We start from the raw sequence: 144,179 nt of genomic DNA on the forward strand, positions 1-144,179 counted from the left end.
TTCCTGCAGTTTAATCCCAGAGTCCACCTACTTTTTAGGCGCCACCATTTTGTACGTGCTATATTCCATGCGTCCAAGCCTCGCTTGCAGGCACTGTGGCTGTTTTTGTTTGGTGCAAACCAGGTGCGTCCTTCAGTAGAATCCCAATGCTCTGTTTTGCCTTCGTTTAGAGGCTGTGAGGTTCAGACCACTTTTATTGGGTCTGAAGTTAAGACTTTTGCTTCCCTCTTCAACATCCCTTATTAAGGACCACAAAATCATTACTGGGTGAGTCTAAGTCTCTCCTGAGACACGCAAACACTGTCGCGACTTTTCATTGCCTTTATGGTTGTATGATACTCAGAGTTGGTTCCTTTTCGTAGTGTCCATCAGTTTCTGAACATTTAAGATAATGTTGGCTATACGAGTGAGTTGGCACTTCCTCCTCCTCACTAGAGTAACTCAGCACTGCCTACATTAGATAAATTATTATTCCATCTCTGTTTTGGACTCAAGATTTCTGATTCAATTTCTTTTGCTCCTTTTGGGTCTTTCTTAATTTTATTTCCCTGATGATGACCTCACAAAGCTATTAATGAGGTCAAATCATTGTTGGCATTGCTGCTGCCAGGCTGGGTCTTCTTGTATTGATTCTTGGACTCTGCTGATTCTCATAAATTCCTAATTCAGCCATTCCTGATTGGACCATTGTCGTTTGCTGGTATTTTTTGGCACCAATTAAGGACTCTGCCATTGTGTCGTCTTTCTCTGTGATCACAGGGACACCCAGCCCATTTGTATTTTTTTCAGCCACCTTTGAGATAACCAGTATTCACTTTATCTTTTATTAAATACAATACTTAACACACTAAGGCTAGCCACTACTTTTGACCTTTTATCTTATTAGATGGTGCAGCAATTAATCTGCTGATGGAAATACTGGTGTTCGCTGCATTGAATGCATAAAGTAATTATGTTGCTGCTTATTTAGTAATATCACATTCAACGAGTCTTTGGCGGACCATTTCATCACACAACTATATTTACCTCGGTTTCTTGGCACATGGGTTGCTCTTCTTTCCTTGCTCTCTAGTTTAAACATCTTTTTCAGGGTTAACTTTATGGTAGAATTATTACGCTCCCCTAGACCGTCCATTTGGGGGTGGTAAGCAGAAGTATGCAACCCCCAACTGATCACAAACTTGTGTCATATGTTTCAACCTAATGGAGCTCCCTTGGGCAGTGAATACTTGAAGACTTCAGTAATGGCTGTTGGGATCTGTGTCTGGTGATTTGTTTTAAGGGAATTGCCTCAGGATAACGAGGCGCGTAGTTGACGAACCCAAAGATATATAGGTGTCCCCGGCTAGAAGCTTGTACGGGTCCAATTATATCCAAGCCAAAACTGTGAAAAGGGACATCGATTATGGGATAGTTTGTAATGGTGCATTGGACAGAGCATATGTACTAAACCGACTGGACTAGTCTTAATATATTTTTTAATGTTGGCAAATATACCTGACCAATAAACCTGTTCCTTTTTCCCTCTTCCAAAATGCCCCTCAGAATGATTATATGCTAAAACATGTTGGCCCATTTCACAAAGGTAAACATACACTTTTGTGTAAGTGTACTACTATTCGGTATTCATAAAGATAAACTTAAACCAAAAGTCTAAGTTTACCTTTTGGAATATCGAAAGGTAGTAAACTTACACAAAGGTGTAACTTTACCTTTGTGAATCGGGCCCATCCTCTCTAAAGGCCTGGAGCACAACACATTTTAGAGGCTCTTGTTTACCCCCAGCTCATATAGTAACCTATTTTATTTTAAGAAAAAGGGTCCTATTTTTGAGCTTCGTCCTTGTCTTTGGCTGGCGACCAAGCTTCTTGCATGAGAGGATCCTCCCTTTGGGCTGAACAAAAATCTGTGTCCCCTTCCCAAATAGATTAGTCCATTACAATCCAGAAGATCAGCCGTCCTATTTTTTTTATTTTTTATAAATTCTTTTTTATTAATGAGCGATCATAAACAGTACATAATATTTCTTTAGGCATACAAAGCAAAACATATTTTCTTAAAGAAATATGAGGGTTATTACTTTTACCACTTTCAGTGAAGCCGCTCCGTTTTTTATTTTTGCCTAGGCAGCCCATGCGTTCTCTTTGCGAGACATGTTTACACACAGTGGGCTCACTGCCGCTCATAGCTTACCATTTGTTAGCTTCAACCTCTCTCTCATTTCCATTGTCCCCGTTTGTCAGGGCATGCGAGCTTTGTGTCTTCTTCTTGCATTTGGCCCTCCCCTGGACAAAGACCAATTACTTGTGTGCAGACACCGCTCCTGTTTTTGGAGCTACTTTTTTCTTTGTGTTCAAGCACACCTTATGAGTGCTTGAATATTTTTTTATTTATTTAGTGGTTTATGGAGCGCGAACGTAACCCGTTAGGGTATCAGAGCACTTTACAGGGATAACACGTTCTATACAGGTATGAAATAGACAAAGGAAAAAAAAAACATAAGTAGGGGTAGAAGGAAGTGAAAGATTTTGGGAATAACAGGGTGTATACAATGTTCAGATCATAATGCAGAGAAATCCAGCTATTACATTTGTGGGAGTACAAGGTCAGTACTAGATGGATAGCAGCTAGTCAGTCCAAACTCTAGCGGCAACAAAAATAAGCAAAGCCACGGAGCGGTGTGTGCAATGCAGGATTTATCGGAGAAACGTGCCCATTAGGAAGGTCATCTCCCAAATCCCTGTCCACGTAGCTTCTTTTCCCTCCCACCCACCCTCCTAACCTGTACTCTACTCCAGTGCACTCAACTCTGCACCACTCTACGCCACTGCACTCTACTCTGCACCACTGCACTATATTCTGCACCACTCTATACCACTTCACTCTATGCTACTCCGCTCTTCTCCTCACCACTTCTTGCCACTGCACTCTCTTTCTACCAGTCTACGCCGCTGCACTCCATTTTACTCCACTGCACTCCACTCCACGGAACTCTACTCTACGCCACTGCGCTACACTCTACTCTGCACTACTCTACTCTATGCCACTGTACTCTGCACCACTCTACCCTACTGCACTCCATTTGCCACTCTACTCTGCACCACTCCATTCCATCACTCTTCTCTATGCCAATCCACTCTACGCCAATCCAGTCTACTCTACGCCACACCAGACTATGCCACTCTAGTGTGTGCCATGACACTCTAATCCACTTCATCCCACTCCTGTACTTTACTTCATTCCACGCAGCTGTACAACATGGCAAAAAGAGATTGGCAAAGCCAACAACTCTTGCGTAGGTGAAACCTATTGGCTTTGCCAATGCTGGTCTTTTCTAGTCTTTTCTTCCTTCTACATTTCAGATTTTTAGTTGGGAGTACATGAGTTTCCACTTTAGCATATGGGGCTTCCATTAAGCATCTCTTGTCTGTATACAAGCTGCTCCTCAACAAATCATTGAAATAAACATGGTTGGTGGCCAGTGTGAAGGATCCTGGTGAGTTGGGATAAACCCTATCTATTTACCTCTTTTCCTCTTTCTGTTTTTACTTCACCAAGGGGTATTCTTTTTTTTTGTTGGTCCCCATCAACAGATGTAATATTAATTGTATGGGCAGTAGGATTTGCTGTGGGTTTATAAACTGACTCTGTGTTCCAGATGCTCCACAGACAGTGTCCAGTAGGGCAGCTATAGTCTGTCTGTTGACCTCCATTGACTGTGATGAGTAATGCGGCTTCCCTGTGCAGTGGATGGTTACAAGAATGGGGGCCTTGTCTTTAGAGTTATAAATAAGGCTCCTGATAACAAAAGCAGGTGGGCCTCGACTTGTCATGGACACAGTGGGGGCCATTGGGTACTGTGTTCTGATGTCCGCTATGATGGACACATAACTGTGTATATTGTGTATGCTGTGTCCTGATTTGCTGTGTGTTCCTAACTTCATGTGGCCTCTGACTTTATGGTTTTTTGGGAATGTGGCAACCCTATGGCCATACGTGCTTTTGTGGGGCAAATCTTCCTGGACCATTGTGGTGTTGCTGCGCTTATCTGAGGTATTGACCTGAGTTTCCTGTTCACATGTTTCTCTGCTGGCTACGTGCCACCCCACCGGTGACCTGTCAATCCGTAACCTCAGGCCTAGGTCTTTGCACCTACCTGACCACGTATTTCTGAGTCTGGGTTGATGGAGAGTCCATGACAGGTGTATTTGATAATAGAGATGCAATTTTGTTCTTACATTTGAATGTATCATTATAAACACTGGCATCGCTTTCATTAATATTAACATGAGCACAGATTTACGTCTTTCAGAGGACAGGGCACAGTTGTTGCTGTTAAGCAGACAGATCGCTCTCTGGATCCACCCCGCTAAATGAAGTGAGAGCCTTATTAAGTGAACGTTGGACCGAATGATTGATCACTTCTAGTAGCCCATCATCATATATGTAGTCTTCCTCCTCGTTCGGCCCGCAGGCCTCATGGCCTTGCTCAAATGGCTCATAATAAGACATAACGAAGCAGGACGTCAATGGGAGCAGGAAGCTAGTAACAGGCCACAATGATGTAGCCTTTTAATAGTCCCAACAATTATTTTTTCCAGGTAGAATAAACCATAAATTCAGTAAATCTACATATTTAATGGAAAAAAGTCAAAAATCTCATAAACGTCTGCAGTACTTCACCCCTGTTGCAGCCCGGGGGAGGCGGCACCAGGGCGATGTTCCTTTACAAATTGCTGAGAGCAAGAGAGAAACCCATCGGCAAACTTCCCAGAGGAACGCGCAATTGGTGGACTATTGAGGCGTGGTTCAAAGCCTCTTGGGAAATGTAGTTTGTATGTGGTTTTTACTGTGTTTTGATTGGCTCCTATTTGGAGTAGTAAAGATGGAGAAAGCATAATCCTCCCCTCTGTGTTCTTAATAGAATTTAAAATTCTTGTTGCATATGGTAGAAAATATTCTATTTTAAAAAAAATATTTTTATTAGGATTTTTATGAGTAGTACAGGAGTCATATGCAGCTCTTGAACAGGTTTGGTTTACTCTTAGGAAAGAGATAGCAGAGGGGACAGGAAATTGCAGTAAGAGGGAAAGAAGAAAAGAGGAGGACTAATCGGAGCCTGCGGTCCTGCCATACAATCCTCTGTTCCATCCATCTTCAGATCCTGGACCTGTGAAGAAAAGCTGTGACTTGATCTGGGAACAGGTAAGTTTTAAATTTCTGCTGCATAAAAACATACCAAGGCTAGGAAAAAAAGCCAGGAGGCTCTTCCTAAAGCCAGCTGTTAAAACCACAGTGTCCCTCTTTTGGGCTTTAAAACTTTGAAAGGTAAGTGTACCTGCCATGTTGCAGAAATCGAAGTGACGAAGACTATGTAATCTCAGATTTTCCATGAATTATTTTCTTGGTTGTCTGTTTTTATTGCTTTACACAATTAGTCGATTTCCCAGATGGCTGAATCAAGCTCATAGTTAATCTATTATTTGGGCCTTTAAAATTCCCCTCATTCATGCAGAATATTTTCTCTCACTGCACAGCACTGGACTCAAGGGCAGGTGGTCACCCCTGCAACGGTGTGTGGTTGTAAGCGGTGCTCACCTCTTTCTTGTGGCTGAAGGAGGCAGTCTTGTTGTTTTACAATAACTTGTGACTCCTGCAACCATAGCTGACTCTCAGGGGACCGACCTGTCTGGTGCTCTGGGACAGTGTATTTGTCTCACAGGTGCAGGGCTTGCATTGAGCTTTGCTTGTTTATGGAAGTGCCAAAGGAAGCTTCATTACTGTGCGTTTGGGATGAATCTGTGAAATGCATTTATTAAAAAGCTGTGATCACCGACAATCATTGGGTAGCTGGTCCCCCAGCAGTCACCATGGAGCTGCGCTCCCGGGGGGGTCCGTAGGACATGGATAGCGGTCATTGCAGCTTCTAGGTGGAATTGTGGGGGTGAGCCTTTTCAGGGGCCCACTGGTGCAGGGGTTCACCCTTCTTTATCATTAAGTCCTTAGACTGACAAAATGGAGATTGGCACAGAAGCTGTAATATCAAGCAAATATTTTATTATCACTCATGAGTGGGGACTACATCAATAAAGAACCCTCAGGCAATGTATGAGGCAGTCCATGGAGTACACAAACCAGGTGCTTATATGTGCATTAGTTGCATTGTCCGCATGAGACCAAGGGGCGGTACTGGCACATACAAGAATAGTTATTGACAAACATGGACATACAAATGTGTCTTGGTCAGCAAAGTGGGAGGGGAGACATTTCTCCTTACATCAGTAAAACAGCCTGACATTTACAAACTAAGACAGATGAATTCTGGCAGCTACAGGCCTTTCTGAGCATGTGCAAGGCTCTGGCTCAGTACTGAAGAAGTTAATTCTAGTTGATGACTCAAGCAAAATACAAGGGCAGGCAACAGTGAAGACAGAAGAAGCACATGACTAACACATGGCTAACAAAGTGGCTGCTACAACCAAAATGGCTTTAGCTCATGCTAACAGCGATTTCTGTTGATCCCCACAGATGACCCTTTTAGCATTAGCTGAAGACATCCCTATGATCTAGAAGGAATATAGAACACATCTTGCACATTTATTCTCATAAATTCATTAATATCCTGATCCGTTGCTAGGTGGGCATTTATATTCCAAACATTTAGTTAAGCTGGTACATATAAGGTATAGGTAGGAGCACAAAGGGAACAGAGCATTAGGCCATAATGAACACACAAATAGCCGGAGAAAATAATGTCTATTATTACAAACACAACTGTCAATATTTTCCAACCCCAGCAGAAAGTAAATCCCAAAACTACCAAGTCCAATTCCAAGTTTCAGGGCTCCGATGTATTTTAGTGACCATCTTATTTAGTTTCAAAATAGCCAACAACACATGCCTGATAAATAAACCTACCAGTGTTCTTCTTTATGAGGGCTAGGGTACCATTGATTTGTTCAGGAGGAGGGCAGAGTAGTATTTATGAAAGTGTGTACAAAACGTTTCTCTTGCTGAAAAAAGCACTCCAAATACTAGTATTAAAGAGAATGCACAGCTTATCACAAAAAATGTTTTCGCTGCTTCAGGGGACCAGGAGGACCAAACAGGTAGGGGTGGGCGGCAAATTCCGCTCCGCTCGTGGAATTTGCAAAATTTCAGCATTTTCGAAAATGTCAAAACTTCCGCGGTTGAACGGAATTGTATTGCAACGGTGGCGTCTTCTTGGATAAATATGCAGGGCCGGATTCATTCTGGCACGATGCTCCTGTCACAAAAATTAAACCTCAACAGGAAGCACTTACAGGTGACCGAGCTGAAGCGTAAAATCAGTAACTCATTAATCAGCCCAAAAAAAAAACTAGCTTTGTCGAGGCTGGGCATTTGTTCTATCTCCCCATATCTACCGTCGAAAATTAGCTGTGATGCTTGATGGAGGCCTTTGCATCCTTGACTTTCACGAGCGCAATCCCCATGCAGTTCCTGTGACCAGGAGCTTCTTTCTCCTCATCTGCTGCTCTGATCGGTCTCTGACCTTTTATAAACACAAGAGGCATGTGAACTCGCACAGAAGCCCGCCCGTTTGCCCCCGCCCCACACACTAGCAGTATGCACAGACTTCCCGCCCTTTACCCACTAGGATGGACCGCTCACTCAAGGGACCCTGGCGCCCTTCGGCGCGATGGCAAAGTTACACACACATCGTCACTGGAGACAACTCTTCTGGCCCTTTACGCAGCTGTAGTGTAGGAAAAGCACTATACATTTACCCAACGAGGTAGCACTTACTGATTAGCCAGTAGGAAGTACTCCAGTTGAGTAGAGGTATCGCACAAAACAGTGGCGTCTTTTTGGATAAATATGCAGGGCAGGATTCATTCTGGCACGATGCTCCTGTCACAAAAATTAAACCTCAACAGGAAGCACTTGCAGATTATGAACGCAGGTGCCCGAGCTGAAGCTCATTTTCAGTAACTCATTAATCAGCCCCAAAAAATCGTGAGCTTTGTCGAGGCTGGGCAGGTGTGCTTTCTCCCCATATCTACTGTCGAAAATTAGCTGTGATGCTTGATGGAGGCCTTTGCATCCTTGACTTTCACAAGTGCAATCCCTGTGCAGTTCCTGTGACCAGGAGCTTATTTCTCCTCATCTGCTGCTTTGATCGGTCTCTGACCTTTTATAAACACAAGGGGCATGTGAACTTGCATAGAAGCCCGCCCGTTTGGTCCCGCCCCACACACTAGCGGTGTGCACCGTCTTCCCGCACTTTACCCACTATAATGGACAGTTCACTCAAGAGACCCTGGCGCCTTTCGGCGCGATGGCAAAGTTACACACACATGGTCACTGGTGTGACAACTCTTCTGGCCCTTTATGCAGCTGTAGTGTAGGAAAAGCATTATGAACTCGCAAAGAAGCCCCACCCCCAAATCTCTGTGAACACGCGAAACTCCGTGTGTTCGCGGAGATTTTTTGCCGTTTCGCGGAAGTTTGCAAAAGGCAATTTCGCAAATTCCTCTCACCCCTACAAACGGGGCCATGGGAATTTGGACGAGGAGCAGCTAAGGGCTGCTCCTCTTCAAAAATGGGACGACCAAATGGGTAAATTGCTAACAAACAAAAAAAGGTATTTGGGGAATTGAAGCCGCTGTACAACCAGCCAGAGGGGCGTCTTCTCCCTGTGTCTATCTGAGCCTCACAGGTAGGCTCTTATCGTTCATCAAGTGTTCACTTCTCCCATGGTGGAGCTGCACAACTTGCAACTCAAGAAAACAATCACAGCCCAGTTTTAAGGGAAAGGTTTCTTCTTTCAGGATAGGGCAATCGCCTTCCAGGGCAAACACCCTTAACAATCCTGTCCAGTGTCTCAGGCAGTGCACCAGTTTTCTTCACTTTAATCTTACAGGCACCAGAGACACAGCACCTGTACCCTAAACCCAAGTCCTTCCCTAACTCCTGTGTTTCTCCGCTGGCGCACTGCTCTTTCGTCGGGGCCACAGATTGTACCTAGTATGCCCAGGCACCTCTTGATCTAGTATGCCCAGGCACCTCTTGATCTAGTATACCCAGGCACCTCTTGATCAACAAACAGAGGTGCAGACATGCATTCACTTGGGGACCAGGACTCAGAGGCCTGCTGCTTGAGTATCTGAAGCAACCCTTGTTTCAGAGGGGCAGTATTCACAGAAGGCATTTAGGAGTCCTAAAGTTAGGACTCCTAACTTCTGTGAATACCAAAATGAGTAAGTGCCTTCTGTGAATTCCAAAATGGTAGTAAGTTTAGGATTTTGTCTTAAGTTAGATCTGTGAATCGGGCCCCTAGTCCCCACAGCTTGATCTGTAGCTTGTTCTCGGGCATTGCCATGTGTTATTTACTCCGCTGTGTTTTGCGACCAGCAGGCATTTGATTCTATGCTTTTTCATGAGAAAAAGGCCTTACTGTATTCTAATGTCCTCACAGAAACCCCAAAAAGTTGATAAACCATTAATTACCTCCGTGCGTTCTGACAGATAGCTAGCCTTCAGACAGACAACTTTGAACAGCTGCTAATAGCTCTCTTTCTGGCGCCGGGAATGACCACAGCTCATTCTTTTTAAAACCCAGGCATTCAAAGCCAGTCAAAATCCATCGTTTTGCAATGTGGCACAAGAAGGATGCTTTTATTTTAGCAGCAACCAATTACTCAGATAATGTGAATGCCTTTTAATATTTAATATAATGTATCTGAGGCTGATGCTGTAACATTTTGTATTGAGTCCTAGTTGTGTAAAACACACACATTCGTTTTTTTTTTTCGGTGAGGCCTACTTTTCCCTATTGAGTTTTAATTCTAATTTTGTTTACCATTGTGGCAATATAATAATTGAAGATTCCGACATCTACACTTTGTTACTGCTTTACTTTTAATGGTAGCTTGCAGCTACTTAGCATATGTTATATAATTCATCCTTTGAATTTTAAAATGTCATTCTTCCAATTGCATCTGCAGAACACAATGAAGACAACAAACCAAATTGAGCTCATTCCAGACGTTTTCAAGAAGGGGGCCACAGACTCATAACACTGAACACAGTTTGCAAAGACAAGCCATCCTTACACAAAAAAAGTACAGTTGCTACTCACTCAAACCAGTACTTCGCAAGCATTACCAGCGGTGTCAGTCAACAATCCTCATAGACACTCAAACACAAAATCAAACCACAAATCAACATTTAGAACAAAAACAAGAGGCAGCCCACAGACTGTACTCAAACCAAACCAATTGTAAATACCAATTGTAAATCCTATTTATAACCGAAAGAGCTCTCAAAAATAGTACAGCGACTGCACCAAGACAAGTAAACAGCCCAAAGACTGTGCCATGTTAAAAAAGACAGGCTCTAGCCCCAAACCTTTTCCAAAATACACCGAATTACCAGTTGAACTGGTGGAACACTCAAAAGCACTCTGTATCACTACTTACGAATTTTACTAGGTGCGTAAATCAGGATCCTTTTTTTAAATATTTGTTCCACAGTGTACTATACATTATAGAAGAAATACTGTAGTTGACATACATGTCTGTTGGATGTCCCCTCTGGGGGAGTCAGCTGAGTACTCTCTAAAACCATATTGGTCCACCAAGACAGCGACACATCCTACGAAGTGCGCTACTAGCAGGCATGCTAAAAATATCATAAATAAATATAAGTTTATCAGTTAAATAGTACTATCCCCAAATATAGTACTGATCCAAACATACCAAAAATAGAGGAAAGTCTCCTCATTACCTGCCCCTTTTTATTGCAATAAAAAGAACCAAACCAAAACCTTGGCCTAGCAAATCCGAAATCAAAAATGTCACATCGCGACCTTACCAAACAAAAGTCTCTAGCTTCCAGCTGCCAAGCTCTGAATCAACCTAATGGCCACTGTAAGACGAATGCCAAAAGGATCAGAGTCGGGACCGGTCGCCACCTGGAGGGCCGCATCGGGAAAATCAGAAAAGCACTTCGGTCTGCAAAGACAAAGGTCTCCTCATGCAGCCTAGGTCCTCAGCGAGATTCCAAACCTCTGTCAAGACTACTCCGTCGGGCAGCCGTGTCTCCGATGAGCCCCACGTAACGGGCACCAATTTGTGGGAGTATGCCTTTTCAGGGGTCCACCGGGGCTGGGGTTCTCGCTTCTTTGTCCTCAAATCATTGGACTAACAAAATAGAGATTGGCACGGAAGCTGTAATATCAAACAAATGTTTTATTATCACTCATGAATGGGGACTACATCGATACAGAACCAATGTATGGGGTAGTATAAGGAGTACAGAAACCATGGTGCGTGTATGTGCATTAGTTGTATTCTCAGTATGAGACCAAGGGGAGGTACTAGCACATACAAGAATAGTTATTGACTAACATGGGCATACAAATATGTCTTGGTCAGCAAAGTGGGAGGAGTGACAAAAACCCTTACATCAGTTGGTATAGCCTGACAGTTATATTCTAAAACAGGTGTATTCTAGCAACTACAGTCCTTTCTGACCATACACTGCTCTGGCTCAGTGCTGAAGGAGTTAACTGTAACTGATGACTCAAGCAGAATAGAAAAGTGGGCAACAGTAAAGAGACAAGAAGCATATGGCTAGCACATGGCTAACTAAAATGGCTGTACAAAAGGGGGTGGTGATGGACGGAGCATCTTAACCAATCAAACACTCACACCCAGTCAAAAGATCTGGGTTTGATCCATCACCGTTCTTTAGCCCACTCTGCCACCCCAGTTCAGACATGGCTATATGCAAATCAATCTGACCCTGTGCCTCATGGGAACAGTCCAGCCCGAACTGCCAAGCCATGCCTTCCCTGGACTGGAAACAAGCTTCCGAGGACCGGTTTCTGGCATTTCAGCCGTCTTCAGCCCGGCTTGCTTGAATCCAGATGCTCCGTCCATCACCACCCCATTTTTTAACTAAAATGGCTGCCACAACCAAAATGCTTCAGCTCATGCTAACCGCGATTTCTGTCCATTCCCACAGAATCACAGGGTCAAGTCGTAGTTACTGTAGGCATCAGGTTCAAGAATCAGATCATGGAAGAAACGGAGAGTGAGTGAGTAGCCATTAAGTATATGTAAGCATGACATTCTTGTTTTCCTACATAAACAACTATATTTTGAAATTCCTGATTTAGGTGCCAAGTAGATGCACAAGGTGAGGTTAATGCAATAACATAGAATAACCCCCACAGCCCCTGACTGAGCACCGTGTCCTGGAGCTCAGACCAATCACAAAGTTACATTGCCGCGTTTTTGGCTTAGGGGAGGGAGCCTGGCTGCCTGCTTCCTGTTCCTGACGTCAAGAGCAGGAGCAGAGACGCGGGACCCGGCGGAAAGGTAAAGTTATTTTTAGTTTTGCTTCCTCCCGCAATCGTGGCCCCCCCACCCCCCACCACCCCCCTACCTCATACTCCATCACCTGCGAGCCATGCCGGTCACCACTGGTTGGGCAATGGCCAATAGAGGCACTGGGAAGGATGTGCAGGTGTCAGCCATTGGTCGACACCCGAGCGTCAGTGGGTTAAAAAGATGGCTACAGTAAGATGCAAGGTAAAACATTAGCACAACTTTGTTTTACAGAAGCTGCCTTTTTTCGCCACCTGCTCATCCCTTTCTCTCTCTCACCTCAGGGATGGCCTTGCTGAGGACACAACGCTTCTGCTGCCCGCAGAGGGACCCTGCCACCCAGCTGGTGTTGTCCTTCCACCCGGAGATCTTCCATGGCCTCTGTCTGTGCAGTTCTGGCCTGGGCCTGGCTGGGATGTTGTTCCAAGCTCTGCCTAGGCATCGCCACGGTTACTCCCAAGTCCAGTGTGGCAATGTGGAGAAACTCAAGCCAGCCGCGAGGATTGGAAGCATGGTCAACATCTGCTGCTGCCTAGGTAACGCAGGTGAGGAATGCGAGGGGGATTGGAAGCATGGTCAACATCTGCTGCTGCCTAGGTAACGCAGGTGAGGAACGCGAGGGGGATTGGAAGCATGGTCAACATCTGCTGCTGCCTAGGTAACGCAGGTGAGGAACGCGAGGGGGATTGGAAGCATGGCCAACATCTGCTGCTGCCTAGGTAAAGCAGGTGAGGAACGCAAGGGGGATTGGCAGCATGGTCAACATCTGCTGCTGCCTAGGTATCGCAGGTGAGGAACGCGAGGGGGATTGGAAGCATGGTCAACCTCTGCTGCTGCCTAGGTAACGCATGTGAGGAACGCGAGGGGGATTGAAGCCTGGTCAACATCTGCTGCTGCCTAGGTAAAGCAGGTGAGGAACGCGAGGGGGATTGGAAGCATGGTCAACATCTGCTGCTGCCTAGGTAACGCAGGTGAGGGACGCGAGGGGGATTGGAAGCATGGTCAACATCTGCTGCTGCCTAGGTAACGCAGGTGAGGAACGCGAGGGGGATTGGAGCATGGTCAACATCTGCTGCTGCCTAGGTAACGCAGGTGAGGAACGCGAGGGGGATTGAAGCATGGTCAACATCTGCTGCTGCCTAGGTAACGCAGGTGAGGAACGCAAGGGGGATTGAAGCATGGTCAACATCTGCTGCTGCCTAGGTAACGCAGGTGAGGAACGCGAGGGGGATTGAAGCATGGTCAACATCTGCTGCTGCCTAGGTAACGCAGGTGAGGAACGCAAGGGGGATTGAAGCATGGTCAACATCTGCTGCTGCCTAGGTAACGCATTTGAGACATGTGAGGGGAATTGGAAGCATGGGTAACATCTTCTGTTGGTATGGAATATGATGTTTGGGCGCATTGTTGGTACCCACCCACTGAGTCCTTGGCTACCGTGGCATCTGAAGCTGTTCCTCCCTCAGCTGATGGCAGCCAGTGCGCAATGAAGTAAGTGCTCTGGTGAAGGAGCAAAGAGGGCCATTTCCCTGGACAACCTGATCTTCCAGGGCTAGATAGATTATAGGAGCTTCCTGGGGATTTAGAAACTACAAGAACTGTTAGAAACTATGAGCGATTTAGAGCTTTTGGAAAGTACCTTGGAAACTATGGCAGAGGTAACAAGAAGTGTAGCTGGTATGGAAGGGGGGGCTCAGAAGAACAGTAAATAATAAGCTATAAACAGTCAGACATTAGGAGATCTCTCCAGTATCTAAGCAGCTATGCATGGTGTGTGTGTAATCCTGCCGCTGCCCTGTCCCTGTCGCGATGTAATAATGTCATTCATCAGGAGAGACACCTAATGATGAAGGGGGTGGGTGGCCCCGCCTCATGTGGGCAACCCAGGAGGTGGCAGCAGGAATATGCGTCTTGTGGAGAGGACATTTTTGTGTCCAAACATAACCAGTAGTTGAGAGGGTGCGCTCCGGGGCAATTATGCAGGGCCGGGATATGGAAATAACAAGCAGACATGGAGCAATGAGTGTCTTACCAGCTACTGCGACGCGACCACCGTGGTGCCCGTCGAGCTAGTCCTGAGCAATGAGAAAGATACAACTACCATTCACAGGGGTTGTTTGTCAGTTTTAGCTACTACTGTGAGTAGGAAAGTTTTCCAGCATTCGCCTCCTGTTCGGGAGTCGCTTCTCCTGTGAAGCAGCCGAAGTGTGTCTGTGTTTCGCCGCCCCCGGTACAGCCCTGGCAAGCCACCATGGAGTATCCCGAGTGGGAGGGGGAGCGATTTCCATGCCAATACTATGTTTAAATAATGAAACAGCCAGCTCTATGAGAACTTGTATGTGTTAATCTCCCTTCGTTCTGGGACGGAGTCCCTGGGGCATGATTCGGGTGCGGGTGTAAGGGTGTGAATGAAAGAATATGAATGAATGAATGAATATGCATTTATAAAGCGCATGGCTACCAGAAGGCCTCCCAGCGCTTGGAGCAGAGTCATCTTAGTACTACAGTTAGGCATCAAGGAAACAGAAAGGTTTTAAGAAGTTTGCGAAAGGATGCATAGTTGTCCTCAAGACGGATATGGTTAGGTAGCTGGTTCCAACATTTCGCCGCTTGTATGAAAACAGGCGCCCGCCACTCCGCACCCTGTTTATCCTGGGAACAACTTCCAAATGTGTATTCCCAGAACGCAGGGGCCTATTACGGAGATAGGAGGAAATAGTACATCGGACGAATGAATCTTATGGGCAATACACAGAGCTTTAAAGACGCACTCTTTCTGCGACCGGAAGCCTGTGTAGAGTGTCAATGGAGGATCTTGCAGATTACTGATTGGGGACCTGCATAAGAAGGCGTGCTGCACAGTTTTGTACCGCCTGAAGTTTTTTTTATAGTTGAGCATGGAGACCCTGGATATAGCACGTTGGCATAATCAAGTCCGGAAAGAATCAAAGTTTGAACCAACAGTCTCCGAGCATTGAAGGGTAGCAGGGGAAGAATTTTCCTGATTATCTTCAGGATCCCATATCGGGTAGCTGCCACCTTCCGTGCTTGCCTCCGTTAAAATTAACTTATGATCCAGCCAAACCCCAAGGCTTTTGATCTGCTATTTGGGAGGAGACATGATACCCAGACCCCTAGGTCACAGTGAGCTGGTGTTCAGGGTAGGGGTTTTGCCCAAGAACATCAGCTTTGTTTTAGCCCCTTTAAGTTTTAAAAAAGAGCCTTCCATCTATGCGGGGACCCTTTCCAAACAGTTTCCGCATTATCAGATTGGTTGAGGGAGACAATCACCTGAGTGTCGTCAGCATTGGTGACAATCTTAATGCCAAAGGGCTTGACAACCTCGGCCAAGGGGCTCATATAAACATTAAAAAGCGTGGGGCTCAGGGAGGAACCCTGAGGCACCCCACATCTCAGACACTTCAAATGTGCATTGACATTTCGGCCACCATTGCAGTTATCTTTGTCCAGCAAGGATGCATTGATGGCCATGCCCAGACCATGTGAAAGGTCTGCACTGGGGCATTCTGGAGAGAGCTGGAAACATATGTTGGATGCGGTGTGGAGAGAGATGAGTGTGCTGTACAAGACTGAATTGTGTGTAGCAAAACCTAGGATTACAGGACACACTCTTCATCATCTGGCAGGCACGGGACCAAGCCTTATCAGTCAGTAATTGATTGAGTACTGCATCCCAATGCGTGATCTGCTGGAGGAGTGTGAAGTGCCGTGTACAAGGTCATGATGGCGTGACGGATCTTTGTGGGCGAGATTAGAGCATGTAACGATGGAATGCGGACGACTCCTAAGCCCCCATTTCCCCATGTCTCCTGGATAACATTCCGAGGTACTCGTGTGTAAGTAACTGTCCAGTATCTAATAGGGGTGGGCATAGTTCGTGAAGTAGCGCTACGCGAAGTGCACTTCGAACTACGTAGTAGCATGTTGGCACTGTGCAAGATGCATTTTCAATGATTGCACAGTGCGGACAAACATCCGACACTGTGCAATTATTGAAAACTGCCTCTTGCACAGTGCGCGCTGTAGTTTTCTGCCGCTCGAGTAGATTTTTACTCGAGCGGCAGCTTTCTCAACGCGGACTGGTAGTTTCTCATCGCGACCGGTTGCGAGCATGCGCGACCACTCGCAATGAGAAACCTGACCTCCCCGCGTTGAGAATCTCGCCGGGAGGTTTATTTTCCACGCTTGCGATCGGCAACTTGATGTTGCTGATCGCGAACGAGGAAAAAGTCTCGCCGGGATGTCATTTTGCTTGGTCGCCAACATGACGTTGAGGACCGCTAGCAAGCAAAAAATGACCGCTACGCTACGCGTGCTCACACTGTGCTACGTGCAGCTCGCGTAGTGCGAAGTTGCGCAAACTTCGCAAACTATGCGAGCGTAGCGTAGTGCTTCGCCCAGGGTTAGTATTTAAGCCATTGTGACTCCACTATGTCCTGAAAGGGCACGAGCGCTCCCTCGTCGCAGTGCTAACCCAGCAGTGTGACCTCTGCATCTCACCAGAGAGCTGGCTCAGGGCGTTGTGCTGTCCTGCACAGTGTAGGCAAGTCCCGAATAACTATTGCCAGGGAATATGGAAGCGTGGGGCCTTTGGGATGTTTGTATCTGTGCCAACAAGTGCGCGCCGGCACCATCTGTCCGAACGTATGTTGTGCATGGGGTATAAAATTGGTCAGCCAGGTGTAGGTACTCACGTCCTTCAATAGTGCACATACCAAGATGGTTTCGGGGTGGATTGAGTTGCATACCCATGCCATCGGCCATTGCATTTATGCGGCGGCATAATGTAACAGGTCTGAACATTAAGTTACGCTTGGCTGGTTTAATCAAGTTCAAGTTTGGATGTTGTGTATAGTTGAAAGTGCACCTGATTTGGGTGGAGTCGATGTTAAATGACAGGGAGAGGAGGGAGAAACATGTGGTACTCTACCTGGTGTACTTCGCCGTCGCCTGTACTTGATGGCCGTAAAAGCCCAGACTAGCTCTAAAGCCAAGCCAGGCACCCCAATCTGTTAGTAGACTCTTTAAAGTAGAGCCTGCAGTCCACAGTGTCATAGGGTGCTGCTCAGGGCGGCTTCTATGCCTTATGACAGGATGATAAGGTTCCCCTTGGTGTTCACAGACATTCAAGAGGGTGATAGGGTCCCCTTTGGGTTCACAAAGCAAACTCTAGGAGATGATGGACGGAGTGCGAAAACTTTTCAGACACTCTTCCCCAGGCACAGATCTGGGTTGAATCAATCATCATTCTTTAGCTCACTCTGCCACCCCAGTTCAGACCCAGCTATATGCAAATCAGTCTGACCCTGTGCCTCATGGGAACAGTCCAGCCTGAACCGCCAAGCCAGGTCTTCCCTGGACCGAAACAAGCATCCTGGGACCGGTTTCTGGGTAGCACCCTTCATCAGCCAGGCTAGCTTGAATCCAGGCACTAGACAATGTGATAAGATCTTCTTTGTATATTGATGACTTGTTGAGTCGTAATCGCACTCTAGATTGAATACCGTTGTTGTATGTTTTGGGTGTGGGTGGTGCTATCGAAGTACAGCCCACTGTGCTCTGGGCATGTGATGATTAGAAAAGCGGCAATTCCCTCAGGAGTGACGTCCCTTCGATGCACACTTAAGTTAAATGTTCATCATATTCATTCAATAAAGTTTCTTCAAAAGTGTATTAAATGCTTGATTCTGTTTTATTTCATATTCATTTGGTGCGCGTTATTCCTTCATAAAGCTTTCAAAACATTCATTGCGATTGTGGTGTTGATCGGGACTAGAAAACGAAAACGCTTGCATTGAACGCACTGAACAATTGAGAACTGACCGAGAATAGCAGAAATACGCGTTATACGAAGCGAATGCCACAGGACCAATAAGTCCCCTGATGAAGGGCACCTGCCCGAAATGCATTGGGCACAATCGCAATGAATGCTTTGACAGCTTTATGAAGGTGTGCATCGAAGGGACATCACTCATGAGGGAATTGCCGCTTTTCTAATAAGATCTTCTTTGTCATCAACAGGCACTAGAAAAGGTGGTAAGGGCTTCCTTGGTGTTCACAGGTATTAGACAGGGAGATAAGGCTTCCCTTTGGCTTCACAGGCACTATACAGGGTGATAATGTCTCTCCGGGTGCTCACAGGCACTAGACAGGGTGATAAGGTCTCCTTTGGGGTTCATGGGTACTAGACAAGGTGACAAGGGCTTCCTTGGTGTTCGTGCACATTAATCTGGGTGATAAGGTCTCCCCGGGTGCTCACAGGCACTAGACATAGTGATAAGTTCTCCCTTTGTGTCCACGGGCACTAGACCGGGTGATGAGCTCCTCTTTGGAGTTCACAGGTATTAAACAGGGTGACAAGGTCTTCCTTGGTGTCCACTGTGTTCTCACTCCCTGTGGTATTTATACGTCTTGTCTCTCCTGTCCCTTTTTTACAGGATCCTTGCACCCTGGGGGATGGATATCTATATCTATCTATCTATCTACCTACTTATCTACCAATCCCCAGATGCATATATATATATATATATATATATATTTGTTCTTTCTGGGTGGCTCTGTGCCGTTTGCCTTTATAAGATGGTCTCTTTCTTGGTGGGTCTGTACTGTTAGGTTTGTGCTGTTATCCTTCAGATGATGGACTCATCCTAGTTGGGTTCATCTCACTAGCCTTCGTATGATGGGCACTTTCCGATGGGTCTGTGCCGTCAGCCTTCAGAAGATGGTCTTTCTTGGTGGGTCTTTGCTTCTAACCTTCAGATGATGGAGTCATCCTGGGTGAATCTATGCCGTTGGCCTTCTGTTGATGGACCCCTGCTCTTCATGTATTAATGTTGATGGATACATCTGGTCCGTTGGTAAGACCTCTTCCGAGGAGGCAGTGGTGTAGGAGAGGGGTCCAGTGGATGCAGGCCGTCCCGGGTGTCATCACTGAGGGGGTGACAAAATAGCAAAAATATGTGTTTTAAACAGATATTTTTGCCATTTTATTTTTTGCCATTTTGTCAAGCCGGGGGTGACTAGAAATTTTCCGCACCGGGTACCACCTGACCTTGCTACGTCACTGCGAGGAAGCAGAGCACCTGGGCTTGAATCGTGGTCTGCATCCCGAAGCGAAGCATGTGTTGACCTTGTTTCATTATTGCTCCTCACTTCTAATGTTTGCAAATATTTGAAACTCTGAAGTTTTGAACACTTTGTGAAAACAGTTCAGTCCCATCAGTGGGGTGATAAATAGTTTTTTGACAAACATATGCTCTCTTTTTGCTCTTAGGAATACTGCTGCGCTCTGTGCTGTGGTACTCGCTGTCTTATGCACCTCTGGACAAGACCTTCCAGAACGCAACCCTCCCGTTCCCCAGGCCGCTGTGCATTGCGGTGTCGGTATGTACAAGCTATGGTCCACCGGGCTTCAGGTACCTGCAGGGTGGGGCGAATGTATGGGCTCTTTCAGTACGTGCCTTGGGCCACTCAGCACTGAGCCTCCGGCCACATCCACAGTCCCCTCAAGCAGTGGCTGATGTCAAGTGCAACACTTGCACTCAGTGCAGTACACTTTCTATCTGGCATCACTGGGTGCCTGTTGAACACCCCCTCTAATGCCCCTCCACATGCTGTCTCTCATAATCCCCCAGGAGGGGGCACTTTGGTGCCCCAGGAGGCTCTAGAGTGACCCATTCTCCATTTATCTTCACTAATAATAATAAAAGAATATGCCTCTTTTTTCCGCAGCCCGTCACCCCGCATGTTGTTTCAATACAGTCGTTTCCACGACCGCGTTGTGACAACGCATGCCATTACCCCGCAAGTTGTAACAACGACTTGCGGAGGGAGCGCTGGATGTTGGAATAGTATAATTTATTATTCCTACTCCAGTCTGTGCGGACAGTAGGGAAGGTGTTGGATTTTAAATCCAACACCTTCTCCCGCCTCCGCAAATCGTTGTTACGACTTGCTGGGAAATAGTATGCATTGTTACAAAGCGGTCGTTGTAACGACCGTGTTGTAACAACATGCTGGGTGACGTTTTGTGGTCCGGGTGGTTTTCCATAATAAAATTATGCGGTTTATATAGTGCTTTGGTCCACAGTGCTTTTCAAAGCCCTGTTCTGCATACAACGGTGAACTAGTTTAAACTGTTGTTGAGCTTTGCAATGTATGAAGCTGTGCTCGGCAAATTGCAGATACACATCTCAGCAGTGAGTGTTCACCGAACTTTAATCAGCCGGTTATGTAGGACTTCAGCGTTGGGTTGGTTAATTTAAATCAGTATGTTTTAACTGACATTTTCACCTAACTATAACATCCCTTTAACCTTTGTTTATTTTCAGTGAATTTCTAATGTAAGATGTCCATCACCAAGCGTGGCTTGAGGTTGGGCAGGACCTGGCCTGCAGCTAGGCCTTGCACCCAGCCCCTTCGCCTTGGCCACAAAGTGCAACCATGAAAGCAACCACTAGAGGTCTCTGCATTCCAATGGAAGAGCTTACAGCTCCAGCTCAGAGGGCTTTAAAAACATACATATGGTAATCTCTCCTGGGATCATGGATTCTATGACCTAGGAGACTTACTGTGTTTTTTTATGTTGCTGGGGGGCTGCTGTGCTACCTTGTTTATTATGTCTCTGTCTCTGGGATGAGGTCCCCAAGCCTCTAAGAGGCACGGGGAGGGAGGCAAAGCACCCACCTCCACATTTAAATGTTTGTGGCCCTGGGGGAAGCGGTCCTTGGGGCCTCACAAAGGCTCAAAGACCGGGTCTGCGTGCCACCTCCCCATAAAATGATAATGCACTGCCCCGGGACCCTCCAGGGGGTATATTAATAAAAGGCGGGGACTGTTTACTTTGTACATTTATTTTCAGGACATCAAACTCAGTCCCTGAATCCTAAGATGTATGGCGTCACATCTTTGTTAGTGTGGTGGCAGCCAATCAGACCTCATCTTGAGATCTGTAGGCTCTGCGCCGTTAAATATCTATATTTCTTAAACCATAATGTCTCTGAAACTACTGAATGCAATTGCACCAAGTCACAGAAAGCACGCTTTTATGGACCAAGATCTTGCTTTTTGCCAAATTTGGTGTAATTCTGTTCAGCTGTTCTGGCTGTAGCTTTGTCTAATGTTCCAATGGAAAAATGATTAGGAAAAATTAAAATCTATTTGTTTTGCTTAGATGTCTCCATCTTTTAACCCGGTCAAGCCCGCTAACCCATTATTGTAATGCTAATTTCTTGAACACCAATTAATAGATTTACTCCAGCACAAGCACCAGCACTTCTCTGAGTAGCGTTTTTCTTTAATTCCAAGATTGCGTTAAGTCCCTTAAGAGTTTCTTTCTGTAGCAGAGAAAAAATATTCCTTGGAGTGTTAAAATGGTCCCTTCAAGTGTACCCCCCAGATAGGTTTGTGTGCAACTCAAAATATGACAAGTAAGCTAAACATGGTAACCGTCTCTCAGGCGTGTGTAAATCTGTAAAAGTGTGGCAAAGTTATTAGCAAATCAAATTTTTTTTTCCCCTCGCCATTTAACCCTCTTCCCCTTCATGAAACCAGAGATTCCTGACTAGGGCTTAATGTACTGCAAGTCTGCCAAAGTTCCAAGCGTCTTCATTGCAGAGACCAAGTTATTACTACATTAAATTGCCTTTGACCTCCCCTTTCAATTTTTCCCTCCTTATATAAATCTACACAAAACCTGCCATACCCACATATTATCAAACCCAGTGCTTTATTTGAGCCGGTGGTTTCCGGTGCTCTCACCGCACTTAATTGTAAACACCCGCACTTATGACCGTCTGCCACATGGTGGCACTGTTTGTCTAATTTAGAGATGAGCACAACAGTTGTTTATTAATTCAGTGTACATTAAACCTTGCCAATGCCGACCATCCGAGCCATTCTTCTAGATTTGGGGGCCAGGAATAGTCCGAATATCCACCCTTGTAAGAGTGTGCTGGTTGGTAATTGTCTTGGTGGTGTTATTGGCAGCACTGGCAGGGGCAAGGGGAGGTAATCTGGCATGAGGGGGTGGTTATTGATAAGTGCATGAAATGTGGGGTAATCTGGGCTGAGGTTGTATGTTGAGTTGCCAGGGTAGGGGGTGTATAACATTCTGACTTGGCACTGTTACTGCTGGTAAAGTCAGGGGGTGTAGTGTTACGATCTGGTTGAGATTGTATGTTTGTATTGGTGAACCATGCATGTCTCTACCATGCAGCCCCAACACCGAATGCATCTAAACAACAAATTCCTTTACCACGCATTCCTTTACCACGCATTCCTTAACTGTGCAAATTCATGGTAAAGGGATGTGTGGTAAAGTTCACACCCCAGCCCTTCCGCCCTGAGTCCTAAATTCATGGCCCCTGCACTATAATCTGACCCTCCCCAGCCCTAAAAAAAACAACTCCACCCCTAAAACTATCCCGACTCCCCCTGCTCCAAGCCCTAAAAACTTCCCACTGTCCTGAAAACTTCCCCTTCCACTCCTGAGCCCTAAATTTTGCCCCCTACCTTAAAACCTACACTCCCCTCCCTCCCCCCTGAGCCCTAAAACTGGCCCCACTCCCTTATAACCGTCGCCCCATAGCCCCCACCCTGAGCCCTCAAAACTTCCCATGTCCTGAAAACTGCCCCTTCCACACCTGCCCTGAGCCTAAAACTCTACCCCCTACCTTAAAACCTATCCGACCCTCACACCCTGAGCCCTAAAACTGGTCCCCCTTCCTTCTAACATGCCCCCCACCCTAAGCCCTAAAACCATCTCCCTCCTTTAAAACCTACCCTCCCAGTCCAACTTACCTTACTGCCCCATCCTTCGTTCAGGTCCTCCCTTACGGTTCCTCTCCCCACCCACTTAGTAAGGTAAAACACCAACTGGCTTAACTACGCATATGTGTGGGTAAGGCAAGCGCTGTTTCACTTGCGGTGAACGGAATGCGTGCCTGAAGCCGCGTTGTAAAGGCGATTCGATCTGATGGAGATAGGGGTGAGTGTGGTGAGGTGCTGCAGTGATACATGTTTGTAAATTGAGACCGGGCTCCCCTCTGGGGTCCCACCTGACCTGTCTCCGTGTACCAGAGTGCGCAGTAGGTCATTGCTGTCGAGGCGGCTACAGACAGGACCGCACTGCGAACGCAAACCAGCCTTGATAATTTAGTTGGACCGGCCACGCGGCGGATGACGCTGGGAAGCACGGCTGCTGCTGCTTTTGGTACACAGGGCTGATATTGTAGCACTGCTGCAAAACCGGCCCCCAGTAACACAAACAGCCCCCACCTGTCCAAAACTAGCTCCTGCCCTTCCTGCCCAGCGGGGAAACGCCCGGTGCCAGCTACGGCCAGTCCAGCCCTGGGTGCAAATGTCCCTACAACTTCCCCTCACCCTGGCCACAGACTGTGGATATAAGCCTTTGACCACCAACAAAGTTATGATGACGCCTCTGAGACACCAAGACTCCAGGGGCGACAGGAGTGACATCATCTACTCGTTGCCCCCCCGCACCCATGATATCAGTTGTTTTCCCGCAAGGTGTCCCTCATACGCCTCCTACTGGTTACTAAGAGAATAAGACGAAGTCCAGGAGTGGGTCACTAGAAGCGGTAACCATGGCTTGTGGTCACTCCCTTCATGATTTGTAGAACCAGGGTTATGAGGCAACCGCCAGGGGTCCTAAGGCACTGTTTGAGGGGGAGGGGATAAGACTGGTGCTTCTAATGGACGACCACGCCTTTGATTGGAGGGGCGAGGGCAGTGTGTTACAGAGAAGTGCTTGAGGAGAGTGAAGGGCCTAGGGGAGCCCTAGTGAACCCTTCTCCACCCTCTTCTCTCCCCACAGGCCTGGGTCCAGTTCTTCTTCACCGCCCTCTTCTGCACCATCTTCTTCTACGCTGTGGAAGCTTTCCTGCGTCTGAGGCCCTCTGGAGGAGTCCGGTAAGGAGATGAAAGACTCCCTCCTTGTGGGTGTCTCTGGGCTTCCCTCTTGTGGGTGGCTGTGGCATTCTCTCTTGTGGGTGGCTCTGTCCTTCTCTCTTGTGGGTGGCTCTGTCCTTCTCTCTTGTTGGTAGTTCTGTCCTTCTCTCTTGTGGGTAGCTCTGTCCTTCTCTCTTGTGGGTGGCTCTGGTCTTCTCTCTTGTTGGTGGCTCTGTCCTTCTCTCTTGTGGGTGGCTCTGTCCTTCTCTCTTGTGGGTAGCTCTGTCCTTCTCTCTTGTTGGTAGTTCTGTCCTTCTCTCTTGTGGGTAGCTCTGTCCTTCTCTCTTGTGGGTGGCTCTGGTCTTCTCTCTTGTTGGTGGCTCTGTCCTTCTCTCTTGTGGGTGGCTCTGTCCTTCTCTCTTGTGGGTGGCTCTGTCCTTCTCTCTTGTGGGTGGCTCTGTCCTTCTCTCTTGTGGGTGGCTCTGTCCTTCTCTCTTGTTGGTGGCTCTGTCCTTCTCTCTTGTGGGTGGCTCTGGTCTTCTCTCTTGTTGGTGGCTCTGTCCTTCTCTCTTGTGGGTGGCTCTGGTCTTCTCTCTTGTTGGTGGCTCTGTCCTTCTCTCTTGTGGGTAGCTCTGTCCTTCTCTCTTGTGGGTAGCTCTGTCCTTCTCTCTTGTTGGTAGTTCTGTCCTTCTCACTTGTGGGGAGCTCTGTCCTTCTCTCTTGTTGGTAGTTCTGTCCTTCTATCTTGTGGGGGGCTCTGTCCTTCTCTCTTGTTGGTAGTTCTGTCCTTCTCTCTTGTGGGTGGCTGTGGCTTTCTCTCTTGTGGGTGGCTCTGTCCTTCTCTTTTGTGGGTGGCTCTGGTCTTCTCTCTTGTTGGTGTCTCTGGTCTTCTCTCTTGTTGGTGGCTCTGGTCTTCTTTCATGTGGGTGGCTCTGGCCTTCTCTCTTGTGGGTGGCCCTGTCCTCTCTTGTGGGTGGCTCTGTCCTTCTCTCTTGTGGGTAGCTCTGTCCTTCTCTCTTGTGGGTAGCTCTGTCCTTCTCTCTTGTTGGTAGTTCTGTCCTTCTCTCTTGTGGGTAGCTCTGTCCTTCTCTCTTGTGGGTAGTTCTGTCCTTCTCTCTTGTGAGTGGCTCTGGCCTTCTCTCTTGTGGATGGCTCTAGCCTTCTCTCTTGTGGGTGGCTCCGGCCTTCTCTCTTGTGGGTGGCTCCGGCCTTCTCTCTTGTGGGTAACTCCTTCCTTCTCTCTTGTGGGTAGCTCTGTCCTTCTCTCTTGTGGGTAGCTCTGTCCTTCTCTCTTGTGGGTAGTTCTGTCCTTCTCTCTTGTGGGTGGCTTTGGCCTTCTCTCTTGTGTGGCTCTGGCCTTCTCTTTCGTGAGTAGTTCCGACCTTCTCTCTAGTGGGTGGCTACAGCCTTCTCTCTTGTGGGTGCCTCTGGCCTTCTCTCTAGTGGGTGGCTACAGCCTTTTCTCTTGTGGGTAGCTCTGTCCTTCTCTCTTGTGGGTGGCTCTGGCCTTCACTCTTGTGGGTGGCTCTGTCCTTCTATCTCGTAAGTAGCTCTGTCCTTCTTTCTTGTGGGTGGCTCTGGCCTTCTCTTTCGTGAGTAGTTCCGACCTTCTCTCTAGTGGGTGGCTACAGCCTTTTCTCTTGTGGGTAGCTCTGTCCTTCTCTCTTGTGGGTGGCTCTGTCCTTCTCTCTTGTGAGTGGCTCTGGCCTTCTCTCTTGTGGGTGGCTCTGGCCTTCTCTCGTGTGGGTGTCTCTGTCCTTCTCTCTTGTGTGGCTCTGGCCTTCTCTTTCGTGAGTAGTTCCGACCTTCTCTCTAGTGGTTGGTCTACAGCCTTCTCTCTTGTGGGTGAGTTTGGCCTTTTCTCTAGTGGGTGGCTACAGCCTTTTCTCTTGTGGGTAGCTCTGTCCTTCTCTCTTGTGGGTGCCTCTGGCCTTCTCTCGTGTGGGTGTCTCTGTCCTTCTCTCTTGTGTGGCTCTGGCCTTCTCTCTTGTGTGGCTCTGGCCTTCTCTTTCGTGAGTAGTTCCGACCTTCTCTCTAGTGGGTGGCTACAGCCTTCTCTCTTGTGGGTGCCTCTGGCCTTCTCCCGTGTGGGTGTCTCTGTCCTTCTCTCTTGTGTGGCTCTGGCCTTCTCTTTCGTGAGTAGTTCCGACCTTCTCTCTAGTGGTTGGTCTACAGCCTTCTCTCTTGTGGGTGGGTTTGGCCTTCTCTCTAGTGGGTGGCTACAGCCTTTTCTCTTGTGGGTAGCTCTGTCCTTCTCTCTTGTGGGTGCCTCTGGCCTTCTCTCGTGTGGGTGTCTCTGTCCTTCTCTCTTGTGTGGCTCTGGCCTTCTCTCTTGTGTGGCTCTGGCCTTCTCTTTCGTGAGTAGTTCCGACCTTCTCTCTAGTGGTTGGTCTACAGCCTTCTCTCTTGTGGGTGGGTTTGGCCTTCTCTCTAGTGGGTGGCTACAGCCTTTTCTCTTGTGGGTAGCTCTGTCCTTCTCTCTTGTGGGTGCCTCTGGCCTTCTCTCGTGTGGGTGTCTCTGTCCTTCTCTCTTGTGTGGCTCTGGCTTTCTCTCTTGTGTGGCTCTGGCCTTCTCTTTCGTGAGTAGTTCCGACCTTCTCTCTAGTGGGTGGCTACAGCCTTCTCTCTTGTGGGTGCCTCTGGCCTTCTCTCGTGTGGGTGTCTCTGTCCTTCTCTCTTGTGTGGCTCTGGCCTTCTCTTTCGTGAGTAGTTCCGACCTTCTCTCTAGTGGTTGGTCTACAGCCTTCTCTCTTGTGGGTGGGTTTGGCCTTCTCTCTAGTGGGTGGCTACAGCCTTTTCTCTTGTGGGTACCTCTGTCCTTCTCTCTTGTGGGTGCCTCTGGCCTTCTCTCGTGTGGGTGTCTCTGTCCTTCTCTCTTGTGTGGCTCTGGCCTTCTCTCTTGTGTGGCTCTGGCCTTCTCTTTCGTGAGTAGTTCCGACCTTCTCTCTAGTGGTTGGTCTACAGCCTTCTCTCTTGTGGGTGGGTTTGGCCTTCTCTCTAGTGGGTGGCTACAGCCTTTTCTCTTGTGGGTAGCTCTGTCCTTCTCTCTTGTGGGTGCCTCTGGCCTTCTCTCGTGTGGGTGTCTCTGTCCTTCTCTCTTGTGTGGCTCTGGCCTTCTCTCTTGTGTGGCTCTGGCCTTCTCTTTCGTGAGTAGTTCCGACCTTCTCTCTAGTGGGTGGCTACAGCCTTCTCTCTTGTGGGTGGCTGTGGCCTTCTCTCTTGTGGGTGGCTCTGGCATTCTCTCTTGTGGGTGGCTCTGGTCCTCTCTCTGGTGGGTGGCTTTGGCCTTCTCTGTAGTGGGTGCCTCCTGCCTTTTCTCTTGTGGGTGGCTCCCGACTTCTGTCTTGAGGATGGGTCCACCCTTCAGTTGGCCTGGCCTTCTATTTTGTGAGTGGGTCTGACCTTCGGTTTTGTGGGTCTGACCTTCTGATGGGTTGATATTCTGTCTTGTGAGTGGGTCTGGCCTTCTACCTTGTAGGTATATCTGATGGTTCAATCTGTCTTATGGGCCAGTCTGTCCCTCTGTCTTGTGGGTGGATCTGATACTGGACTGCTTTAAAAGAAATCTTTATTTAAATGTAATCACAGGCATGGCGGTGTACTGACCATTGCAGGCCACCATCCATGTGATTGAATCCATGTGAATGCATTGCAATGTGCAACTTTACCAACAAATATTAATTTGTGTTTAGATTTAACAAACAACCAGGTTATTTCTAGCCTTGTAAAAGTATGTTTGAGATGAAACGTGTTGTGTTGTGACCTGCAACATCCAACCAAGGTCACCCACAGTCCCTGAAGTGGTGAAAATAAAGGAGACAGAAAATGAATGGCCTGTGGTTTTGTAAAACTATTATATGGAACACAGGTTCAGTGTGCGCCAGCGGCGTAGGTCATTAACATGTGTTGATTGTAGTTTCACCTTCGAGGAGTACACCTGAAGTGGTTGCAGGCAGTATGGACACTGTTTGGAACACCTGGCATATATACAATGACGTGGGATGTTGGAGAGGCATAAACCAAAGCCCAATAGAAAGGGCACTGCTGACAGTAGAACACAGGTAGCACGCAAGTGAAGTAGGCAAAGCGAAAAGTTAATCCATAACTCATGCTAAGCGTTGCTAAGGGCAAGCATCCAAAACATTGTTGCATTCAATCACGGTACAGTTGCAATTGGTCTGTGCATTACCACAAGATGAGCAGCCATGGCATAGCATGGGCAGAAGGATCAGAATTCCACCAGCAAGCTCCAGTAACAAAGGGAACCCTCCTAAGACGTTAGAAAAGATGGAATGAATAAAAGCTGGTATTACTCCAAATATCGTCTGAATAGAAGTCACAAGGCCGGATCCCACAAGTTTAAAAAAAATGAGCAAGGCCTTTGGTGTCAGACTCATTAAATATTTGATGTAGGTGCTCCCCAAAGTGAAGTGGGAGGTTAGTGTTCAGAAGTGACTGAATCTCGCTAGATGTTCTAGCCACCTGCAATGCGAAGGTCTCTCTAACTAAAGTGAGAGCTACTTCTTGTTAGAACAATAGTGCTTTGAGCCTGCTCAACTTGTTGAAATCTGTTTTCAAAGTAGGAATAGAAGGCCATATGGAGCTATCGACTTTTCTATGCAGGGGCGGAAAAAGCACACTGCTGTGACAAGTAACACGTTGTGAAACTGTTACTAAATATGGGATTCCTGCCCGTAAACAACACCAGTCGTGGTTGTTCAAAAAAAGATAACTATCGTTAGTCAGCAAGGTAAATGCGGGAATTATTGATGGGACGGGAGTTACTTTGAAAAAACTAGCAAGAATAGGCGCGGATACATTACAAGCGTCATGCAACTTAACGTGTTTACAAATCAGGGAATGTCCTACTGTGGAATCGTAGACCTCCCCTGTTGGAAAAACTTCCTTATCCTCCCGTTGACATCTGTAAGTGAACGGAAGTGACCATAATTCATGGAGAAATGCACTACCCAGGGGTCCAAAGTGACCTATCGGAAAATGTTCCATACAGGATTTAAATTGAAACAGTGAAAATGGTAGAGAGCTAACCCGATGATTTAGCCAAACAGCTGAATATGCCTCTGCGAGAATGGCAAGTGTTCCAATCGTTTAATGTGTAACAGCGTGTATGTAGCATCTTTAATGGACCTGAATCTCTGTTTATCTGTCAGATTGAAAGGTAAAAACAAAGCGGAAACATTTAAATAATCCCAAGGGACTTTTCCTATTTTGAGAGTCTGTAATGTCCATGCAAAGTGCATAACTGATCGTAATTGATTTTGACCATGATATAACACAGATACATCATTCTGAACAATATCAATAAAAGATGAAACAATAATATCCAGTATAAGAGTATTGATGCTATTGTCAACCATAGCAAGAACTTTTTCCAAATTTGCTGGATCAATGTGACTCAGACGAAAAGCTGCCTCCATCTGTGAAAGTTTCCAAATTTCATTGTAAGCCGCATAGATAAACCTTTTATTTCTAGGAGTTCAAGGACCTAATATAAAATCAGCCAAATTAATGTCGCTGGACAAGTGACAAGTGCTGTTTTACTGATGACAAAGTGGAATGTTTCAACCATTGTTGGCACAATTTACTCACCGAGTATGTAGTGACCGAATGTGAATGTGGATAACGAGGATCCGGTTGATTCTGGGTGAAACCGGATGTTATATTATAAAAATGCAGTTGACATGCATTTGAACATGTTTGCCACACCAACCATCCGGGTGGGTCAACCTCAGAAACGTTGAAAGTATCATTTCGAAACAAAGCTTGTAATACATTGATCATATAATTAGTTTGTGCATGTCAATTGTCATATTCTGCTAAGGGTGGAATGAATGGGATATTCAAATGTTTTTGCAGTTGCCAAGCCAAAGCAAGTGGTTTGGTGCACTGTATCATTTAAAAATAAAATTTGAGTCGGAATCAGGCAGGCACGATGCAAAGCTTCAGTACACTGAATCTGCCTAGCCTTTGTGCCCCAAATTGATTTTAAATCAATGGTATCTTTCCATGGATCATAACCCTGTATGGCCAATACAGCTCTAAACGAATTGGAATAGATTAATTTAGTGTGGGAAGAATACATTTTGACAGAGAGGACAATTGCAATTTAAAGAAATAGGATTCCGGATTGGACGTGTTATAATCTGTGAAATAGGTGAACTTATCCCTAAGAGTTTTAAAACTCCCCTGTATGGGAGTTGGACAATGTTCCCATTGCGTGAAATTAAAAACTGGTCGTAACGTGTTTGTTTTGTGTAAGAAATGATGATAACAGAATAAATCCGCATATTTGGCAGAATTTATATATAAATCTTCAGCTTCAAAAGCAGCATAATACTTTAAATCTGAAAACAATGAATGTACAGCTTGCACGTCCCAATCATCAGAATGTATGTCCTGTGTTACCACATCTATGAAGGAGACGCGAAACACGTATGGTATCTTCAGGACTTCAGTCAGGCAGTGAATTTTAAAAGCTACTTTATCCCAAACTAAGCCTTCTGCAATCAGGAAAACTGAAATGTTCACAAGAGTTTGATCACTTTTCATGATATGGGACGATGTATGCGGGGCCAGAATCCCATCGACTAAGTTCACAGCAGAGCGCTCTGGCAAATAATGGCCATTGATTAGTAAGACAAATACTGTCACAAATCCAATCAACATGAAGAGGAAAATCAGGATAAGCACCAACCAGGTGTAGGTCCACGGGGAACCAGGTAAGTCTTTTTGAACCAAGAGATGAAGACAATGAGGATGAGTCATTGGAGTCATTGGAGAAGCTGGCATGGTCCCCAAAATAACCGCTTGCACCCATGTTTATTAGAGGTGGTAGGGCAGCATCAGTGTGATGTAGTTGAGGACTGTTCGGCACTTCATTGTGGGACTCGTCTGTAGGGTAAGTATACTCGACGTCTGCGGTGGAAGAGGATGGAGGCAGAACAGGCGGATGGTCAACAGTAGTTTCCATCTCTCCCTTAACTAAACGGGCATTAGTGGAAGAGGATGAAGTCATCAGATTCAACAAAACATGAAACTGCAGGTGCGACACTATTCAGAATTGACTAGACCGTGTAACTTGACATTGTCCACTGAGATGTATCTATTGTCTTTGCGACCAGGTAAAGCTGGTAAAATGACTGCACGAGTACCCTTCAAACCAAGTACTGGAACCGGTGCATGATAAGAGGGACCAAATTATTTTTGTTCTCCAGCTTTTCTCGTACCAGATCTCCAGTCTTAGGAAGCCAACCAGCAACCAGAATCAGCAGGGCTGCATCATTGGAAGAGGGCAAATGTTCAGTTGCGTAGCTGTCATGGGACTTTGACTTTTGTAGGTCCTGTAACATAGTTGAATGATTATCTACGTCAAAGGTTGCGACAGCCACCACAATGTCTTGACCATCAAGGCCTGTCACAAGCATTTTATTGCCAAAGAGCATTTCATATGGAGTCTGCCCACCCAGACATATTCTAGGGAGATTATTTAGTGCATGTTGAATCCCATACAAATGGGCCAGCCAGTTCCTGCCAGTACTTAAGACCCTAGCTGTCAAAGATTGCTTTAAGTCATGGTTCATTTTCTCCACTATGGAATTGCCCTCCGGCCTATATGGAAATGAAAACTGCACCAGCACCCCCATTGACATCATCGTGTCCTTGTACGCCTTCGAGGCAAACTCTGGACCATAGTCAGAGTAGAAGGTGCCACAGGCAAACATCCTGACAAAGACACGCAAATCTCTAATGACATTTCGATCGTCAGCACTGCGTTGTGGCCAAAACCAAGGGAATCTAGTGCACGAACCAACTGCAACAAAGATATATTTGTATGGAGTATCAGAAGAGAACAGACCACAGGGATCAAGATACACACAGCCAAATGGCTGATTGGATATACATAGCTGTGTTTGTGGTGGGCGTGAGACCATAGACAGATTGATTTGCTGATAAATGTCGCACGAAAGCACATAATTACGGGTCCTTTTATATAAACCATGCCACAAATAACATTGCTGTAAAATAGAGACTGTCGCAGACACTCCGGTATGTGCAGAAGCCATGCCTTCGTATGCAGCAGCGATCAAATCAGGTCTGCGGTCCTTGTTGGGAATCAGACAATCCCCACATGATGTATTTTAACACAAGGAACTTGTTCGGGAGATAAATGATAAGAATACTTTGAAGGGAAGTACTGCGGATAAGCAGTTCCATCCTTCGTAGCAGCAATTGCTGCCAAAATGTCATTATCTAACTTAGTCATGGACCTTGTAACTGCTGCTACGGAACACGTGGCTACTGCAGATTTGGCCACTTCATCAGCCAAAGAATTACCAACAGCATGTGCACCCACACGCTGATGGTGAAGAGTATGGATAACGTGTGAGTGGGAGACGTTTTTTAAGTTCCGGCCACTTGAACCAAAAGCATTTTTTGCTTTATTGCGCTGCTTTTATTTGAATTTTATATAGCGCATAGTTACCCTCGGGCATCCCAGCACTTGTCCAGAATGGAAGCCTTTAGAGTCTCTAAAGTCATTTTGTGACCAAAAGAACAAGTAGTCATTAAAAGACTGAGCACAGTAGTAAGAAATGCATACAATAAGAGTATTCACATTAGGCTCAGCAAACTAGAGAGCAAGAGCACGCAGCTCCGCCAATTGCACTGCACATTCCCCAAGAGCCTGTGTATGTACTATGGAAGTTCTTCATTGACAATTGAACTGCCGCAATAGCGCAAGCCGCTGAATAAGCGTGTTTGGTACCGACAGCTGGTTGGGCCAAGCCTTCGGTATAGAGGATACATTTGTACTCATCCAAAGGAAGCAACGACAGTGGTGCAGGATGAACATGTTCATGCTGTAAAAACTCCTGTCTCTGAAGAGCAGGATCAAAGATAAATGTGACATCGCCAATGTCAAAGAAGTAGCCCATTGTATCCAACGGGGTTGTAATGCCTTAGAGTTTGGTACACTTGCCTTAGTCACTGCTTCTAAAGCATGGAGAGGCTTGACCATAAGAATGCGTTTTCCATGCGCCAGCGAGCGTTCTTTCAGAATCACTATTTTGACCGCTGTCAATTTTTTCAACATTTGAAAATCGCATTTCAGCCACTGTGAATAAATGTGATTTGTATGCAATAGGTACTGTGTCTCCCTCATTGAACGTCAAGTAAGTGAAATCCACGGACCCTGGCACTATATGTACCACCAGGTTCGTGGTATTTTCACGCGTCCGCAAGTAGTTAGTTGCAAGCAAATCTGATTGCAAAGATTGCAGAATAGAGGTATGTTCCGGAAACCAGCTGGCATAAGAAAATGTTGGTTGCATCAACACATATAGTGGTTTGATACGCTGGGCATAATCAGGAATGTATGTCCTCCTGAAATTTAAAAATCCCAGCAAACTTAAGCCTTTTCAGTGTAGAAGGAGTTTGCAATTGTGCATGTTTCTCCAGAAAATGGGGGGCTAACAGCCTACCTTCATTATTGAGCTCATAGCCCAAAAAGAGCACCGCAAAATGTACGATGTGTGATTTTGCAAAATTGAATTTGTATCCATAGTCGGCAAATGACAAAATAATGCAGTCGACATGGACAAGATGTGGTATCAGTTCATCGTCCATTATATAAATATCATCAATGTATGAGAACGCATCAGGGTGTATAATGTCTAACAAAGACACTACACATGCAGCGAAAGCCCCTGGGATATTCTTCTACCTAATATGCAAATGCATACATTTTTTCTGATTCTCAACTGTGGTAAATGCAGTCAAGTCACTGCTCTCAGGAGCCGAGTTGTGACTATAGAAACCATTCGATATATCCAGTGTAGTTTTGTATTCCTTGTGAATAAGAGTGTTCACTAGCACAAAGCTATGTGTGTTCTGTACCGCAAATGTACGACAATGACTATTAAAATTTCGATAATCTAATACAATGCAATATGAACCGTCCGGTTTTGATACCGGAAAAAGAGGATTATTCATCGGTGGTATGCAGGATTCAATCACTCCTTGATATTCTAGCTGAGTTAGAATGTCACAAACGGGAGCCTTAGATTCTCATTTGAATGGATATTGTGGCTGTGGCATAGAACGTAACAGGATCTCATGTGCTGGGGAATCTCTATTTCAGCCCACCTGGTTATAGTACACCGCTGGGGCAAGGGCCAAAGCCCACTCAGATGCGTAAGCTTTTTCATGTTCCTCAGGGACGTAACATGAACAACTCAGAAGTATCACGTCATTCCACCTGGGAGCGGCCAGCACAAACAGTGGTGGCCAATCTGCCTCTGCTAACAGAATGTCGTATGAAGAGGTGAGATTTTCCCCAGAAAACCGCTGTGATTGTACACTGTATATCACCTTCAATTTGGAAGACAATTTCATAGTCTGTCTGGGGGGGGGGGGGGCAACTAGTGTATCTGATGTTTCTACTGTAATGAATGTATCAGTTGCTCTCGTCTCCAGACACGGATGCAGTGCCTCCTGCACTATGGTAACCTCCGCCGCATTGTCGAGCAAAGTCACCGCCCATGTCCTATCTAGAAAACACGTTCTCACCGTCTGAGGCATACTGTGCTGTTAAAGCGGCAACTTTCTTTTTCTGATACGGGGGTCTAAAATGAGGCAGATCCTTTTGTTCGGCTTTAACGTCAAACTGTCGAGGTTGATCCCGTCCCTGTTGTGTGGTCGAACCTTTGCCACAATCCTGTTGTTCCCCACCACCGACTTGAGAGTCCGATGTGTCCTGTAAAGAACGAGGAGAACGCTGAAAGCAAGTCATAAGTACGCTCAGACGACTCCGGTGTTGGTGAACCAGCACGCGAACCCTGCTCCTGTTGTTGCTGCCCCTGTTTTTTTATTTCTCCAGTTCTTTTTAGGAAAGAACGGACGCCCATCTTAATCAGTCTGGGCTTTTTGTTGAGTCTGTGCCTGCATGTGCGGTTGACTAAAAGGTTTGATTCCCAGACTATTGTGCCCTAAGGTTTTATAAGCTTTAGCAATAATGTTTGGCAATTTGCGATGTTTGTCTGCGTCTGCCACAGCCTCCAAGCATTGCGCCACTTGTAAGCTCACCGCATCACCCTTAACCTTAGCAAGGATCATATCGCAAACAATGTCAAACACACCCACCAGTCTAATTCCCAACTCCAGGGGTGCTTCGGCCCCATGTTCATCCTGAACACGTTTGATCACGAAAGGGAGAACGGTCATTGAGGGGGGTGCTGAAACACATTGAATATACAGCTGGAAATACTCTACCCCAAGTGTTACAATTAGCTAATTCGGGAACCATGCCTTTAGGCAGACTCATGGTAAAAATCCTGTGTTTCTCCACAGGTGTGGTATTTGGAAAAACAGCTTTGAATTGTCCAAACTTCTCGGCAAGCCAATAAGGGGGTTCATTCTTATTTTGTGGGCACTTGCCCATCACAGAATTAACCATTAAGGGACTGATGGTCACATCACCAGGTGCAGGTGGTTGCGCAGCAACGCCATGTGGTCCCACCTGGAAGTTGCACGACATGAACTGAATAACCTTTCTATGTACACATATTAACGATGTATGTAATATGCGGAGCTCTGCGACTGTAGCAGTGAGATAATTTAGGCCATGTGGCCACACGATAAGGGGCCTAAACGGACCGGTGGTGTTGTGTGTTGAAGGGTGCCATTAAACGATATTTTATTTTGCCAAGCTGTTAGCAGAACCTCGAGATCTATAAGGTCTATAATCCCGCAGTGGCAGTATACTCATGAAACATATTATCTGTTCCATCGACCACCGGAAAGGTGACCCAAGAATAAAATACCTCTAAGCGGAATGCAGGATCCGCTTCTACAACAAAGATAGGCGCAACACCTGCATCAGGCACTCCATATTGAGTCAAATAAGCCCTGAGCGGTGTGAGGTTAGGAGGCACACTAACAATCGCCATTTTCAATAATAGAGAAAAACAACCTATGCGTGGCAGTGCAATAATGGGGTAATATAAATGAGAAAGACCTTTTAATATTCAAGCTTGAAAAAACTATAAAATATCACAGTATAGGAGGCTACGCCGTCACAGCTGTCTCCGGAAACAGAAGTGAGGGGTTTGTGGACAGGCACAAGCACTACTCAGGAGTCACGCTGATAAGAACCAGACCAAACGTTGGTGGCGCCATGTTGCTGGGATCTGCACATACACCGAACTATGAGCAGGAAGACTGGACCTCGGTGCATAGGGGTTGTACCTTCCTACCACCTTAGTACCCAAAATCCCCAAATCGACTAGCTATAGTGTCTCATTCAAAAGGACTATAAGGCCTAACCACCCTCCCCTGGGTAAGTTGAAGTTTATTATATAAAGGAAGATCTCTGGGCTTTGTCAGCTGACCCCATACCTTAGAACCTAGATGGAAGGTTTACATAATAGGAACAGCATAGCTCTTCTCCAAGGAAAGGTCTCCCTCGAAGTGTGGGTGAACAACATGCATCCCCATAATATCAAAGCATGAGTTTTTCAGCCGTGCAGCTGTGTTTAGCATGTTTTGTCTAGGTGCTAGGGACTGACCAGAACAGAATAACAAGAGGCATGTTTATCGACCTTGCACATCGTGTTCAGACTAAACTCCAGGAACAGGCCGAGAACGCAGAAAGCAAATAGTTCTCATGTGACACAGAGTCTTACCAAAATAAAGTTATGTAGTAACGTGCGCAAAAGCAGCATCATGGCAGCAGAGCTCATGCTAACTTAGCGATGTCGACAATGACCCTAACGGCCATATAAAAGGATGTTGGACATGGAGTTTGAGTTGGATTAACTAGACCCTTACTTTGGATTATACTAGCTGTACAATTCTTTCAAAGCCACAGCTACCATTATATAGAATATTAACCAGTTAGGTTGTTTTGTGACCCTCTCAGATTTGAAATTTCACAAACCAGCCTCCCTCCGCTCTTTCCTGGTACTTGCCTGGAAGAGGTGTGATCTCTGTAAAGGAGAACGCTGTCTCATAGACAGTCTACCTCCGCTTTTCCCTGGTACTTGCCTTGGGAGAGGCAGGATCTCAACTTTCTGACATATTTTTTCTTTTTTCTCCCAAGTCTTTTCATTAGATTTGCTGGATTTTATACAAAATAACAAAAATAAAGAGTAAAAACATCTTAAACTGAAATGGCTAGCCTTACATTCCCGACGGTTATATCTGACAGATTATAGAACAGAATGGCACAAAATCTGGCACGGAGGTTGTTCCTTCAACCACACTGCCATACTACCAATGGCAAAGGACAACACCAACACTTTGAATGGGCAAAGGTTGTACCTTTACAGTAAAAAGGGATCGTGCGGTAAGTTTTGTAGGGAAATGGTACCCCACAGGGAAGTTCACAATATAATATGTTAACTATTCGCGTCAGAAAGCGGTACTACAGAGGCAGAGAGAACTACCATCATCTGTGCTATGTGGTCAGAACCAACAAAATGGCTTTAGCAAGGTCCCCTCAACCGCAAATGCAATCAATACATAGGATATGTAATGTTAATGTGGATAATCTTTGTTTTCTTAATTTTCTTCTATTTTTTAAGTTCAGTTGTTAGGTTTCTTAGCCAACACGTGTTTCATCGCGATATGGGCACAATATCCAGTGACTTCCTCGGGGCTATATCCTCTTGGTGCAATACCTCTCTGTTGGTTGTAATTCTGCCCCGAAGGTAGGGATAATCCAGATCCAGTTCAAGTTTATTGTATTCTTATGATATTACTGAGAATTGAGTAACCCATATAATAGTGTAAGGAAGACGGAACCCCAAATATGGGGAATAAACTATATGTGTACCGGAACAGATGTCCCATTAGACTAAGAGTACGTCATAAACAAAATCAGGGTGTCCTTATATATAGAGGAGATTCCCTTTAGAGATCCAGAGTACGGGAAACAATTGTGATGCATTGGTCATCACAGTTCCACTGCCACTAAGCATCCCGTCAGAATTCCTGTGTTAAAAATAAAATCCTCCTGGTGTATTTGCTGCTTTTTGGGTGTTACGGTAAGAGGTATACTGCTGCCTGCCCAAGGATAGGAGAACCCTTACAAAATGGAGTTTATTAATTGTGCAGTAACCTTTGTCCACCTATTTACAGATCCGCCAACCTCTATTTCCTGCTCTCATGGGGGATCTCCAGCCTAGTGTGCTTCCAGGGAATTTTGCTGATGTCTTTCCCTTCTGACTCCAGGTGAGATAGCTTGTGTGTAATATGATGTAGGAGGAGTGAAATTAGCTTTTGATACAAGTCAGGTGTGAAACATAATAACTACCCTTGATGGCAAAAAAGGCATGCTTGTCTTTCAAATATTTGTTCTTTCTGCGGGTCATGTACATTGAGTATGATTACTACCACAACGGAGCAGTGGGAAGAACTCTATGTTCTGGAGGTTCTAACACCTTCTAGAATTCTAATGATAATTCTGTTGACTGCATCTTGTTAGTGAGTGAGGTGTGGTCACCGTGCTAAAGAAGCACCAGTGGTGGTACAGAGGTCCTTAGCACCATGTAGTGATGGCATCCTCCTCCTTGTTCATAGCCTCTCACAGCCAGGATAATCTAGTGCTATGCAATATTGTATAACTTCTGTGCAAGCATGTGATTCAGGTCTGTGGTACATATTATTCAACGGTGATGAAACCTGATGTGTAATCTGAATGAGTGAGATAATGAGTTGTGATAATGTGTAACTTGTATTAACGAGCTTTCGATGTGCCCTACAGTTTACTTCAGTTTAAGACCTGCGGTAGCAGGAGGGTACCAACTCCTGGTGGGGGGGGGGGGGTGTCTGTATGTTGTGACTGGGAAGAAGAGTAAAACTCCTACTTTATGCAAACGCATGAAGGTCACTCGTTACAAACAATGACTATCACATAGGACATTGATCTGTGCCCTTAACCTGCATTTATTTCTAGGAACCTTCCTTTCCTGACCCGGCTGTCATTCTATGAATATTCATAGGCAAATCTGGCAGTGCTGGGGCCAAATGGGGCAAAAAGGGTGAGGCGGTTGTGGGGTGGATGCAGTTTATTGCACCCAACTGGCCCCTGTGCTTGATGGGGTGAAGTAGTCCCCAAGTGTTTCCTAATCGGAGAAAATCACTGGTTCGGGCTCAAACATGTTCTATAAGTGAAGCAAAGGCTTTTAGAAACAGAGTTATGCTGATGCCACATAGAATCGTATGTATTGACACAGACATAGAGCAGACCTCTCTGGGAAACAGTGCACGATACATAGTTAAATATGAGCATGAGTCACGATTCTCTTGTTTACGTAGGGTCAATATTCTGTTTAACTGGAGCTAGATTAAAGATTCTCTAGTTCCACAGGAGCAGGATTCTGTAGTTTAATGGGTGCTAGACTCTCTAGTTTAACAGGAGCATGTTTGAAGAATCTGACGTTTAATGGAAGCTAGACTCTCTAGTTTAACAGGAGCATGATTCAAGAATCTGAAGTTTAATGGAAGCTAGACTCTCTAGTTTAACAGGAGCATGATTCAAGAATCTGAAGTTTAATGGAAGCTAGACTCTCTAGTTTAACAGGAGCATGATTCAAGAATCTGAAGTTTAACGGAAGCCAGATTATCTAGTTTAACAGGAGCATGTTTGAAGAATCTGAAGTTTAATGGAAGCTAGATTCTCTAGTTTAACAGGAGCATGATTCAAGAATCTGAAGATTAATTGAAGCTAGACTCTCTAGTTTAACAGGAGCATGATTCAAGAATCTGAAGTTTAATGGGTGCTAGATTCTCTAGTTTAACCGGAGCATGATTCAAGAATCTGAAGTTTAATGGAAGCTAGATTCTCTAGTTTAACAGGAGCATGATTCAAGAATCTGAGGTTTAATGGAAGCTAGACTCTCTAGTTTAACAGGAGCATGATTCAAGAATCTGAAGTTTAATGGAAGCTAGATTCTCTAGTTTAACAGGAACATGTTTGAAGAATCTGAAGTTTAATGGAAGCTAGACTCTCTAGTTTAACAGGAGCATGATTCAAGAATCTGAAGTTTAATGGAAGCTAGATTCTCTAGTTTAACAGGAGCATGATTCAAGAATCTGAAGTTTAATGGAAGCTAGATTCTCTAGTTTAACAGGAGCATGATTCAAGAATCTGAAGTTTAATGGAAGCTAGATTCTCTAGTTTAACAGGAGCATGTTTGAAGAATCTGAAGTTTAATGGAAGCTAGACTCTCTAGTTTAACAGGAGCATGATTCAAGAATCTGAAGTTTAATGGAAGCTAGACTCTCTAGTTTAACAGGAGCATGACTCAAAATGTGTACTTTAATGGAAGCTAGATTCTCTAGTTTAACAGGAGCATGACTCAAAATGTGTACTTTAACGGAAGCTAGACTCTCTAGTTTAACAGGAGCATGATTCAAGAATCTGACGTTTAATGGAAGCTAGACTCTCTAGTTTAACAGGAGCATGACTCAAAATGTGTACTTTAATGGAAGCTAGATTCTCTAGTTTAACAGGAGCATGATTCAAGAATCTGAAGTTTAATGGAAGCTAGACTCTCTAGTTTAACAGGAGCATGATTCAAGAATCTGAAGTTAAATGGAAGGTAGACTCTCTAGTTTAACAGGAGCATGTTTGAAGAATCTGACGTTTAATGGAAGCCAGATTCTCTAGTTTAACAGGAGCATGATTCAAGAATCTGAAGTTTAATGGAAGCTAGATTCTCTAGTTTAAGAGGAGCATGATTCAAGAATCTGAAGTTTAATGGAAGCTAGATTCTCTAGTTTAACAGGAGCATGACTCAAAATGTGTACTTTAACGGAAGCTAGACTCTCTAGTTTAACAGGAGCATGATTCAAGAATCTGACGTTTAATGGAAGCTAGACTCTCTAGTTTAACAGGAGCATGACTCAAAATGTGTACTTTAATGGAAGCTAGATTCTCTAGTTTAACAGGAGCATGTTTGAAGAATCTGAAGTTTAATGGAAGCTAGACTCTCTAGTTTAACAGGAGCATGACTCAAAATGTGTACTTTAATGGAAGCTAGATTCTCTAGTTTAACAGGAGCATGATTCAAGAATCTGAAGTTTAATGGAAGCTAGACTCTCTAGTTTAACAGGAGCATGATTCAAGAATCTGAAGTTTAATGGAAGCTAGACTCTCTAGTTTAACAGGAGCATGACTCAAAATGTGTACTTTAATGGAAGCTAGACTCTCTAGTTTAACAGGAGCATGACTCAAAATATGTACTTTAATGGAAGCTAGACTCTCTAGTTTAACAGGAGCATGACTCAAAATGTGTACTTTAACGGAAGCTAGACTCTCTAGTTTAACAGGAGCATGATTCAAGAATCTGAAGTTTAATGGAAGCTAGACGCTCTAGTTTAACAGGAGCATGATTCAAGAATCTGAAGTTTAATGGAAGCTAGATTCTCTAGTTTAACAGGAGCATGATTCAAGAATCTAAAGTTTAACGGAAGCCAGATTCTCTAGTTTAACAGGAGCATGATTCAAGAATCTGAAGTTTAATGGAAGCTAGATTCTCTAGTTTAACAGGAGCATGACTCAAAATGTGTACTTTAATGGAAGCTAGACTCTCTAGTTTAACAGGAGCATGACTCAAAATGTGTACTTTAATGGAAGCTAGACTCTCTAGTTTAACAGGAGCATGACTCAAAATGTGTACTTTAATGGAAGCTAGACTCTCTAGTTTAACAGGAGCATGACTCAAAATGTGTACTTTAACGGAAGCTAGACTCTCTAGTTTAACAGGAGCATGATTCAAGAATCTGAAGATTAATTGAAGCTAGACTCTCTAGTTTAACCGGAGCATGATTCAAGAATCTGAAGTTTAATGGAAGCTAGATTCTCTAGTTTAACAGGAGCATGATTCAAGAATCTGAGGTTTAATGGAAGCTAGACTCTCTAGTTTAACAGGAGCATGATTCAAGAATCTGAAGTTTAATGGAAGCTAGACTCTCTAGTTTAACAGGAGCATGATTCAAGAATCTGAAGTTTAATGGAAGCTAGACTCTCTAGTTTAACAGGAGCATGATTCAAGAATCTGAAGTTTAATGGAAGCTAGATTCTCTAGTTTAACAGGAGCATGACTCAAAATGTGTACTTTAATGGAAGCTAGATTCTCTAGTTTAACAGGAGCATGTTTGAAGAATCTGAAGTTTAATGGAAGCTAGATTCTCTAGTTTAACAGGAGCATGACTCAAAATGTGTACTTTAATGGAAGCTAGACTCTCTAGTTTAACAGGAGCATGACTCAAAATGTGTACTTTAATGGAAGCTAGACTCTCTAGTTTAACAGGAGCATGACTCAAAATGTGTACTTTAATGGAAGCTAGACTCTCTAGTTTAACAGGAGCATGATTCAAGAATCTGAAGATTAATTGAAGCTAGACTCTCTAGTTTAACCGGAGCATGATTCAAGAATCTGAAGTTTAATGGAAGCTAGATTCTCTAGTTTAACAGGAGCATGATTCAAGAATCTGAGGTTTAATGGAAGCTAGACTCTCTAGTTTAACAGGAGCATGATTCAAGAATCTGAAGTTTAATGGAAGCTAGACTCTCTAGTTTAACAGGAGCATGATTCAAGAATCTGAAGTTTAATGGAAGCTAGATTCTCTAGTTTAACAGGAGCATGTTTGAAGAATCTGAAGTTTAATGGAAGCTAGATTCTCTAGTTTAACAGGAGCATGACTCAAAATGTGTACTTTAATGGAAGCTAGACTCTCTAGTTTAACAGGAGCATGACTCAAAATGTGTACTTTAATGGAAGCTAGATTCTCTAGTTTAACAGGAGCATGATTCAAGAATCTGAAGTTTAATGGAAGCTAGATTCTCTAGTTTAACAGGAGCATGACTCAAAATGTGTACTTTAATGGAAGCTAGACTCTCTAGTTTAACAGGAGCATGACTCAAAATGTGTACTTTAACGGAAGCTAGACTCTCTAGTTTAACAGGAGCATGATTCAAGAATCTAAAGTTTAACGGAAGCCAGATTCTCTAGTTTAACAGGAGCATGATTCAAGAATCTGAAGTTTAATGGAAGCTAGATTCTCTAGTTTAACAGGAGCATGATTCAAGAATCTGAAGTTTAATGGAAGCTAGACTCTCTAGTTTAACAGGAGCATGATTCAAGAATCTGAAGTTTAATGGAAGCTAGATTCTCTAGTTTAACAGGAGCATGATTCAAGAATCTGAAGTTTAACGGAAGCCAGATTCTCTAGTTTAACAGGAGCATGATTCAAGAATCTGAAGTTTAATGGAAGCTAGATTCTCTAGTTTAACAGGAGCATGACTCAAAATGTGTACTTTAATGGAAGCAAGACTCTCTAGTTTAACAGGAGCATGACTCAAAATGTGTACTTTAATGGAAGCTAGACTCTCTAGTTTAACAGGAGCATGATTCAAGAATCTGAAGTTTAATGGAAGCTAGATTCTCTAGTTTAACAGGAGCATGATTCAAGAATCTGAAGTTTAACGGAAGCCAGATTCTCTAGTTTAACAGGAGCATGATTCAAGAATCTGAAGTTTAATGGAAGCTAGATTCTCTAGTTTAACAGGAGCATGACTCAAAATGTGTACTTTAATGGAAGCAAGACTCTCTAGTTTAACAGGAGCATGACTCAAAATGTGTACTTTAATGGAAGCTAGACTCTCTAGTTTAACAGGAGCATGACTCAAAATGTGTACTTTAATGGAAGCTAGACTCTCTAGTTTAACAGGAGCATGACTCAAAATGTGTACTTTAATGGAAGCTAGACTCTCTAGTTTAACAGGAGCATGACTCAAAATGTGTACTTTAACGGAAGCAAGACTCTCTAGTTTAACAGGAGCATGATTCAAGAATCTGAAGTTTAATGGAAGCTAGACTCTCTAGTTTAACAGGAGCATGATTCAAGAATCTGAAGTTTAATGGAAGCTAGATTCTCTAGTTTAACAGGAGCATGATTCAAGAATCTGAAGTTTAATGGAAGCTAGATTCTCTAGTTTAACAGGAGCATGTTTGAAGAATCTGAAGTTTAATGGAAGCTAGATTCTCTAGTTTAACAGGAGCATGTTTGAAGAATCTGAAGTTTAATGGAAGCTAGATTCTCTAGTTTAACAGGAGCATGACTCAAAATGTGTACTTTAATGGAAGCTAGACTCTCTAGTTTAACAGGAGCATGATTCAAGAATCTGAAGTTTAATGGAAGCTAGATTCTCTAGTTTAACAGGAGCATGATTCAAGAATCTGAAGTTTAATGGAAGCTAGATTCTCTAGTTTAACAGGAGCATGTTTGAAGAATCTGAAGTTTAATGGAAACTAGATTCTCTAGTTTAACAGGAGCATGTTTGAAGAATCTGAAGTTTAATGGAAGCTAGATTCTCTAGTTTAACAGGAGCATGACTCAAAATGTGTACTTTAATGGAAGCTAGACTCTCTAGTTTAACAGGAGCATGACTCAAAATGTGTACTTTAACGGAAGCTAGACTCTCTAGTTTAACAGGAGCATGATTCAAGAATCTGACGTTTAATGGAAGCTAGACTCTCTAGTTTAACAGGAGCATGACTCAAAATGTGTACTTTAATGGAAGCTAGATTCTCTAGTTTAACAGGAGCATGACTCAAAATGTGTACTTTAATGGAAGCTAGACTCTCTAGTTTAACAGGAGCATGACTCAAAATGTGTACTTTAATGAAAGCTAGACTCTCTAGTTTAACATGAGCATGATTCAAGAATCTGACGTTTAATGGAAGCTAGTCTCTCTAGTTTAACAGGAGCATGATTCAAGAATCTGAAGTTTAACGGAAGCCAGATTCTCTAATTTAACAGGAGCATGATTCAAGAATCTGAAATTTAATGGAAGCTAGATTCTCTAGTTTAACCGGAGCATGTTTGAAGAATCTGAAGTTTAATGGAAGCTAGATTCTCTAGTTTAACAGGAACATGACTCACAATGTGTACTTTAATGGAAGCTAGATTCTCTAGTTTAACAGGAGCATGATTCAAAATGTGTACTTTAACGGAAGCTAGACTCTCTAGTTTAACAGGAGCATGAGTCAAGAATCTGAAGTTTAATGGAAGCTAGATTCTCTAGTTTAACAGGAGCATGATTCAAGAATCTGAAGTTTAATGGAAGCTAGACTCTCTAGTTTAACAGGAGCATGACTCAAAATGTGTACTTTAATGGAAGCTAGATTCTCTAGTTTAACAGGAGCATGACTCAAAATGTGTACTTTAATGGAAGCTAGACTCTCTAGTTTAACAGGAGCATGACTCAAAATGTGTACTTTAATGGAAGCTAGACTCTCTAGTTTAACAGGAGCATGACTCAAAATGTGTACTTTAATGAAAGCTAGACTCTCTAGTTTAACATGAGCATGATTCAAGAATCTGACGTTTAATGGAAGCTAGTCTCTCTAGTTTAACAGGAGCATGATTCAAGAATCTGAAGTTTAACGGAAGCCAGATTCTCTAATTTAACAGGAGCATGATTCAAGAATCTGAAATTTAATGGAAGCTAGATTCTCTAGTTTAACCGGAGCATGTTTGAAGAATCTGAAGTTTAATGGAAGCTAGATTCTCTAGTTTAACAGGAACATGACTCACAATGTGTACTTTAATGGAAGCTAGATTCTCTAGTTTAACAGGAACATGACTCACAATGTGTACTTTAACGGAAGCTAGACTCTCTAGTTTAACAGGAGCATGATTCAAGAATCTGAAGTTTAATGGAAGCTAGATTCTCTAGTTTAACAGGAGCATGATTCAAGAATCTGAAGTTTAATGGAAGCTAGATTCTCTAGTTTAACAGGAGCATGATTCAAGAATCTGAAGTTTAATGGAAGCTAGATTCTCTAGTTTAACAGGAGCATGTTTGAAGAATCTGAAGTTTAATGGAAGCTAGATTCTCTAGTTTAACAGGAGCATGACTCAAAATGTGTACTTTAATGGAAGCTAGACTCTCTAGTTTAACAGGAGCATGACTCAAAATGTGTACTTTAACGGAAGCTAGACTCTCTAGTTTAACAGGAGCATGATTCAAGAATCTGAAGTTTAATGGAAGCTAGACTCTCTAGTTTAACAGGAGCATGATTCAAGAATCTGACGTTTAATGGAAGCTAGACTCTCTAATTTAACAGGAGCATGATTCAAGAATCTGAAGTTTAATGGAAGCTAGATTCTCTAGTTTAACAGGAGCATGTTTGAAGAATCTGAAGTTTAATGGAAGCTAGATTCTCTAGTTTAACAGGAACATGACTCACAATGTGTACTTTAATGGAAGCTAGATTCTCTAGTTTAACAGGAGCATGACTCAAAATGTGTACTTTAACGGAAGCTAGACTCTCTAGTTTAACAGGAGCATGATTCAAGAATCTGAAGTTAAATGGAAGCTAGACTCTCTAGTTTAACAGGAGCATGATTCAAGAATCTGAAGTTAAATGGAAGGTAGACTCTCTAGTTTAACAGGAGCATGATTCAAGAATCTGAAGTTTAATGGAAGCTAGACTCTCTAGTTTAACAGGAGCATGACTCAAAATGTGTACTTTAATGGAAGCTAGATTCTCTAGTTTAACAGGAGCATGATTCAAGAATCTGAAGTTTAAGGGGAGCTAGATTCTCTAGTTTAACAGGAGCATGACTCAAAATGTGTACTTTAATGGAAGCTAGACTCTCTAGTTTAACAGGAGCATGACTCAAAATGTGTACTTTAACGGAAGCCAGATTCTCTAGTTTAACAGGAGCATGATTCAAGAATCTGAAGTTTAATGGAAGCTAGATTCTCTAGTTTAACAGGAGCATGTTTGAAGAATCTGAAGTTTAATGGAAGCTAGATTCTCTAGTTTAACAGGAGCATGTTTGAAGAATCTGAAGTTTAATGGAAGCTAGATTCTCTAGTTTAACAGGAGCATGTTTGAAGAATCTGAAGTTTAATGGAAGCTAGACTCTCTAGTTTAACAGGAGCATGATTCAAGAATCTGAAGTTTAATGGAAGCTAGACTCTCTAGTTTAACAGGAGCATGATTCAAGAATCTGAAGTTTAATGGAAGCTAGATTCTCTAGTTTAACAGGAGCATGTTTGAAGAATCTGAAGTTTAATGGAAGCTAGATTCTCTAGTTTAACAGGAGCATGATTCAAGAATCTGAAGTTTAATGGAAGCTAGATTCTCTAGTTTAACAGGAGCATGATTCAAGAATCTGAAGTTTAATGGAAGCTAGACTCTCTAGTTTAACAGGAGCATGATTCAAGAATCTGAAGTTTAATGGAAGCTAGATTCTCTAGTTTAACAGGAGCATGATTCAAGAATCTGAAGTTTAATGGAAGCTAGATTCTCTAGTTTAACAGGAGCTTGTTTGAAGAATCTGAAGTTTAATGGAAGCTAGATTCTCTAGTTTAACAGGAGCATGTTTGAAGAATCTGAAGTTTAATGGAAGCTAGACTCTCTAGTTTAACAGGAACATGTTTGAAGAATCTGAAGTTTAATGGAAGCTAGATTCTCTAGTTTAACAGGAGCATGATTCAAGAATCTGAAGTTTAATAGAAGCTAGATTCTCTAGTTTAACAGGAGCATGTTTGAAGAATCTGAAGTTTAATGGAAGCTAGACTCTCTAGTTTAACAGGAGCATGATTCAAGAATCTGAAGTTTAATGGAAGCTAGACTCTCTAGTTTAACAGGAGCATGATTCAAGAATCTGAAGTTTAATGGAAGCTAGATTCTCTAGTTTAACAGGAGCATGTTTGAAGAATCTGAAGTTTAACGGAAGCCAGATTCTCTAGTTTAACAGGAGCATGATTCAAGAATCTGAAGTTTAATGGATGCTAGATTCTCTAGTTAAACTGGATCATGAATGATTCAAGATTTGTAGTTTAATGGATGTTAGAGTCTCTAGTTAAACTGGATCATGATTCAAGATTTGTAGCTTAATGGATGCTAGATTCTCTAGTTAAACTGGATCATGAATGATTCAAGATTTGTAGTTTAATGGATGCTAGAGTCTCTAGTTAAACTGGATCATGATTCAAGATTGGTAGTTTAATGCAAGCTAGACTCTCTAGTTTAACAGGAGCATGATTCAAGATTGGTAGTTTAATGGAAGCTAGACTCTCTAGTTTAACAGGAGCATGATTCAAGAATCTGACGTTTAATGGAAGCTAGACTCTCTAGTTTAACAGGAGCATGACTCAAAATGTGTACTTTAATGGAAGCTAGATTCTCTAGTTTAACAGGAGCATGACTCAAAATGTGTACTTTAATGGAAGCTAGACTCTCTAGTTTAACAGGAGCATGACTCAAAATGTGTACTTTAATGGAAGCTAGACTCTCTAGTTTAACATGAGCATGATTCAAGAATCTGACGTTTAATGGAAGCTAGTCTCTCTAGTTTAACAGGAGCATGATTCAAGAATCTGAAGTTTAACGGAAGCCAGATTCTCTAATTTAACAGGAGCATGATTCAAGAATCTGAAGTTTAATGGAAGCTAGATTCTCTAGTTTAACCGGAGCATGTTTGAAGAATCTGAAGTTTAATGGAAGCTAGATTCTCTAGTTTAACAGGAACATGACTCACAATGTGTACTTTAATGGAAGCTAGACTCTCTAGTTTAACAGGAGCATGATTCAAAATGTGTACTTTAACGGAAGCTAGACTCTCTAGTTTAACAGGAGCATGAGTCAAGAATCTGAAGTTTAATGGAAGCTAGACTCTCTAGTTTAACAGGAGCATGATTCAAGAATCTGAAGTTTAATGGAAGCTAGATTTTCTAGTTTAACAGGAGCATGATTCAAGAATCTGAAGTTTAATGGAAGCTAGATTCTCTAGTTTAACAGGAGCATGTTTGAAGAATCTGAAGTTTAATGGAAGCTAGACTCTCTAGTTTAACAGGAACATGTTTGAAGAATCTGAAGTTTAATGGAAGCTAGATTCTCTAGTTTAACAGGAGCATGATTCAAGAATCTGAAGTTTAATAGAAGCTAGATTCTCTAGTTTAACAGGAGCATGTTTGAAGAATCTGAAGTTTAATGGAAGCTAGACTCTCTAGTTTAACAGGAGCATGATTCAAGAATCTGAAGTTTAATGGAAGCTAGATTTTCTAGTTTAACAGGAGCATGATTCAAGAATCTGAAGTTTAATGGAAGCTAGATTCTCTAGTTTAACAGGAGCATGTTTGAAGAATCTGAAGTTTAATGGAAGCTAGACTCTCTAGTTTAACAGGAACATGTTTGAAGAATCTGAAGTTTAATGGAAGCTAGATTCTCTAGTTTAACAGGAGCATGATTCAAGAATCTGAAGTTTAATAGAAGCTAGATTCTCTAGTTTAACAGGAGCATGTTTGAAGAATCTGAAGTTTAATGGAAGCTAGACTCTCTAGTTTAACAGGAGCATGATTCAAGAATCTGAAGTTTAATGGAAGCTAGACTCTCTAGTTTAACAGGAGCATGATTCAAGAATCTGAAGTTTAATGGAAGCTAGATTCTCTAGTTTAACAGGAGCATGTTTGAAGAATCTGAAGTTTAATGGAAGCTAGATTCTCTAGTTTAACAGGAGCATGATTCAAGAATCTGAAGTTTAATGGAAGCTAGACTCTCTAGTTTAACAGGAGCATGATTCAAGAATCTGAAGTTTAATGGAAGCTAGACTCTCTAGTTTAACAGGAGCATGATTCAAGAATCTGAAGTTTAATGGAAGCTAGATTCTCTAATTTAACAGGAGCATGATTCAAGAATCTGAAGTTTAATGGAAGCTAGACTCTCTAGTTTAACAGGAGCATGACTCAAAATGTGTACTTTAACGGAAGCCAGATTCTCTAGTTTAACAGGAGCATGATTCAAGAATCTGAAGTTTAATGGAAGCTAGATTCTCTAGTTTAACAGGAGCTTGTTTGAAGAATCTGAAGTTTAATGGAAGCTAGATTCTCTAGTTTAACAGGAGCATGTTTGAAGAATCTGAAGTTTAATGGAAGCTAGACTCTCTAGTTTAACAGGAACATGTTTGAAGAATCTGAAGTTTAATGGAAGCTAGATTCTCTAGTTTAACAGGAGCATGATTCAAGAATCTGAAGTTTAATAGAAGCTAGATTCTCTAGTTTAACAGGAGCATGTTTGAAGAATCTGAAGTTTAATGGAAGCTAGACTCTCTAGTTTAACAGGAGCATGATTCAAGAATCTGAAGTTTAATGGAAGCTAGACTCTCTAGTTTAACAGGAGCATGATTCAAGAATCTGAAGTTTAATGGAAGCTAGATTCTCTAGTTTAACAGGAGCATGTTTGAAGAATCTGAAGTTTAACGGAAGCCAGATTCTCTAGTTTAACAGGAGCATGATTCAAGAATCTGAAGTTTAATGGATGCTAGATTCTCTAGTTAAACTGGATCATGAATGATTCAAGATTTGTAGTTTAATGGATGCTAGAGTCTCTAGTTAAACTGGATCATGATTCAAGATTTGTAGCTTAATGGATGCTAGATTCTCTAGTTAAACTGGATCATGAATGATTCAAGATTTGTAGTTTAATGGATGCTAGATTCTCTAGTTAAACTGGATCATGATTCAAGATTGGTAGTTTAATGGAAGCTAGACTCTCTAGTTAAACTGGATCATGAATGATTCAAGATTTGTAGTTTAATGGATGCTAGATTCTCTAGTTAAACTGGATCATGATTCAAGATTGGTAGTTTAATGGAAGCTAGATTCTCTAGTTTAACAGGAGCATGATTCAAGATTGGTAGTTTAATGGAAGCTAGACTCTCTAGTTTAACAGGAGCATGATTCAAGAATCTGAAGTTTAATGGAAGCTAGACTCTCTAGTTTAACAGGAGCATGATTCAAGAATCTGACGTTTAATGGAAGCTAGACTCTCTAGTTTAACAGGAGCATGACTCAAAATGTGTACTTTAATGGAAGCTAGATTCTCTAGTTTAACAGGAGCATGACTCAAAATGTGTACTTTAATGGAAGCTAGACTCTCTAGTTTAACAGGAGCATGACTCAAAATGTGTACTTTAATGGAAGCTAGACTCTCTAGTTTAACAGGAGCATGATTCAAGAATCTGAAGTTTAACGGAAGCCAGATTCTCTAATTTAACAGGAGCATGATTCAAGAATCTGAAGTTTAATGGAAGCTAGATTCTCTAGTTTAACCGGAGCATGTTTGAAGAATCTGAAGTTTAATGGAAGCTAGATTCTCTAGTTTAACAGGAACATGACTCACAATGTGTACTTTAATGGAAGCTAGACTCTCTAGTTTAACAGGAGCATGATTCAAAATGTGTACTTTAACGGAAGCTAGACTCTCTAGTTTAACAGGAGCATGATTCAAGAATCTGAAGTTTAATGGAAGCTAGACTCTCTAGTTTAACAGGAGCATGAGTCAAGAATCTGAAGTTTAATGGAAGCTAGATTCTCTAGTTTAACAGGAGCATGTTTGAAGAATCTGAAGTTTAATGGAAGCTAGACTCTCTAGTTTAACAGGAGCATGATTCAAGAATCTGAAGTTTAATGGAAGCTAGACTCTCTAGTTTAACAGGAGCATGATTCAAGAATCTGAAGTTTAATGGAAGCTAGATTTTCTAGTTTAACAGGAGCATGATTCAAGAATCTGAAGTTTAATGGAAGCTAGATTCTCTAGTTTAACAGGAGCATGATTCAAGAATCTGAAGTTTAATGGAAGCTAGATTCTCTAGTTTAACAGGAGCATGTTTGAAGAATCTGAAGTTTAATGGAAGCTAGATTCTCTAGTTTAACAGGAGCATGACTCAAAATGTGTACTTTAATGGAAGCTAGACTCTCTAGTTTAACAGGAGCATGACTCAAAATGTGTACTTTAACGGAAGCTAGACTCTCTAGTTTAACAGGAGCATGATTCAAGAATCTGAAGTTTAATGGAAGCTAGACTCTCTAGTTTAACAGGAGCATGACTCAAAATGTGTACTTTAATGGAAGCTAGATTCTCTAGTTTAACAGGAGCATGACTCAAAATGTGTACTTTAATGGAAGCTAGACTCTCTAGTTTAACAGGAGCATGACTCAAAATGTGTACTTTAACGGAAGCTAGACTCTCTAGTTTAACAGGAGCATGATTCAAGAATCTGAAGTTAAATGGAAGCTAGACTCTCTAGTTTAACAGGAGCATGATTCAAGAATCTGAAGTTTAATGGAAGCTAGATTCTCTAGTTTAACAGGAGCATGATTCAAGAATCTGAAGTTTAATGGAAGCTAGATTCTCTAGTTTAACAGGAGCATGATTCAAGAATCTGAAGTTTAATGGAAGCTAGATTCTCTAGTTTAACAGGAGCATGATTCAAGAATCTGAAGTTTAATGGAAGCTAGATTCTCTAGTTTAACAGGAGCATGATTCAAGAATCTGAAGTTTAATGGAAGCTAGATTCTCTAGTTTAACAGGAGCATGATTCAAGAATCTGAAGTTTAATGGAAGCTAGATTCTCTAGTTTAACAGGAGCATGATTCAAGAATCTGAAGTTTAATGGAAGCTAGATTCTCTAGTTTAACAGGAGCATGATTCAAGAATCTGAAGTTTAATGGAAGCTAGACTCTCTAGTTTAACAGGAGCATGTTTGAAGAATCTGAAGTTTAATGGAAGCCAGATTCTCTAGTTTAACAGGAGCATGATTCAAGAATCTGAAGTTTAATGGAAGCTAGATTCTCTAGTTTAACAGGAGCATGATTCAAGAATCTGAAGTTTAATGGAAGCTAGATTCTCTAGTTTAACAGGAGCATGATTCAAGAATCTGAAGTTTAATGGAAGCTAGATTCTCTAGTTTAACAGGAGCATGATTCAAGAATCTGAAGTTTAATGGAAGCTAGACTCTCTAGTTTAACAGGAGCATGTTTGAAGAATCTGAAGTTTAATGGAAGCCAGATTCTCTAGTTTAACAGGAGCATGATTCAAGAATCTGAAGTTTAATGGAAGCTAGATTCTCTAGTTTAACAGGAGCATGATTCAAGAATCTGAAGTTTAATGGAAGCTAGACTCTCTAGTTTAACAGGAGCATGTTTGAAGAATCTGAAGTTTAATGGAAGCTAGACTCTCTAGTTTAACAGGAGCATGATTCAAGAATCTGAAGTTTAATGGAAGCTAGATTCTCTAGTTTAACAGGAGCATGATTCAAGAATCTGAAGTTTAATGGAAGCTAGACTCTCTAGTTTAACAGGAGCATGAGTCAAGAATCTGAAGTTTAATGGAAGCTAGATTCTCTAGTTTAACACGAGCATGATTCAAGAATCTGAAGTTTAATGGAAGCTAGACTCTCTAGTTTAACAGGAGCATGTTTGAAGAATCTGAAGTTTAATGGAAGCTAGACTCTCTAGTTTAACAGGAGCATGATTCAAGAATCTGAAGTTTAATGGAAGCTAGACTCTCTAGTTTAACAGGAGCATGTTTGAAGAATCTGAAATTTAATGGAAGCCAGATTCTCTAGTTTAACAGGAGCATGATTCAAGAATCTGAAGTTTAATGGAAGCTAGATTCTCTAGTTTAACAGGAGCATGATTCAAGAATCTGAAGTTTAATGGAAGCTAGATTCTCTAGTTTAACAGGAGCATGTTTGAAGAATCTGAAGTTTAATGGAAGCTAGACTCTCTAGTTTAACAGGAGCATGACTCAAAATGTGTACTTTAATGGAAGCTAGACTCTCTAGTTTAACAGGAGCATGATTCAAGAATCTGAAGTTTAATGGAAGCTAGACTCTCTAGTTTAACAGGAGCATGACTCAAAATGTGTACTTTAACGGAAGCTAGACTCTCTAGTTTAACAGGAGCATGACTCAAAATGTGTACTTTAACGGAAGCTAGACTCTCTAGTTTAACAGGAGCATGATTCAAGAATCTGAAGTTTAATGGAAGCTAGACTCTCTAGTTTAACAGGAGCATGATTCAAGAATCTGAAGTTTAATGGAAGCTAGACTCTCTAGTTTAACAGGAGCATGACTCAAAATGTGTACTTTAATGGAAGCTAGATTCTCTAGTTTAACAGGAGCATGACTCAAAATGTGTACTTTAATGGAAGCTAGACTCTCTAGTTTAACAGGAGCATGACTCAAAATGTGTACTTTAACGGAAGCTAGACTCTCTAGTTTAACAGGAGCATGATTCAAGAATCTGAAGTTAAATGGAAGCTAGACTCTCTAGTTTAACAGGAGCATGACTCAAAATGTGTACTTTAACGGAAGCTAGACTCTCTAGTTTAACAGGAGCATGATTCAAGAATCTGAAGTTTAATGGAAGCTAGATTCTCTAGTTTAACAGGAGCATGATTCAAGAATCTGAAGTTTAATGGAAGCTAGATTCTCTAGTTTAACAGGAGCATGATTCAAGAATCTGAAGTTTAATGGAAGCTAGATTCTCTAGTTTAACAGGAGCATGATTCAAGAATCTGAAGTTTAATGGAAGCTAGACTCTCTAGTTTAACAGGAGCATGACTCAAAATGTGTACTTTAATGGAAGCTAGACTCTCTAGTTTAACAGGAGCATGATTCAAGAATCTGAAGTTTAATGGAAGCTAGATTCTCTAGTTTAACAGGAGCATGATTCAAGAATCTGAAGTTTAATGGAAGCTAGATTCTCTAGTTTAACAGGAGCATGATTCAAGAATCTGAAGTTTAATGGAAGCTAGATTCTCTAGTTTAACACGAGCATGATTCAAGAATCTGAAGTTTAATGGAAGCTAGACTCTCTAGTTTAACAGGAGCATGTTTGAAGAATCTGAAGTTTAATGGAAGCCAGATTCTCTAGTTTAACAGGAGCATGATTCAAGAATCTGAAGTTTAATGGAAGCTAGACTCTCTAGTTTAACAGGAGCATGTTTGAAGAATCTGAAGTTTAATGGAAGCCAGATTCTCTAGTTTAACAGGAGCATGATTCAAGAATCTGAAGTTTAATGGAAGCTAGATTCTCTAGTTTAACACGAGCATGATTCAAGAATCTGAAGTTTAATGGAAGCTAGACTCTCTAGTTTAACAGGAGCATGACTCAAGAATCTGAAGTTTAATGGAAGCTAGACTCTCTAGTTTAACAGGAGCATGTTTGAAGAATCTGAAGTTTAATGGAAGCCAGATTCTCTAGTTTAACAGGAGCATGATTCAAGAATCTGAAGTTTAATGGAAGCTAGATTCTCTAGTTTAACAGGAGCATGATTCAAGAATCTGAAGTTTAATGGAAGCTAGACTCTCTAGTTTAACAGGAGCATGATTCAAGAATCTGAAGTTTAATGGAAGCTAGATTTTCTAGTTTAACAGGAGCATGATTCAAGAATCTGAAGTTTAATGGAAGCTAGATTCTCTAGTTTAACAGGAGCATGATTCAAGAATCTGAAGTTTAATGGAAGCTAGACTCTCTAGTTTAACAGGAGCATGTTTGAAGAATCTGAAGTTTAATGGAAGCTAGATTCTCTAGTTTAACAGGAGCATGTTTGAAGAATCTGAAGTTTAATGGAAGCTAGATTCTCTAGTTTAACAGGAGCATGTTTGAAGAATCTGAAGTTTAATGGAAGCTAGACTCTCTAGTTTAACAGGAACATGTTTGAAGAATCTGAAGTTTAATGGAAGCTAGATTCTCTAGTTTAACAGGAGCATGATTCAAGAATCTGAAGTTTAATAGAAGCTAGATTCTCTAGTTTAACAGGAGCATGATTCAAGAATCTGAAGTTTAATGGAAGCTAGATTCTCTAGTTTAACAGGAGCATGTTTGAAGAATCTGAAGTTTAATGGAAGCTAGACTCTCTAGTTTAACAGGAACATGTTTGAAGAATCTGAAGTTTAATAGAAGCTAGATTCTCTAGTTTAACAGGAGCATGTTTGAAGAATCTGAAGTTTAATGGAAGCTAGACTCTCTAGTTTAACAGGAACATGTTTGAAGAATCTGAAGTTTAATGGAAGCTAGATTCTCTAGTTTAACAGGAGCATGATTCAAGAATCTGAAGTTTAATAGAAGCTAGATTCTCTAGTTTAACAGGAGCATGATTCAAGAATCTGAAGTTTAATGGAAGCTAGATTCTCTAGTTTAACAGGAGCATGTTTGAAAAATCTGAAGTTTAATGGAAGCTAGACTCTCTAGTTTAACAGGAGCATGATTCAAGAATCTGAAGTTTAATAGAAGCTAGATTCTCTAGTTTAACAGGAGCATGATTCAAGAATCTGAAGTTTAATGGAAGCTAGATTCTCTAGTTTAACAGGAGCATGTTTGAAAAATCTGAAGTTTAATGGAAGCTAGATTCTCTAGTTTAACAGGAGCATGACTCAAAATGTGTACTTTAACGGAAGCTAGACTCTCTAGTTTAACAGGAGCATGATTCAAGAATCTGAAGTTTAATGGAAGCTAGACTCTCTAGTTTAACAGGAGCATGATTCAAGAATCTGAAGTTTAATGGAAGCTAGACTCTCTAGTTTAACAGGAGCATGTTTGAAGAATCTGAAGTTTAATGGAAGCTAGATTCTCTAGTTTAACAGGAGCATGATTCAAGAATCTGAAGTTTAATGGAAGCTAGACTCTCTAGTTTAACAGGAGCATGATTCAAGAATCTGAAGTTTAATGGAAGCTAGATTCTCTAGTTTAACAGGAGCATGTTTGAAGAATCTGAAGTTTAATGGAAGCCAGATTCTCTAGTTTAACAGGAGCATGATTCAAGAATCTGAAGTTTAATGGAAGCTAGATTCTCTAGTTTAACAGGAGCATGTTTGAAGAATCTGAAGTTTAATGGAAGCTAGATTCTCTAGTTTAACAGGAGCATGATTCAAGAATCTGAAGTTTAATGGAAGCTAGATTCTCTAGTTTAACAGGAGCATGATTCAAGAATCTGAAGTTTAATGGAAGCTAGATTCTCTAGTTTAACAGGAGCATGATTCAAGAATCTGAAGTTTAATGGAAGCTAGATTCTCTAGTTTAACAGGAGCATGACTCAAAATGTGTACTTTAACGGAAGCTAGACTCTCTAGTTTAACAGGAGCATGATTCAAGAATCTGAAGTTTAATGGAAGCTAGATTCTCTAGTTTAACAGGAGCATGATTCAAGAATCTGAAGTTTAATGGAAGCTAGATTCTCTAGTTTAACAGGAGCATGACTCAAAATGTGTACTTTAACGGAAGCTAGACTCTCTAGTTTAACAGGAGCATGATTCAAGAATCTGAAGTTTAATGGAAGCTAGACTCTCTAGTTTAACAGGAGCATGATTCAAGAATCTGAAGTTTAATGGAAGCTAGACTCTCTAGTTTAACAGGAGCATGTTTGAAGAATCTGAAGTTTAATGGAAGCTAGATTCTCTAGTTTAACAGGAGCATGATTCAAGAATCTGAAGTTTAATGGAAGCTAGACTCTCTAGTTTAACAGGAGCATGATTCAAGAATCTGAAGTTTAATGGAAGCTAGATTCTCTAGTTTAACAGGAGCATGATTCAAGAATCTGAAGTTTAATGGAAGCTAGATTCTCTAGTTTAACAGGAGCATGTTTGAAGAATCTGAAGTTTAATGGAAGCCAGATTCTCTAGTTTAACAGGAGCATGATTCAAGAATCTGAAGTTTAATGGAAGCTAGATTCTCTAGTTTAACAGGAGCATGTTTGAAGAATCTGAAGTTTAATGGAAGCTAGATTCTCTAGTTTAACAGGAGCATGATTCAAGAATCTGAAGTTTAATGGAAGCTAGATTCTCTAGTTTAACAGGAGCATGATTCAAGAATCTGAAGTTTAATGGAAGCTAGATTCTCTAGTTTAACAGGAGCATGTTTGAAGAATCTGAAGTTTAATGGAAGCTAGATTCTCTAGTTTAACAGGAGCATGATTCAAGAATCTGAAGTTTAATGGAAGCTAGATTCTCTAGTTTAACAGGAGCATGATTCAAGAATCTGAAGTTTAATGGAAGCTAGATTCTCTAGTTTAACAGGAGCATGATTCAAGAATCTGAAGTTTAATGGAAGCTAGACTCTCTAGTTTAACAGGAGCATGATTCAAGAATCTGAAGTTTAATGGAAGCTAGACTCTCTAGTTTAACAGGAGCATGATTCAAGAATCTGAAGTTTAATGGAAGCTAGACTCTCTAGTTTAACAGGAGCATGTTTGAAGAATCTGAAGTTTAATGGAAGCTAGATTCTCTAGTTTAACAGGAGCATGATTCAAGAATCTGAAGTTTAATGGAAGCTAGACTCTCTAGTTTAACAGGAGCATGATTCAAGAATCTGAAGTTTAATGGAAGCTAGATTCTCTAGTTTAACAGGAGCATGTTTGAAGAATCTGAAGTTTAATGGAAGCCAGATTCTCTAGTTTAACAGGAGCATGATTCAAGAATCTGAAGTTTAATGGAAGCTAGATTCTCTAGTTTAACAGGAGCATGTTTGAAGAATCTGAAGTTTAATGGAAGCTAGATTCTCTAGTTTAACAGGAGCATGATTCAAGAATCTGAAGTTTAATGGAAGCTAGATTCTCTAGTTTAACAGGAGCATGATTCAAGAATCTGAAGTTTAATGGAAGCTAGATTCTCTAGTTTAACAGGAGCATGATTCAAGAATCTGAGGTTTAATGGAAGCTAGACTCTCTAGTTTAACAGGAGCATGATTCAAGAATCTGAAGTTTAATGGAAGCTAGACTCTCTAGTTTAACAGGAGCATGATTCAAGAATCTGAAGTTTAATGGAAGCTAGATTCTCTAGTTTAACAGGAGCATGATTCAAGAATCTGAAGTTTAATGGAAGCTAGATTCTCTAGTTTAACAGGAGCATGATTCAAGAATCTGAAGTTTAATGGAAGCTAGATTCTCTAGTTTAACAGGAGCATGATTCAAGAATCTGAAGTTTAATAGAAGCTAGATTCTCTAGTTTAACAGGAGCATGTTTGAAGAATCTGAAGTTTAATGGAAGCTAGACTCTCTAGTTTAACAGGAGCATGATTCAAGAATCTGAAGTTTAATGGAAGCTAGACTCTCTAGTTTAACAGGAGCATGACTCAAAATGTGTACTTTAATGGAAGCTAGATTCTCTAGTTTAACAGGAGCATGATTCAAGAATCTGAAGTTTAATGGATGCTAGATTCTCTAGTTAAACTGGATCATGAATGATTCAAGATTTGTAGTTTAATGGATGCTAGAGTCTCTAGTTAAACTGGATCATGATTCAAGATTTGTAGCTTAATGGATGCTAGATTCTCTAGTTAAACTGGATCATGAATGATTCAAGATTTGTAGTTTAATGGATGCTAGATTCTCTAGTTAAACTGGATCATGATTCAAGATTGGTAGTTTAATGGAAGCTAGACTCTCTAGTTAAACTGGATCATGATTCAAGATTTGTAGTTTAATGGATGCTAGATTCTCTAGTTAAACTGGATCATGATTCAAGATTGGTAGTTTAATGGAAGCTAGACTCTCTAGTTTAACAGGCGCATGATACCAGATTCTGAAGTTTAATGGATGCTGGATTCTCTAATTAAATGGAAGCTGGATTAAACATTCTCGGTTTTAACAGGAGCAAGATGCTCTATTTCAATTGGAATCAATATCCTGCTGATTAACAGAACCATGGTTCAAGATTCTTTAGAGTAATGTAAGCATGATTCAAAATTCTCTAGTTTAACAGGATTCAAGATGCTCTTGTTTAACAAGAGCCAGGTTTCTTAAATTTAAGAAGGGCATGATTCAGCATTCTCTAGTTTCACGGGAGCAGTAGTCCAGATTCTCTACGCAGTAATACAAGGCAAGGAGAGATCCCTTCACATTCGTCTTGGTAGACAAGAGGAGTCGGGAGGTTCCTTCATAAGAGTGGAGAAGACGTCCCTTGAAGAAATGCATCTTCAGCTCCTTTCTTTGGAAATATTTCATTGTTCGCATTTTACATCAACATCATGAAAAATGGACCCTGTTACCAGTTGGAACTTGAAATTTAAAGCATCCCACAAATAAATCAAGATTGATGGCACATGTTAAATAATACAATTAGACATTCTTTCCATTTCCTTCTAGGTAATTTATAAAACAGGACATTAAATTCTAGACCTGTGGCTAACACAAGAGCTTTGTTGAAGAGCATGTGACTGCGAAGAAAAGAGATAACATGTCTATGACATCTAGACCGCTTCCAGCTCAAGCAAACACTACATCAGTGTTGAATCAGCACTGTGGTTCCCTCCTCATCTCTGATATAAGTAATATAGGTATACCTCAAGCCAGTGCGACAGTGCCCACCAATATTCTTAATCCCACAAGCCAATCTTCAAATAGTGTTCTATACCCCGGTCCGCTGACCCAACCACAGGTGCTATGCTAAACCCAGCTCCTCTGTGAAGGTGAAAAGTGACTTTGGATGTGATCACTGGCAGCTTGTTATGCAGAGTTAGAAGAGGACTATTATCTGGACTTTTCCTTTATTCACCTTGTGACCCCACTTTAGTGATGTTGAGAATTATGTTGTTTCGTGGATCTTCTCTGATGACGATTCCCTTTTAGACAGGTAGGATGGCGTCTTTGCTGTTACTGCCTTGAAGAAAACTCTTTAGTTCTTCAAGCTGATCTTACTCTGGACATCAAGTGCAGCTTGAATAACAAACAAACAGAAGAATTTAGTATTGGAAATTGCACGTTAATGAAGGAATCTGAAGTCGGGATCGAGCGATATGGCAAAGACCAACTGTGATCCTTACTGTTACGCCAGCAGTGAAAAAAGAAACATGTGAAGGATTTGAGGTGCAAAAATAAAAGCCTCCGTGGAGAAGCAGTTTTTAAAGGATAGAAGTGTTTCTAAGGAAGTTGCCTTTAAAAAGTAAATGTTCAGTTCAATTTAACTCCAGATGCTCCTGTTTAAGAGTCCCCTGATGGAAGGTATGTGTCTCCAGGGCTGGTTCCTTGGACAGGAGTCCATTGTTTCTAGTTCAAGGAGCTCCTTAAATTCTCACCAGTTCCTTGTATTTCCTTGCAGCAGACACCAGCTCCCTTTGTCTAGAGCACTGTCTGCACCCCAGGTACAAAGAGAACGTTTTGCTAATGCAGCTGTGAAAGTCAGAAGGGCTACCATTTCTAAACCCCCTGGAGAACCTTCACTGGACCTCCAAAGCAACCAAGTGAAAACATGCAGTAAAAACACAGACTCTTTGAGTCCAATGACAGTGAAAAATTGAAGGAAAATTATGAAATAGAAAGAGATTCTTGACATGCGTGTTCTGAATATTTGCTGTTTTTCTTGATTGTGAGAAGCTCCTCTGAATTTGATCCCATCGTCTTCGCAGTATATCATTTCTGTTTCTTCAGGCAATGTGATGGATTCCTACTTTTTCTGCTTGCCATTGGGATCACCTCTTCTGAGTAAGGCAGGTTCTCCTTGGGAATCATCTCATGATCATCTGAACTGAGTTTCTTAATAACATGGAAAGCTCTCCTGTTTTGGGCTGGGAGAGGTAGATGGTGGAATAGCTGGTGCAAAGGCGTTGGGTACCCACCGATTGTGCAATGCACGCCCTCCAAGCCCCTTCCTCTTTTGAATCATCTATGATGTTTGTGCGGCCATGTCTAGCCTCACCTTCTACAGCGTGTGTGGTGGATGTCTAGATATTCTTGTGTCTGCTACGTAGGTGGTTAGTGAGGGGACAGAAGCAACACTCATGGACATACGGGATCCATCCCTTTCGTTATCTCTGGTTCTGCTTGCACTGAACTGCCAGGCTTATGATGGTGGCACCCTACGTGGCTGCGTGAAGTTGTTTTAGAACCAGAGTGTGAAGATCATAGTGACTCGCATCAGATTCACACCGTACTTCAAAGCAATCTCTCCTTCCTATTGGTAGCAGGTCTGGCTCCATGGTCGCTGCTGTGCTCTGCTTACTTCTCACATGCAAAAAGAACAATTGATGGACAGAATGCTGAAGAATGTCGAACATTCACCCTAGTACAGAGATCTGGGCCTGAATCCATCGTTTTTTTGCTCACCATGCCATTCCAGTTTGAACCCAGCCATATGCAAATCAGTCTTGAACCTGTGCTCCATGGGAACAGTCCAGCCCGAACTGCCAAGCCGGGTCCTCCCTGGACTGGAAACAAGCATCCTAGGACCGGTTTCTGGCATTTCAGCCATCATCAGACAGGATAGCTTGACTCCAGTGGTGTGGAGAGCACAGGACTCACGTCTGAGCATACCCGTCCCACTCGGGGTGACAAATGCAAAAAGAACAATTGATGTGCAGAATGCAGAACAATGTCATACATTCACCCCAGTGCAGAGATCTGGGCCTAAATCCATCGTTTTTATGCTCACCATGCCATTCCAGTATGAACCTAGCCATATGCAAATCAGTCTTGACACTGTGCCCCATAGGAACAGTCCAGCCCGAACTGCCAGGCCAGGTCCTCCCTGGACTGGAAACAAGCATCCTAGGACTGGTTTCTGGCATTTCAGCCGTCATCAGCCAGGATAGCTTGACTCCAGTGGCGTGGAGAGCATGTGACTAACGTCTGGGCATACTCGTCCCACTCGGATGACAAATGCAAAAACAACAATTGATTGAATACTTACATCTCACAACACAAACATGCTCTTAGGTCTGCTGCACCTCCTGCCCCTCAACACTGCTTCTGATGTCTCACTTGGGCGCGCTGGCTCATCTCCTGCCTTGTCTTCGCTGGCTGGTCCATCATCAGAGGTCTTTGTTTCTGGTTGTGGTGGGCTTACTGGTAGTGATTGTGGGTGACTGTTATCCTCCTTCTAGCCTTTGTGTTCTGTGTTGTATCAGCGCTGCTATGGAAGCCGTCCGCAGCTGCTTTTCGATCACTAGTTCTTCCTCTGGGCAGATGCACGATTGGGCAAAGCAGAACTTTATGATGGGATTGAGGTTGGCTGCTTCTCACTCGCAGGCTGAGAAGAGTTACCCCTCTCTGGATCAGGGACCTGCTGGCGGTTTCTCAGTATGGTCTCTGCTGTGGACGTCCTCTTATGAGTTCGCACCAGGCACGGTTGGATGGTGTTTGCATGGGTCCGCGGCTCCTCATGGTTGGTACTCCGCTGGAGTCTGCTATCAAAGAGCCTCTTTTGTTGCACACTTTACGCAGTGAACCATTGCAGACAAGACTCCTTTGAGGTTATGGTGTTTGCCATTCTCCAAACCATCATGGCTGCCCTCTCCTGAAACATCTCCCTCAGGCTCTGTTTAGATAACATCAGGCCTTGCTCTAGTGTTCTTGTCTGTACAAGGATCCTCATGAATTCTTCTGAGTTTCTAATGTTGCCACTTCTTGACTTTCCTCTTCTCTGCTGTCCCACTGGGACCCAGACCTCTCCTGTCCTCAGCCTCCCTACCCTTCCTTTCCAGGTGCGGTTCCATCAACGGCCTCGTCCTCTTCCATGAAGTGGTCACATACTTGCCGCTGCTTCTGGCTTTGCTGGGGAACCCGCTTCTCTTGGCGAAGGCCTTCTGTGCGGGTGAGTCGAACACTGCTGTCCTTCTTTTTGGAGTCTTGTCTTGTCTAGGTTCCTCATGACCTAGGGAGCCTAGAAGAAGGCTTCCTCTTGGGTGAGAGGTGGGATGTGACTGAGTTTGTGTTTCTTCTCAACAGTCACTGCCATTCTGAGGAAGAAAACGGGGAGTTACACCGCCAGCGAAAGGCTCCGCAAGAGGAAGGTCCGCGCACGCTTCTTGAAGATCACCATCACGTTCACGGCCTGGTAAATATCCTGACTGTGGTGAGAGAAGTGTGAGGGAAGGTCTTTCTCACAGGCTGTGTGATTGACATGGGGAGCTCCTACCATCCTGACCAGGGGGGGTTCTCATGGCCTGAGCACGGTGTTGGTTGGTCAGCGGCAGCCAACATCTCCAGCGCCTCGAGAACCTCACGGGTGATTTGCGAAGGTTTACAGATGTATGATTGATTGGAGTTGGCCTAACGGCTAGAGCGCTCGACCTCGAATCTGGGAAACTGGGTTCAAGTCTCGGCAATGACACTGAACATCCTGTGATTCTTGGCAAATTACGTAGTCTCCCCGTGACTAACAAAAAATGAAAGTGTCCTCATGTAATGCAAGTGGTGCTATGTAAACCGCTCTGATACCAGATACCTTCGGGTCAAGTTTGCGCTATATAAAACTCTGGAAAAAATATATATATATTTAAAAAATATAGACTGAGGAGTTACAGAATGCTGCACTTGCACCACCCTAGGCTCAGACTTGGGTACAGGAAGCTGAGCGATTCCCCAGTTGAATGCGACAGTGAAAGCTGGGTGTGTTGCTACAGGAGGGTAATGCTCTTGGGTACTGTGGCCGGCCCTGGAGCAAGCAAGCACAGGTACTGCCCAATGTCCCTGCTCTTTTTGCTTCCAGTTTGGATATGAGCTGCAGAGGATGGGTGTAGGAAGGTGGCTACCTGACTATGGTTACCCCAGATTTTTTGCCTGTGTTTAGCTGGTTTTTTGACTTAGTTGACCTGGTTCCCTGCTAATCAGGGCCCCAGGCCATCTGCTCTCTCTGTAAAATGGATTCCATGTACCCTAGGTACATACCACAATTGGAAATGGACTCCTTGTCAGCCCCTGTATAATGCACTATAGGTGCCCAGGGCATAGGGGCCACCAAGGCCTACCAGGGGCTGCAGCATATCTTTTGCCACCCCTGGCTGGTTCTTAAATTGACACAACTGGCTGATCACTCAGCTGGGGTAAGGTGGTGTAATCACCCCTTGCTTAGATATAGTATACCTATATCTAAACCTATATCTGGACACATGTAAACCTGTGAGCCACTCCTAATCCTGGAGGCAGGGTGCGTGGTTTTATGTGAGATGGAGCTCTAGCATGAGCTGAGCCTGTCTGCAGCTGTCGGGAACAACTCCCTAAGCTGTTTCAGGATAATGCCATACCATATACTCTTAAGTGCCTTATAATCCTCGCGGTTAAATAGCAACTTTGGTTTGGCTTTATCAAAACATGTCGTGTAAGGTGTCATACGATTTGGAATACCATCCCCTCGCCAGTTCTGGCGACGGGGATGGCATTCCACCCCTCTAGAGGGGTAAGACATGTTCCTTTACTGTAATGCGGTTAAATTCTCCAAAGACCTTAGATCCACAAAATGGATGCCTCTGCCACAGACAAATGTCTGGACCCCTGCAGCTGACCGAAACTCAGCCAAAGGGGTCCTGGACAAAGAGTTTCCTGTCACAGGAGGGTGTCACCACCCTCCAGACAGGAGATAGTGGATTGTAGCAGGGAGGTCTGAAAGAAACCAGACACTGCCTGGGGCGCACAAGGCTGCCCCTTGCATAATCCGGCCAAACCGGTTCTGGGGCACTCCAGCCCTCGTGCCAGGGCGGCCTGGATCAAAGGAAAGGGGTGTATCCACCCCCTTCCTGGGTCCCACCCATAGGGGGGGACCTAGCAGGTAATCACGCCCCCCAGATTGGAATAAGAGTGGGAGCAGTGCCAATGCACATCAGATTTCCTGGAAGAAACATTAGAAACGAAACTCTGGACCCTTGGACCTCCATCTCAACGTGGAAGCCCGAAGAATCTCCCTTGTGGTCAAGGAGTGACCACCCTGCAGCAGCAGGCACCATCCAGCCCTCGACGTCTACTTAGTTGCAGTTCCCGCCGGAACTCGAGCGACTGAGATCGACGAGATCAAGCTTGCCTGCCTTACAACAGCCCGATCCACAGTCCCTGCAGAGCTGAGACCCGTGGAGGCGACCGGAAGCGTGGGGCACGCCATCTTGAATTGACCACGAGACGCTGACCGTGCAGCCCACGAGTGACCCTCGAAGCTGTGCACCGGGGTTTGAGAAGCCCCCACCCTGAGCTACTCCTGAGCCGAAGTTCAGCCCTCCACACTCGACGAGTGCTGCGTGGGGCCCTTCTGCTCCATTTGGCTCAACGCGTTGGCCCGGTCACTTGCCAGCTGGCTAGTGGTCCCTGTGCCGACGAAACTACAAAGAAGACTCGTGAATCTGGTTGCTCCAGATCCACACCAGCTCCCCTGAAAAGGAGCCCCGACTCTGACCTTCCTGGTCCGAGTGAGAAGCAATCTTCCGATCCCGCGTGGATTGCTCTTGCCAAGTGTTGTTTTCTCCAAACTTGAAGCCGACTGCACCGACGGTGAGAGCCTGCGTGGGACAGATCGTGACCTGCTCCTGGACGTCGCAGATGCCCCAGAGCCCACGTGACAGCGGAGAGAAGCTCCTCGACGACCACCTGATTGCGCCGACATTGCCTGGTTCCGTCCTGGTTCCACCCTGGTCACTGCTGAGTGACCCAGACTCTGTCCCCTCTGCTTTCAGGTACCCTTCGACTTGAGTCCACCCTTGGACTCCACCGGACACTTCATCTTCAACCCGCCTGCAGCCCTTTCAGCTTCAAGCACCAAGAGCCTGCGTGTCAAAACCCGATGCCACTTCGACCCTGTGCACCCACTTCCTGTGGGTGAGGTAACTTTGCTCCGCCGGTGTTCCCACACTGGTGCACATCTCTAGGGTCTGTGTGTTAAGTTTTGTTCCTCTAGGTCCAGCGGAAGTGTCCTTAAACTTTAACTTTATGACTTTTACGCACCATTGGTTAACATTGGTGCATGCGTGCGCTTTCCGCACATCTCCCGAATCCCGAGGGCCATTCCCGACTTCAGCATTGCTTGTCCTGACTGCTCCCAGCGATTCCCTAGGCCCTAGGCCTAACCACTGCTCGAGTGGCATCTCTTATACCACTTGTTTAGTATATGGTTTGAGTGGCCACCCGCCCTCATCCATAATTGTGCAACTTGTATGTTTAAACAGTGCTTTTGATTTAACGCTTGTGCCCCTTTATTCATAAAGAATACTGGGGATTGTTTTTAGTAATAAACACATATATTTTTATATTATATACTTGTGTGGTGTCCTTTCATTTGATATTACAGGATTGTATGTGGTAAAACAGCTCGCTTAACACGACCTCTTAAGTTAAGCCTTTAGGCTGCTTAGTCCATGCTACCCCTAGGATAGCTTGTCTAATAAGGTTGACTTACAACCAGACACCATAAGGGATTGTTTGGTCTGATAATAGGTGGTTCCAGAATTGGAAACATCACCTATCAGGCCAACTTCTCACAATGGGCTATTAATGTTACTGCCTGAGGGAGGTACTAGAAGAAGGGCGTTAAACAAATTCTGTCGTGTTTTGTGGGAGGAGGAACAATCCTGCCCTGAGCCACTGGTTTAAATAATTTCTACCCAGCTAGAGTGGCATTTGGGCAAAATATTGGACACAAAAATGTCTTTGGACAAGAATATCTTGTAGGTAATTTTCTATGTGTAAGTAAAGTTTTACTGTATATAACTCCACATATATGTACCTCGAGGATATATATCTTCAAGTTATGTAGACCTTGAGATAAGAATAGTCAATTTATACTTACCTATTTGCACTTACCTTCTTGCTATTCTTGTCCTCTACATTTTTGACTCGATGTTCTGTCCACACGGTATTTGAGTTTCCGATATCCTGTCACTGATCCGCTAGAGAGCTGGAAGGGTCCTGGTGGACCAGCACAAGGTTATCGCTGAAGTTTCAGGTTGCTGAGACTGTTACTCAGTTCTGGTGACCATATTAAGGTCCAGGATTACAACCTGACCAAGATGATACCACCGCTGTGGTCTTACGGGGTTCATTGCATGGTTGAGTGAAACTCGAGGTCACTCTGCTCCAACACACACATCTCCGTCAGGCTTGGGTTTACTAGAAGTGGGCAAATGTTAATGTACCTGGTTAGGACGACCACCGGAGAAATTCAACCATCTTGCCCTTTCAAGGAAGACCAGTTACCTTTATGTGGACCACCCTTTTCTTTACTGGACCAGACCAGACTCATCATTTAGGAACCCGTCCACTTTTGTGACTCTCCACAACGTTTCCCTTTGAATCAAGAGGAGGTAAAAAATGACAGAAAAATAGTTTTTGTTAAGAAATTCCTCATTGATCATGGAATTCACACGAGAGGTGTAAAGTACTGTGTTGCATCAAGTTGGTGACGTCACTTGGTAGTAAAAATAGGTACAGGCCCGTGTAGGCACAGCTAACCATTGGCAAACTTTGAGCTTAGAAATGCACTAATAGAAACTCAGCATTTCCGCTTAGGGTCTCTTGCTGAAATCCACTGACAATGCTGCACGTACAAATCTCGAATCAAGCAGAATTTTTATAGCACTGGTAATTACCTGTCAGGGTATCCAAGCGCTCAGGGTGAGGAGGTGGGGGCCGTGCCAGGCCTTTGCGGCCAGGTAGACTGAGTGGCCAACGCTCTTGCTTCTGCTGATGCGGGGGGGTGGGGGGGTTGGGGATATTGATGCAGAGTGCAGGTATCTGGAGGGTTGGTGGAAGCTCAGGCGGTGGTTGATGTATGCTGGTCCTTGGTCGTGGAGGGCTTTGTAGGTCTGCGTCTTGCAGACTTTTGCAACTTCTGAAGCTCCAGGTCTAGAACTGTTCATCTCTGTACCTGGTTTTACAGCAGACTGCCCAGGGTGGACCTGCAGCTCCTAAACTTATCAAGAGGGCTGCAGGGGAGGGGGGCGTTCCCTGATGCTTTCCTTTGGAGCTTGTGCAGTACACCTAAGTCCCCAGTGGTTGTGGGACTGGATAGCTGTGTGACACCAGGAGAACGGTTAGCTCAGACTCTGCAGGGACACTCCTGCGTGGTGTGCTCTGGTTGTGTACTGGATGCGTGATAGCGACTGCTTCACCCACCGAACTTCTGTTGTGCCAGGGATTGGCATTTGACAACCAGTCTAAAAATGTAAGCCTGGACTCAGTCCACTCTTTACCCACTGTGCCACCTTCACCCAGGCACAGACTATCTACTAATGCCAGGGGTCCCACTCATTTGGCGTAGGCGTGATTCTGCCTCGCAGCTGAAATTATCGCATATTCTGACTTTTTGTGGCAGGCATAAATACCAAGTTGGACTCAATCACTTCCTTTGTAATGCGCAGGGCAGCCCCGGAATCACAAATAAACAATCCCCACCTGCAGCTCAACTGTGGATGTGGCAAAATAATAGATAAATTGGCAAATCTGCCCAAAATATTAAGTGATATCCTAGGGGCAGTGCAACTAACAACAAAATCAAAACATAAAAGGGAAACCCAAAAGGTCACAGAGGAAAAGGAGCCAGTCAAAGATAAAAATACATGTAAAGGGAGAAGCCGAGCAAGAGGAAATAGAGGATCCATGTCCTAAAACAAGGGACCATCAAAAGGAAGTTACACAGAGTACTATTGACACTTAAAAATTGCAAAACCTACAAAAAGATGAAGAAAACATGCTAGAAAGGGTAGGACAAAATACAATATTCAACCAACTACAAAATTAGTGAAAACGTTCCCTATTTTTACAAATCAAAGTACACAAAGGAAGGAAAATAAAGCATTTACAGTAGGTACAGTGGAGGATCCAATAACAGGCCCAGATCAATCAAATCAGACAACGGATTCTAACAGTTGTAATACAAAGCAAAATGCATCAAGTGCTCTGGCTATTACTAACAAATAGAATATGAATGAGATGCGTCTTACAACACCTATCCAACGGTCAACAACAGACTCCACACCAACCCGCAGAATTTTAAAAAGGCATTTAGAAGAAATCCAACATATTGATAAGGGAGAAGGGGCAGAAAAAACATTGCATGCCCAAACAAGAGTTATACCCAAAAAGGATAGAGGTTCCAGTTCAGATTACAGAAACCCAGCAGGGAAAAGGAGGGCAAATTAAGGCAATTAAAAATCCAACATACTAAAAAGGGAGAAGGGGCCCAAAAAACATCTCTGGTTCACTTAAAGATCACACCCGAAGACCAAAGAGGTACCAGTCCAGATAACGGATGGCAAACCAGAGGAGAAAGGGGGATATAAAATGAGAAAAGCAAGAAACGAAGGGAAAGAACACCAGGTAACTAGGCGTACGAGAAAACTGACAACAACGAACATAGTAGCCAAAATTCAATAAAAGTCACAATAAATAGAAAAGGCAGAGTATATAGGTTGCCCTCTATCGACCAGCTAAGCCAGCCCAAAGGGCCACTAATACATATAGAAGCAGGAAAATTGGAGCAAGAGTCAAAGGAAGCAAAACAAACTACTCTACAGGAAAAGATCAGCAGTGAACAAAGGAGTCAAGACAGACATATTGATAATGAAATCACGAACACCATAAATACTCGGGTAGAAAAAGCGGAAAGGGCGGGCAGTGCAATTTTCTCTGAAAATAACTTGTGGGAGAATACATCGAAATTGACGTTTGTGCCAGAATATTGCACAAAAGGAAGGCAAGACATAAACATTAAATAGTGGGAACCTTTTAAGGTTGTTTAAAGAAATCCCAGAACTAAAAATAATACCGTCGCATGATCTTTTGGCCGTGTAATTTAAGCATTCCCGGGAAACCACGGACATTGAAGAGACTTTTGTCTACCTTGTCCTCAAAGGAACTAGTGGACATTGAGGAGACTTTGACTACCTGGTCCTCAAAGGAACTAGTGGACATTGAGGAGACTTTTGTCTACCTTGTCCTCAAAGGAACTAGTGGACATTGAGGAGACTTTTGTCTACCTTGTCCTCAAAGGAACTAGTGGACATTGAGGAGACTTTGACTACCTTGTCCTCAAAGGAACTAGTGGACATTGAGGAGACTTTTGTCTACCTTGTCCTCAAAGGAACTAGTGGACATTGAAGAGACTTTTGTCTACCTTGTCCTCAAAGGAACTAGTGGACATTGAGGAGACTTTGACTACCTGGTCCTCATAGGAACTACTGGACATAATATACGCAACTGTTTGCTGCTGCTAAAACTAAATTGCCTGTTTTGCACATTTCTTTCCTTCTGTTTCATCGCGCTCCCCGGTCCGTCACGGCTCATTAGGTCCGGTTGTACGGAGGGACGCGACTCCTCCCCCCAATTGCCTCACTTCCGCTCTAGGTGTAAATACAGATGGGGGACGCGCGCAACGGGTGCGCCAAAGGCAAGCCCGAACGCGGCCAGAGCCAGCCATGCTGCCGGTGGGGGTAGGGAAGCGGAGAGGATTAGATGGTCCAGAGCTGAGATAATAGCCTGCAATGCTGATAACCACTGCACATTGCATCAAGTTGATCTGGCTAGTATGGGTTTGCCACTCAACTGCCGGCTGTGTGGACAGGGTTTCGGTGCAATACTTGACATGACAACTCCAATTACACTGACTCATATGGAGTTAAGCCGTCCAAAGACTTTACCCTTAGAGCACTGCGAGCTGTTCCGGGCCGGTCTTGTGAACTGCAGATCCATCCCTAGATATGCTTACGATATCTGGCTTACCCTTATGGAATCATCTTGGGACACCATGTTCTTAACCGAAAATTGGCTTAACGCAGATACAATGTCATCTATTACCTTAGCCATTCCGCCTGGCTTTAAAATGTGTTTCTCAAATAGGGAGGGCAACAAAAGAGGGGGCAAGGTGGATATTATTTTTAAAGGATCCTACGAACTGACTTCCTCTAGGCCCCTCGACATACAAAGGTATAGACGGGCTATATTTCTGCTTCCAAATTAATGCTAGGTTATCCTTAGCAGGTCTGCTTATTTATAGGCCACCGGATTGTGCAGCAAATATCACTTTTGATCTTTGCAATTATATTTTACAAAAATCGTTAGCTCACACATACTTCGTTGCACTCGGGGATTTTAATTTTCATGTTAACGATCCCAGTTGTCTTCAAGCAACCCAATTAATTTTGTCACTAGCAGCTGCCAATTTAGTACAAATGATCTCGGGTCCTACACATAGGGCAGGCCACACATTGGATTTAGTCTTCTCCAATATTAAGGAAACAATAGTGGAGGAGCCTCAACCACTGGTCTGGTCAGACCACTACCTGATTTCTTTCTCAGTTAAAATGGGCAACTTAAGCCAGGCCAGAGGCAAGCGGCCCACTATGAAGAGGAAATGGAATAATCCAACAGCTGGAACCCTGGGTCCTATTTTAGAAACAGTCCCGCCTGTCCTCACCTCAGATCCTAATAGAGATGCCCTGGCAATGAACTATTGGATTGCCTCGGCGGTGGAGGCCGTCGCACCAGCAAAAATGATGCTATCTCGTAGACAATCTCCATCAGCGCCGTGGTTTTCAGAGGCACTCAAAGAAGAAAAAAGGAGCTGTAAGAGATTAGAATGACAATGGAGATCAAAATATAGCGACGCAGCAAAGGCGAGCTATAAAAATGCCTTAAAAAATTTACATAAATCTATAAAAAGGCCAGAAGAAAATGTATTGCTTCCTGTATTCAGAAAGCGGACCAGTCGGGCAAAGAAGTATTTAAGGTAGTTCAATCCTTCTTTAAGCCAAGAGTAATTGAGACTGAAATATCCTGTAGCGAGGTGACCGGGACAGTTCCCAACAGTAAGGGCGGCAGAGAAGTTTCCTGGTGGTCTGTTCATGACGAGGATATGGTTGCTCCTTCTTCACAGGACGATCCTTTTGCCTGGGGGAGACCGTCGCAAGAAATACAACACGGCCCCTTTAACTGGCCGACGGAACAGGACGCCGGGACTGCCCATCGTGACGTATCCTTCATCGCATTGGATAAATCCCCGGAAACTTGGAGGTCGGGGTGTGACGTCACCGACTCGGGAGGAGGCCGCGAGGAGGAAGAACGCCGGAGAGAGGAGGAGAACGCGACGCCAGGACGAGAAGCAGACGAGGCTGGGAGAGAAGAGGCTCTGTCCGAAGAAGACGTGCCAGGAGGCCAACGAGACCGCGCAGCGCCGTGCCGCACTCCCGAGGGAGGAGTGTGGCTACGACAGGTACGGGATCGATTCTCGAACTGGGTGGGAAGGCGGGGACATTCACCAGCGGTAAAAAGAATCTCAACCCTTTAGTATCTGCACTACCCTCCCCGTGGTAAAATACCCTCCCTCACGCCTGTCACTTAGCCGCAGTTAACAACTAGAACACTGGAAGGTGTCCCTCACTCCCTGGTACCCCGGAAAAGAAAAGTATAGGACGTGGCAGTAATTGGTCCTTTTCTGTGTTTTGTTTCCGGTAACACTGGCGCGAGAGGTCCCTCGGGAAGAAGCGCTATCCTGACCTGAGACGCTATAGAGGAAAGAACACCCCTCCACAGTCAGCACCACGGATCCTGCCGGTTTTGCAAGAGAAAGACTCACTTTACGCAAAAAGAAACTTTATGTTAAAATAAAACCCTCGTTACCAAGACCCCGTGTCCAGTCCATTCCTGACCCCCCTTTACAATCCTCGACACCAACTTTGTGCGAAGACATGTCTAATTTCTTCGACAATAAAATCCTAAAGCTGTATGACACCTTCGCTGCCCCTATCGCGACAGAGAGGTTAGACTCCTATTTGGCCAGAGAGCTGGCTCCGTCACTTTTATGTTTCTCTCCAATCTTGCATCAGGAGGCATTGGCAGAGATTTAACAATGTAAATCAGGGGCTCCTGATGATCCGTGCCCCCCCAAACGATGGAAAATGATATCTCACTTCCTGTTAAACACACTTACCCATGTTTGGAACACATCCCTTGATACCGGAGTTTTTCCCGATTGCTGGAAGCACACTACACTGCTTCCCTTGAAAAAAAGAAAACACCGGAGCCATAGGAGATTTTGGCAATCTCAGGCCACTCTCGCTCTTACCTGCGCACGGCAGAATGCTGGAGAAGTTGGTTCAACGCCAACTGAACCACTTTATTGAAGGTAATGCATCCTGCACGAAACACAGTCTGGCTTTCGGCCAGGTTTCAGCACTGAGACGTCCCTCATTGAGGTTGCAGAGTCGGTTAGATGAGCATTGGATTCAGGGACATCAGCAATGCTGGTGCTCCTGGATCTATCTGCAGCATTTATTTATTTTATTTATTTATTTATTTAAATTTATAATGCGCAACAGCTACCCGCAGTGGATTTCCCGGCGCAAGGGATAGATTAAATGAGTACACAACAGTAGTACCATGGACCAACTAGAGCAGGAGATGTGATTATAGAAAAAGTCAAGTTTTCATTTTTTTTCCGGAAACAAAATAGATCGGTCTCGGATTTCAGAGCAATGGGCAGTGCGTTCCAGAATTTGGGGCCTAAATGGGAGAAGGACCGACCCCCCATCTTTACAAGTTTGAATCTTGGAACAACAAAATCGCAGTTGGCAGAGGATCTTAGTGTGCGAGAAGGCTTGTAGGGTTGAACAAGACTCTGTAAGTGTTTCGGGGCCAAGCCCTGTTTAATTTTGAAAAGATAACACAGGGCTTTAAATTTAATGCGACTAGGGACTCTAAGCCAGTGTAGGTCGCGAAGAGCCTGTGAGGCCGATGATCTCCTCGGGATGTTACATAGGAGTCGTGCAGACGAGTTTTGTACAACCTGGAGTTTGTTAATGGTAGCAGCGTCGGCACCAAGATAGAGGACATTTCCGTAGTCCAGGCGAGAAGTTACTAACGCCTGGACGACGGTTCTCCTGGTGGCAAGGGGCAGCATCCATAGGATTTTCTGGAGCCATCTCAAGGTGGTGAAACAGATGGCGGCCACCCTGGTGGCCTGCTGCCTCATGGCGAGTTTGTCGTCTATGAGAAATCCGAGGTTGGGAACCACAGTGGCTGGCTGGGGGAGGGGTCCCATGTCACAGGGCCAGTGTTGCGGTCCCCAAAGATCTTTATGCTTCCCCAAAATGACAATCTCGGTCTTGTCACCGTTTAGCTTAAGGAGATGCCTCTGCATCCACTCGGCTACCCGTGACAAGCATTTGACTCGGTCAACCACGCCAGGTTGCTTCAGAGACTGGAAAACATCGGCCTAGGTGGGAAGGTGCTGGCCTGGCTGCAGTCCTATTTGAGCGCCCGCTCTCAGAAAGTCGCTCTTCGCCCTTTTTCGTCCAAACCTAAACCTCTTTGGTGTGGCCCTGAGTCCCTTACTTTTTAATGCGTATTTGGCCCCTCGCTCTACCTTAATTCGCCAACTGGGGTGTCCAAGCAATTTCTTATGCCGACGACACACAGCTGGTCTTCTCTTATCAGGAGCAGACAGTGGAGGCCTTTGGCAATTTTAAGGGCTGTCTACGCGACATCGCTATCTGGACGAATACGAATAAGCTAAAACTAAATGCAGGGAAAACGGAGGTGATCTTTTTTGGAAAAGGTCCGGTGCCCTCGCCTGATCTCTGGTGGCCTACCAAAATGGGGCCCCGCCCTCCCCCAGCACTAGCGCCAAAAAACTGGGGGTGAGATGGGACGATGGCCTTTCCTTTTCTTCTCACATCCAACAGGTATCGGCTGGGTGCCTAAATAAACTAAGAAATCTCCGAAAGTTCCTGGATTTACTATCAGAAGATTGCCGTAAATTAGTAGTCCATGCCACTGTAACATCGAGGCTGGACTACGCCAACGGCCTCTAGCTGGGTCTGCCGAAGTATGCGATCCAGCGATTACAGATGGTGCAGAATGCGGCTGTGAGGCTGATCAAACATATTCCTTTCAGACATCATGTCTCTCCGCACCTGCGCGATATGCACTGGCTGCCAGTGGTAAGCAGGATTGAATTTAAGGCTCTGACCCTGGCCTACTGAGCATTGCAGGGTAAATGCCCAAACTATCTTAAACTAAGATTCCCCCAATATAAGCAGGCGCGGTCCCTGCACTCGAATACGCAGAATTTGCTCTATGTTCCACGCTTCTCGAAGGCTCGGCTTGGGGGTAGAGCTTTTTCGGCCAGAACAGCTAAATTGTGAAATGCCTTACCACTGTCTATTCGAAATGCGAACTCGGAGCCTTTCTTTAGGAAACAGTTAAAGACGTGTTTTTTTAATCAAAAATTGATTTTAACGCTCATGCTTTCTTAATTACTCGGTATGCTGACCCCTGCTCACTTAAGCGCCTCCTGGGCAGGTAGCTGTTTGCGCTATACAAACTTCAGTATTATTATACGCTACCGAAGTGACATTCGAATTCTGGGGAATCATACTGAGGCCTTACAAACACCCACGGTACCCGTACCCCTTCCTAACAAATCAGAAGTACCCACCTGCGAAAAAGCAAATAACATGCTTACACGGTGCCCGAATTACCACACCACCGGGGCCAACAAATTCAAAAGAGGGCAAGGAAATAGCGAGGCAATCAAACCTTGAACAGTCTACAGATGATAGTACAGACTGGTCCTGGGTGCCAAATGTTCTTAGTAGCACGCATACCTAACGAACATTCAAAATCACGAGGGATAAAAGATGGGGGCAGATAGTTCAAGCTAATGAGCAGAATTCAAATCCCCGAGTCAGGGCCATATGTTGAGGGATAGAAGGCAGAACCCGATAAAGATCTGTTCACGGAACGTCCACGGATTAACAAATATGTGGCAGGACCATGAAACTCTGTCCTTCCTCGAACAACAAGACATAATATTATTTCAAGAAACGTGGAACATGAACTCAACAGCAATATCAGGTTGCATAGAACATCAAATTTTAGCAGAAAAATTTGCAAGATTTGGTCACCCAAGGGGAGGCTTATCAGCATATATATTACAAAAACATGGTTGGCAAACAGAAGAGTTAGAAGCCAGGGTAAACTGGCTGCAAGTTACAAAATTTACCGGAAAGCGAAATTCGAACAAACTAGACTGCCAATTAATACTAGTCAATGTATATGTTCACCCTGCAAAAAAAAAAAAACAGAAGGAAAAATTCACAACACAAATAAATCTGATCAGTGCACTGCAAAAATCACACAAATTCTGTCCATTGATTATTTCAGGAGATTTCAACAGTAACCTAATAAAACAGAATAACAGAAAGCGGCAGGACGCAAACGTTAGAAAAGTACGGCCTGTCAATCCTGAATTGTAACATTATAGGGGATAGGCCACCCGCAACAACGTACTCCAATGGAAAAAGTCAATCTACAATAGATTTTACCATCATTAGCCAAAATCTACTCCCAAGAATTGACTCATTCCAAGTTTGCCCACGTCCAAGTTTGCCCACGTCCAAGTTTGCCCACATCCAAGTTTGCCCATGCATAGAAAGTGACCACCACCCGCACATCACAAACCTAAATATAAACTTGTCCCGGGCACAAAAAATAAACGCGCTAGGACAATACGCAGAAAAGTTTCACCTGAGGAAATTAACATGGCGGGGACTAAATATGACAACTATAATGGACTCTCTTAAAGAACACATTGTAGGAGAGTAGGGTCTGCTTCCTTGGTCACCCCCACTTTTTGCTGTGATACTCTGGTTATTCGACTTTAGTGTGGCTCTGGGCCTGCTAATCAGACCCACAGCCCAGCTGTTCTCTCTCTAAATTGATACCATGTACTTATGGTACATACCAGATTGGGTATTGGGTCACCTTTGTGAGCCCCTGTATAGTGTACCCTAGGTACCCAGTGCATAGGTGTACCCTGGGACTACCAGGGGCTGCAACATGTATTATGCCACCCCTGGCTGGCCATCCAAACTGACACCACAGGCTAATCACTCAGCTTGGGTAAGGTGGTGTAATCACCCCTTACTTAGATATAGTATATCTATATATACCTTATATATAGACACATAGTAACTGTAGGAAGGTAGATCCCTGACTATGGTTGCCCCCAACTTTTTGCCTGGTGTTTTGCTGGTTTTCTGACTTAGTTGACCTGGGGCCCTGCTATTCAGGACCCCAGGCCTACTGCTCTCTCTGTAAAATGGATTCCATGTACCTTAGGTACATATCTAATTGGATACTGAGTCACCTTATCAGTCCCTGTACAGTGTACCTTAGGTACCCAGGGCATAGGTGTACCCAGGGCCTACCAGGGGCTGCAGCATGTATTATGCCACCCCTGGCTGGCCATCCAAATCTGACACAACTGGCTGCACGACAGCTGGGGCAAGGTGGTGTAAACACCCTTTGCTTTAGATATAGTATACCTATATCTAACCCTAAAATGGACACACAGATCTCCTATCAGTCACTCCTATGGCAGGCCTTAACAATCCTGAAGGCAGAGTGCTTGGAATCGTGTGAGATGGTGCTCTGGCATGAGCTGAGCCTGTCTGCGGCTTCCGGGATCCATCCCTTAGCCGTTTCCATGATATCGCATACCATATACTCTTAAGTGCATTATAATCCTCGCGGTTATATGCCAACTCTGGTATCGCTTTATCAAAACATGTCGAGTAAGGTGTCATACGAATTGGAATACTAACCCCTCGCCAATTCTGGCGACGGGGTTAGCATTCCACCCTTCTAGAGGGACACGGCATGTATGTAACACCTAACCCCGGTTAAAGTCAGACAGAGCCTTAGCATCCACAAAATGGATGCTGCCACCGAGACACAAGTCTGCCCTCCTGCTGCTGGGAGTCCTCCCAGAGCAGGAGATAAGGACAAAGGGTTTCCTGCCAGGGGCGGTGCCAGCACCGTCCCAGACAGGATTTTGTGTATTGTAGGTAGGCAGGGCTTCAGAGGAAGGTGACTGCACGTGGCACCCCGGTGCTCACTGTGCATAGGCTGGCTTGAACCAGTTCCAGGGACACTCCAGACCCTGTGCTGGGGAAAAGCCCGCCAAGGAAGTGGGTGTAACCACCCCCCTCCTGGGCCCACTCCTAGGGCAGGACTTAGTCGCGTGCCAGCCCCCTTTTCCCAGATAAAGGTAGGGACTGGCCCCCTTCCAAATCAGATCATCTTTGGAATCAAGATACCACTTTCCACGAAAGGACTTCACGATTTCTTCTTCAAGATTCTCCCTTGTGGCTAAGGAGTAGTCACCCTGCATCCGCAGGCACCATCCAAGAACACTGCGGTCTGCTGCACGTCCTTCATCCGGAATCCAACTGCCCAGCTCAACGAGACCCGGCTTCCCTGGCACCTCTGACCTCTACCCACCTCTACAGCACAGCTGAGAACCGTGGGTGCGACGAGACCTCGAGGGACCGGCCATCGCCAAGACTGCACGACTTCTGCACAGCAAGCCCACCGAGTAATTTCCTGGTGAGTGCTTTGGGGTCCGAGAAGCCCCCACCCTGAGCAACTCCAGCACCGAAGAGCAGCCACCCAGCATCTCCACGATCGGCGTGGGGCCCTTCTGCTTGTTGCTGCTCACCGCGTTGTTTGGCTACTAGCCCGCTGGCTTGTGGCCTTCCGAACGACACCCGACGACAATACTGCTGCTAGTCTGGTTGCTCCAGACTGGCCCTTGCTTCCCTCCATCGGAGAAGTACCCTGGACCCTCCTGGTCCGGCTAAGACGCCATCTTGGGTCCACCACGTGGGCCTTGCATTTGCCAAGACTTGTTGCCCAATCCTGGGTCCAGCGACGTCGACAGCAAGAACCTTCGTGGGACAGCTCGCACCTCCATCCTGGTCGCCGACAACGCCTCCTGGTCCGAGAGACTGCAGAGCCCAGCAGCGCCCACTCACCTGACTGCGGTGACTTCGCCCGGTGCCATCCTGGTGCCCACTTAATCACTGGCTAGTGATTCAAGAACTTGGTCCCCTCTGCTTTCAGGTTTCCTTCTTCCTTGATCCAGGCTTGGATCCATCGAACTTTCCTTCACTGGTCGCCTGCCAGCAACTTCCTTCTTCCAGGCTCCTGGTCCGGCACGAGGATTCCCGACGTCTTTTCAGACCTATGCAGCTGCAGCCCCTGGGCTAGGTAACTTCGGCACTTCGGTGTCCCAGCATAGCCTCACTATTCAAGGGTCAGGATCCACTGTCGTTTTCTCCCTACCAGGTCGGGTTCGCCCGTGAACACTAACTTTGTGAATTCTAGCTTCCATAGACTTTGTCCCGCATCCCGCGTGAGAGTGCACACTCTGCACCCGAGTTCCCTAGGCCTCCTGCTAGTAATCTAAAGGTTCAGTAGTCCAGTCCTAGCGATCCCAAAGCCTCTGAGAATCGTTACTTACCTGCTAGTAATTCGCATTCCACTTTTAGAGTATATGGTTTTTCGTGCCCCTCGGGCATTTGTGTATAACGTGCTAACTTAAGTATTTTCATAAGAGTTTTGTTGTGTGCCTAGCACCCTGTCCTCATAAAGAGTACAGGGTTGTTGTGATTCTAATAAATACATTGTTTATTTTCATAACACTTGTGTGGTGTCCTTTCACTGGGTGTTCAAGGGGTAATGTGATGGTAAAACAGCTGGCTTAACACGCCCTCTAGAGTCTTAGCCTTAGACTGCTCGTATCCATGCTACTAGGATAGCTGGTCTATAAGGTTGACTTACAACCAATCATCAATAAGGGTTGTTTGGACTGATATATAGTGATCACTAGAATAGTGACCACTGCACATCAGGCCAACTTCTCACAGTAACCTATAAGTCACTCCTATGGCAGGCCTTATCAATCTTGGAGGCAGAGTGCTTGGTTTTATGTGAGAGGGTGCCCTAGCATGAGCTGAGCCCCTCTGCAGCTTTCGGAACCATATCCTTATAGCTGTTCTATGATATAGCCATACCATATATTCTTAAGTGCATTATAATCCTCGCGGTTAATGCAAACTTTGGTTTGGCTTTATCAAAACATGTTGTGTAAGGTGTCAAACACTTTGGAATACTACCCTCCCCCCCCGCCAGTCCTGGCGGCAGGGGTAGCATTCCACCCTTCTAGAGAGCAGGAACCTGCTTTGGTCTTTTTCGGTCTGCCCGGAAAATCCTTCCTCTCCTCCCGCAGCATTCTAGGAAGTTATTGGTACACGGTCTAGTTCTCTCCAGACTAGATTTCAGTAATGCGATTTTCTTAGGAGCCCCTGAAGCCACCATCAATAAGCTTCAACAAATCCAAAATGCCGCAGCAAGGCTCCTAATGGGTATCTCCCTCAGGACGTCAGCTAAACCTGCTCCTGAATCGCTCCACTGGCTCCCTGTACGGAAGGGGATTATGTTTAAATCCCTATGCATCACCCATAAACTTCTGCAAGACAAAGGACCCCCGATTACGAGAAGCCTAGTCACGCCTTACAAAGCCAATAGACCCCTGCGTTCCAACAATGGGTTCCTGGCGACAGTGCCGAGAGTCAAGAAAGCACGCACAGGAGGCTGTCGCTTTTCTGTGAACGCTGCCTCGCTATGGAACTCCCTTCCGCTGAAACTGCGCGTGGAACCTTGCCATTTGCGCTTCCGGAAGCCACTGAAAACCTTCCTCTTCCATAAATGATCTCCTTCTCTCCTTTTCCCTCTCGAGTCTGACTCTATCGCAGCGCTGGGATGCCTTCTGGTAACCACGCGCTTTATAAAAACGCCTTACATTACATTACATTACATTACAGAGGGAGAAGACATGTTGTTACTGTTAACCCCGGTTAAAGTAAAACCTAGCCTCAGCATCACAAAATGGATGCTGCTGCCACAGACACGAGTCTGACCTCCTTTTGCTGGGGGAAACTCCAGCAAGGGCGGCCTGGACAATAGGTTTCCTGTCCAGGGAGGTGCCAGCACCGCCCCAGACAGGGTTTTGTGTATTGGGGCACGGAGGGCTGCATCAGCAGATGCTTTTTGAGACACTGCCTGGTACACACAAGGTGCTCCACGCATAGCCCGGTTCAAACCAGTTGCTGGGGCACCCCAGCCCCGCTCTGGTGCAAAACTGGACAAAGGGAAAGGGGTGTAACCACCCCCTTCCCAGGTCCACCCATTGGAGGGACCTAGCAGGTAATCCAGCCCCTTAAATCAGTATAAAGATAGGAACTGTGTCCCCAGGACTTTAGATTATCCTGGAATGAAACTTTGATACAGAACTCTTGGACCTTTGACGTTCTCTTCTGACTAGAAGACTGAAGACATCTTCCTTGTGGTAAAGGAGTGACCACCCTGTGCAAACAGGCACCACCAGTAACTTGCCGGTCTGCTTTGTCGATGCTCCCGCCGGAACCCGAAGACTCAGCGACACAGGAACTGGACTTCCAGACTTCTCTGACTCCGATCCACAGCAAAGCTGAGACCCGTGGTGGACACGAGAGACATGGGACCGGACACCCTGGACATCCTGCACTTTGCTAACTGCATCGACTCCTGAGGTAACTCGAAGTTGTGCATTGGGGTACGAGAAGCCCCAGACCCAAGCACTATTTGCACCGAAACTCAGCCCTCCACACTCCATGAGTGCTGCGTGGGGCCTGCTCTGTGCATTTCAGCTTGATGTGTCTTCCCGGTTGCTAGCCCGTTAGCTAGTTAGCCATCTGAAGACTTTCTTTTGAAACCAAACTGCTTTTCTGGTTGCTCCAGGCGTGCTCCATCATTCCTGCAAAGGAGAAGCTCCCCAGATCTTGCTGGTCTGCACCGAAGCCAATCTTCCCTTCCTGCGTGGGTTGCGTTTGCCAAGGCTTGTTGGGTCCAATCCGGATACTGACACCGCATTCAACTTGATCTTTTGTGGGACAGCTCGAATCCAGCTCCTGTTTGTCGTCGACACCTCCTGGTCCTCGTGGCTGCAGAAACAATCTTCACCTCTTCACCTAAGACCATCGCAACATCGCCTGGTTCCTTCCTGGTACCTTCCTGGTCACTGGCTAGTGACCCAGACTCTTTCCCCCCCCCTGCTTTCAGGTTCTTCAGATCTTCGATCCACCCTTGAATCCACCCGGACATTTTTCCTCTGGTCGCCTGCAGCACTTCTTTGCAGATCTCCTTTGAAAACATCAACGAAACTCGACACCAAAAGGCACCTATGCACCCGGCTTCCCTGGGTGAGGTAACACGAGTACTCCGGTGCTCCCATGGGTCTTGACTCTCGAAGTGTCCTAGTCTAAAGGGGTTTTGTCGTAGTCCATCCGGAAGTGCCCTTAAACAGTAACTTTGTAACTTTTACGTTTCCCATTATAAGTCAATGGTAACTCGCGACTGTGTTTAGACACTGCACGCGTCTCCCGTGGGTCTCCTACCTCCTAACCTTTGGTTTTTTATTGTAGTCCCAGCGATTCCCCAGGCCCTAGGCCTACTTACTATTTCTGTCGTGGTTCTTATACCACTATTTTAGCATATGGTTTATGAGGCCCCTAGGGCATTACTGTATAGTGTAACTGTACTGTATGCTAATAAAGTAACTTGTATTGTGATTTTACCTCTGACCTCATAAAGAGTGCAAAGGGGTTGTGTTAGTAATAAATACATATATTTTTGATATATACCTTGTGTGGTGTCCTTTCATTTGGTATTCAAGGGAATATAATTGGTAAAACAGCTGGCTTCACATGCTCTCTGAAGTTTTAGCCTAAGACTGCTGGTCCATGCTACCACTAGGATAGCTTGTCTATAAGGTTGAATTTACAACCACCATCAATAAGGGTCAATTAGACTGGTGCAAGGTGCCCACACACATGAGTCAAACAATAGATGAAAATCAAATAAAAACCAGGGAAGACCTGTGTCTCTTCCTTACCCGGAACTTTCCAGCTACCAATAGCAACAAAAAAAGGATAGACATCAGAAAGGATCCATGGTTTAACCTAGCGCTACTAGATGAAAAGATAAGGTTGGCAAAAGAGGTGCGAACCCTTGCCATAGCGGACAAAATGGGTAAGAATACAGATAAGGACAAACTAAAGGATCTAGAAAAGAATTATAAGAAGATGCTGAGGGAAGCAAAGACAGAATATACAGAAAAAATCTGGACAAAACTATTGTGGGCAAGCACATTACCAAACCATAGGGAATTCTGGGGCATCATAAATAACATGACGAAGGGAAAAAAATTACGATAAGAAGCGGGAATTGGCGAAAAATCTGGATACCACATGTATATAATGGGTACAGCAACGCGAGGAATGATAAGTGCGCAACGGCAACAGACCCCTCAAAATCCCCAAAAGATCAAAGACCTGAAGGAGAAGAGTATACCGGTCAAGCAGTAAGCTGCAATGATTCAAATTAACTGATCGACATAAAGCAATTGATAGGAATAATTAAAAAGATTAAAAACGGAGGGGGCGGCAGGCCCGAATGGACTGCCCAATGCACTGTTTAAACGCGCTCCATTTTTTGGCTGACTACCTCACGCCTTTTTTTTATCAGATCTACAGACAGAACAACGTCCCTAAATCTTGGAAAGGGAACATTATTCCTCTAATATTCAAACAGGGAGACCACAACAATCCAGAAAACTACAGATTGATATCATTGATGGATGTTGAGGCCAAACTATACGGATCATGCCTACTTCTTCACCTGCAAGATTGGATGGATGAGACAAACCTAATCCCCATGTATCAAACCCGCTTCAGACCAGGCATGGGCACTTTAACAAACTTGGCCACGTTGGCACTCTTAATCGAAAAAGCCAGAAAATTGGAAACACGGTTGTTTGCATGCTTTGTCGACTTGAAAGTAGCATTTGACAAAATAAGCAGAAATCGCCTCTGGGAAAAATTAAGAGCATGGGGGCTACTGAGCAAACTACTGGATTCAATAATAGCCCTGCACAGTGACACTTGGGCAAGAGTGAAACTAGGCGACGGACGTAGTACCACCACCAGTATTTACACCCAGCAAGGCCTAAAACAAGGCTGTGTCCTAGCCCCGAGCGTATTCAATTTATTTATGGCAGATATCAGTAAACACATGCAAGCAGCCGATTGCCAGCCGCCGAATTTAGTAAAAGAGTCAATACCTTTCTTACAGTACGCAGACAATATAGTGGTCCTGAGCCAAAGCCCCATTGGGCTACAAAGAGCAATAAACAACCTAGTCACCTATCTGGATGGAGACAGCTTGGAATTAAATAAAGACAAAACCAAGGTTGTACGCCTTGTGGATCCTAAAAAACCCAAATTTAAGTGGTTTGTAAAAGGGACTATAATTGAAGAACAAGTGGCCTATAAATACCAAGGCTTAAAAATGGGGAGAGGCCCCACACACAAGGAACACAAAAATGGACCTAAAAGCAAAATCTCAATCGTAAATTTTTGCGTACAGATTATTGAACAAAAAACTGGGTTGCCCGAACCATGCACATCTTTTAAAAGTGATGGCTGCACAATAGTACCGACATTGGCATATGCCCTAGTAATCTGGTGTGGCAAAGAGGTGGAACTGCTAAATGAACTTCAGAATAAGGTTAATAAAGCTGTTTTTAATTTACCAAGATCCGCCGCCCCAGCTCAGATCCGGCTGGAATTCGGCCTTCAAAATCCGAAATTCCGGAGCATGAGCGGCTTCGTGAAACTATGCCACAAATTCCATGCATCTGAACTGGGGACATTGAACAATCTATGCTGGAAAGAAATCAAAATCCAGATGGATCAGGACATTCCACACTCGTGGGGAGCCTATTTGAGGAAATCATTGGCGGAACTTGATATACAAACGACATGGGACAGCCAGATAGACCGGGCAGTTTTTGGTAATTTGGCAAATAAGACGGCAAAGAAGAAGTCATTCCTAGAAGATAAAATAACCTCGAAACGTAGGCATGGGTGGACCGTGATTAACTCCTACATATCAACAAAGCCTCAGGCCTACTTAGTAACTCATTTTAGTGTGGAGTTAAAAAAGAGCTTCACCAATTACCGTTTGGGCATGCATGACTTAAAAGATCTACAACCATCCTGGAAAAGCAACTAACAAGCAGCACACTGTCGACTATGCGGTTTTTGTAATGAAACGTTAACTCACCTTTTGTGTGCTTGCCCCGCAATTAAGGAACTAAGGAGGGGGCTTTTAAAACCGATTTTTAACAAATTGAACATTTGCACGTGCAGGCAAGCCGTGATATGTTGGTTAGAAGGTTCCTCTATAATCTTGGCATGCCGGGGGGTAAAATATATGGCAAAAGTAAGGGAACTTCTAAGGAAAGCCGATTTAGAGGACATTGATAAAGTATGAACAAGGATGGCAGGGGCTTCAAATATGGCTCTCCTTCACTAGCCCAAGTAGAATAAGGACTGCAAGCCTATCCCACAAGATAACAGGAACAAAACAGAAAAACGGCAGCTGCCCAAACCTTACTGGAAAGTTTGGTATTTTATATGGATATTTTATCTTAAATAATTTAACCTTTGATAATTTCGGTCACTTGAGCTCCTTGGAAAGTTGTGAATAATAGAACTATAGCAGATTGTTTAACCAGTTACACAACATTTTATGAGCTTTATTAATGTTATTCATATTTTAATATTGCCATGCACATTGCTGATAAATGATATTTAATGGAAGATTAAGTTTAATACTTTTTTAAAGTGTAAATTGTAACAATTTTAAGTAATCATATACAATAAACTTTTGACTTGCCTGTTGGACAGGTCTGCTAGGTATACATCTAACATTTGGGGTGCACTTCAACTGGCGATGACAGGAGGCCCAAGCAGTTCTTGGGTATCCCATGTCTGGCTGCGGATAACTCAGCTTTGCTCCACCAGACGTCTGTTTCTGAGGATGTTGTAGGTACAGACTTGGAGAAATGTGGCTCACCGATTAGAGCGGCAGACCCTGAGGCAGAGGTCCAGCCCGGGACCAGGGTTCAATCCCCGTCGCGGCAGGGTCTTGGGCTCAATGTCCTCGGACCCGATAATTCTCGCCTCGGTGCCTACTCTAATCATGGGTCCCACTCTGCAACTCTGGGCAATAGCTTGCTTAATCTCCACACCGGCCCTATCAACGCTAGGATGCCTGGCTAGACCTTGGGGGTGCCCAGGAGTGGACAACTCACAGGAACAGGCCAGGAAGGGTTCCACAGCGGTATTCGTACAGCGCTTAGAGACCCCTGGGTGATAGGCGCTATACAAGTGCAAATTACATTTACATTTACATTTACAGATCCTGCATCAAACTTGATCTTGCTTTTAGGACACTAGGATTACTTTAGTACAATTCCCCCCACACACACTCCTCTCAGATGTTAGAACACTCCTGGACCTGTGGAAGATCAGAAGAGCACTGAACCTGCTATTTGAGAACTGAGAAGAGCCCTAAAGGAGTGGACCTGCTCTCTCTCTTGTACCTAGGCCACGGGTGGGTGTGGCCTTCAAGGTTCGCACGCTGACCTCATGTTCAAGCTAGAGGGATACAACAAGGTACAAGATGCCTTTCCTGCAACTGACCAGTGGCGGCTTTCAGTGGAAGTGCGGTGGGCGGGGTGGAGGATTGGCGGGGTGGAGGAGAGGCAGGGTGGGGTGGTAGTGGAGGCGGACATACAACATCCACGAGTAAAGTAGGTAAATAAATAAATAAACTATTTACCTTGCGCATACTGCATTGCCGAATTGGCGTCGTATGTCTGACTCCACTACCCACCAAGCCTGCCCCTCCCCCATCCCGCCCCACCGCCCTGCAGCACTCTCAATGCGAGCTGCCACTGCCACTGACCCGCTGATCAGTGGCCACTGGACCAGGACTTGACTGCCTGCTACCCTGTGAGTCTCTACGAGCCTCCCTTGAGGAGGTGGGAAACTTTAGAAGTGTGCCCCTATGGTGCATTGTGACGCAAAGTTAGAAGATAAACTCTTTCACCAAGACTAACCTGGTTAGTATGTCTGACCCACGCTTCAGTTGGGTCTGCATTCAATTACGCTTCTTCTTCAGCGACCATTAGCTCTTACTGGCACTTTATGCTTCTTGGTGCTATTTCTACTTAAACTTTTAAAAATCCATATCTCCAGCTCCCCTTATTGGATTTTTGTCATTTTGTTTATTCCTTTTTACTCTATTTTTTCTAATTCATTTTGGGATTCTTTTGCATTTTGACTGTTTAACTGTTTTAGTGTTGCATACATACTTTACGCATTGCTTGTGAGTTAAGCATGACTGCTCTGCAACACAGCTACCAGGAGGTTGAATTCAGGTTAATAAAGTGACTTTAAGTGTTTACCATGGCAAGGGTTGTGGTTGTTACATGAGGTAGGTGTTCACCCCCCTCAATTAATACCTCAATTTCTTACAAAGATGGTTTAATTAGAAAAGTATTACTGAGAAAACGTGCATTTTGTTGTAATTGTTGTAACAAGTGGTATATGTCAAAGTTTTTTCATAACTGGGAATTTAGATGGAGCATAATACTGTTTTCCATTGTTAACATATATCCAGTTGCATATTTAATGCACTTCCTGATTTCTAAGTACAATAACATTTTATTCAAGGTTTTTAAAAAAAAATGTAAGAACATTTTTGATGTAATTGTAGATCCTTAAAATAATTTTCCTTTGAAGCTATTTCCTTTACTTTTTTTTATTGATTTGTATTTTATTAACATTGTTTTTATTTAATTTAGTTTGCTCCAATGTATTTTCTCAGTTTTTGTTTTTCCATTAATTCACATAGATCACACTTTCATTGCATGTTCCAAGATGGCGCCTTCATTGTAAGAGTTAGGGGAGTTCACCGAGGCACCAGAGCACTTGCACATGGTTTGTGCTGACATTGCTATTCACATGAATTATGTTTTGTGGCTGCTGTTTGTAGAGCGTGCGGTGTACCTTGCCACTAGGAAACCTGCAAAAAAGAATTTGTGCCGAACGACCAGATTTTTACAGAGAACATTTCTTATGCAGCAAAGCAGGACATTGCAGTAGCTTTGAGAAAACTGTGTGTAACACAAATGGCAGAAAAGGGCTAAAACCACTTCTGGTTCTAAATTTTGTGTGAATGTTTAAACTCTGGGGTTGGAAGGATGGGCGAGAACTTTATAAAGGTGTGAAAGAAGTTACATATTTTAAACAAGCATTGGTTGCTGAATAAGAATGTACCTTCCACAAGGAGAAGCCGGTACCTTGTTTCACTTGGGTGCTGTTTGTCCTTCCTCATCCCCTTGCAGTTGGCTGGTGAATATCGTGACAGAGCTGCTTCTGCTGCTGCTGGAGCTGCACCCGGAGTGGAGTGGACACGTCCGGCTGGTCCAGATGGCTGCCCTCACCACCTGGATCATTGCGGTAATCAGTTTAGAGCACTGTCCTACTTAGCCAACCGCCCGAGACCGTTCCAAGACTCTGGTGAGATGTCCCCTCAAACTTACGTCTGCCCAGGTAGCGAGCGCTGGGCGAGCAGCATCTTCGCTTGAGTGATACCCCGGGCAGCATCTTCACTTGAGTGATACCCCGGGCAGCATCTTCACTTGAGTGATACCCAGAGCAGCATCTTCACTTGAGTGATACCAAGGGTAGCATCTTCACTTGAGTGATACCCCCGGGCAGCATCTTCACTTGAGTGATACCCCCGGGCAGCATCTTCACTTGAGTGATACCCAGAGCCGCATCTTCACTTGAGTGATACCCAGGGCAGCATCTTCGCTTGAGTGACGCCCAGGGCAGCATCTTCACTTGAGTAATATCCCAGGGCAGCATCTTCACTTGAGTGATACCAAGGGTAGCATCTTCACTTGAGTGATACCCCCGGGCAGCATCTTCACTTGAGTGATACCCAGAGCAGCATCTTCACTTGAGTGATACCAAGGGCAGCATCTTCACTTGAGTGATACCCAGAGCAGCATCTTCACTTGAGTGATACCCAGGGCAGCATCTTCGCTTGAGTGACGCCCAGGGCAGCATCTTCACTTGAGTAATATCCCAGGGCAGCATCTTCACTTGAGTGATACCCCGGGCAGCATCTTCACTTGAGTGATACCCCCGGGCAGCATCTTCACTTGAGTGATACCCAGAGCAGCATCTTCACTTGAGTGATACCCAGAGCAGCATCTTCACTTGAGTGATACCCAGGGCAGCATCTTCACTTGAGTGACACCCAGAGCAGCATCTTCACTTGAGTGATACCCCGGGCAGCATCTTCGCTTGAGTGACACCCAGGGCAGCATCTTCACTTGAGTGATACCCAGGGCAGCATCTTCACTTGAGTGATACCCCGGGCAGCATCTTCACTTGAGTGATACCCCGGGCAGCATCTTCACTTGAGTGATACCCCGGGCAGCATCTTCACTTGAGTGATACCCCGGGCAGCATCTTCACTTGAGTGATACCCCGGGCAGCATCTTCACTTGAGTGATACCTCGGGCAGCATCTTCACTTGAGTGATACCCCGGGCAGCATCTTCACTTGAGTGATACCCCGGGCAGCATCTTCACTTGAGTGATACCCCGGTCAGCATCTTCACTTGAGTGACACCCCGGGCAGCATCTTCACTTGAATGACACCCAGAGCAGCATCTTCACTTGAGTGATACCAAGGGTAGCATCTTCACTTGAATGACACCCAGGGCAGCATCTTCACTTGAGTGAAAACCCTGGCATCATCTTCACTTGAGTGATACCCCGGGCAGCATCTTCACTTGAGTGACACCCCGGGCAGCATCTTCACTTGAATGACACCCAGGGCATCATCTTCACTTGAGTGACACCCAGGGCATCATCTTCACTTGAGTGACACCCCGGGCAGCATCTTCACTTGAGTGACACCCCGGGCAGCATCTTCACTTGAATGACACCCAGGGCAGCATTTTCACTTGAGTGAAAACCCTGGCATCATCTTCACTTGAGTGATACCCCGGGCAGCATCTTCACTTGAGTGACACCCCGGGCAGCATCTTCACTTGAATGACACCCAGAGCAGCATCTTCACTTGAATGACACCCAGGACAGCATCTTCACTTGAGTGATACCCAGAGCAGCATCTTCACTTGAGTGATACCAAGGGCAGCATCTTCACTTGAGTGATACCCCGGGCAGCATCTTCACTTGAGTGATACCCCGGGCAGCATCTCACTTGAGTGATACCCCGGGCAGCATCTTCACTTGAGTGATACCAAGGGTAGCATCTTCACTTGAATGACACCCAGAGCAGCATCTTCACTTGAGTGATACCAAGGGTAGCATCTTCACTTGAATGACACCCAGAGCAGCATCTTCACTTGAGTGATACCAAGGGTAGCATCTTCACTTGAATGACACCCAGAGCAGCATCTTCACTTGAGTGATACCAAGGGTAGCATCTTCACTTGAGTGATACCCCGGGCAGCATCTTCACTTGAGTGATACCAAGGGTAGCATCTTCACTTGAATGACACCCAGGGCAGCATCTTCACTTGAGTGAAAACCCTGGCATCATCTTCACTTGAGTGATACCCCGGGCAGCATCTTCACTTGAGTGACACCCCGGGCAGCATCTTCACTTGAATGACACCCAGAGCAGCATCTTCACTTGAATGACACCCAGAGCAGCATCTTCACTTGAATGACACCCAGAGCAGCATCTTCACTTGAGTGATACCAAGGGTAGCATCTTCACTTGAGTGATACCCCGGGCAGCATCTTCACTTGAGTGATACCAAGGGTAGCATCTTCACTTGAATGACACCCAGAGCAGCATCTTCACTTGAATGACACCCAGAGCAGCATCTTCACTTGAATGACACCCAGAGCAGCATCTTCACTTGAATGACACCCAGAGCAGCATCTTCACTTGAGTGATACCAAGGGTAGCATCTTCACTTGAGTGATACCCCGGGCAGCATCTTCACTTGAGTGATACCAAGGGTAGCATCTTCACTTGAATGACACCCAGAGCAGCATCTTCACTTGAGTGACACCAAGGGTAGCATCTTCACTTGAGTGATACCCCGGGCAGCATCTTCACTTGAGTGATACCAAGGGTAGCATCTTCACTTGAATGACACCCAGGGCAGCATCTTCACTTGAGTGAAAACCCTGGCATCATCTTCACTTGAATGACACCCAGAGCAGCATCTTCACTTGAGTGATACCCCGGGCAGCATCTTCACTTGAGTGATACCAAGGGTAGCATCTTCACTTGAATGACACCCAGGGCAGCATCTTCACTTGAGTGAAAACCCTGGCATCATCTTCACTTGAGTGACACCCAGGGCATCATCTTCACTTGAGTGATACCCAGGGCAGTATCTTCACCCGAGTGATACCCAGGCAGCATCTTCACTTGAGGGATACACCAGGGACGCATCTTCACTTGAGTGATACCCCAGGCAGCATCTTCACTTGAGTGACACTCAGTGCAGCATCTTCACTTGAGTGATACCTAGGGCAGCATCTTCACTTGAGGGATACACCAGGGACGCATCTTCACTTGAGTGATACCCCAGGCAGCATTTTCACTTGAGTGAAACCCCGGGCATCATCTTCACTTGAGTGACACCCAGGGCAGCATCTTCACTTGAGTGAAACCCCGGGCAGCATCTTCACTTGAGTGACACCCAGGGCAGCATCTTCACTTGAGTGATACCAAGGGTAGCATCTTCACTTGAATGACACCCAGGGCAGCATCTTCACTTGAGTGATACCCAGAGCAGCATCTTCACTTGAGTGATACCCCGGGCAGCATCTTCACTTGAGTGATACCCCGGGCAGCATCTTCACTTGAGTGATACCCCGGGCAGCATCTTCACTTGAGTGATACCCCGGGCAGCATCTTCACTTGAGTGATACCCCGGGCAGCATCTTCACTTGAGTGACACCCCGGGCAGCATCTTCACTTGAATGACACCCAGAGCAGCATCTTCACTTGAGTGATACCAAGGGTAGCATCTTCACTTGAGTGATACCCCGGGCAGCATCTTCACTTGAGTGATACCAAGGGTAGCATCTTCACTTGAATGACACCCAGGGCAGCATCTTCACTTGAGTGAAAACCCTGGCATCATCTTCACTTGAGTGATACCCCGGGCAGCATCTTCACTTGAGTGACACCCCGGGCAGCATCTTCACTTGAATGACACCCAGGGCAGCATCTTCACTTGAGTGAAAACCCTGGCATCATCTTCACTTGAGTGATACCCCGGGCAGCATCTTCACTTGAGTGACACCCCGGGCAGCATCTTCACTTGAATGACACCCAGAGCAGCATCTTCACTCGAGTGACACCCAGAGCAGCATCTTCACTTGAGTGACACCCAGAGCAGCATCTTCACTTGAATGACACCCAGAGCAGCATCTTCACTTGAATGACACCCAGAGCAGCATCTTCACTTGAGTGATACCCAGGGCAGCATCTTCGCTTGAGCGATACCCAGGGTAGCATCTTCACTTGAGTGATACCCCGGGCAGCATCTTCACTTGAGTGATACCAAGGGTAGCATCTTCACTTGAATGACACCTAGAGCAGCATCTTCACTTGAGTGATACCAAGGGTAGCATCTTCACTTGAGTGATACCCCGGGCAGCATCTTCACTTGAGTGATACCAAGGGTAGCATCTTCACTTGAATGACACCCAGGGCAGCATCTTCACTTGAGTGAAAACCCTGGCATCATCTTCACTTGAATGACACCCAGAGCAGCATCTTCACTTGAGTGATACCCCGGGCAGCATCTTCACTTGAGTGATACCAAGGGTAGCATCTTCACTTGAATGACACACAGGGCAGCATCTTCACTTGAGTGAAAACCCTGGCATCATCTTCACTTGAGTGACACCCAGGGCAGCATTTTCACTTGAGTGACACCCAGGGCATCATCTTCACTTGAGTGATACCCAGGGCAGTATCTTCACCCGAGTGATACCCTGGCAGCATCTTCACTTGAGGGATACACCAGGGACGCATCTTCACTTGAGTGATACCCCAGGCAGCATCTTCACTTGAGTGACACTCAGTGCAGCATCTTCACTTGAGTGATACCCCGGGCAGCATCTTCACTTGAGTGATACCCCAGGCAGCATTTTCACTTGAGTGAAACCCCGGGCATGATCTTCACTTGAGTGACACCCAGGGCAGCATCTTCACTTGAATGACACCCAGAGCAGCATCTTCACTTGAGTGACACTCAGTGCAGCATCTTCACTTGAGTGATACCCCGGGCAGCATCTTCACTTGAGTGATACCCCGGGCATGATCTTCACTTGAGTGACACCCAGGGCAGCATCTTCACTTGAGTGACACCCAGGGCAGCATCTTCACTTGAGTGACACCCAGGGCAGAATCTTCAGTTGAGTGACACCCAGGGCATCATCTTCACTTGAATGACACCCAGGGCATCATCTTCACTTGAATGACACCCAGGGCATCATCTTCACTTGAGTGACACCCAGGGCATCATCTTCCCTTGAGTGATACCCCGGGCAGCATCTTCACTTGAGTGACACCCAGGGCAGCATCTTCACTTGAGTGATACCAAGGGTAGCATCTTCACTTGAATGACACCCAGGGCAGCATCTTCACTTGAGTGATACCCAGAGCAGCATCTTCACTTGAGTGATACCCCGGGCAGCATCTTCACTTGAGTGATACCCAGGGTAGCATCTTCACTTGAATGACACCCAGGGCAGCATCTTCAGTTGAGTGACACCCAGGGCATCATCTTCACTTGAGTGACACCCAGGGCAGCATTTTCACTTGAGTGACACCCAGGGCATCATCTTCACTTGAGTGATACCCAGAGCAGCATCTTCACTTGAGTGATACCCCAGGCAGCATTTTCACTTGAGTGAAACCCCGGGCATGATCTTCACTTGAGTGACACCCAGGGCAGCATCTTCACTTGAGTGACACCCAGGGCAGCATCTTCACTTGAGTGACACCCAGGGCAGAATCTTCAGTTGAGTGACACCCAGGGCATCATCTTCACTTGAATGACACCCAGGGCATCATCTTCACTTGAGTGACACCCAGGGCATCATCTTCCCTTGAGTGATACCCCGGGCAGCATCTTCACTTGAGTGACACCCAGGGCAGCATCTTCACTTGAGTGATACCAAGGGTAGCATCTTCACTTGAATGACACCCAGGGCAGCATCTTCACTTGAGTGATACCCCGGGCAGCATCTTCACTTGAGTGATACCCAGGGTAGCATCTTCACTTGAATGACACCCAGGGCAGCATCTTCACTTGAGTGAAGACCCTGGCATCATCTTCACTTGAGTGACACCCAGGGCAGCATTTTCACTTGAGTGACACCCAGGGCATCATCTTCACTTGAGTGATACCCAGGGCAGTATCTTCACCCGAGTGATACCACAGGCAGCATCTTCACTTGAGTGATACCCAGGCAGCATCTTCACTTGAGGGATACACCAAGGACGCATCTTCACTTGAGTGATACCCCAGGCAGCATCTTCACTTGAGTGACACTCAGTGCAGCATCTTCACTTGAGTGATACCTAGGGCAGCATCTTCACTCGAGTGACACCCAGGGCAGCATCTTCACTTGAGTGAAACCCCGGGCATCATCTTCACTTGAGTGATACCCAGGGCAGCATCTTCAGTTGAGTGACACCCAGGGCATCATCTTCACTTGAGTGACACCCAGGGCATCATCTTCACTTGAGTGACACCCAGGGCATCATCTTCCCTTGAGTGATACCCCGGGCAGCATCTTCACTTGAGTGATACCCAGGGCAGCCTCTTCACTTGAGTGACACTCAGGGCAGCATCTTCACTTGAGTGAGTCAGGGTCTCTTATTTTCCGTGTTGTGTTATCTGCTACTGGTTTACAATAAAAGCGCCGGGACACTCCATGGAGTAGCCGTGCGCTATAAAAGACACATTTAACATAACATAACATAACATAACAGTGATACCCAGGGCAGCATCTTCACTTGAGTGATGTGCGGCGACTCAACGATTCTTCTGAGCCGCGACAGGCCCTGCGACACGCTTCTCCAGTGATGCGAGACGCTTCGGCGAGGCAATGCAACATGTGCAGCTGTGGCACCCTTGTTCAGTGATGCGACGACAGTGGCTGTGGCTGCGACACTCTTCTCCGGTGATGCGAGACACTTCGGCGAGGGGATGCAACACCTGAAGCGGCGACACCCTTGTTCAGTGATGCGACGACAGTGGCTGTGGCGACGACACTTTTCTCCAGTGATGCGAGACGCTCCTGCGATGTGATGCTACAGCGGCGACACCCTTGTTCAGTGATGCAGCGGCGGCGACACGCTTCTTCTTCATGAGTCGCACTTCCAGCTCCTTGCGACACAGAGTCCCTCAGAAAGCCCAGTACAACTGCAGGCACTTCCAAAGAACTCTTGGGGAAATGTTGGTTGAAGTATGTTGTCCCTGAGACTTCAGCAGGAGGCAAGCTCTTTCTCAAGCCCTTGGAGATCCTTCACAAGTTGCAGAAAGTACACACAAAGCTCCTGTCTCCTTTCTTTGGCAGTCAGGCAACCACTGCAGGCAAAACCCCCAAGCAGCACTTCAGCTTAGGGATAGTCTCTCCTCAGTCTCTCTGGTTCCTCTCCTTAGCAAAGGTTTCTTCTTGTTTCCCAAAAGTGATCTAAAATTCTGGGGTCTGGGTCCCACTTTTTATACACAGATTCTCTTTGTTCTATGAAGGCATAGAGGCCTTTGTCTAGTCCAAACCATTTCTGGTCAGTCCTGGAGCACTCTGTTTACATGACTCCTTCTTTCCATTCACAGTGCAGGGCAGAGACATCAGCCGTACCACACGGGGTGAAAACAGCATTGAGGAGGGAATCCACAGCCCTATTCAGGTCCCAGGTGCAACCCCTCCCACCCATCTGCATGTAGATCTCTCTATTCAGCCCTGGTCTGGCTCACCCTGTCTCCTGTAATCCCCCAGCCCCTGTCACTCAAACTCCAGACAAGGAATACAAAACCTAGCAGAGGCAGGCTTGGATAGTTAGACAAGAAGATACCTACTTTCTAAAAGTGGTATTTTCAAACACAGAATGTTAAAACCACTTCACTAAAAGATGTATTTTATCATTCTGAGTTGAGGCATAATAAACTCGAATTTCTACTTGGTTCCCTGAGTCAGTTAGGATTATAAGATGTAATAATCAAACTGCCCATTCTGGCCTATGGGGAACAGGTAGCCTTGCAACAGGGAAAAACAAAAATGGCTGTAATTAGGACATGCTACACACACAGAGCTTGTCCTACCTTATACTTACAATGCTCCCTGCCATTGGGCCTACCATAGGGGAGACTGATATGAAGAAAAGGGAAGGTTTAGGGACTGGCAAGTGGGTGCACTTGCCCAGTCAGCATGACAGTACCAGACTGCACACAGACTCTGCAATGGCAGACCTGAGACACACTTTCACAAGGCTGCGTCTGTGGGTGGCACAACCAGTGCTGCAAGTCCACCAGCAGCATTTGGATTACCAGCCCTTGGCACACTCAGTGCACTGTACTAGGGTCTGACAAGTAAACCAGACCAGCCAATCATGGAGTCACAAATCCATACATCAATTTACAATGGGGAGAGCATATGCATTTTAGCACTGATCAGCAGTGGTAAAGTACCCAGAGTCATAAAACCAACAAAAAACAAGTCAGAAAAAATACAGAAGGAAGGCAAAAAGTTCAGGGATGACCCTGTAAAAGGGCCAATTCCAGCACACATAAAGGGTGTCTCACCCTTGCCTGGCCACCTGGCCAGGGTTATGGTAAGGAAAGGTTCACCCTGGTGGATATGATAAAGGACGAGCATCGTCCCATACTTTGGGACATTTGAGTAGTGTATTTTGGTCTGCACTCCTAACGCCTCCAGGGACTGCGGCTGCTGTGGCTGGGCGGGCCTCCTAGAGAAGTTGAAGCCAAAAACAGGTGGGGAGGTGGCTCCCAGCACTGTGAGAGGGTGGTGGTCCTTGTTCTGTGTCCTGGTTCCATCCTAGAGGGAAACTGATCAAAGTTCTCAGACCTGTCATTCGTTTCTAGATGACGACCTCTAGGAAGAGATGCTCAAAACATAGAATCCGGAGTGTGACCGCCTTCCGCCACCTGCTTCCGGGATGAAATGCTTGTGCAGTGGATCAGTCCTGGCCACACATCCCGGGGGTCTCTATGGATCGCGTCAGCTGTCCTGTGTTGCGCTTTGAAGTCTAATCTTATTTTACTGGGCGCTAGTACAGAGATTTCGTAAGGTGGGGATGTGGTGTGAATGTTTCCCGTTGAAAAGTTAGCCGCCCGCTGGTGGCCTATCCCCCCACTGTTTTCCGAGGTGCCTCCTGGGAGTCCTTGTGAAACATGTGGTATCCTGAACGGGGGGGGGCACGAAGAGTGCTTGCTAGTGGGACATTGCAAGTCTTCAGGACTCAGGACCATTGGTAATGAGGAAAGTGCCCTATTATTGTGTGTGCCATTGACTGGAAGGAGCAGCCATTTTTAGCTCTGAGGAAATGGTGCCTGATGGTTTCACTCCCTGCCCTAAAGCTCGGTTGGAGAATGTCCAAGCGCCTTCCAGATGTGCACACTGTTTGATGTGCGCCCTGTTTGATGTGCACCCTTCCTCTATGCCTGGAGCCTCTCCTCCTCTTCTGCTGATCTCACCTCCCTCTGCTCCAGAAGCCCACCCTACCACCCACCCTCCATTGTACTCCCATACTCCTTCCTGCTTGATGTACTCTTTCTGTACCTAACCCTTCTGTGTCCCCCCCTCCAGGCTGTGCTGAACCCCTTCTATGGAATGCTGCATTCGCTCGCCTTCTACGGCTGGCAGGGCTGGGGCCTGGACTGCACGCTATGGCGTAGCCTGAAGCTGTGGGGGCCGCTTTGCCAGTGTCCACGGGGTCCACCCGATGATGATGACTGCGGTGAAAGGTTTGACGTGGACCTGGATGAAGGCCTCGGAGAGATGGTTGTGCCGAACCTACAGGGCTTTGTGGACTACAGCACCTCCCTTGGTGAGTTTGTGTGGCAGGACGGAGGTCATGTGAGGACATACTTATGCATGTATGAGGTGTGTGAACTACATTTAATTACAAAGATGTTTAACATAAGATTGGTTCAGTGAGCATAACCAGGCCGCACTAGGCCACATCTTGAAAAGAGCATGTTTAAAGTTTCTGCACAAGCATTTCTTTTGCTTTTCAGAAAGTCATTGTAATTCATCTCAAGCCATTGTCTAGGTGAAGTTAAAAAAATGTGTAGTTCCCTCAGGTGAAGCAATGTGCTTTTGCAATATTACAACCTTTATCTGTGTGTTTTTGTAGCGATGGAAATTGCATTTGTTAGACCTGTCAGCCCACATTTATTCCCTTTCTGCCTCCATTCTGCTTCCATTTTTGCCACCATATTTGTTGGACCTAAGGTGCTAAGGTGCAGGTGCTCTCTCGTAACAATATGGCTGCCATAGGCCCCTGCTACTGCGGAGTGGCCACTATCCTATCTACGTGCTAGTAGTTTGGGACAGGCTGGGACATTGCGATACTGTAACCCTGAGCGTCCCGCCCTTTGTCACCAGAGAAGCCACCACAGAGTCCCCAGAGCCTTCTGGAATTTTGCAACCCCCCAGGTTGGCGCCAGAACTTGCTGCCTTTTTGCAGGGTCACCTGACCTAGGGGTATAAAGGTGAGGGAGGGAAAACCTGATAGTCATTTGGGGCGCAACTGGACTGGAGGACCCTCCGCAGGAGTATAAGCTGCTGGGCCAGGGGGAAACTACACAACTGAGGCCTGTTGTCCCAAAGATAGCTGAGTGATCCGGCCAGCCTGCTGACCTTGCCCAGCATTAGGGGGAACCAACTCCTCACCTGCAACTAAGACCTGCCATCCACTACCAGCGCTGAGACTGGGAAGCGCTGTGAACCTGACGCCTGAAACTTGCCAACCCGATTCAGAAAAGGGGGTGGTGATGGACAGAGCATCTGAATTAAGCAGAACACTCATACCCAGTCAAAAGATCAGGGCTTGATCCATCACCGTTTTTTAGCTCACTGCACCATCCTAGCTCAGAACCTGGCTACATGCAAATTAGTCTGTCCCTGGCCCAGTGCATCATGGAAACGGGGCAAACCAAACTACCAAGCCAATTCTTTACTGGAAAGGAAACAAGCTTCCGGGGACCGGTTTCTGGCATTACAGCCGTCTTCGGCCCGGCTTGCTTGACTCCTGATGGTGCAGTGAGCAAGGGACTCACATCTGAGCATACCCTGCCACGCTTGTGGTGGCCAAAACAATTCAGAAAAGGGGGTGGTGATGAACAGAGCATCTGAATTAAGCAGAACACTCATACCCAGTCAAAAGATCAGGGCTTGATCCATCACCGTTTTTTAGCTCACTGCACCACCCCAGTTCAGAAACTTGCCAACCAGCGCTGTGATCCCTAAGCGCTGAGGGACCTGTGATCGCTGCGGGGAATCACGAGGTGAGCGCTGTCACCCAAGCACTTTACTGCAAGGACTTGCCCCCTTCTACTAGCGCTGTGTTGATTAGGCGCTGCCCTGAAGGAATTTGCGGTGTCAGGCTGTGCCCCTTTTGCTGCGGTCTGCTGGCGCTACTGCTGGGTGTCCAGGACGTGTTTGTACCTCCAAACTGAGCGCTGTGCTGGCGCACTCATGCTGTGCCCCCCCTTCCGCGCTCAGATGAGTGTAGTATCCGGCTCGATACATTCTAGTGGTTTGCCCGTGAGGTCACACACTTTACACCCACCCACCACAGGCGTCACCAGTCAGGTGACCCTGTTAATAAAAGGGTCCGGAGTGCACGTGCTCCAGGCCAGTTTTCAGTACCCAACTAGCTGTGTCCGTGGGCATTCATCCAGTATGCGGGCTTGAGGCCCAAAACACCACAATGAGGAGCGCGACCTGCCCAGGTATCTGTGACTAAGGCCTGCATGCCCCCGATCACTGCCGCAGCCCGGGTACCTGGGAGCCCATACCGAGTCTGCAGGAGCGCTGTATATTGAGCGCTGTAGGCCAGGATCACCGCCGACGGCCCGGGAGACGTCAGAGGAGCCGCGCTGGGATTGCTCCCCAAGGAGAGAAGAAGCGCTGACGATGGACTCTGCCGCGGCCCCCCAAGACTAGGGAGGGCCGCCACGGTGTCTGTGGAAACCGCGCTGGGCCCGGGCCCGCGAGAGCATGCTGCCCAGCAACCGGGGTGCCGGCCGCGTTATTGGCTGCGCCCCCTTGCAACCACGCTGTGATTGGCCTCCGGGCCTCGAGGCAGATAGAGGCCCAGAGCCGGTCCTGAACTTCGCCGAGGGGGCTCTGCTGCATGTGGGAGCCCCCAGACCAGCTCCCCAGCCTCGGAGATCCTATTTAGGGAGGTGTTGTGCTCAGTTTAATTACTATGGTATTCTCTCTTCCTGTTAAATAAGTAGTTGTGCCTTTCGGTCATAAGCGCCTTGAGACCTGCCGGTGAGTTGGCGCTATAAAAGCCGGAAATAACAATAACAATAACAATCCTGCTTCCCTCTCCATGGAAGAGCCCTGGGGGAAGTAAGCAGCGGGCTGTCTGGAGAGGGATCGTCCCACAGTGACAAGGCCCGGCGCTGCCTCACTGCCTGCAACTCCACCCTCAATAACTGATCCTGTGAGTCTGGTCATCCAAAGACTCGACCCTCTTGACAGCCGGCTAGCCCCCGAGGCTTCTGGGGCCTGAGCACCAGGTGAGGATAAGAGTGACCACTATCTCTGGGGGCCCCCACTCAAATGTCTGCCCAGGGCTGTACTGGAACCTTTGCACCAGAATGATTATCCGCACTTGAATATTGGCACTAGAGTTGTTGCTTGCGTTGCGTAGATGTGTCTCCCTGAGGATTGTTGCCTGCATTGAACCTATGACTGCATAAGAAAACTTGCACGTGTTCAATAGAGGCTTAAGAAAGATGGCGTGTAGTGAACATCCGCAGAAGAATTGTGGCCTCCAGTGTACCTCTGCTTAAGAATGCTAACTAACTTGTGATGAATAGGTGAAGGGGGCATAGTGCCTAAATCGAATATCTGTCTGCCTCAACCTTATTACTTGTATGGCACACCTTAGCACAGCTTGTACCTGCAATAGGATTTTTACCTGTATGTTCTAGATGTTTAAGAAGGCTTGCCCGCATAGAGGCAATGCATGAGAATGACTACCTGAAGTGCATATCCAAATAGGAAATGTTACCTGTGGAGACCTGAGGTTATGAAAACTGGTTACCCTGTTTAAAGTGAGAACCATGCGTTACCTACCTTAACCAGAAGTAGATAAAGATACTTGTTTTTGCTAATGAACCTGGTGTGATGTCTCTTTATTGCATGTGCTTAACTGGGTCAGTGTGAGTGTGGGCTGCAAAACCGCTTCACACAAAGCTTCCGGAGTGCCTTCCCGCCTCACGCCAAGCTACCGCCAGGGCCGGACTGGAAACCAAAACCGGCCCGGCAAAGTGCTCGGCCGCCCCCCGGGGGGAGGTCTGAGCTCTTTGTCGGGGCCGGTTTTCGGCCGATTTTGTTGCAGGGCCGATTTTGCAGCTATGCTGCATAAACGGCTGTTAGAATTGGGGGTCTCTGGTTTTCACAGGTATACACTTGTGACAAACAGGGACCCTCTCCCCTAATCAGGGTGCGAATTATCCCCCTCAGAATAACCCCTGCTCACCCTTTAGGTTGCGTGGCGCAAGCAGTCAAGGCTAAACTCAGGAGAGATAAGTTAGTTAAGCATTTGTAAACTTTCACAGTAAAACACACTGATTCCCCCCACAGATGGACACCAGGTGGTATTTCTATGAAAATACGTGCTTTATGTAAAATATATATATATATATATATATATGCAGGCAGATTCTTACAAGACCTTCTATAACGTTTCTTAGCTTGGGCCACCAGGTATCAAACAATGGCAAGTGTTCTTTTTAGTTGCAAGTTTCTTTAGGACAGTTCTTTGAACCTCTGAGCCCGATTTCCAGGCTCTGAGGCACGGACCGTACAGCTGTGCGCTTCGGAGCGCTCTTCTACGCGGCATACGGGCCAGGAAGCGAAGCCCTGCTGACTCCCACGGTGCGCCGCGTACGGCGCTGTCACTTTCCCTGGCGGGGTACGAGGCGTACTGCTCGAGTGCGACTCGCATTCCGGGGCGAAGGGGGGCTCTGCAGGCGGGGAGCGCATCGCACTCTGCCAGCGGTCCAGGCGGGCCGACAGGCGCGTATCAGGTACGTGAGGCGCACAAGTCTTACGGGTCAAGAAAACGTTGCGGGCCCCGAGCCCGTGGTGTGCAGCCTCGTACCGGTGTGCGCGACGTCCGTTCGATGCCGACTCTCTCTAGCAGGCGGACGCGTCGTAGGGGGGCGCAGTGCGCTTCGTAGCACTGACGTACCTTGGGATCTTTAAAACAGTGGGCGGTTCCCAGATGGTGGGGCGCGGCACGGGGGCCTCCGGTACGGTTGGTACTGGGGGCGGATTCCTCTGTAGTGCGGCGCAGCCTCTCCACAGGTCAGAGGGCACAGCGGGGCGGCCGGGTGCGTTTGCAGCGCACAGGTGGCCATCCAGGCTTTCAGAGTGCGCTCAGGAGACCAGGATTCCGGCGGGAGGAGGGAAGAAAGCACTCCAAGCACTCCAATGACGAGTGCAGTGGCAGAGGAGCAGGCGGCCTGACCCGAGGGGCAGAGAGCGGCTCTTGGCAGAGCGAGGCTCTCAAAGGGCAGAAGGGCGGGCCGCTCCCGAGAGTCACGGCTCTAGGAGGGGTCGAGGGGGGCGCAGTCTTGCCTGCAGCGGGAGGAAACACACGGCTCAGTTGCAGACGAGCCAAGGCACAAAGAACCCACTAGTCCTGGGGTTCTGTTCAGGGGGAAAGCTCAGTCAAGCCCTTGGAGATCGTTCTCAGCACAATAAAGCAAAGTCCTTATTGGTCTTCTCCTCTCCTTCCTCAGCAAGGCAAACAGCAGATCAGTCCTTCAGCCTCTTCTTGGGGCCTTCTGGTTGGGAAGAGGTTCTTTGTGGGAAAACAGGATCTAGTTTCTTGGGAGCAGGGCGCCTTCTTTTATACAGCATTTCTTTTGTCCTGGCAGGCCAGGGGGGCCTTTGCATAGTTCCTTTCAGCCCCTGAGCACTTTGTTGTGCAGACTCTGCCTTCTGCTTTCAGTGTGTGGGGCATCAGACGCTCCGCAGGAGGTGGAGCTGGCATTGAGGAGACAAGTACAGTCAGGAGCACTCTGATGACAGCCTGACACCAGGCCCAGGAAGAGGGAAGACTGAGTCATCAGTCGCTCCCCAGGAGGTGGAGCCAGCATTGTGGTGGCAGAGCACAGCCCTATTCAGAGTCCAGGGGCACTCCCACCACCCACCTAGGTGTAATCCTTGCATTCACCACCTGTCATCCCCCAGCCCTGTCACTCACACAACCCAGACAGCAGATACACATCCTAGCAGAGGCGGGCTGAAATGGTTAGGCAAGCAAATGCTAACTTTCTAAAAGTAGCATTTGCAAACACAGGATATTAAAATAAACTTTACTAAAAGAAGTATTTTATTATTCTGATCTCAGGCATACTAAACTTGACCTTCTACCATGTTCCCTGAGCCTGCTGGGATTATAGGGTGTAATAATTCCAGCAGCCCATCTTGGCTTATGAGAACAGGTAGCCTTACAATAGTGAAAAACGAAATTGGCTGTAATTCACTATTAGGACATGCCACACACATCAGGGCTTGTCCTACCTTACACTTACAATGCACCCTGCCCTTGGGCCTACCATAGGGGTGACTAATATGAAGTACAGGGAAGGCTTAGAGGCTGGCAAGTGGGTGCCCTTGCCCAGCCAGCATGACAGTACCAGACTGCACACAGGTTCTGCAATGGCAGACCCTAGACACGTTTTAAAAGGCTGCTTCTGTGGGTGGCGCAACCAGCTCTGCAGGCCCACTAGCAGCATTGGCATTTACAAGCCCTGGCACTCCTGCTGCACTTTACTGGGGACTGACAGTAAATCCAATGAGCCAATCATGGAAATCAATTACATATACTTTTAATAGTAGGGAGAGCATATGCACTTTAGCACTGGTCAGCAGTGGTAAAGTGCCCAGAGTCATTAAACCAACAAAAACAGGTCAGAGAGAATATTGGAGGAAGGCAAAAAGTTCAGGGATGACCCTGCCAAGAGGGCCAAGTCCAACAACGGCCTTGTCTTAAAAAAATCTCCCCCAGGGGCCCAAAACCGTCCCCCACCCTTGCGGGCCGGTCCTCGGATGCTTGTTTCCGTTCTGGGAAGGACATGGCTTTTGTAGTTCGGACTGGACTGTTCCCATGGGGCACAGGGTCAGCGCTGATTTGCATATCGCCATTGTCTAACCCAGGGTGGTGTGGAGTGGAAAAACGATGGATTTGGGCCCAGATCTTTTGACTGGGGTGAATGTGTGACATTGATCCACATTCTGTCCATCATTGTTGTTTTTGCAGTAACCGCTCTAAGTGTACTGGGGATGCTCAGACGTGAGTCCCAGGCACTCCACACCACTTGGAGTCAAGCTAGCCGGGCTGATGAGAGGTGTTACCTCGAAACCGGGCCGGTCCTCGGATGCTTGTTTCCGTTCTGGGAAGGACATGGCTTTTGTAGTTCGGACTGGACTGTTCCCATGGGGCACAGGGTCAGCGCTGATTTGCATATCGCCATTGTCTAACCCAGGGTGGTGTGGAGTGGAAAAACGATGGATTTGGGCCCAGATCTTTTGACTGGGGTGAATGTGTGACATTGATCCACATTCTGTCCATCATTGTTGTTTTTGCAGTAAATCCAATGAGCCAATCATGGAAATCAATTACTTATACTTTTAATAGTAGGGAGAGCATATGCACTTTAGCACTGGTCAGCAGTGGTAAAGTGCCCAGAGTCATTAAACCAACAAAAACAGGTCAGAGAGAATATTGGAGGAAGGCAAAAAGTTCAGGGATGACCCTGCCAAGAGGGCCAAGTCCAACAACGGCCTTGTCTTAAAAAAATCTCCCCCAGGGGCCCAAAACCGTCCCCCACCCTTGCGGCGCACTGGGGGATTGCCCGGTGCCCACAACGGCCAGTCCGGGCCTGGCTACCGCGTCGGAGTCGGTGGTCCCTGGGACCTTCCGGGTCGAACAGCATGGTATTAAGTTACATTTCTCTTGCCAATGTCCAATGAAAATCGTTTTTTAGTAGGTAGCTTGAAAATGAGCAGCCCTGTTGGTTTAATGAGCAAGTGACATTTTAGCGCTGCCTTTCTATGTTAAACAGGCCTTGAAATGCTCTGCTGTTTCTGTCTGTAGCATTATTAAAGATCTGGCCATTGGAGAGGAGTGAGGTCTGAGCCTTTATTCCTTTTACTAGAGGGCTAGGGGCTGAGTGGTCTTTTGGTGTAAAAATTAGTAAAATTAGCTCGTTAGTAAAAATGTGATTCTTTTTCAAAAGCCGCGTTGCATGACGAGCTCAGCTCGTCATCAGCGCCGAAGGGGTTAAAGGCGCATTCCATTATTACACTTATTAATTCAATGCAATTCGATCTTTATTCGGATATGAATATACCCATAAAAGCACAATGAATGTGGCTTGTGATTCTAACTTTGTACTTGACATTTAAATAATATCTATAATCAGAGAACTAGAAGAATTATAGATGCAAAAACCACAGTTGATGGACAGAATGCAGAACAATGTCATACATTCACCCCATACAAGGATCTGGGCCTAAATCCATCGTTTTTTTGCACTCCACACCACCCTGAGTTAGACACTGGCTATATGCAAATCAGCCTTGACCCTGTGCCTCATGGGAACAGTCCAGCCCGAACTACCAAGCCATGTCTTTCCCAGACCGGAATCAAGCATCCAAGGACCGGTTTCTGGCTATCAGCCTTCATCAGCCTGGATAGCTTGACTCCAGTGGTGTGGAGAGCCTGGGACTCATGTCTGAGCATACCCGTCCCACTCGGGGTGACAAATGCAAAAACAACAGTTGATGGACAGAATGCAGAACAATGTCATACATTCACCCCAGTACAGAGATCTGGGCCTAAATCCATTGTTTTTTTGCACTCCACACCACCCCAGTTCAGACATGGCCATATGCAAATCAGCTGATGGATTAAACCCAGATCTGTTGACTGGGTGTGCGTGTTTCATTGGTTCAGATGCTCCGTCCATCACCACCCCCTTTTGTATCGCTTAGAAGAATTATAGAGCATATGCTCCAGTAATAGTTTTCACTGATTATTTTGAGCCAAGGATTGTCCCCGTCCCATGAATCGTCCCTCCTTCATGTTAAAAGAGAGTTGGAGGGTCCACACATGATGCTTGTTATACATAGGGTGACCAGGCCCTTCTGGTAGCTGATGCGAATGTCAGGCTGCCCGGGGTCCACGAAGGAGATCCTCCTAACAGGGCGGCCGCCTTAGTGCCACAGGAATGCACACGAGATGCAAATAAACCTGCATCAATTTTCTCCACTAACAAGGTGTCTTGTGGTTTATTTATGTATGTTGCTGTAGGAGAACTGAGAATTGTTGCCGATATTGGCACTATATCTGTGCGTGAATACCTGTGTGTGAGCATCTCCGCCTCAGCTAACTGCACCCAACCCGTAATAGTACAGGAAACCTGCTGTCAAGCAACACTTCGGGTATTTAATAATATAGATTTTGAAAACACTCCATTAGTTCAAAAGTGCAAAAAAATACAGCCCAAAATGTGGTTGCGGAGTCGTATGGCAGGCTCTGTATGATCCGAGAGTCGCTGTACTGCCCCTTGTCTCTGTTGCGGAGTCGTATGGCAGCCTCTGTATGATCCGAGAGTCGCAGTGCTGCCCCCTGTCTCTGTTTCTGAGTCATGGGGCAGCCTCTGTATGAATCGAGAGTCGCAGTGCTGCCCCCTGTCTCTGTTGCTGAGTCGTAGGGCAGCCTCTGTATGATCCGAGAGTCGCAGTGCTACCCCCTGTCTCTGTTGCTGAGTCGTAGGGCAGCCTCTGTATGATCCGAGAGTCACAGTGCTGCCCCCTGTCTCTGTTGCTGAGTCGTAGGGAAACCTCTGTATGATCCGAGAGTCACAGTGCTACCCCCTGTCTCTGTTGCTGAGTCATAGGGGAGCCTCTGTATGATCTGAGAGTCGCAGTGCTGCCCCCTGTCTCTGTTGCTGAGTCGTATGGCAGCCTCTGTATGATCTGAGAGTCGCAGTGCTGCCCTCTGTCTCGGTTGCTGAGTCGTAGGGCAGCCTCTGTATGATCCGAGAGTCGCAGTGCTACCCCCTGTCTCTGTTGCTGAGTCGTAGGGCAGCCTCTGTATGATCCGAGAGTCACAGTGCTGCCCCCTGTCTCTGTTGCTGAGTCGTAGGGCAGCCTCTGTATGATCTGAGAGTCGCAGTGCTACCCCCTGTCTCTGTTGCGGAGTCGTAGGGAAACCTCTGTATGATCCGAGAGTCACAGTGCTACCCCCTGTCTCTGTTGCTGAGTCATAGGGGAGCCTCTGTATGATCTGAGAGTCGCAGTGCTGCCCCCTGTCTCTGTTGCTGAGTCGTATGGCAGCCTCTGTATGATCCGAGAGTCGCAGTGCTACCCCCTGTCTCTGTTGCTGAGTCGTAGGGCAGCCTCTGTATGATCCGAGAGTCGCAGTGCTGCCCCCTGTCTCTGTTGCTGAGTCATAGGGCAGCCTCTGTATGATCCGAGAGTCGCAGTGCTGCCCCCTGTCTCTGTTGCTGTGTCATAGGGCAGCCTCTGTATGATCCGAGAGTCGCAGTGCTGCCCCCTGTCTCTGTTGCTGTATCATGGGGCAGCCTCTGTATGATCCGAGAGTCGCAGTGCTGCCCCCTGTCTCTGTTGCTGTATCATTGGGAAGCCTCTGTATGATCCGAGAGTCGCTGTACTGCCCCTTGTCTCTGTTGCGGAGTCGTATGGCAGCCTCTGTATGATCCGAGAGTCGCAGTGCTGCCCCCTGTCTCTGTTGCTAAGTCATAAGGCAGCCTCTGTATGATCTGTGAGTCGCAGTGCTGCCCCCTGTCTCTGTTGCTGAGTCGTATGGCAGCCTCTGTATGATCCGAGAGTCACAGTGCTACCCCCTGTCTCTGTTGCTGAGTCGTAGGGCAGCCTCTGTATGATCCGAGAGTCGCAGTGCTGCCCTCTGTCTCTGTTGCTGAGTCGTAGGGCAGCCTCTGTATGATCCGAGAGTCGCAGTGCTGCCCCCTGTCTCTGTTACTGAGTCGTATGGCAGCCTCTGTATGATCCGAGAGTCGCTGTACTGCCCCTTGTCTCTGTTGCGGAGTCGTATGGCAGCCTCTGTATGATCCGAGAGTCGCAGTGCTGCCCCCTGTCTCTGTTGTTGTCATGGAGCAGCCTCTGTATGATCCGAGAGTCGCAGTGCTGCCCCCTGTCTCTGTTGCTGAGTCGTAGGGCAGCCTCTGTATGATCCAAGAGTCGCAGTGCTGCCCCCTGTCTCTGTTGCTGTGTCATAGGGCAGCCTCTGTATGATCCGAGAGTCGCAGTGCTGCCCCCTGTCTCTGTTGCTGAGTTGTAGGGCAGCCTCTGTATGATCCGAGAGTCGCGGTGCTGCCTCCTGTGTTTGTTGCTGAGTCATGGGGCAGCCTCTGTATGATCTGAGAGTCGCAGTGCTACCCCCTGTCTCTATTGCTGAGTCGTAGGGCAGCCTCTGTATGATCTGAGAGTCGCAGTGCTGCCCTCTGTCTCTGTTGCTGAGTCGTAGGGCAGACTCTGTATGATCCGAGAGTCGCAGTGCTGCCCTCTCTCTGTTGCTGAGTCGTAGGGCAGCCTCTGTATGATCCGAGAGTCGCAGTGCTACCCCCTGTCTCTGTTGCTGAGTCGTAGGGCAGCCTCTGTATGATCCGAGAGTCGCAGTTCTACCCCCTGTCTCTGTTGCTGAGTCGTAGGGAAGCCTCTGTATGATCCGAGAGTCGCAGTGCTACCCCCTGTCTCTGTTACTGAGTCGTAGGGCAGCCTCTGTATGATCCGAGAGTCGCAGTGCTGCCCCCTGTCTCTGTTGCTGAGTCGTAGGGCAGCCTCTGTATGATCCAAGAGTCGCAGTGCTGCCCCCTGTCTCTGTTGCTGTGTCATAGGGCAGCCTCTGTATGATCCGAGAGTCGCAGTGCTGCCCCCTGTCTCTGTTGCTGAGTTGTAGGGCAGCCTCTGTATGATCCGAGAGTCGCGGTGCTGCCTCCTGTGTTTGTTGCTGAGTCATGGGGCAGCCTCTGTATGATCTGAGAGTCGCAGTGCTACCCCCTGTCTCTATTGCTGAGTCGTAGGGCAGCCTCTGTATGATCTGAGAGTCGCAGTGCTGCCCTCTGTCTCTGTTGCTGAGTCGTAGGGCAGACTCTGTATGATCCGAGAGTCGCAGTGCTGCCCTCTCTCTGTTGCTGAGTCGTAGGGCAGCCTCTGTATGATCCGAGAGTCGCAGTTCTACCCCCTGTCTCTGTTGCTGAGTCGTAGGGCAACCTCTGTATGATCCGAGAGTCGCAGTGCTACCCCCTGTCTCTGTTACTGAGTCGTAGGGCAGCCTCTGTATGATCCGAGAGTCGCGGTGCTGCCCCCTGTCTCTGTTGCTGAGTTGTAGGGCAGCCTCTGTATGATCCGAGAGTCGCGGTGCTGCCTCCTGTGTTTGTTGCTGAGTCATGGGGCAGCCTCTGTATGATCTGAGAGTCGCAGTGCTACCCCCTGTCTCTATTGCTGAGTCGGTGGGCAGCCTCTGTATGATCTGAGAGTCGCAGTGCTGCCCCCTGTCTCTGTTGCTGAGTCGTAGGGCAGCCTCTGTATGATCCGAGAGTCGCAGTGCTGCCCTCTGTCTCTGTTGCTGAGTCGTAGGGCAGCCTCTGTATGATCCGAGAGTCGCAGTGCTACCCCCTGTCTCTGTTACTGAGTCGTAGGGCAGCCTCTGTATGATCCGAGAGTCGCAGTGCTACCCCCTGTCTCTATTGCTGAGTCGTAGGGCAGCCTCTGTATGATCCGAGAGTCGCAGTGCTACCCCCTGTCTCTGTTGCTGAGTCATGGGGCAGCCTCTGTATGATCTGAGTCGCAGTGCTACCCCCTGTCTCTGTTGCTGAGTCATAGGGCAGCCTCTGTATGATCCGAGAGTCGCAGTGCTACCCCCTGTCTCTGTTACTGAGTCGTAGGGCAGCCTCTGTATGATCCGAGAGTCGCGGTGCTGCCCCCTGTCTCTGTTGCTGAGTCGTAGGGCAGCCTCTGTATGATCCGAGAGTCGCGGTGCTGCCTCCTGTGTTTGTTGCTGAGTCATGGGGCAGCCTCTGTATGATCTGAGTCGCAGTGCTACCCCCTGTCTCTGTTGCTGAGTCATGGGACAGCCTCTGTATGATCTGAGAGTCGCAGTGCTGCCCCCTGTCTCTGTTGCTGTATCATGGGGCAGCCTCTGTATGATCCGAGAGTCGCAGTGCTGCCCCTTGTCTCTGTTGCTGAGTCGTAAGGCAGCCTCTGTTTGATCCGAGAGTCGCAGTGCTGCCCCCTGTCTCTGTTGCTGAGTCGTAAGGCAGCCTCTGTATGATCCGAGAGTCGCAGTGCTACCCCCTGTCTCTGTTGCTGAGTCGTAGGGCAGCCTCTGTATGATCCGAGAGTCGCGGTGCTGCCCTCTGTCTCTGTTGCTGAGTCGTAGGGCAGCCGCTGTATGATCCAAGAGTCGCAGTGCTGCCCCCTGTCTCTGTTGCTGTATCATGGGGCAGCCTCTGTATGATCCGAGAGTCGCAGTGCTGCCCCCTGTCTCTGTTACTGAGTCGTAGGGCAGCCTCTGTATGATCCGAGAGTCGCAGTGCTACCCCCTGTCTCTGTTGCTGAGTCATGGGACAGCCTCTGTATGATCTGAGAGTCGCAGTGCTGCCCCCTGTCTCTGTTGCTGTATCATGGGGCAGCCTCTGTATGATCCGAGAGTCGCAGTGCTGCCCCCTGTCTCTATTGCAGGGACACACAGCTGGCCCCTCTGCTTGATTGTCAAGTTGCAGTGTTGCCCACCACTCTGGGTGCGCTGTGTTCAGCTGGCCCCTATGATAGCGGGGGTTGCAGAGCCTGTCCACCCTCTGCTTCTGAGTAGTGAGTCACATAGGCGGTAGCTCGCCGTTTTTGATTGTCTTTCATCCTCTGCTCTTCTTTTCTCTCCCTCTAGAGTTTGGCTGTTCAGCGATGGAGGTGGATGCCGTCCGCCTTTTGGGAGCATCACGGAAAACGTTATCCACAAACATCTGAACCTCAGCCGATCATGTGCTCATGGAGGACTTCTTGACATCAACAAAAAACCATGAAGACTAAATACACCAAAATAAAATAACTTTAAATTCAAAAAGGACTCCATTAATGTTTGGGCAACGGAGTTAGAGCATTTGGGTAGGTCTTTATTGCGGGTGATGTGTGTGGTTGCTTTTGTTTTTTTAAGGTTCCTGAGATGTTGGACAACTGAGGTCTTCTTCCTCAAGACAGGTGTATTTCATTGCTGCAGCCACCCTGTTGTTTTGTAGCTTCTTTGACATGTCTGGAGGCCTTGCAACCTGGAGCTTGGGTAAGAGGAAGAGACGTGAAGTCCAGGAGAAGCCGTAGGCTCCTGTGCCTGAGGTGCCCGGGTCACGTCACAGTGACTGGGCGCTGCCACTGACCATGAGACGGTCCAGAGGAAGAGAGAGGAGGGAGATAGATGGGACTGGCCAATGCAGCATGGATGGAGGGATGCAGGGTCCAATCTGGCATAGTTCTGTATCATGTGTGGGATGTGCTCCGAAGACGCTGGTGCTGTTTCTAACCGCGGTGGTCCAGGAGCGCAGCGATATGAAAGCTGGAGAAGAACAGTGCAGCATGCTTGGAGGTGTGCAAGGTTGAGGGTAGAACTATTCATTTATTTATAAAGTTTTGTTTGCGGCGAAGTTGACCTAGAGGGTCTCAGAGCGCTTCACGATTTGTTGGGCAAGCAGAAAAATGAAAAAACCAACAAACCTACATGCTGACAGTGTATGGAGTAAAACAGCTATAAATAAGGACATAGCAAGAGAGTAAAATACCAGACAATGCGATATCTTGGTGCCCGTAAATATTTTAATATGTCCTAGGGTAGACATTTGTTCATCAGAAGCACTTTGACTTCTTCATTGAATGATGCAGTTGAAAGGTTCAATCAAGGGCAGGGAGTTCCAGATTCTCAGGGCCATTCCTGAGAAAGCTCGGTTGTAGGTTTTTCTTTTTCAGTAATTTCTGCGGTTTCAACACCAGGGTGCCCGGAGCTTCTAGAGGCTCTGCAGCTGATGGACAGCTCCAGGTTTTCAGCTAGGTACTTCGGTGTGTTGAAGTGTACGGCTTTATGGGTCATGCAGGCGATTTTCAGCTGTATCCGTGCCTCATATGGGAGTAGTTCGGCGACTTCCGATCAGGAGTGATCTCGTTGTTTGTTTTGGATCCAGTGATGAGCCTTGCAGCAGAGATGAGGGAAGCCCTTAGGGGAGCCAACTTGGATCGCATTCTCAGCAGATCGTGGAGGGCTGCACTACTGTGGTCCAACCTGGGGATCACTGGAGCCTGCACCGCTGATTTGAATCCGTCAAGGGGGAGGAAGGGCTTTTCTTTTCTTATTATGTTCATTTGAACGTTTGTTCCTTTGGTGCAGCAGCTGATGTGCTCCTGCATGTAAAGAACCTTGTCAAGGGTTGTGAGAAGTTGGCCTGATGTGCAGTGCTCACTATTCTAGTGATCACTATATATCAGTCCAAACAACCCTTATTGATGATTGGTTGTAAGTCAACCTTATAGACCAGCTATCCTAGTAGCATGGATACGAGCAGTCTAAGGCTAAGACTCTAGAGGGCGTGTTAAGCCAGCTGTTTTACCATCACATTACCCCTTGAACACCCAGTGAAAGGACACCACACAAGTGTTATGAAAATAAACAATGTATTTATTAGAATCACAACAACCCTGTACTCTTTATGAGGACAGGGTGCTAAGCACACAACAAAACTCTTATGAAAATACTTAAGTTAGCACGTTATACACAAATGCCCGAGGGGCACGAAAAACTATATACTCTAAAAGTGGAATGCGAATTACTAGCAGGTAAGTAACAGTACTAATAGGCTTTGGGATCGCTAGGACTTGACTAGGGAATCGTTAGATTACTACTAGGAGGCCCAGGGGACTCGGGTGCAGAGTGTGCACTCTCACGCGGGATGCGGGACAAAGTCTATGGGAGCTAGAATTCACAAAGTTAGTGTTCACGGGCGAACCCGACCTGGTAGGGAGAAAACGACAGTGGATCCTGACCCTTGGATAGTGAGGCTATGCTGGGACACCGAAGTGCCGAAGTTACCTAGCCCAGGGGCTGCAGCTGCATAGGTCTGAAAAGACGTCGGGAATCCTCGTGCCGGACCAGGAGCCTGGAAGGAAGAAGTTGCTGGCAGGCGACCAGTGAAGGAAAGTTCGATGGATCCAAGCCTGGATCAAGGAAGAAGGAAACCTGAAAGCAGAGGGGACCAAGTTCTTGAATCACTAGCCAGTGATTAAGTGGGCACCAGGATGGCACCGGGCGAAGTCACCGCAGTCAGGTGAGTGGGCGCTGCTGGGCTCTGCAGTCTCTCGGACCAGGAGGCGTTGTCGGCGACCAGGATGGAGGTGCGAGCTGTCCCACGAAGGTTCTTGCTGTCGACGTCGCTGGACCCAGGATTGGGCAACAAGTCTTGGCAAGTGCAAGGCCCACGCGGTGGACCTAAAATGGCGTCCTAGCCGGACCAGGAGGGTCCAGAGTACTTCTCCGATAGAGGGAAGCAAGGGCCAGTCTGGAGCAACCAGACCAGCAGCAGTGTTGTCGTCGGGCGTCGTTCGGAAGGCCACAAGCCAGCGGGCTAGTAGCCGAACAACGCGGTGAGCAGCAAAAAGCAGAAGGGCCCCACGCCGATCGTGGAGATGCTGGGGGGCTGCTCTTCGGTGCTGGAGCTGCTCAGGGTGGGGGCTTCTCGGACCCCAAAGCACTCACCAGGAAATTACTCGGTGGGCTTGCAGTGCAGAAGTCGTGCAGTCTTGGCGATGGCCGGTCCCTCGAGGTCTCGTCGCACCCACGGTTCTCAGCTGTGCTGTAGAGGTGGGTAGAGGTCAGAGGTGCCAGGGAAGCCGGGTCTCGTCGAGCTGGGCAGTCTGATTCCGGAGGAAGGACGTGCAGCAGACCGCAGTGTTCTTGGATGGTGCCTGCGGATGCAGGGTGACTACTCCTTAGCCACAAGGGAGAATCTTGAGGAAGAAATCGTGAAGTCCTTTCGTGGAAAGTGGTATCTTGATTCCAAAGATGATCTGATTTGGAAGGGGGCCAGTCTCTACCTTTATCTGGGAAAAGGGGGCTGGCACGCGACTAAGTCCTGCCCTATGGGTGGGACCAGGAGGGGGGTGGTTACACCCCTCTCCTTTGGCGGGCTTTCCCCAGGCCAGGGGCTGGAGTGCCCCTGGAACTGGTTTCAGCCGGCCTATGCACAGTGAGCACCGGGGTGCCACTTGCAGTCACCTTCCTCTGTAGCCCTGCCTACCTGGAATACACAAAACCCTGTCTGGGACGGTGCTGGCACCGCCCCTGGCAGGAAACCCTTTGTCCTTGCCTCCTGCTCTGGGAGGACTCCCAGCAGCAGGAGGGCAGACTTGTGTCTCGGTGGCAGCATCCATTTTGTGGATGCTAAGGCTCTGTCTGACTTTAACCGGGGTTACAGGTTACATACATGTCGTGTCCCTCTAGAAGGGTGGAATGCTAACCCCGTCGCCAGAATTGGCGAGGGGTTAGTATTCCAATTCGTATGACACCTTACTCGACATGTTTTGATAAAGCGATACCAGAGTTGGCATATAACCGCGAGGATTATAATGCACTTAAGAGTATATGGTATGCGATATCATGGAAACGGCTATGGGATGGATCCCGAAAGCCGCAGACAGGCTCAGCTCATGCCAGAGCACTATCTCACACGATTCCAAGCACTCTGCCTTCAGGATTGTCAAGGCCTGCCATAGGAGTGACTGATAGGAGATCTGTGTGTCCATTTTAGGGTTAGATATAGGTATACTATATCTAAAGCAAAGGGTGATTACACCACCTTGCCCCAGCTGTCGTGCAGCCAGTTGTGTCAGATTTGGATGGCCAGCCAGGGGTGGCATAATACATGCTGCAGCCCCTGGTAGGCCCTGGGTACACCTATGCCCTGGGTACCTACGGTACACTGTACAGGGGCTGATAAGGTGACTCAGTATCCAATTAGATATGTACCTAAGGTACATGGAATCCATTTTACAGAGAGAGCAGTAGGCCTGGGGTCCTGAATAGCAGGGCCCCAGGTCAACTAAGTCAGAAAACCAGCAAAACACCAGGCAAAAAGTTGGGGGCAACCATAGTCAGGGATCTACCTTCCTACATAACCCCCCCCCCCCCCAAACGAAAGGAGATAAGGCTAGCCTTGCCAGGTAAGCCTATATTGCCTGAGTGGCCATATAAGGAAGTACCAGCACTGGCATGGTTACCCCCTATCTCATGGTCCACTAAGCAATCCCTCACCCTAAGGGTGTCTGAGGGTCTCCACCATAGGGAATCTCTACCTGTGGTGTGTTTTGGCAAAGTAAAAGGCTGGTGCTGAAATGGAGTACTGAAGTGAGGCCCCACTGATTTTGGGCTCAGCTTCCTCCAATCATTTTCCACCATAGAGGCCTTTCTTTCCAAGACTGAGTTGTTTTGGGCTCTCAGGGTCAACCTCTGGCTACCTACAGCTGGAGGTTGGGTCCCTCTGTTTGGCTTACTGGAGGGACAGGTCAGGTCTGGGGCCCTCAGGTCCCAAGTTTGGCTGTGCCAAACAGTGTCCATCTGTGGGAGGTCCCTAACTAATTTTAAGGGGGATCCCTCAGGAGTATGTTTTATTTTCACTTGGCTAGGACTACTAGCTTCAGTGCCCTTAATCTGCTGATTGGGAAATTCTTTTGGACAGGGGGCCCCTTGGGGTCCAACACTGGCCTCCCTGACCTCTACAGCCCTGGGCTGACTGAGGCAGGGTAGAGAGGGGCAGGTTACCTGCTCCAGACTGGGTCCCACCTTGGAAGGGTCCACTGACATCAGGGGTTCTGCCAGGCTAGGCCTGACTACCTCTGTGGCAGTTTCTTCACAAGGGGTCAGATCAGTTCCCTGAGGAGGCTGATCTTTTCCTAAAGTCTGGTGGGAGGGAGATTTCTCTTCCTCCTCAATGCTCTCTGTCTGAGTGGAGTGATCCATAGTTTCAGGCTTCACAACACTATCATCTGTCTGAGTTTGAGCTGTGGCCATCACAACTCTCCCAACCTTTTCAGGAGGGGGCTCAGTTTGGGTGTGGGCTGTTACCATGACAGCCTTGACAACCTGTTCTGGGAAGGAAGTTGTCTGAGATTGGGTTGTGACTGGCACAACCCTCCTGACCTGTTCAGGGAGGACATCTTGGACTGGGGCTGTGGCTACCACTGCCCCACTAACCTTACCATGGATGTTTACCATTTTAGAATGGGTTTCTTGCTCTACTTCAGCCCAGGCTGAGAGCTCTAAATCATTCCCCAGTAGGCAATCTACAGGCAAGTTTGGTGACACTGCCACTCTCTTGTGGCCAGTGACACCTCCCCAGCTGAGACTGACCACTGCCATGGGATGATCTCTCTGTACTCCATCAATATTGGTCACCTGGTATGTGGCACCAGGTAAAAGTTGCCTTGAGGGGACTAGACTCTCAGTCACCATAGTGATGCTAGCCCCTGTATCTCTATAGGCCTCAACTTTTATACCATTGATGAGGGGCTCCTGTCTGTACTTGCCCAAAGTGTTGGGACAAGTTGTGAAGTTGGCAAACCCCATGCCAGTCTCACAGACAAGAGTATCTAAGTTTGGGGACCTGGTTAGGCCAGAGTCCCCAGGAACTCCCAAAGTAAATGCACCCAAATTCTTGGGGGCACTCCCACCACCTGGGGGATTACTACTAGTAGTAACAGGAGGTTTGGGAATGTTACTTGGGGGTATATTTTCCTTATTGTTATTCTTTGGGCAACTGCTGTCAGTTTTTAAATGACCCACCTGTTTACAGGGATAACAATAAGGTTTCTTCTGGTTATTGGAAGGATTCTGGGACCCACCTCCCTCAGAGGATTTTTGGGGCCCTGATGTGGTTTGATCTGTAGATTTATTCCCACCCTTCTCTTGAGGCTTGGTTGATTCCTTTTTCTGGTCACCACCTTGGTTCTTGGGCCTAATCCTGGTTCTGACCCATTTGTCTGCCCTCTTACCCAATTCTTGTGGAGAGGTCAGATCAGAGTCTACCAGGTGCTGGTGTAATAACTGGTTCTGACAATTATTTAAGACTTGCTCTCTCATAATTAGATTATACAATCCTTTGAAATCAGTAACCTTACTACCCAGTAGCCAGCCCTCCAAAGCCTTAGTGGCACAATCAACAAAGTCAGACCAGTCCTGAGACTGAGTTTTCTGGGTGTCTCTGAACAGCAACCTGTACTGCTCAGTGGTTAAGCCAAACCCATCAACCAGTGCATTTTTCAGGACCTGGTAATTGTTAGCATCCTCCACTCTTGTAGTGAGGAGCTTATCTCTACCTTTACCATCAAAGGAGAGCCACAGTATAGCTGCCCACTGACTTCGGGGAATGCACTGCACAGTGCAGGCCCTCTCCAGAGCAGCCATCCATTTCTGGATATCATCCCCTTGCTTAAAGGGGGGCACTATTTTAGTCAGGTGTTTAGTATCTAAACCCTTCTCTCTATCTCTTGGGAGATTGCTGCCACCAGTGGGAGCTAGCCCACTCATCTGCTGCTCTCTAGCAAATGCAAGCTTTTCTTTGGCCAGGGCAAGTTCTTCCCTTTCAATCCTCAGTTTGGCTTGTCTCATCCTTGCTTCATGCTCTCTTCTCTGAGGGGAAGTCCATCTCCACTGGGGAGAGCTCCTTCTCCTCTGGGAAGAGGCATTAGAGTGCAGAGACCTATTGGAGTCCCTAGAAAGAGATCTATCTCTCCTAACTCCAAGGTTAGGCCCACTTCGGGTCAGTACTGGGGGTCCCCCAGATCCTAGCCCAAGTAAGTCTAAGTTGGCCCTGGTTAGCCTTCTGACTACCTCAAGACCTTTGTCTACCTCATCCCCAGAGAGTTCCTCTTGATCCTCCTCCTCAACTGCAGTAGCAGTGTTGGGGAGGTCTGGATCCCCAGAGGTTCCCTCTAAGGCTGGCATGTTCTCATGTAATTGAGAAAGCTTTCTGGCATCATATGTCTCTAAGAGACCTATCAGAAAGGGAATGGTGGGGTTAGACCCCTGCTTCAGTTTCCTGGAGACACAGATCTGTCTCATCTCCTGGAAACTGAGAGCTGCATATCTTGAAGTGACCTGTGGAGGGTCAACACTGACCAGGGGAGTCTCAGTAGATTCTCCCTGGGTAGACATGCTTTTCTAGTGAGGTGTAAGTGGTGCACTTACCTACACTATATGTTTGCCTACTGATCCCTTGCTAGAGTTGTAGTTTAGGGTGTGCTAGGCCCTAGGAGCTACAACAGCTGGTTCAGTAGAACTCAGAGTATTCTAAGCTAAGTTATATGTACCTTTAGTACTTATGTGATCTTTCACAAGATATTCTTAGGGCATGTGTGGTAAAACAACAGCAAGCTCAAATCCCAACCGCTGCTCACCAATGTGAGAAGTTGGCCTGATGTGCAGTGCTCACTATTCTAGTGATCACTATATATCAGTCCAAACAACCCTTATTGATGATTGGTTGTAAGTCAACCTTATAGACCAGCTATCCTAGTAGCATGGATACGAGCAGTCTAAGGCTAAGACTCTAGAGGGCGTGTTAAGCCAGCTGTTTTACCATCACATTACCCCTTGAACACCCAGTGAAAGGACACCACACAAGTGTTATGAAAATAAACAATGTATTTATTAGAATCACAACAACCCTGTACTCTTTATGAGGACAGGGTGCTAAGCACACAACAAAACTCTTATGAAAATACTTAAGTTGGCACGTTATACACAAATGCCCGAGGGGCACGAAAAACCATATACTCTAAAAGTGGAATGCGAATTACTAGCAGGTAAGTAACAGTACTAATAGGCTTTGGGATCGCTAGGACTTGACTAGGGAATCGTTAGATTACTACTAGGAGGCCCAGGGGACTCGGGTGCAGAGTGTGCACTCTCACGCGGGATGCGGGACAAAGTCTATGGGAGCTAGAATTCACAAAGTTAGTGTTCACGGGCGAACCCGACCTGGTAGGGAGAAAACGACAGTGGATCCTGACCCTTGGATAGTGAGGCTATGCTGGGACACCGAAGTGCCGAAGTTACCTAGCCCAGGGGCTGCAGCTGCATAGGTCTGAAAAGACGTCGGGAATCCTCGTGCCGGACCAGGAGCCTGGAAGGAAGAAGTTGCTGGCAGGCGACCAGTGAAGGAAAGTTCGATGGATCCAAGCCTGGATCAAGGAAGAAGGAAACCTGAAAGCAGAGGGGACCAAGTTCTTGAATCACTAGCCAGTGATTAAGTGGGCACCAGGATGGCACCGGGCGAAGTCACCGCAGTCAGGTGAGTGGGCGCTGCTGGGCTCTGCAGTCTCTCGGACCAGGAGGCGTTGTCGGCGACCAGGATGGAGGTGCGAGCTGTCCCACGAAGGTTCTTGCTGTCGACGTCGCTGGACCCAGGATTGGGCAACAAGTCTTGGCAAGTGCAAGGCCCACGCGGTGGACCTAAAATGGCGTCCTAGCCGGACCAGGAGGGTCCAGAGTACTTCTCCGATGGAGGGAAGCAAGGGCCAGTCTGGAGCAACCAGACCAGCAGCAGTGTTGTCGTCGGGCGTCGTTCGGAAGGCCACAAGCCAGCGGGCTAGTAGCCAAACAACGCGGTGAGCAGCAAAAAGCAGAAGGGCCCCACGCCGATCGTGGAGATGCTGGGGGGCTGCTCTTCGGTGCTGGAGCTGCTCAGGGTGGGGGCTTCTCGGACCCCAAAGCACTCACCAGGAAATTACTCGGTGGGCTTGCTGTGCAGAAGTCGTGCAGTCTTGGCGATGGCCGGTCCCTCGAGGTCTCGTCGCACCCACGGTTCTCAGGTGTGCTGTAGAGGTGGGTAGAGGTCAGAGGTGCCAGGGAAGCCGGGTCTCGTCGAGCTGGGCAGTCGGATTCCGGAGGAAGGACGTGCAGCAGACCGCAGTGTTCTTGGATGGTGCCTGCGGATGCAGGGTGACTACTCCTTAGCCACAAGGGAGAATCTTGAGGAAGAAATCGTGAAGTCCTTTCGTGGAAAGTGGTATCTTGATTCCAAAGATGATCTGATTTGGAAGGGGGCCAGTCTCTACCTTTATCTGGGAAAAGGGGGCTGGCACGCGACTAAGTCCTGCCTTATGGGTGGGACCAGGAGGGGGGTGGTTACACCCCTCTCCTTTGGCGGGCTTTCCCCAGGCCAGGGGCTGGAGTGCCCCTGGAACTGGTTTCAGCCGGCCTATGCACAGTGAGCACCGGGGTGCCACTTGCAGTCACCTTCCTCTGTAGCCCTGCCTACCTGGAATACACAAAACCCTGTCTGGGACGGTGCTGGCACCGCCCCTGGCAGGAAACCCTTTGTCCTTGCCTCCTGCTCTGGGAGAACTCCCAGTAGCAGGAGGGCAGACTTGTGTCTCGGTGGCAGCATCCATTTTGTGGATGCTAAGGCTCTGTCTGACTTTAACCGGGGTTACAGGTTACATACATGTCGTGTCCCTCTAGAAGGGTGGAATGCTAACCCCGTCGCCAGAATTGGCGAGGGGTTAGTATTCCAATTCGTATGACACCTTACTCGACATGTTTTGATAAAGCGATACCAGAGTTGGCATATAACCGCGAGGATTATAATGCACTTAAGAGTATATGGTATGCGATATCATGGAAACGGCTATGGGATGGATCCCGAAAGCCGCAGACAGGCTCAGCTCATGCCAGAGCACTATCTCACACGATTCCAAGCACTCTGCCTTCAGGATTGTCAAGGCCTGCCATAGGAGTGACTGATAGGAGATCTGTGTGTCCATTTTAGGGTTAGATATAGGTATACTATATCTAAAGCAAAGGGTGATTACACCACCTTGCCCCAGCTGTCGTGCAGCCAGTTGTGTCAGATTTGGATGGCCAGCCAGGGGTGGCATAATACATGCTGCAGCCCCTGGTAGGCCCTGGGTACACCTATGCCCTGGGTACCTAAGGTACACTGTACAGGGGCTGATAAGGTGACTCAGTATCCAATTAGATATGTACCTAAGGTACATGGAATCCATTTTACAGAGAGAGCAGTAGGCCTGGGGTCCTGAATAGCAGGGCCCCAGGTCAACTAAGTCAGAAAACCAGCAAAACACCAGGCAAAAAGTTGGGGGCAACCATAGTCAGGGATCTACCTTCCTACAAGGGTTATTCCCAGAGAACTCGTGGAATCTATAACGTCTGGAAGGCTGTTAAGGGGTGTTAGATGGTTCATCCATTCTTCAATATCAAGGCATTGTTTGGGTGGGGCGATTAAGAGGAATTCGGTTTTGAGTGCATTTAGTTTTAAGTGGTTTCGGGGCAACCATTTCTGGGTTTTTTGCAAGGTTATGTTGAGGTACCGGATATCTTTGGGGGAAGTGATTTGTAGGTTTGGTTGGGTGTCCGCTGCGTACATGTGGTATTGGATGTTAGATCATTTGAGAATTTCGGTTAAACGCTAATTTAGTGTAATGTTTTAAGGCCAGAGATTTCTCATCATGTAACTGTGAGTGTATCCCTGCAGTCACACATACACAGCAGACATGGTCAGTTGTATTAGAAAGGGAGCAGTGCCCATACACCCAGACCCCAGTGATGCAAAGTGGATATTAATCCTTGGCTGTGGGTGGACCGACTGGTGAAAAACGTATGTATGGATAATATATTGACTAGGTATCTCATGTGCCCTTTGTCCGCGAGGGGACACCTTCGGCACGATGCTCTAACCATCATCCATCCAGGTGTAATATACAGAAGACCAATCAATATTGTGCCAGTAACAAAATCTGCATGCAGCTCTCCTGGACATTTCATTCATCGGAGATCGTCGTTTCCTCTGCCCTTCAAGCTCTTCAGTGCCTGCCAGAAAGTTACAATACTTCTGTGCGAGGCTGACCAAAAAGAGGTATAGCCTGCAGTGAGTCCGGTGGCTCTCCAGAGGTTGTACTGAGGCTAACAAGAGAACACTAATGTTCCCTTTGTGGTAGAGCGGGTGAGCATTTAGGATTATCAGAGGGTTGTGTTAATGCATTTTGTTGTACACACAGTGGCAATAAATGAAACACACGCTCCATAAATAAATCTGAAACCAATTTATAAAAATAACACCTTGGTATATTTATTTACTAAGACCACAAACTTTTCATAGAAGCAGGGACATTTTTAAATACAAATACTTTTCAGCTTCAAAAGAGGACACGGTGCAATTTTTTAGTCTTTGCAGTGTTAACCCCTTCGCTGCGGGGGTTATTCCCCCGCTGTGCTGCCGGGGAGGGGGCGCTCACAGCGCCCGCATGCTCATGACGAGCTCCGCTCATCATGAGCTACGGCGCTCCGGTGCTCATGACGAGCTGAGCTCGTCACAGGTGCATTGGCTCCCGTGGAACGCTCAGCACAGCGGGGGAATTCTCCACGCACCTGAGCATTCCACGGCTCATGACGAGCTCAGCTCATCATGAGCACCGAAAAGGTTAACCTAAAGCAGGAAAACAATAGTGCAGTTTTGCAGGTAAGTACACAACTTACAGTTCCAGTCTTCGGGGTTGGAGGTCAGCAGAGGGCAAGGTTCAGGTAAGCACAAACACTGCACTTCCACCAGTGGCACAGTGGCGGCCGGGTGCAGAGGTCTAATCTGGAGTTAGGGCCCAATGTTCACAAATGGAGACTGGGGATGCTTGGAGACACGCTGCTTGTACGTAAGTATAGCGGCCACTGTGTTTACGCTTCAGAAGTTTAGACAAGCACGGGGGGCACAAGGCAGCACCAAACATACACCACCAGCGGCACAGGGGCGACTGGGGGCAGGATGCAAACACTGTGTCAAGCCCACTGTAAGTAAATGAAGGAACTCTGTTTTGGAAACAGATTGCAGGCATCAAACCGGAGGCTGCACGAAGGACACCCCGTTGGGGTAGCTGCGCGCTTTATAAAAGACACAAATAAATAAATAAGGACACCAGCAACAGCAGAGGTAGGTTGGGATGCTGTGGAATGCAGAGACACCGTTGTTTGAGCTCTCCAAGGACCAGGGGCTCCGGGTGCAGGGCTGTCCTTTGACATCGTATTTTTCTCACAGGAGCCGGTCGCCGTTGGGGGGTGGGGGGGGGGGGGAAACCTTCGGATTTACACTGCAGGTTCCGTCTTGGAGTCCAGGAGGAGCCGGCCAACATTGAACTTGGACTCAGGATCACTGGCTACCCTTTTCTGGACCGATGGGCCACCTGTTTCTGAGGGCACCAGAGCCCTTTGTCTTGGTTTCGTGGAGACAAGGCCGCTGTTCTCTGGAGCTCCGGTCTTTTTCAAAAGCAGGTAGTCCTCCACAAGATTTTGGAGGTCACTGGCTGCAGGACAGGTCTAGCTTTCTTTGCAGGGTCTTTGAAGCTGCAGACAGGCCTGTAGGGCTGGGGCCAAGTCACTGAGCATCTTTACTCTTCTCTGCGCAGTGCCTTCTTTGCCCTCTTTCTTCTTAGATTGGCAGGTACTAGTTTCAGGGTCTGGGAGAGCCCCTTAAATACTAGATTTAGGGGTGTATCAGGGGAGTAACAGGTAGGGACCAATGGGTTCCATACCTGGGGTGTTTACACCCACTATTATGCCACCCTCCTGTGGGAATGGGCATAACCCTAGCTATGATTGGATAAGACCCACCATCTTCAGGATGGTCGGCACTGAAACATGTGCATTACTTTGCTTCCAGAACCTGAGAGGTGGAGTTGGTGAAGATGGGCACGCCTCCTATTCTTACTAAGTGTCATTGCCGGTTCTTCAGTCCAAAAGTGAGGGTTTGAACAAGGGACTGCCATCTGCTGCCAGCAACAGAGGCTGGGGCTGCCTTACAAAGGCGGCAGGCCTTTGAAACATCTCTCTCGAGCACTGTGCCCATCCTGGGAGAGGGAGAGTGACACCTGCCCAGGATGTGCATTGTTTCTGGATACAGAGAGCAAGGGCTCTCACCCCAGGGGTCCAGACCCTGTCTGCTGGTGGCTGGCTGCCTACAGCCAGTCTGTGACCACACCAGGGTTGGTAGGTTTTCCGAGGGCACCTCTGAGGTGTCCTCTGGGTACTTAGCTTAATAAATCCAACACTGGCATCAGTGGGGCTTTATTAAGAGGAGTCTTTTGGTACCAAACACTTCTGGATTCAGTGAAGCCATCATAGTGCTGGGGAACTCGAGTTGTTGAGTTTCCAGTCCAAGTACTGGATTCGACCCAGGTAGGTGTGGCCACGTGCCCCACTCCTCTTCATACATGCACCAGCCCCCGTCAGATGGGGTCCCCAGGCCGAACATGGCTTCCCTGGCACTTACAATATTTAAGAATATACTTAAATATTGTAGGGGCATTTCTGCTCATGCGATATGCCCATACCTGTAATATGGTGCACCCTGCCTTAGAGCTGAAAGGTCTTCCAGAGGGGTGACTTGCCTATACCTTAGGCAGCGCAGCCTGGCATGGCACACAAGCAGTGTGCCATATTGACTTTGTCATTTGTCACTGCACCAAGGTATGCAAGCTGCAGCTGCAGTGGCATGGCCTTGATGAGGGGTCCCTAGGGGACCCTCTTCGGTCCTCAACCCCTAGGTACCAAAGTTACCATTTACTGGGAAGTTATGGAGGGTTGACGTTGCCAATGTTTGAACAGTTTCAGAGAAAGAATACTGGTAACAAGATGAGCAGGGGCCCAGTACTCTACAGTCAAGGTTGCATCAAAAGCCAGCCAAAAGGGTGGGGGGAGGAATGCTGCAACAGACACCCAGCTTCTCACAACCTGCCTGAGAAAAGCACATTCTGGTGCTTCTCCCTGCTTCTTGCTCCTCCTCAGTCCTTCTAAAAGTGCAGAGGATCAAAAGGGTATGTGCAGGTGATGCACTGTTGAAGATTTCTGCCGCGTCAGCACATCTCATCATGGGCTAGGAATATACAAAGGCCCTGGTATGTAATGTTGCTTACTGAAGCATGTAGCTGAGTTCATGGAATGCCATCATTTAACCCTGTTATGCGGGTGCTTAATCTGTAAACCTTGCATTGTTCTTTTTTAGTAGTGTTTTGTTCATGCTAAGACTAGTGTTGACTTTCTCAATTATGGTCCAGTGCAGATCATTCTCAGAGTGGCCCTTTTCGAGGAAACGAAGTGTCGGGCGTGTGGTGAAGATCTGTATAAGCGAGTGTCGCAGCCACATCCGCTGTCACCACACGCCGGACACCACACTAACAAACACATGTTCAATCTCACCCTCAAAAGAAACTCTAAGAGAGACACCCTGACCCTTGAGAACTGAATGAGGGCAGCTGCCCCTTCTCAGAACCATTATCATCCATTTGAGGTAAAAGTAACATTGCCTCTCAAATTTTCAAATTATGTGTCAAAAATGTTAAATTTCAATTCATACGCTAAGTGCTGCAGCCACAGAATTGCAAAGATCCGCCGGCCCTCTGTCCATTGTATATTTTTTATCAACAATTTATTATTGAAAAAAACAAACATTCTAATCCCAGTCAGGGCTCGTTGTTAGCCATACTAAAGAAAACAGCCTTTTCATGATACAGACCCTAAAATGAACATGTTGTATAAATATTTCTCATCAGGTAACATAATAGGGTTCAATATTGTCCTCTTGGGGTTCTGGTTACGATTTTAAACCACCCTGCCTTTGACATGATGGTTTGTGATATCACCAAAAACCATCATGCCATATTGTACATATATATATATATATATATTAGTTCTAGTTAGGATCATGTTCCATAGGAAAGTAATTTTTTGTGTTGCTAATAACTTGACACAGTTTGATGAATCTCCACAAAACTTTCCAAATAAGTGCACATTTTTGACTATTGCGGTACAAAAGGGGGCGGTGATGGACGGAGCATCTGAACCAATCAAACACTCACACCCAGTCAACAGATCTGGGTTTAATCCATCACCGTTCTTTAGCCCACGATAAAACAGCTTGCTTCACATGCTCTCTGAAGTCTTAGCCTGATGACTGCTGGTCCATGCTACCACTAGGACAGCTTTCTATACGGTTGACTTTACAACCACCATCAATAAGGGTCGATTAGACTGGTGCAAGGTGCCCACTAGAACTAGTGGACATCATATGCCAGGCCAACTTCTCACATCGTGTTCCATACGAAAGTAATTTTTTGTGTTGCTAATAACTTTGACACAGTTTGATGAGTCTCCACAAAACTTTCCAAATAAGTGCACATTTTTTACTATTGTGCACATGAAAAGTTGTGGGGTGATCCGTCATGCGCGGGGGCTGAGAAAAAAAGGGGGGGTCAACAATGTATTTTTTGCTATTCATTTTTCCCATAGGAAGTTTACACAGCTACAATCTGAACTGCTGAACGGTTTTTCACCAAAATTGGCAGAGAGCTAGATGTATGTCCAGAAAGTGTTTTTGTGATTTGGTGTAGATCTGTTCAGTAGTTTTTGAGCAATTAGTGCTCCAAAACTGTGTATATCTAGGGATGCGGAGCCTCCGTGGATACTGACAGATTTCAAGCTGAGATCTGATTGACTGCCATCACCTTAACCAGGAAATGGTGGCAGCCATCTTAAGACTCAAGACTTGGTCCCGAGCCCTAAAACAAAAAAAGACATGGGGGGGGGCAGGTTTGGAATACCCTGACCCCGTAGGCCCAGTGGTGGATGACCCAGAAGGACCCCACCAGGGCCCAAAAAAAAAAGATCAGCGACTACACAGCAGAGTGTGAGTGTGTGTGTATATATATATATATATATATATATATATATATATATATATATATATATATATCTACATCTACATCTACATATACTCTTGCGCTTGTTTTACAAAACTCTCCAGGGTGGGCCTGGGGTGGGATATTTATTTTTGGGGTAGGGGGGCGCTTGTATACCCCTCCCCAGTCCAATTCTGGCCGCTGGGACCCCATTCCCAGGAGCTGCCGCTTTCAGGAAGAGGAGGGTGGCCTGTGGCACCTCTACCTGGGCCATGTTCGGCCCGGGACCCCATCTGACGGGGGCTGGTGCATGTATGAAGAGGAGTGGGGCACGTGGCCACACCTACCTGGGTCGAATCCAGCCCTGTGGACCCATCTCTGGGGCCCGGCCGCTTTGGAAGAGAAGGGGAGCTCCCGTTGGTGTTAGCCCTAGCACCCCTTAAGTCTAAAGGGGTTTGGTAAAAGTTCTCTCCTAAGTTCCCTTAATCTTTAAATTTCCAAACGCGATAGTCAATGGCGATTCGCGGCTGTGTTCACACACTGCACGTGTCCCCCGTGGGTCCCCTGTGTCACTACCTTGGGTGGTTCCTTGTGGGCCAAGATATTCTACAGGCTCTAGGCTCTGTGTCTAGTCAAGTCGTGGTTCTTATACCACTTTATTAATATATGGTTTAGTACGCCCCTAGGGCTCAACGTATATTGTGCTAATTTACTGTGTGATATTAAGTGTAACGTATGTGCTTTGACCTCTAGCCTCATAAAGAGACAAGTAGGGTGTGTTTAGAATAAATACATATATTTTATATATACCTTGTGTGGTTCTCTTTTCATTTGGTCATTCAAGAAGTCATAATCTGGTAAACCAAGCTGCTTTACATACCTCCAAGATTTAGCCTGAAGGCTGCTCTCCACAGCTACCACTAGGTTAGCTTTCAAATAAGGTTGTCTTTAACCTATCACCTCTCGGGCGTTGTTTGGACTGGTGCAAGGTGCCCACTAGAACTAGTGGACAGCATATACCAGGCCAACTTCTCACAAGGTGTTAGAGGGATCTCCATTAGGCTCCCGTGGTTTGTATTCTGGCTTTTTCCTGTGGCTTTCATCTTTCCTTGATGTCGATAGTCGGTATGATGTAGGAAGGCTATAATGCTGGCAGTGAGGAGTCCTTGCAGCATAGAAGCAAGGCTTCGATGTCTGTTGTGTATAGATGGTTCTGAGCTCGCCTGGGCCGAAGAGTGAATGGCCAATGGTGGGTGTCTTAGCTGGTGGTTGAATGAGGGAGGTTGTTAACCTTTGGGGTTGATTCGTCTTGTATGCATGTCTTAATCTCTTGGAAGGCTAGTGAGGTTTCCCTGATGTTCGCATTCGCTATATTTAATCCCATGATTATGTTTTCAATTTTGCGTTGCAGCTTTTTGAGCTGGGTAGACCAGTATGCGTTTCAGTAGAGTCTGTGCGGCAGGTCACCTCTCGTGGATTCAGTAAAGTGTGACTCAGTCTGTTGGTCTTCTTGTGGAATGATCTGGGTGGGTGATCTTTGTGAACCATGGTGTCTTACTTGGGTGATCGCCAATTTGTATGTGAACTTACGTACCAGTTCAGTGGATGTTTGAGGTCATTGTAGGTTTCTTTCCTGGTGCTTCGTTTGTGATGTGTTTACTTCTTATACTGTTCTGGCACCTTGCACTAGGTGTATGACAGATGGGCCTACAGATGGCGGCGGTGGGAATTTTTGAGCTTTCGATTTCAAACCCATGTAGGAGTCGGTGCAAGTCAAAGTTCTGGAGGGCTGCTGTTTGGGCTCTTATATCCGACTAGTCCGTTGCGATCCCTTCGGCTCTCCGTTCATTTCCATTAGTGGCTGTAGTTGTGTGGGGAGGTGTCAGAGGGTTAATGTCTGTATTAATGGGGGTTGGAGTTTGCCTAGTGTCCTGATGAGTTTTTGTCATTGTTGTGGGACTGTCCAGTTTTGTGGGAAGGGTCTAGTTGAGATGGTTGAGCAGAGATGGGCTAGTGTCTTGTTTGTTGGTGCTGTAGAACAAGTTTACTTGCAGTGCCATTGGTGAGTCTTGTGGGGTGGAACAGTCCATTTCTGTTACATGTGCTTCTTGTTTTGGTGTGTTCATTAGTTCACGTGTCTTGGAGTGTGTTCTGGCTTAGGAGTGCTCTGAGTTTTGGGAAAGCCGACGACGTCGTCGGCTCGTCGTGAGAGCACTCTCTGCGACCTAGATATTGGGTAACTCTTTGGTGATCATTCATGTCCGTTTAATGGGACATTTTGAAACAGAGGTTTGATTATTGACCTTTATGATACATAACAAATATGAAGAATTTTGAAATTTAGATTGAGAATTATCTGTCGGCCCTGATGAAGCCAGAGATTCTTTGGAATCAAGACTGACGAAACACGTGTTGGCTACGGAAATTTGTGATTTGTAGAAGATTCTGAAAATCAAGAATAAAGATCACCAGGAATTGGACTATTGTGTGGATTTGGAATTTGTTTTAACACAAAAAGTTGTGCTCAGAACATTTTTCTTCTGATCCTTATATTATAGTTAGGTCATAAAAACCCTTGCGTTGCTTCCAATCACACTAGAGATTGTTACCACTCCTCTGCGAGCTACCAGGTCATGCCGAGGACGAAGAGGGATCAGCCGAAGGGCCCTTGGCAGCAATAACTGACACAGACACCAGGGGTCTCATTTATGAGGCCTTGCGTCAGTTTTGCGCTTCCGATGCGTCACTTTTTGTGACGCATCGGCGGCGTAAAACTTGCCTCCTGATGCGCACTATTTACAAAGTGACGCATCTAAGCAGATGCGTCACTTTGTAAACCCCTGCGCTACATTATACCTGCGTCAGGTTGCGTCAGGTATAATGTATGCAGAGGGGGCGTTCACCCGCAAAAAGCCTCGTAATAGTGACGCAGTGAAATCTATGAGATTTCACTGCGTCACTTTTAGGACGCTGTTGCGTCAAAATCTTGCGCCTGCTTCACAGCAGGCGTAAGACTGACGCAAGCCCTTTCACATGGGGCTTTACCCATGTGAAAGGACGCATTGCTGGAGTTGCGTCACTTTTGTGACACACCCCAGCAATGCGTGACTTTTGCGCTTACAGATACGTCAGAAATACTGACGTATCTGTAACTCCTTGCGACATGGTGCGTCATATTATAAATATGACGCATCAATCATGTCGCAGGGAGAGCGCAGTGAAAAGTGACGCATCGCTGTTTTCACGCAGCGATGCGTCACTTTTCATAAATGAGGCCCCAGGTGATGTGGTACAGCAAACTGGCCCCGGGCACATGCACCCGGGCCCCTTTTATTAACCGGCTCATGTCACTCATGACGCCTGTGAGGGATGCTTGTGGGGGTGCAAGTGTCCCCACTCCCCTAGGGGAGTGGCTACTAACTCTGTGTCTGTTGAGACACTAGAACGTGTCTCGCAGAACGTAACAGGGGTGGAGTCGACAGATGACAGGATAGGTCAAATAAAAAAATAAAAAAATAAAACCACTTACCTTGCGCTCAGCTAATACAAGGTAACTGGTTTTATTATTTAATTTTACCTATCCTGTCATCTGTTGGCTTGCCCCTCCACGCGAGGCCCCCTCCCCACCGTTCTTACCTGTGCCGGCCACTCCTGCTCCAGAATGCAGCTCGTCGATGGTGCGAGCAACCAAAGGCAAGTTTCCTGTACAACGCTCATTGTTTTGGTATATGAAATAGGGTTGGACGGCAGCATAAATACAGGGATATTCACAATCTTTGATCCTCAACCCGGTAGCTCCCTACATGTAGCTCCGTCTCAACATTACGTTGTTACTGAACATTTCACCTAACTATAACTTTACTTTATTTAACCTGTGTTTTTTCTCAGTGAATATATATATATATATATCACATAACCTACTACCTGGAGCTCTGGGTGTAGAGAGCCTTTGGTCTGAGCTCATACCTGCAATGCTACCAAATGCCAGCAGAGGGGAGCATTGCTTACAAATCTGCTAGGGGACTTTTTAAAGACACCTCAATCCGGCTATCAATCATATACTGAAAATACTAAAATGTTTTGCAGGTTTAAATGGTTTTGTGAAGCCAAAATTCACATGAAAACAGAATCGATTTCTGTGGCACGCGGTTGACAGCTGTCACTCCAGGACCAGCCCTCTGACTCGATGTGGCTAATGCAAAAGACGTTCTGGGACAGAGCTCTGCCGCACATTAAATGCTGTCGTCCACCCCCCCCCCCCCACTCCCCCGTTAGTGCAAAATAATAACAAGCCACCAAAAGGCAAAAACATATTTTATCACAATCTATAAAATGTTACATGCTGCAGCAAGTTAAATCATTTTCGAGGTGTTTGAGGGCGGGCTCTCTGACAACCACAGACAAAACAGAGATGAATTGTGCTGTTCAGTTTATTATAACGTCTCTCACTCTCAGCTGCCAGGTAGTCTCATATCAGGTGTGACACCCAGAGCCAGCCCGGACTCGATCAGCCAAGAACACTTGTTTTGTGTCCAAATTTACTATGATAAAAGTGGCACTCTAACTTCCAAAATGCAACGCGCTTGCTTATTGTCAGACCTGCCACCGTAAAAATGACCCAGTATCAGGATTCAGGGAGTGAGGTGTTAGGAATATTTCGAGGATCCATTTAACACCTTCTCCAAGCCGGGATAAAAGTAAAAATGATGGATGGAGGGCGGAACAAGGTCAAACATTCACCCCAGTACAGAGATCTTGGCATACATCCTTTTTTTTTGCTCACTTCGCCACTCCACTTTGAACCCAGCCAAATGCAAATCAGCTCTGACCCTGTGCCTCATGGGAACAGTCCATCCTGAACTGCCAAGCCATGTCCTCCCTGGACTGGAAACAAGCTTCCGAGGACCGGTTTCTGGCATTCCAGCCGTCTTCAGCCAGGATATCGACTCCAGTGGTATGGAGAGCACGGGACTCACGTCTGAGCATACCCGTCCCACTCGGGGAGACAAATGCAAAACAACAGTTGATGGACACTATGAAGAACAATGTCATACATTCACCCCAGTACAGAGATTGAGGCATGCATTATGTTTTTTTGCTCACCACACCACCCCAGTTCAGACATGGCCATATGCAAATCAGCCTTGACCCTGTGCCTCATGGGAACAGTCCATCCCGAACTGCCAAGCCATGCCTTCCCTGGACCGGAATCAAGCATCCTAGGAATGATTTCGGGGTATCACCCCTCATCAGCCAAGCTAGCTTGACTCCAGTGGCACAAAGAGCACGGGATCCACGTCTGGGCATACCCGTCCCACTCGGGGTGACAAAAGCAAAAAGAACAATTGATGGACGAAATGCTGAACAATGTCAAACATTTTTTTTGTTGCAGATTTTATATAGCGCAAACTCGACCCAAAGGTATTGGAGCGCTTTACATGAGCACCAGTTAGATTGCACAAGGACACATTAATATATATATATATATTTTTGGTAGGCATGGGGAGATTAAGTGACTTGCCCAGAATCACAGGAGGTGGAGTCAACCATGAGACTCGTACCTTGGTTTCCCAGCTCCAAGCTCTAACTGTGAGACCACATCCTCTCTAATTACATTCACCCCAGTACAGAGATCTGGACCTAAATCCATTGTTATTTTTCTCACGACACCATTCCAGTTTGGGCCCAGCCATATGCAAATCAGTCTTGACCCTGCTCCCCATGGGAACAGTCCAGCCTGAACTGCCACGCCAGGTCCTCTCCGTACTGGAAACAAGCATCCTAGGACCGGTTTCAGTGTCTCACCCTTTATCAGCCAGGCTAGCTTGAATCCAGTGGAATGGCGAGCATGGGGCACTTATCTAGCCATACTCATCCAAATTAGGGTTTTTTCTTTTTGCGTTTTCTTAAAAGATAGACTGCCTGACTGCGGAGAGGCTCTCGTCTGCTGCAGGTAGACTGATGTGTGACTGCAGAGAAGCTCTCGCCTGCTGCAGGTAGACTGGTCTGTAACACTGGTGTCTGACTGCAGAGAAGCTCTCGCCTGCTGCAGGTAGATTGGTGCCGTCTGCTGCAAGTAGATTGGTGCCTGACTGCAGAGAGGCTCTTGTCTGCTGCAGGTAGATTGGTGCCGTCTGCTGCAAGTAGATTGGTGCCTGACTGCAGAGAGGCTCTTGTCTGCTGCAGGTAGATTGGAGTCTGACTGCAGAGAGGCTCTTGTCTGCTGCAGGTAGATTGGAGTCTGACTGCAGAGAGGCTCTCGTCTGCTGCAGGTAGATTGGAGTCTGACTGCAGAGAGGCTCTCGCCTGCTCCAGGTAGATTGGTGCCGTCTGCTGCAAGTAGATTGGTGCCTGACTGCAGAGAGGCTCTTGTCTGCTGCAGGTAGATTGGTGCCTGACTGCAGAGAGGCTCTTGTCTGCTGCAGGTAGATTGGAGTCTGACTGCAGAGAGGCTCTCGCCTGCTGCAGGTAGATTGGTGCCGTCTGCTGCAAGTAGATTGGTGCAGAGAGGCTCTTGTCTGCTGCAGGTAGATTGGAGTCTGACTGCAGAGAGGCTCTCGCCTGCTCCAGGTAGATTGGTGCCGTCTGCTGCAAGTAGATTGGTGCCTGACTGCAGAGAGGCTCTCGCCTGCTGCAGGTAGACTGGAGTCTGACTGCAGAGAGGCTCTTGCCTGCTGCAGGTAGACTGGAGTCTGACTGCAGAGAGGCTCTCGCCTGCTGCCGGTAGACTGGAGTCTGACTGCAGAGAGGCTCTCGCCTGCTGCAGGTAGACTGGAGTCTGACTGCAGAGAGGCTCTCGCCTGCTGCAGGTAGACTGGAGTCTGACTGAAGAGAGGCTCTTGCCTGCTGCAGGTAGACTGGAGTCTGACTGCAGAGAGGCTCTCACCTGCTGCAGGTAGATTGGTGCCTGACTGCAGAGAGGCTCTCGCCTGCTGCAGGTAGACTGGTCTGTAAGACTGGTGTCTGACTGCCGAGAAGCTTTTGTCTGCTGCAGGTAGATTGGTCTGTAACACAAGTGTCTGCCAGTTGAGTCTTTCCTCTTATGGTTGTGGTCTCTATTGGTGTGATATCTTTGTCCTAGGGTTTTTAGCTATGCTAGTGGAGTCTTTCTTCTTATGGTTGTGGTTTCTATTGGTGTGGTCTTTCTCCCAGGATTCTCGTCTATGCCAGTCTTTCCTCTTATGGTTGTGGTGTCAATTCGTCTAGTCTTTCTCCTAGGGTTCTCGTCTATGCCAGTGGAGTCTCTCTTTCTTCTAGGGTTCTCATCTATGCCAGGGGAGTCTTTCTTCTTATGGTTGTGGTCTTTCTTCTAGGGTTCTCGTCTATGCTAGTGGAGTCTTTCTTCTCATGGTTGTGGTTTCCATTAGTGTGACTTTCGCTTAGGGTTCTCGGCTATGCCAGTGGATTCTTTCTCTTTCTTCTATGGTTCTTGGTTATGCCAGTGGAGTCTTTCTTCTTATGCATAGCTCTATTTAATTTAAAGCATTACTGCACTATATTAGTAAGACTTTTTCCACATTATTAATACGTGAGTGTTTGCAAATAAGCCAGTTAGTTTTTCCCCATGTACCTTTTCTGTGTATGTTTCTTCTTGTTGATTAATTAGCATGCTTCACACGGTTAATACATATTATGGTTATGGGAACTTAATTTTACAAGGGGTACACAAATTTTTTTGTCACTTCCCTGCTCCATCAGAGTGCAGGGGGAGCTTTGGGTTTTCCTTTGTAGAATGTGAGGAAGGCAAACACCTCCTGCGTCTATACCCACGCAGAAGAGCAAAGAGCAAAGAGCCGCAGGGAACTGTGGGACATAGGGAGCTCTAATCAAAGAGGTGAGTGGTCCTGAGAAGAGAACACTAAAGGTGTGTGTTCCTAGTGGGCCACAAAGTCTTGCTGGCTCCTGGTGTGATTCTGCCTGAGACCACACCCCGGGGCTTAGCTTCAGGGGTGTATAGGGTGGAACACTCCTGAATATTTCCTTAGTTCCACAGCCTGGCAGTGCATGGCGGGTCCTGATGTCTGGTGCAGAGAGCCCCTTCCTGTGACTCACTCCACTTCTATGTACTACCTGAGATGATGACCCCACTCACGCACAGTGTTGGAGATTCAATACCCTGTCAGGCCTTGTAGGAGAGTAGGATCTGCTGCCTATGGTTACCCCCACTTTTTTCTGGTGTTTCAATGTTTCTCGACTTTAGTCTGGATGGGGCCCTTATATCCAGGACCCCAGCCTGGCTGCTTTCTCTCTAAATTGATTTCATGTACATTAGGTACACTTGAGATTGGTGACTGGGTTACCCTTGTGAGTCCCTAGTATATGGTACCTTAGGTACTAAGGGCATAGGTACCCCAGAGGCCTACCAGGGGCTGAAGCATGTATTATGCCACCCCTGGGAAGCCTTCCAAAATGGCGCCACAGGACCGCTACTGCAGCCTCGGTAAGGCGGTGCATGCACCCCTTACTAAGATGTAGGTTACCTATATCTACCTTTAATCACTGACACATATAAGACTATAAGTCACTCCTATGGCAGGCCTTATCAATCCTGAAGGCAGAGTGTTTGGTTTTGTGTGAGGGGGTGCCCATGCATGAGCTGAGCCCCTCTGCAGCTTTCAGAGCCTATTCTCTGAGGCTGTTCTGTGATACAGCCAGAGCATATACTCAAGTGCATTATAACCAAGCAGTAAATGCTAACTTTGGAATGGCTGCACGGAAACATGTTGTGTTTGGTGTCAAACACTTTGGAATCCTAACCCCCCGCCAGTCCTGGTGGTCGGGGTAGAATTCCACCCTACTAGAGGGAGAGACATGTACACACTGGTCTAACCGGTAATAGTTTAAAAGAACCCTAGCATCACAAAATGTATGCTGCAGCCACAGACACGAGTCTGACCTCCTGCTGCTGGACGAAACTCTGGCAGGGGAGGCCTTGACAATAGGTTTCCTGTCACAGGGAGGTGTAACCACATCCCAGACAGACTTTAGTGTATTGAGGCTGGGTGGGGGCACTCAGAGTGCTTTTCAGACAGTGATGGGTGCACATTTGGTGTCCCTGTTGTGAGAAGTTGGCCTGGTATATGATGTCCACTATTCTAGTGGGCACCTTGCACCAGTCCAAACGACCCTTATTAATGGTGGTTGTAAAGTCAACCTTATAGAAAGCTATCCTAGTGGTAGCTGTGGAGAGCAGCCTTCAGGCTAAGACTTAGAGGCGAGTTAAGCAAGTTGTTTTACCATTTATAATCTCTTGAGTACCAAATGAAAGCACACCAAACAAGGTATATATCAAATATATATGTATTTATTCTACACACAACCCCTCTGGACTCTTTATGAGGTCAGAGGTAAAAGTACAATAAAAGGAACTTAATTAGCATACGATAAGTTGCACAGTATACGTTATGCCCTAGGGGCCTCACAAACCATATACTAAAATAGTGGTATAAGAACCACTTGAGAAATAGAAAGCAGGCCTAGGGCTTGTGGAATCGCAGGAGCTGCCTAGAACCACCAAAGGTTAGGATGTAGGAGGCCCACGAGAGACGCGAGCAGTGTCTAAACACAGTCGCGGTTAACCATTGACTTTCTATGGAGAACGAACAAGTTACAATTTTAAAGATTAAGGGTACAAGGAGGTGAACTGCGATGGAACCCTTTTAGACTAGGACACTTGGAGAGTCAATACCCATGGGAGCACTGGAGTACTTGTGTTACCTCACCCAGGGAAGCCGGGTGCATAGGTGTCTTTTCGTGTCGGGTTTCGTCGTCGATTCCAATGGAGAGCTGCGTAGAAGTGCTGCAGGTAACCAGAGGAAAAGTGTCCGGGTGGGTCCAAGGGTGGATCGGAGATGTGAAGAACCTGAGAGCAGAGGGGACAGAGTCTGGGTCACTAGCCAGTGACCCGGATGGCTTTAAGAAGCTGCCAGCCAATGTCGGGTGATTTCGGGTGAAAAGGTGAAGCTTGGCTCTTCAGCCACTAGACCCAGAAGATTTAGACAACAACTAGGAGCTGGATTCGAGCTGTCCCACAAAGGATCTAGTTGACTGCGGTGTTGGTATCCGGATTGGACCCAACAAGCCTTGACAAATGCAATCCATGCAAGATGTCAAGATTGGCTTCGGTGCAGACCAGTAAGGTCTGTGGAACTTCTCCTTTGGAGAGAAGTTGGAGCAAGCCTGGAGCAACCAGGAAAGCAAAGTAAATCAAGTATTGGTTTTATTGGGGGCTCACTAGCCAACAGACTAGGAACCGCAAAGATGCATCAAGCTGAAATACACAAAGTGGGCCAACGGGACCCTCGTGGAGTGTGGGCCTCTGAGCTTCGGTGCAAAAGGTGCTCGGGCTGGGGCTTCAAGCACCTTAATGCACAACTTCGGGATACCTCAAGAAGTAGGTGCAGGTTGCAAAATGCAGGATGTCCAGGAGTTCCGGTCCCACATCTCTCGTGTCCGCCACAGGTCTCAGCTTTGCTGGGAGCGAAGGTGGGTATCAGAGATGTCTGAAAGTCCATGTCTTGAGTCATAGATTCTTCGGGATCCGGCTGGAGCCTTGAAAATGCTGACCGGCAAAGATGCAGTTGGTGCCTGTGTGAACAGGGTGTTCACTCCTTGACCACAAGGGAGATTTCTTCCATCTTCTAGTCGATATGGAATGTCGAAGGTCCAGGATATATGTTGCAGAGTTTCGTCCAGGGTAATCTAAAGTCCTAGGGACTGGGGTGCTATACTTGTAGTAAGTTTAGGGGTTGGACTAACTCTAAGGTCCCTCCTATGGGTGGCCCTGGGGAGGGGGTGGTTACACCCCTTCCCCTTTGTCCAGTTTGCGCCAGAGCTAGGGCTGAGCGCCCAGCAACCAGTTTGAACTGGGAAATGCATGGAGCACCTAGGGTGCCCCAGGCAGTGTCTGAAAAGCATTCACTGAATGCAACCCACCCTGCCCCAATACACTAAAACCTGTCTGGGGAGGTGCCAGCACCTCCCTGGACAGGAAACCTATTGTCCAGGCCTCCCCTGCCGGAGTTTCGTCCAGGAGCAGGAGGGCATACTTGTGTCTGTGGCAGCAGCATCCATTTTGTGATGCTGGGGCTCTGTTTAACTTTAACCGGGTTTACCAGTAACTACATGTCTTCTCTGTCTAGAAGGGTGGAATGCAACCCCGTCGCCAGGACTGGCGGGGGGGGGGGCAGTATTACAAAGTGTTTGACACCTTACACGACATGTTTTGATAAAGCCCAACCAAAGTTAGCATTAACTGCGAGGATTATAATGCACTTAAGAGTATATGGTACGGCTATATCATAGAACATCTATAAGGACATGGTTCCGAAAGCTGCAGAGGGGCTCAGCTCATGCTAGGACACCCTCTCACACAAAACCAAGCACTCTGCCTCCAGGATTGTCAAGACCTACCATAAGAGTGACTTATAGGTTAATATGTGTATATATATATATATATATATTCACTGAAAAAACCATAGGTTATAGACCATATATAGTTAGGAATTAGCATTTACAAAACCTTATTTTACTCACACAAAACCATTGAAATTCCATATATAGTTAGTTGCACTAACTATATATCGCGCACCCGCAATCCACTGCTGATGATGTCACATATTACATCATTCATGACATGGTCAGTGACATCACTGATGACATCACTGATGACATCTCAAATGACATCACTGATGACATCACTGACAACATCTCAAATGACATCACTGATAACATCTCAAATGACATCACTGATGACATCTCAAATGACATCACTGATGACATCACTGATGACATCATCCAGTGACTGTGTGTTTCTGTAAAGTTAAAATGTGTCTTACATATTGAAGAATGAGTGGAAGTATAAGTGTCTGGACAAAGGATTTAGTAGGTGCATGACTGAATGTATGAGTGAGTGATTAAATGTGTCTCACTGAGTGCATGGGTTAGTGACTAAACTGTCTTAATTTGTGCATCATTATGTCTGTTGTTCTGTAAACTGCTGCATGTGTTGATCAGTAGCTATATGATTAACTATATGGGTTACTGATTGATTGTCCAAGTATTTGTATGGGAGACTGAGTGTGTGTGTGGCTGGCTGGCTGGGAGGTGTGTGACTCTGTGCAGATCAATGTGTACTTGTATCAATGATTCTATAAGAAGGTAAGTATGTGTTAGTATATGTTTGAAAATGTAAGGTGCTCTATGTTTAACTGTATAGACAAGAAAATGGAAGTGTCATTGATTCTTTAACAGGACTGACTACGTGTGTGAGTAACTCCATGGATGAGTGGCAGACTGTGAGTGTCTGTATAGGTGTATGAGTGCATATGATAGTGTTGTAAAGATGAGTGATTGCATGTATGAATGATTGTATGGGTGAATGAGTGAATGTGTGTGTAGACATAGCAATCAGTGAGTGCGTATGTAGTAACTAGTATTGGTGTGTCAATGGTTTCAAAAATTATACTCTGTATTTAACACTGGGTGAAACAGAGGTTATATTAAAATGTGAGGAGATGCATTGTATTGTCACATGAATGATATCATCAGTGATGTGGTCATTGATGTCAAATCAGATGTCATCAGTGATGTCATCAGTGATGTCATTTGAGATGTCATCAGTGATGTCATCAGTGATGTCACTGACCATGTCATGAATGATGTAATATGTGACATCATCAGCAGTGGATTGCGGGTGCGCGATATATAGTTAGTGCAACTAACTATATATGGAATTTCAATGGTTTTGTGTGAGTAAAATAAGGTTTTGTAAATGCTAATTCCTAACTATATATGGTCTATAACCTATGGTTTTTTCAGTGAATTTTCAAGGTTTTGTAAATGCTAATTCCTAACTATATATGGTCTATAACCTATGGTTTTTTCAGTGAATTTCATTGGTTTTTTAACAGCTAATATCTGTAGCTGTAAAATGTATTCTTCTTTAAATCCAAAAATATATTTTATATGTTTATGAATAATTTTTTTTTTAAATATTTTTTTTTCTTCGTTCCCGCTTCGCGAATCGGGAAGCTTCCCGTTAGCTGACCTTGATGCCGCGAAATAGACCGCGAGCCGGTAAACTTTTCTTTACCGCAACTGCCGCGTTAGAAAACAACATCGTGACGCCTCCCGTCCGCATGACGTTTCACGTTGTCGCGTGATACGTCATATGACGTGCTACGTTAGCGAACTGGTACGCGAAGCGAGTCGCAAAGCGCAGGTTTCTGGAAGCAAACCGGGAGGCCCTGCAAAGCGCTTCACGTAAACACAGCAGGTCATGTGACTTGGTAATAACACTTTTCATTGGTTCATTTCACTTTTGGTTTCCTAATGATGTAAGACTAGGTCATATAATCTAAAATGAACACTTTTCATTGGTTGAGAACTCTTGTTTTTCCCAAATGATGAAAATCCCTCCTTCTTTCCTCACTCTGACTTTCATCATTGTGAGAGAAAGACCCTTTGTTACCAGTGAGCAATGGCTTCTTTAGTAGCTTCAGCTGGTGCTTCCCCACCACCTCCACCACATCCAAGGAAGAGTGGACCACCTGCTCAAGTTATAATTCAACAAGAAGAGGAAGAAGAGGAACAGAACGACGAGCACGAAGAGAGGCAGTTTTTGCCTGAGGAGCCCAGGACGTCTCACCGGAAAGAAAACTTCATTTGGCAATTTTTTTAAATTCCCAAAGGTCAGAAAAAAGTAAATGCAAGATACGTAACTTGCCTTATATGTCAAGATAGACTGTCCAGAGGAACCGAGAAAAAATACAGTTTCGGAAACTACACAATGCATCGCCATATGACTAGGTGGCATCCTAACAACTACAGTGCTGCACAGTTTCGGAACGACCTAGATAATCTCCCTATTATGGCCAGAAGATCTGTTGTACCGGAAGTAACGGGACCAGAGGGCAGGGAGATGGTGCCAAATATACAAATGAGATTTGGTGAAGTAAAACACATCTGCGTATATTGCGATGGATTCATTTGCTACGGAGAAAGAAGCATCACTCTGATCAACAGAGCTATTGACTATCATATGCAAGTTTGTACGAAACGCCCAAAATAATAAATACTTTTTTTTTGTTTTGTTGCTCCTGTTGAGCCCTTTACAATGAATCGTTTTCATTGCCCCCTCCAAGAAAACCCCAAAAAAATATAAAACTGTTCAGAAAAATTCAAAAAAAGTAAAAAAATGTTCCGAAAAATAATAAAAAAAATATAAAACAACAAAAACAATAAAAAAAAAGTTCTTTTCAGAACTACCTCCCCGTTATTAAAAAATTGGTACAATATTTGGAACTGTGCCAACCTCTATTTCTCTTAGTTCGCTTCCCAGTTCGCTCGCCGGTACGCGAACCGGAAGCGAACCAAAAACAGTAAGTATAAGGGAAGGAAACAGACACTTATGTTAAAAGAAAGACAGCTATAGGGGAGTAAACTAGAGATACTATTACCCGTAATCCACTGCTGATGATGTCACATATTACATCATTCATGACATGCTCAGTGACATCATCAGCAGAGGATTGCGGGTTTTTTGGCAACGTGCCTTATCCACGGTTTAATAACGCTGCCTTTTGCTTTATATAAGTTTTCAAATTGTATGAAATATATACCAATAGGTCGTTATGAACCTTTAGGTAGTGCTTTTCTTCATGAGGTCTGGTCGCTTCCATACACATACAGATGTTTCAAAGATGATCAAGAAGTTTATCTGAATGGAGAGGAATGCACTGAGATGCCAGATCATTCACTAATGTGTAGGCACATACAGTTACACGGTTCATGCAACAAACACCGACCAAATATGGCTTGCGTGTTGCAAGGCACGCCAGTTCCTGCTATCATCCCCACGTTCAAGTTGTTGGAAAATGGTAGTTATTTGATGCTCAATAATGAAGATTGTTCTGGGTTAATTAAAAGTATTCCTTTTATCGTAACAGTAAGTGAACGGGTTATTTGCTGCAGAAATGTTCTATTTCCTCCCACACATGAACATAGGGAGTTTTCAATCTCGCCACAAATACCAACCTTGGGAGCAGATTTCAACGGCATGGCAAGAATAAGAGCTCTTTTGTCTCAGAGAGAGGTGGCCTTGAGTTCGGCCCGTGAAACTTTCGTGCTTCACATAGCGAACACCCGTACAGAGGTGCAGACCCTTTTCAATTCAGATTTGCCTTTCCATTTCAGCAAGATGGTTCGGACTATCTTTAACGCATCCTCCACAAAGGCCCTGGCGCACTTTTTTAAAGTTGTTACCAGTGGTCTCGTGACTTCATTTGAGAAAATCTTTGGAGTCATCCCTGCTTTCTTTCATTCTATTTTTTCCACTCTGCTTCGTGGATTGCCATTTTTACTTGCATTACCAGCGGACGCTCTTGTGCTTTTTTACATTTTTAAATATGGATGTCCCTCCTATGCAACCTCCCGCCCTGCAGCTGCTGACACTGTTCCGCAATCGCATGCTAGAATATTATGGCACAATGCCGTTGGCGATATTAAGCACGGCATATGGATTATCTTTTCGATTCTCCTACTTCACCTGTGTCCAGCCTGTATTTCACTGCCTGACCGTGATTTCGATTGGGCCATTGATTTGTGTCTCTGCGGACCGGTTTCTCCTGACGTCGACTTTAATCAGCTGATGACTCCTATCATTACTCACGAGTTGGTTTGTCCTGGCGAAAGGATTATGGCTGTGGCATTGATGCATGGACTAATTGGTCCCTGGAATTTACTGGCGGCAACACAGTCTTTCTTGGAACAGAGCTTTCTTGAAAACCCACCGAGCTGTCCTCTGATGGTGATAGAGGATCCGGTGCTGGGAGAGCACGTATGTTCTTTTCCGCTTTTAAATTGGATGGCTGAACTCTTTTCGGATGAAGACGGTGACTTCCTATTGGAGGCTGTTGCAGCTTATTTTGCATACACAGTTATGTCATAGACCTTTTTCATTTTTGATATGCTGAGTACTAGCATTTCATTGACAATTCATTGACTTATTTGTCAAGTTTTTATTATTTAGCTTGCCTATTGGCTTAAGACTCGATAAAGTACTTGGCTGTTTTATTTTTCTTTAGCATTAAATTTTCCTAGTTTTTAATATTTTACCTTGCGGACCGTCCACATATAAAGTTGCAATCTGCTCTCATGAGATGGCACTTCTATTATCTTATTCAGTTCGTTTCCGGATCATGGGGAGGTGTCATCTAGGTCCTGGATATCTTTACACCGTGTTAAGTTAGCATGGGCTCATTACCGGTTTAAACACCATTTTTCCTTTTTTGCAACTTCTGCACACGACACTTAGTTGTTGCTTTAGCTTTCAACCTAATAGTTCATCGTGATTTACATGAGAATAATATGTTATTGCTCTACTATCTGCTTTACTTGTTAAACTATATCTGTACAGCGACTGCTGAAGTTTCAAGAACAACA

At 46.2% G+C, this 144,179-nt stretch overlaps 1 protein-coding gene across 1 annotated transcript; it reads left to right on the plus strand.

Moving 5' to 3' along the window:
* The first annotated feature begins 12,663 nt into the window (after positions 1 to 12,663).
* LOC144752061 (G-protein coupled receptor 143-like) lies at positions 12,664 to 112,089 on the plus strand. The gene is made up of 9 exons (XM_078640012.1): positions 12,664 to 12,922; positions 19,672 to 19,781; positions 24,235 to 24,329; positions 38,466 to 38,558; positions 63,610 to 63,719; positions 63,854 to 63,962; positions 89,022 to 89,136; positions 98,532 to 98,772; positions 111,913 to 112,089. The coding sequence occupies exons 1-9, from the start codon at positions 12,664 to 12,666 to the stop codon at positions 111,990 to 111,992; spliced, it is 1,212 nt and encodes a 403-aa protein (XP_078496138.1). The 3' UTR covers positions 111,993 to 112,089.
* Positions 112,090 to 144,179: the final 32,090 nt, after the last annotated feature.

This window comes from Lissotriton helveticus, chromosome 4_2 (genome assembly GCF_964261635.1).
Source record: "Lissotriton helveticus chromosome 4_2, aLisHel1.1, whole genome shotgun sequence".
Taxonomy (NCBI): Eukaryota; Metazoa; Chordata; class Amphibia; order Caudata; family Salamandridae; genus Lissotriton; species Lissotriton helveticus.

Excerpts from the sequence above, each read along its gene's own strand:
- LOC144752061 (XM_078640012.1), top strand. The coding sequence starts at position 12,664 with ATGGCCTTGCTGAGGACACAACGCTTCTGCTGCCCGCAGAGGGACCCT. Across the intron at positions 19,782-24,234 it reads CGCTGTGCATTGCGGTGTCG|GCCTGGGTCCAGTTCTTCTT; the intron begins GTATGTACAAGC and ends CTCTCCCCACAG. Across the intron at positions 24,330-38,465 it reads AGGCCCTCTGGAGGAGTCCG|ATCCGCCAACCTCTATTTCC; the intron begins GTAAGGAGATGA and ends ACCTATTTACAG.